This window comes from Scomber japonicus, chromosome 16 (assembly GCF_027409825.1).
Source record: "Scomber japonicus isolate fScoJap1 chromosome 16, fScoJap1.pri, whole genome shotgun sequence".
Classification (NCBI taxonomy): Eukaryota; Metazoa; Chordata; class Actinopteri; order Scombriformes; family Scombridae; genus Scomber; species Scomber japonicus.
This window is the reverse complement of record NC_070593.1, coordinates 9,713,789-9,836,735: the sequence shown is the minus strand read 5'-3', so window position 1 is coordinate 9,836,735 and position 122,947 is coordinate 9,713,789. Positions and strand designations below refer to the sequence as shown.

General features: G+C 40.7%; 3 protein-coding genes across 3 annotated transcripts; 2 read left to right on the top strand and 1 right to left on the bottom strand.

The window, feature by feature from the left end:
• The first annotated feature begins 4,080 nt into the window (after positions 1–4,080).
• On the top strand, positions 4,081–95,863 carry slc25a21 (solute carrier family 25 member 21). The gene is made up of 11 exons (XM_053336077.1): positions 4,081–4,301; positions 4,412–4,499; positions 67,237–67,285; positions 79,374–79,457; positions 87,316–87,382; positions 88,175–88,234; positions 90,981–91,088; positions 91,215–91,379; positions 92,989–93,170; positions 94,241–94,293; positions 94,889–95,863. Exons 2-11 carry the CDS (start codon positions 4,430–4,432, stop codon positions 94,948–94,950), a joined length of 900 nt encoding a protein of 299 aa, XP_053192052.1. The 5' UTR covers positions 4,081–4,301; positions 4,412–4,429; the 3' UTR covers positions 94,951–95,863.
• Positions 95,864–99,910: 4,047 nt separating this feature from the next.
• pax9 (paired box 9) lies at positions 99,911–109,695 on the bottom strand. The gene is made up of 5 exons (XM_053336277.1): positions 109,587–109,695; positions 107,375–107,659; positions 106,075–106,689; positions 103,954–104,093; positions 99,911–100,165 (listed from the first exon to the last, which is right to left on the bottom strand). The coding sequence occupies exons 1-5, from the start codon at positions 109,693–109,695 to the stop codon at positions 99,911–99,913; spliced, it is 1,404 nt and encodes a 467-aa protein (XP_053192252.1).
• Positions 109,696–121,654: 11,959 nt separating this feature from the next.
• nkx2.9 (NK2 transcription factor related, locus 9 (Drosophila)) lies at positions 121,655–122,727 on the top strand. Its single transcript, XM_053336274.1, has 2 exons — positions 121,655–121,814; positions 122,162–122,727. The coding sequence occupies exons 1-2, from the start codon at positions 121,655–121,657 to the stop codon at positions 122,725–122,727; spliced, it is 726 nt and encodes a 241-aa protein (XP_053192249.1).
• The last annotated feature ends 220 nt before the right edge of the window (positions 122,728–122,947 follow it).

The window sequence follows — 122,947 nt, the reverse complement described above, 5'->3', positions numbered from 1 at the left end:
TTATTATCAGAGAAACCACAGCAAAGGCACATATTTTCACACTTGCAAGGTTGGAACCAGTTAATTTTTGTCAGTATTACTTAAAAAATAACTTGATAATAATGAATCACTTATCAAAAATAGATACTCATTTTCTGATGTCTGCCTACTAACTGATTGATACATTTATCATTTCTGCTCATTTTTATATTGACCTGAATTTATATCGAGCTATCACTATTTTGACCACAATTTGATTTATTTATTCAGCACATGTTCCCTTTATCATAAAGAACCGACACCGACATAAACAACCTGGAAAAGTTAAAGCTTTTCAACTCTCAAATGAAATAAAGTAAGTGAAATGCCCCTTTAATTACCTTGTTAGCCTTTTGTTCCAATTCAAAGCACTGTAAATGCTGGAAAAGTATAAGCAACTAATAGATACATGTCAAAAGAGATCAGTCTGTACATGTTTTTGAATGAAGTTTACCATTAAACCTGTTGAACCATGACAGTACACGTTGCTATTTTTGTGGTTTCTTCATCAAACACAACCTGTTAGGAATGTTAATGTGAAGCAACTGTCCTTTAAAGACTTTCTGAAGCAAGATGTCACCGGTGTGAAATTACTCTTTATATACAGCTGACATGCCTATACACGTGGTTACCAAAGACTTTAAAACATGAGACCCACATTACATAAAACAGGGTGAGATGGGGGAACAGTGTGTCTATACTGTATCTGGTTTACACAAGAGGCCCTATAGACATATCTTACGCAAACCTGCTAACCTCTGGGACATTTTTAGATGTTATTTAAGGTCATGAAGCAATTTATGCACTAGATTGTAATCTATAATCATTTTTGATACATGTGCTATTACTGTAGGTCTCCATTGTCTTTCAATATGTAATATATTCCCTGTTCATACTAGTTGTGGCTTTTGAATTATTCAACTAAATATTATTTTGTGGTTTGTTCCTCTGCAGAAAACTATGACTGTGGTTAGTTTGATTGATCCAAATGTCCTGCACCATAACCACTGCAACCAACTTAAGTTTGACAACAGCCTCTGTTCCTTGTGAAACTTTCTACAGCCACCTTTCAAGCAATTTGATGTTTGATATTTTGGGTAGAGAAATGCTTTAAAATTAGACAAGTTTTATTTGATGACTCAGCCTCTTTGTGACTTAAACAGTGCTACAAAGGAGAAAAGTTCATTCAAAGGACTTCAGTATACCTCCTTTTGGAATTATATACTGCATAGCAATCTACATTTGTGTGTATATTCTCAGCCTGTAACACATCATACACATTAAAAATCAATGGGTTAACACAGACCCGGCCCTAACCAATGTGGCGCCCTAGGCAAGATTTTAGGTGGCGCCCCCCTTGCATCGAAGTAAATTCCACTGCTGGTGTACATACTCACAAGAAACTGAATAGCTTTATCTTGGACATTCTTTTATTTGAAGAAAGAAATTGCCCAATCAAAATACTTAGAACAAATTAGAAAGAAATACAAAAAAATATGAAATTAATATATGAAATATAATATAAATAGCTTACATAAAGTATAAGATTTAAATACCCACAAAATAAAAAGTGTAAACAAGTGACATGCTGCTGCATCACTTCTGGGTGGTGCTGCTGAGGTGGAGGCAACAGGAGGAGCGCTTGATGCTGGAGGTGGCCCAAGATTTGCAGGAGTGGGACTGAGAAACCTCAACAGTGCATCTGAAGAGAGAAGATGAGTATGTGACACCAGTCTAATAATAAATATGATATGATTTCAAGAATAAAATGAAATGAAATAATATAAATGAAAAATCTAAGAGATACATGCATGATGTTCACTATACTGTACATGTATAATATACAATGTACTTTTTCTGATATGCAAACTATATAAGATTCAATGTTATTGTCATTACAACAAAATGCTGATTAGCAGAATGCAAAGAAGTAGTAAACTGCAGTATAATATAGAATGTGGGAATGATAAGTTATGCTAGCTATAACATGAATGATGTGCACTTTAACACTGATGTAAAGTTTATCACTATAAACACACTTTAGACAATATGAACTGTAACACAACATACAGCTACGCTTACAACTATAATAAAAGGGTGGAAAAGGAATAGCATTTTGATTGACTATTACAAGCTAAGAAAACCTTAGCTAACCAGATGTTAATAAAAATGCTGAATAGATCTAATATTTACACATTTCCCTGAGGAAACCCAGGGAGCACAAACCCTAATTTCAACGTTTGATTTCCGGTTAAAAACAGATTGATATGAGGTCTGAACGTCTTTTCAATCGTCTGAAAACAGTTACAACATCAACGTGTCACAAAACACACATTAGTTTGATGTCGGTTGATAATTACCTCAGTTGTAGCTCTATTGATTATTTTGACGTGTTTTCTATAAATGAGAGGAGGTGAAATGACGTCTAAACAAAACGTAATTTCAAAGCATTTAATGTTGAATAAAATATCATAAATATGAAACTATATAGGTTATGTCTGCACACTAAATAAGCTGGGAATTTTCTATACAGCAATTCCCGGTGAATATGTTTTCTATGTGAAAGTTGAATAAATGTCTCCATATGGCCGGTAAAAAACTTTCACTTTTCAACCAATTTTCAACGTCTTTTCACCGGTTACCATAGATACACGTCTTTTAGACGTCTTTTCAACCAAAATGTGCTTGCTGGGAAGTAAGGTGGGAGTAGTTACATTACTATTTTCCAACTTAGGCTCTTCCATAAGATTAACTGGCGTTAAAACTAACAGTTTAACAACAAACCATGTTATGCTAATGGTTAACGTCGTTATCGTCGTTCTGCAACACACAAATAATGTCATGACATCATCTTGATTGTAACATTACCTCTGTCTTTGTCTCGTTTTCCTCATCTTCTTTTCTTTTTTTCCTCCCCTGGGCAACAGACAGTTTGGGACGTTATGACATGTTGTTGTCGAGCTTGCCTTGGGGTCACGTTAAAAAACGACCATCCTCCCCCAGGTAGCAGGTACAGTCTAATTAGTGGGGGGGGGGGGGGGGGGGCGTCTTAGGAAAGTAACGTGTCATCATTATTATTATTAGTATTCCTATTTAACAGGCTTGGCTATGCAGTTAAATTAATGTGGGCTTATTATCTTCATATTAAGACATGATACCAAGTAGTTTTAAGAATAGTGGAAGTTACATTTTTTTTTTTTCTTCCCCCGTTTGTGGCGCCCCCTGGATAGACGGCGCCCTTAGCATTTGCCTATACTGCCTATGCCACGGGCCGGCCCTGGGTTAACATTTAACCAAGCTTGGCTCAATATAGCACCTATAGGTACAACAGTGAGTGTTAAACACAAAAAGTGGTCACAAGTTCATTGTTTCTTGTACAAAAACAATGTGCATATGATGTTTAAAAGTTATAAACAATCAATAACGAATGGTGGCATGCGAGTTATAAGAGAGTAGATTATAACAAGCTGTAGTTTGGGTAAATAACCCAACATTAAAATTAAAAAATGGGTAAAAAAACTCTTACTCTTTGCACTCTCGCCATATTAACCCAAACTGGGTACAATTTTAACCAAATGGCTTTTAGTGTGTATAATACAGTAGACGATTTGGGCCACATGTGGAAAAATAATTATAAGTATAAAGAAATAATTCGTTCTGAGTTTAAAGTCAGAATTCTGAGATTAAAGTCTTTAATCTCGAGATTCTGACAAAAATTCTAAATTAGAATTGTGTAAAAAAATTCTAAATTAGAATTCTGCGTTTAAAGTCAGAATTCTGAGATTAAAGTATTTAATCTCAGAATTATGACAAAAATTCTAATTTAATTTTGAGATTTAAGTCAGAATCCTGAATTTATTCTCACAATTCTGACTTAAACTCAGAACTCAGACACATGTCGTACAGTGGCCTATATGTGTCAATTAAACGTACACTGTGTCACAAAAACATGCAGATGTGCATATTTATGTAAATGACAGTGACTTTTGTGCTCATTATGATTGTTTACCCAATATTGATCTGTGACGGGGGCTCAGTGCTTGTGTACCCTTGTTGTTTACAGCATTGAAGCGCAGTGTGAGACACTGGGAGGTTACATTTGAAACAGCAGTTTGGTGCTGGTATAATTGATTCCATATTAGCCTAGCCTAGCCTCAGTGAGTGCACTCGGAGAGATATCACTGCTGCGCGTTTCCCTGGCGTGGGCTGCTGCTGCAACGACAGGATAAGATCCAACCAAGCGACCTCACCTCACTCCAAAGCACAGAGGGCGAGAAGGACAGGTTAGTCGAGTGTACACCAGCGCTGACACATGCTGTTTCTGTTACTGTTGATCTGTTTGCACGATATAGCTCAAGAGAAACTTTTTGAACAGCATATGTTTCCTTTGTAGAAAAACGGAAACGCTAACATGACAACCAAAAAGCCGCAGAGCCTACTCCGGGAGGCTTCTCATCAAATTATTGCCGGTGGATCTGCAGGTAAATCCAACAATTGCTTCTCTTCATCTAAAATGAACGCGATGCTCTCAGATTACGCAACATATGGACAGCGCGTAGACTGTGCAATGTATCTAGCATAGCAGCAGTGTTAACCATTACCCCAAAAATGTGCTGGCGCCCTCCTCGATCACTTTCTCACAAGATCGTACAAAATGTTTCTGGTTGAGATCGCACATGCGTGGAGAACAGATGCAGACAGTGTCAGTAGTGTGTCCCCAACGGAAGGGTTGAGAATCGTCTGGCCAAAGATCACGCATATGTGTACAAGATAGTTCTCATCCTTTTCACATGCTTCCGCATGCGCGTGTGTTCCTCTGCACCGCCTTATTGCGCATGCGTACAAAATGTCTATTGATCAATTGGTGTCATGCTGTATCACCAGGGTTTATACTCTCATCTTTACATCAGTTTCATTTCTAGGTTAGGAAATGATGTTATATATATTTTTAAAGTAAGTACTTATTTATTGTTCTTTATTCTTTCTTATTGATGCTCTTCTATTTTTACTGTCCAGTTCAGGGGCCATTCTAGGATCAGACCTTTAGGGGGGCTCAGCTCTTAATGAGAATTTGACATATAATGCCCTGCAAGTGCTCAAACCCCCTGCTAAATAACTAATTTCAGTGGATAACGTAAATTACAACAAGTAATATAAATAGATAGTAGCGTGGTCGATTATAGCCTAATGTATAATAAGAATAAACAATCACAGATTTCTACAGAGAGGACCCTAAGAACTATGGGAAAGATCCAAAGTACATTAGAAACTGTTTGAACCTGTAGCGTAAGTGTTTGTCCCATCTCTAACAGACAGGCTCGCAAAATAATTAAAGTCGTATAAAATAATCTTTAGAAAAAAATACAATATTATTATATTTTAGCCCCTAAATTTGATCACCACTGGTCCACTTGCTGCTGTAATACTGCAAATTTCCCCATTTTGGGACTAATAAAGGAATATCTTATCTTATCTTATTCCACCTGACTGTTATCCTGGTGTCCTACATAGAGACTGTAAGGTAGTGATTCCTAATTTGGTTGTCGGGACCCCCACGAAGGTTCACTGGATTAAACTAAGAGGTCAAGATGATAGGAAATATTTTTGACTTTGTTTATTATGAATTATTATATTTACCTCCCCAAGCCTATACAAGTTATTCAATTAAAACAAAATATATGACCTTTTGAGACAATGCAACATCTGCTGAGGCGTCCCATGGACCTTTCTTTATTTTACAAGCTAGAAAGGCTGGGAACCACACAATCATTGTTGTGGATATCCAACAAATTCAGACTGAGTTACAGTACAGATATGGAAAACTGCTAGACACAGAACTTTTTACAATTTGTACTATTGCCGCACAATTGGCACAATACTGCCATACATAATTTTAGATTTGCATATTACATTAATATCTCATACAATTCAACAGCTCTTTTGCAATTGGAATATATTTTTACTACATTACTTTTTAATCTTATATTATATTTATATATTTATATCACTGGTATTTTGTGGTAGTTAATATTTTTTTCTTTTTCTTTACTTTTGTTTTTTTTTATCTTAACTTCAATTTTTTGATTGTTATGCACCACAACAGCAAGGCAAATTCCTTGTATGTGCAAACCTTGGCAATAAACTGATTTGGATTCAGAAAAAACAATGTCATGTGTAAAGTAATAAAATGTAATTTACTCCGACAGCGTAGGACTGATACAAATAATATAAACCATGTGACAATACATTAAATAGGGTGCATGCTCACTCAGTGCTGCCAATACTTGTGCCTGCAGGCTTTATAATTGAGACCAGTGTTGTTGCAATACACCTCTTGGCCACCAGTGGGTGCGGTGACCTATTGTCTGCAGGTGGTTACTAAGCAAAGAAGAAAATGCGCTCCAAAATATTTAATTGTTTTTTGTGGCTGTGATGGAGGTCATAAAACATAACTCCTCTTCTGGTGGAGAAATTACAATTTTCCTACCTTGTACACCAACCTGACATCGTCTCTCCTCTCAATAAGTGGTTAAAAAAGTTTGTCTTCATTTGGTAAGTTTGTATTTTCGACATTTTAACTCTGAGTTCTGCAAATGACCGAGTGACTGCTGCTACAAATGTAAACGTTTTTTGACCTATATTGGCTTAAGCACGGATTTCACTGTCATAACCGACAGGATGGTGAACTGTTGTAAGATTTTTTTTTATATTGAAGCTGGTTGGTTGGTTGGTTGGTTGGTTGGTCCCAGGCCTGCTGCACAGCCTTCATGTGCACCTGTTAACCTGCGTAACAAAGCTAATTTAGAGATGACTAAAGTTAGGCCTCACAACAGCGTCAATGGGGAAAAAACTTGGGAAAATATAATGAAAAGCTTTCTCATATAGAAGAAAAGAGGCAGATGTGGATGTAAGCTAACCTCATGTGCGTTTCTCTTGTATGTGTCGCTTCTTACATGTGAGACTTCGGACGTTATTAAAGACAGACAAGTCTCACATTTGCAGGTTAACGACAGTCAGACGGTGGGTTAATTTGTGACGTCAGCAATCTGTACGTACTCCTTCGATTCTGTTCAATTATGGCGAAGTGGTGACGTCACAAATGAGGGAAGTTTTACTTGTCAACCATCAGCGTCCAGACCAGAAAAAAAAAGACTTGGTGACAAACCAGGAAGTGAGCGGGAGTGTACCATGTCGCTTTTCAATCTCTGATCAGCTCTTCTCTCTTGAGCTCTCACCAAAAAAAAAAAACACACTTCGTTTTGCCTCCAGCTGTCTGCAGTGAGTTCATATTGCATAACACAAGCGACACGTCGAGATCTCTTGTTTGCTGAGGCAGATGGACCAAGTAAAGACAGCAGCTAGTGACGAAAGTGTTTGGAAAATTCTTCTGATTTATCTTCATGCAGTAGCTCGACTAGTTGGATTCTCAGCGTTGTTGTAGAAAGTGTCAGGCTCATGGAAGTCAACTGAATGAGATGTTTTTAGAAGAGAAAAGTCATGAAAGAAAGCTTTTCTTAACGTAAAAATGATAGTGATGCAAAATTAACTTTTTTGTGCACTGGTCAAATGGCTAGCGAATATCCACATTTTACCAGCCACTCATTAGATTACCATTGTGATTTTATAGGTTGGTGAGTAAAGCAAATTTGCCCAGCATTTGGCTGGTGCCAATTTTGTGCCCTGATTCAAGCTTGTGTTTGCAGTGTCAGAGTTGACTTCCTCCCAAGCCTCCATATAGCTACCCACATTATTTACTATTGTAAGCTTTAACACACTTATGATCACACTTAATACACAATGGCTGCATTTAATGATTATTTTCATTATCACATGGTCTGTCTATTATTTTCTTTAGGCCCTTTAAAATGAAAATGTCGGAAAATGTTGATTACTGTTTCCCAAATCATCACAATTGTGTTTTATCCTGGCCAAATATATTATCTTTAAAAAAATCTGAAAATATTCATATTTGATAATCTGGAACCAGAGAATTTGGAAATTTTCTTTAATCTTGCATTATAGTAGACAAGTGAAACAATGTCATATAAATATATCTGTTTCAGAACATGTTTAATCTTAGAGCAAGGTACTGCAAAAGTGGTTACACCAGCACATATTTGTAAGATGGGTATTTTAAAAAATCTAGTTTTAATTTTTCTCGTTCTGCAGGATCAGGGATAGATGAGGGATAGTAAATAAACACTTTGGACAACTACAATAGCCTCTGTTGTTGTCAGAGATTCTGCAGCTATGGAAGTCCAGTTATTGGCTGGAAGGTCACCAGTTTAAACCTTTGAGTGGTGACATCAAATGAGTAATCATTTACCCTTCATATACAACTACTGTGAAATACAGTCTCCCGCCTCCATTGCTCTGGAAGTGCAGCTTAGTGGCAAGAAGTACAGGGTTGTGGTTGTTTATGCAGTATTTGTGGAATGAATGTGATGCAGGAACGTGCTGAACGGATAGCTGCTCAAAAAAGCCTTTTATTGGATACATAGAAGTGTTTGTACAAGAAAGTCATTTTTTTTATATCAAAATCTCTTATTTCTTTTGTGACAATTACATCAGCATGGTCACTGGTGATTCCCAGAGCACATGTTATATCTCATTTATTGTTCAGTAACTCATTTAATTATCATTTAATACACTGACTTGGTTAAAATATCTAGTACTTGGTTGCTTTCTATATTGTGCTCCTCATTTGTACAGTTACAGTGTCAGTTTAAGGCCCAAGTGTTCAATGTAGAATTCAAACATGGTGTTCCGCTAATCATACAGACTGTAATTGTGAACAAGTAGTGTAATTATAGGGATTTCAAAATATGTGTTGACTGTCACTTTGTGGTGTCAACTTTTTTTTTTCTTCTGGCCAACAGCTGTAAACAATAAGGACCAGAAGGCTCGTTGCTCAAGCTTTTATTCTGGGTGCGGTTGCTCTGCCCTGTCACCAAGCAGATCCACACTGAAGGGCGTTTTTAAAAAAAGAATCTGTCTGTACATAGTGTCCAGAGTCTTTAGCTTCTTCTTTCTGTGTCTTTGGATATTCTTTGGTCATATTCATAACACACATTTTTACCGTAGAGATGCCAGGATAAAAGTTTTGTGTATTTCCTCAACGTGTTTGCACGTATGTATGTTTTTTTTCTCTTTATTAAGAAGTGTTGTTAGTGAAATAGTTATATTTTACATATTTCTACATTCACATATTTTTTTTTACATATATTCACGTTTCATCCAAATTAAAACAGGTTGCACAACTCTTCTGTAGTACAGCATGCTTTCTTCATTAAACATTTTTGGCTAGCTTCGCTTCCATCTCCATTGCCATGATATACAAAACAGAAAAAAACGATATAAAAATGTTTTTACTTCTTTGTTGCACAAAATGACTACAAAAGACCTTTGAGGCAGCCTTGACTTGACAAATTCTTTAAAAAATAATTGTCTAAATTGTTTGTCTCCTTCTTGTTTTGTCCTGACTAACACTCCACTACCCACAGATATTCAGTTTACTATCATAGATGAGTAAATTAACCAGAAAATGGTTCCTTTAAGAGACTGGAATCAGAGTAGTTTAGTATTTTGCGTTAAAGACAATGACTCAAAAATAATTAATCGAATATCAAAATAGTTATATCTAATCGTTGGCTCTCGTCTCAGCTGTTCTTGGCTTGTTTGCATGTCTCTTCATTTTCCATGTAAAAATGTTCAGTTGTATTTCGCTGTTACAGGATTCAAGAAGTGCTTTAATGTCATAATGCTTGAGATGATGCTTGAGATGATTTAGTGGTCAGTGGTTGCTGATAGAGGCTGATTGAGGATGGTCATATGTTATTTAAGTGGATGGTTCACTAATTATCTACTTATAATCTATGATACAATTAGTAGAACACTGTCGGGCTCAGGCACATCAATGCACAGTTCAAAGTTCCCTCTCAGTGCTTTGTCTAAAAAGCCTATGCTGTATATTCCACTTTTTTGGGTTTGTTGTTTGTTGTTGTTTGTTGTTGTTGTTGTTGTTGTTGTTGTTGTTGTTGTTGTTTTTATTTTTTAAAGTCTAATAACTGCCCCATGGTTGCAAAACCCAATAAAAAAATATAAATATACCCAATCTCTCAATACTTTGCTCACTTATAGTTAGATCCCCGCTCTTAGACTAATAATAACATAATGATAGTAACAACTGGTATCAGCCTATCACATATCACTATTGCTGGATATGTTGTCCTGTATGTCCGGTATGCGCTATATATATATATATATATATATATATTTTTTTTTTAAATTAAAAAACAGCATTTTACCTGTAATTTGATCCTTTGTCTTAATCGAAGTTTAATATGTACGTACGTTTTTTGTGTAGAATAATTAAAATCAAGTTTACAGTTTCAGTGCACTGATGTGATTTTATATTATAAAGTTTATTGTTAAATTGTAAATAAGTGTGTGGTAACCACATTTGATAGATGTATGTTTACTCCCTAATATTGGTGCTGGCCCCAAAAATCCAGTACAAGTCGGGCCCTACCATAGACTGTATATAAGAAGGCCCTGCTTACAATGGTGTGGGAGACAGTGCATTATCAAGACTGTGTACGCATTGTTCCTGCACAGTTCTTAGTGATTATTCTTCGTTTCTTAGTGTTCTTCTATTGAGTCTTTGCCGTGTCTCAGCGACCTTGCATTCCACTTTTATCAGTATGGTGTAGACGTGTACATGTGAGCGCCACCCAAATACTATAAAAAGTTGCTGTAGTTATTTCCTCGTTGAGTGAACGTTGCATTATACTCTCTAAACCTTCAAGGAAAGAGTCTTTATTTTATGTATCGACTGGTTTATTTGAGACTGATCAAACACTGGCTGCCTACAGCTACACTGAGTGTTTTGGGTATTTTGAATTGAGTGTTCACAATCAGAACATGAGAATATGGGACATAATGGGATAAAAAATAGAAAAATAATTAGATAAAATAGATTTTTGCACCCAAAATGCTATGAAACAATTTTGAGAGCTCTGCAAATATGGCTGCATACCATTAGTAGTTTAAAGTGATACAGGCTCGGTATATATGTGTGCTTGAGCCCATTAACTTCAGTTGACTTTCAGATTATATGACGGCAAGCTGATAATGACTTGTAACTCGGCATTCATACTGCCATGTATCAACTGATTATTAAGTGCTGGCAGCGTGACTAATCTCAGGTGACGTTTTGATGAGAAGTGAGGTGTTCTTTACATTTGGCATCGCTGCGTATCCCTCCCAGTTTGCACCTCACAAGCCCCCTGGGTCTGACAACCTGCTGTCCCGAAACCTCAGTCCAGAAGCCGAGGGGCTCTCGTCTGTCCTCACCAGGGATGATGGGAGTCTGAAAGCTGCCGTTTAGGAGACGTGAGGCTTGAATCTTGAGCAGAATAACCTCAGTGTTTCATTTCACCGTCTCCCTGCCTCCCCTCTGGAGCATTTTTCTTTCCATTAATATCGTCTGTTAACGAGGACAGAGAGAGTGACTGGTGTTAATTTATGTGCGACCCGGTCATAGAGAATCAAGAGGAAGATAGCTGCATTTTGTGCTGTGTAAAGTCATCTGAGCACATTGGCAGTATGACTTTCTGGGTTAACAGTTTTTTTTACCTTTTTCATTTGAGGATGTTTGAAAAAGAGTTGTGTGTGAGGGAGTCATTTTTATCTTCCTGCACTAAGCTGAATTTTGAGTGCCTGTTGGAATATGAGGATTTGTGCAGTTGTTCAGTGTTGATTTTTGGTGTATGTTTGCGGGAGTTACTACTAAGTGTTTTTCTCATAGGTTTACAGAGCGATTATTACAATATTAATATTCAACACTAGAGTTGAAACATGTTGGATAATGTTGCAAAAGTCAGTCAACAGAAAATTACTCATCAGCTGTTTTGATAATCCAATAAACTCATTTTCAGACAAAGATGAAAAAAAAAAATCTTTGTCATAATAAAAAGTGTATTTGGATTGTTTGTCAGATATTTGAAGGTAATAACTGGACTTTTTTGAAACTGTGGTGGATTTATCTGATAGCTTATAGACCAAAACATAAATCAATTAATTGAAAAACCATTAGATTTACTGACAATGACAACAATAGCTTGTCCCTATTTTAGTTTTTTATTCAAGCGTCCATTCCTAACTTGTCCACAAGGGGGCAGTAGTTGCATACAATATGGCTCTTCATGTAAAGGAATAGTGCAGGTTTTTATTGGCTGAGTTTCAGTGTTAGATTTAACATAAAGGGGGGTTAGAATTGATGCATGGATGCCCTAAAGCAGCTATAAACACGTATTAGAATAAAACCATGATGCAATATATAAGTCTTCATATCTGAGCAAATCTCCAAACAAAAAGAAAAAGTCTTTAAAATCATATTGGCATGATGTTTAAAAATAGAAAATGCAACTCTATCTAGTTACACGGGCCCCGCTCTAATGTTTTCTCTGAGTCCTTTGTTATTTCCTTGGTATATGCGTTTTTTTAAACTCCATGAGTAAATCGATCCGTCTCCAGCAAATGGACTGTGACGACATGAGACAGACGCCCGGCGTGTGATTAGTGCAGCTCTCTCTCCGGACTGTCAGAGCCTCGTTCAAATGGCACCGCAGCTCCTCTGATTTAATTGGTTTTAAACAGTGAACCTGAAATCAGTCGGGAAAAGAACAAATAAAGCCACTTAGCCTAAATGAAGGAGAGGGAAGCAAAGAGGAGAGGGGGAAATCAAATAAATAAAGTCAAACAAAGTGTGCGCTCTTGCGGGGGTTTATCCACTGACAGAGACTGCAGTTAGTAGGGTCCCCCCCCCCCCCCCCCCCTTTCTCTCCACTATCCCCGAGTGGCTGCACCAATCACAGCCGAATTAGGCCTAATATTTATTTCCAGAAACAATTGCCTACATGTTTCAGCGGGGCTTTGATTGAAGTCCCGGCGGACATGTTGTAGACAGATGTTTAGATGACCTCATGTTTGAAGTAATGTTGATTCTGGATGGGGTGCTTCTCGGCCTGTTCCTCTAAATCAGCTCCCTCTGCCTCCCATCTTTTCTTTCTTTTTTTTTTTTTCTCAGTCTGGTATAGGGCATGATGAGGCTCACGTCCCCTCATATTTAATGTGTGCTTTGGCTCGCACTAAATAGGCCCGCATTTACATTTCTTGAGGCTACCATCCTTGACAGACAGATGTCCGTGCATGGGGTCGTGGATGGCTTGGTTAAAATGAGCCATGATGGTGCTGAAGGATGGCTACTTAACCGGACACATCTGTCTTTCCTTCTCTCTCCACGTATCTGTTTCAGGATAATTCGCCATCACTGTCAGCTGCCCCCCCCCCTACCCCCCTACCCCCCCTCTCCTTCCTGACATTTAGAAAACTCATCGATTATCTATTTTCTTGCTAATCTTGATAAAAGCGATCCCAGCCATTCATTTCATCACGGATAAGTTGCACGCTGCAGGGTGTAGCACTGCTGTAATTAAAGTAACCCCTCATTTAATATGGAAAAATTACAACAGACCAATCATTCCGAAAATAAACACAAAAGATTTATTATCAGCGTCAACTCATTACCGTTCTCGGCAATGGTGAGTGATCACAATGTCTGTTGAATGCGAGCAGGCATTAAGTGTAATGGTGGCGTAATTAAAAATGCCTCACATCCTAAAATAGGCTGTGTAAAATGCTGATGATGATAAAATAATGAGTATTTGTTTGGTTAATTTTAAATCAGTGGCATAATTAGAAGGCCAGGCCTAAATTAAAAAATAGATCATAATTTGAAAGTCATCTATATTTTATTGAGCTAATTAGTGGGATTACATTTGCCTCTGTGCAACAAATGCAATTATGATTAATGTTTTGAAATAAACTATAAAATGTCCTATTAAAACCATATGTCATTATCCATATACAGGAGACAAACATTGTAACAAGTTGAGCTCTACTAGTGAGCACACCGCATACACAATATGAGCCACAGCACATGCAGGACATGATTTTTCGTTGATGTTAGTAACCTCAGCTCATGCTTTGCTTCAGAGACAGGGCGCTGGGTCTCGTGCCATTTGAAAGACAATCAGCGCAGCCAGTGACTGAAGATTCTCAGTCATCCAGGTCAGATAAAAGTCTACAGGCTGCCCGTTAAACCGAGAACTATCTGTGCAGAGTAGCGTCGTGCACGCGGCTCCTTTTTTATGAGTTAAACAAAAAAATCAGAATTGCGCAGTTTTGTTTATTTGAAAATTGCAAAATCATTACAGCAGACATCAAGACTGCGTATTATGACTTGACCTCCTCGGTCTACCTATTAAATCCAAATTTTTAGCTTATGTAATACCAGCAGCAAAATCAAAAACATGCACGAGAATGGCTTTTAAATCAGAACAATAAGAGAGATAACCAAATATTATTACACAAAGTAAAGTATTATAGCAGAAATAAAGTGAGACTAAGAAGTTAAAATAAATTATTTTTAGGCGTTTTTAAATGGCCTGTATGTTGCTTGTCTGTATTTAAGCAAGCGCAGCAAAACAGAATAACTCTCTAAAGATGTATTCTGTCGTGACGTCTTTAGCAGTGTTTTAGATTAACGCAGGTCTACACTGGCTCTGAAGACGCTGCTGTCAGAGGGGACAGAAATGGGAACTTTGAGGGCCTGTGATGTGATGTATGAGGCTCAGCCGCGCTCGCGACGTTATCTTAATGACATGATTTATAACACCGGCTCTCTGGCCCGAGCTCGGGGACCGGAGGAGGCCAAGCGCGGGGAGGGAGACTCCTCTGTTGTTACCGCAGAGACGGCCTGTTGGTGTGTGTGTGTGTGTGTGTGTGTGTGTGTGTGTGTGTGTGTGTGTGTGTGTGTGTGTGTGTGTGTGTGTGTGTGTGTGTGTGTGTGTGTGTGTGTGTGTGTGTGTGTGTGTGTGTGTGTGTGTGTGTGAAATGACTCCAGCCAAGACGCAACGCGCAATTACCGGATTGTATTTGCTCCAGCACACACGGGGACGCGCAGGGCTACGTTTCAGGAGCGAGCCAAAAGAGGCCGCGCGCACAGCGGCGACTCTTGAATCAGATGTAGTTAGCCTGGAAGCCAATCTAGTGGGTTATTGGTTTTAGATGACACACTACTGCATCATTAATGACATGATTGCATTATTGCATAACCAATAATGTCTGTTATTGCATCCATTATTTTACTTATTGTTATTAAAAACTAATAGGCTTACATGTGTTCAATAAATCCTTGATTTTAATTGATAATAATTGGGCCTAGTTAATAGCAATAATGTTATTATTCCATGAACAGCTATAAACAGTGTTGCCGTTCATGCATCACATGCAGCTTACTGTAATGCTAATCAGATCACATGGATTTACATTAAAAATATGAAACATTAATTGGGGGGGAAAAACCGCATTATTGTCGTAATTGAGATTTATGGGATGTTTTAGTGTCACAGATTTCACAAATTGAGTCATCATATGAGCATGATGATGCAAGGTTTACATAATGCCAGCAGTGCAGGGTCCTGTTAATCATTTATTATATAATCAGTGTTGCAAATGCAAAGGGGACAATGTGGTTTTCCAATTAATTACAATTTGCTCAAGTTTTTTCAAAAAGGTCATTTTAGATAAGGGTGTTCCAACGAGATAGGATCCTGATTTAGTGTTGAAGTGTATTAATGTACAGCAAGCAATACATAGGCAATGTGTTTTTATTAAATAATTAATAACCTGCACTTGTTTTTATAATATCGGCCTCTTTTTAATCTCATGGTCAGGCATGGCAGCACAAACAGGACATTTATCATTCATGCAAGTTCCTAGAATAATAATAATAATTATACTGTTATGGTAAGAGTGGATTCAGGAGGATAATTATGATTGCTCAACATGGGAGTCTTTCTCTGGATCATTGCCTCCTATTTAGAGGGACCAATTATTAAAACCAGGACACTGCGCTGCAGGAAGCACACTGGAGCTGATTTTCGAGTGTGTTGTTAGGAGCATTTCATCACATCATTGCATGATTTCATACTGCAAACAAGATGATCACAAAGGTCTCCTACACCTTTTCGCCACATGACAGTTCACCAGTAAGCATTCCAATAGTGCAAGTCATTATAGTGAGTGTGTGGGGTGGGATGTATTCAAGATAGAAAATAAAAAGCATGCTAAACTGGTAAAAAAAAAAAAAAAAAGAAAAAGGGAGAGATCACGCAGACATTTCATAGCAGTTGAAAAGTGGAGGCATACATAGTACAGCACATGGCAACAATAATAAATCTGGGAGGGAAATCAGCTACACAAGCTATGCTTAATTGAGCACTTAGACTAAGTAGTCAAGGGGCAAAGAGAGAGTGACCCTGTAAGAAAACGAAAGTTTACAGTTGTGAGAGTGGACTGTGTGTGTGTGTGTGAGTGTTTCTGCATGCTTCTGGGTTATGTATTCGTGCAAAGGAAATGGCTGCGTGCATGTGTGGGCTATGCTTTCATGCTACGAAATGGTCAAGCGTATATGTTTGTTTGTTTATTTTGCGTGTGTGTGTGCAGTCGGGTGAGAAATTTATGCCGGGAAGTTGGACATAATTGCATGTGTGTTTTCGCGAGAGGTGCGTGCACATACTGTACTGTACATTCAAGATTTGGGATTCCTGCGAGCGTCTGGATTATGTTTTAAAAAATGCGTGTTTATATTTTTGAGTTCTATCTTCAACCTCGTCATTATGTCACAGTAGAAACAGGCGCTTCCTCCGTCTGTCAGAGTTATTATCTCAGTAGGTCTTCTGTTAGGCCGTCACTAGATTCAAGGCTTCTATAAATAAAAGCAATTATGATTGTCTGAAAACACTAGCAACAAAAGTTTTAAAGAAAATGTTCACATCCAGCCTCTCAAGAGCTGTAACACACCCTCTGTTTATCCTCTACCACCTTGTTCCTCATGAACACTGACATGTGTGTTGAAAAGTCTCGAATTGGGCATTTAACCTTCTGCCCCGCAGCTCATAGCCACAGTCGGTAGTAGGTCAGACATGTGGACCTGCTGCACTGCGCTGGAAGTAACCACTGGATGCATTAATGCAGATTTTTCAGGCTCACTGGTTTTTGATCTCTTGTTTAATAGTTTTTTGTTTTAGGAAATGTTCACCAAAAAAAAAAAAAAAAAAGTCAAGGCCAAGGCAAACCTCATGTTATTTCAACCGAATTTGATACAAGAGTTCAGATACAGTAATTACAAACCCGCCGTGCTCCTGCTGTAAGCGCTGAAATATAAATAAACATAATAAGTACTGTCAAAAAAACAAAAACAAAACCGGACAAACTAAAACCCCTGAATTACATGGCAGTTTCCATGTATACATATTTGTGTGTGTGTGTGAGTGTCTGTGTGTATGTGTGTGTGTGTGTGTGTGTAATGGATGTGCGCATTGTGAGTGTGTGTGTCTGTCTGCCCTGTGATTCTCTGGATGAGCTGGAAATTTATAACACAGGTTTTTACAGTAAGCCCCGGCCAAAAACTGTAATTCTTTCTCCTCTTTTTAGCTCTGTAGTTGGAAGACATGCCTGCCCACCTTGGGGTTAACTCTATCAAGATGAACAGCATTTGGGGCAGTGCAGTAATCATAATGTAATTTGTTGTGCTCATGGACCAATTTGTGTCATTTCAGAGGATATATTCCGTGCCTGGTGGCCATGCGAGAGCTTGTCCCTGGGCAAGGCTTTAATTAGGGAAGCTCAAATTTATAGACACTTTGTATTATTTCTGATCTTGAGTGGTTGGAGGATGACATACTTAAGAGAAGGACGTTGGCAGAGGACGAGGGAAAAATTTGATAATGAGAAACAAAACCGAATGAAAGGTCATGTTAGGAATTTGTTTACCATTTCATTATCATTTTTGAAATCAAAGAGTCCTGCAGCCAAATCAAAGCAGACACAAATGTCACAGTCTGGAAAGAGCTTATAAAGAGCAGCGAGACATATACGTGCATCAGCTCTCTTTAGTCAGTCTGAAATAAGAGCACGGGACAGAGATGTAAAGAAGCTGCCAGGTTGTAGGAGAAGACAGTGTGTTAGTGTGTTAATGTTCATGTGTTGGTTAGGATACAACCCTCGCCTGAGGACAATTTATAGTTCTGAATCGATCTGGTTTTGATTTGCGATAAAAAGACATCGAGAGTCAAACATCTGTGCATACTCTATGAAGTTTGGAATAAAATCCAGGCTTTTCAAATTTTGGCATTAATTTGCTGCACAGCTATTTAATGAGGATTAAAATGTTTTGCCTCTAGAGGAGAATCTGATCCAAATATCTCATGAATATAATGACTCAGACTGACTAGAGGGCAGAAGAGAGCCATATTCCTGTTTGTTAATCTGCCTCAGTAATGTATCGAGTTAAGAGTTTGCACTGTCCCCAGTGGCAAATTCGTGGATTTTAAGGTAACATCAAGACAGATAACTTCGCTGAGCCTTTCACATGTATGAGCAAATGATTTCACTTAACCGAGACATACAGCTCTCAAAATATGAGATAATCCCTCCACATCTGTGTTTAGTTTGCTGCAGGTATCACTGGAAATGTTAATGTTACCAGTATGAATGACTTAGACTGCAGACGCTGTCTCCATTTGTTCTGAAGGGTCTCCAAGCTTTCATCCAACACACTGACTCTTGAGCTGCAACATCATGACTCAGACGTGACACAGACTGTATTTTCTATGGCCTGTGTGAGTTTTAAAACAAGAGTTCACACTGAGATGCGTTTAGTAGAACGGAGACCACACAAGGCGCCGGGCCCGGACCGCTCCGCAGCGTTTGAAGCGGGTCCAGAGGGGGGAAAAGCAATGGCCGAGAAACAGGGACAGAGGAAGGTTAAGTTATCAGCGGCCTGACAGTGCGAGCGCTCAGCTGGGCAGCTCTGTAATCAGAGGCTCTGACAGATGCTTTCTCGATAAGAATCCCCCAGAAGCTTTGGCGGAACACACAGGCGGCCGCTTGTTTCCATAGCGCGGCATTGATGTTCACGTCTTCAAAAGGAAAAACGTGAATCTGACAGTAACTTTAGCAGAGCACGTCTCTCCTCACAGCGTGGCACAAGTCTGCCTGGAGTCTGTAGCTTATGTATTAGAGCAGGTGAACTTTTTTTTTTTTTTGTCATTTCTGTTTCCTGTTCTAATTCAGACCTTTCCTCCTTCTTTTTTTTTTCTTTTTCTCCCCCCCTCGGCTAAATTTGTGTTTTCCAGAGTTGCACGTGCTCTGTAGCAGTTAGAGGGGAATTATCAGTCAAAAATTTCCCCTCTGTCTCCTCCTATACCGCACAAGAAGAAATCTTTAGAGAGCCGCATTGGTGTTCTGGTCTTTCCTGTATTGCGGTACTCTCGGGTGTGTTTCATAATGGTACTTGGACCATTGCAGTCTGATATATCGCACCCGGGGGAGATTCCGCTCCCTGCACCAATCTATCAGTCCTTAGCCTGAGGAAGGCAGAATGACACGCTCAGGCCTCTGCTATTATGGTCCCTCATCATATTCAGAATTTACTTTAAATTGATGGTACAGCTTCCCCCTTGCCCCCCCCCCCCCCCCCCCCACCCTCACCATAAAGGAAAGGTCTTGAGTGATCATGCACAGGCCTTTGTGGTTTTGCAGATGTTGTTTATATTGTGATTAGTTAAGGAAATGTTTTGTTAGTAAAAATCTTTTCTTTAGGATTATTTAATTGTAGTTCTTTGGTCATTTTGTAAGCTTCAGGCTAAACAAAAGGATGTAAGTTGATCAGTTATTAGACGGCAGTCGTCAGTATAGTTTATTTTGATAGTTCATTGATATTTACATCACTTACACTTTCTGATTTAATACATTTATTGTTATAACTCAAATAGCGATTTATAAAAATATTACTCATGTGAATTTTTGCTAACTTTACTCTCTACTTGATACAATAACACTACGGCTCTTGGTTTTTCTTAAGTGGAAAGTAGACAAGGTAATTACCCTTGGGGCAATTAGAGAAAGGGGCTGAGGGAGTAGCAAAGTCATTTTCTAACCCAAACATCCTGGTCCAAGGGGCCGGAGCGGCTGGACAGCCTCCTGGAGGCCGCTGGCTGGCTCGCGGGGAGCCGTTCGTGGGGAAGCAGATCAGGGTTTGTTTTCTTTCTCCGGAGGCAGGCCTCTGAAACTTCTGCCAGATGAACAGCACCTGAAACGCAGCTCACTCCCACCACCGTCAGTAGAGGGAGTGATTTGCTGTACTCGGCTTGGCTTGCTCGAGTGCATGAAATCCTTTAGTCAGCTTTATCATACAGTAAGCAGTACAGTAGAGCAGGGAGGAGTGAGTTTGTTTGTGTTAGAGGCCCCAAAAAGCAGCTTTCAGTTGTCACTTTAAGACATCCAGGAAATGTTTGTATAAACCTGTAAAATACACATAATATATCCAACTTATCACTCTATATAAAGTCTGCAGTATCAAAAGTAACCTGATAAGGAATTTTTCAAAACATATTGCTTCTAAATCTGATTTAAACTTGTCACTGTGGTATTCTTTTATTTTGGCAAAGCATTAACCAGCACTGCACTTCACAATTTAAGTATTTTAAAAACAGCATAAATCAGAGTTTCCTATTGTGCCAAGTAGCTTTCAAACTATTTTACTAATGTGTCTCTTTAAACCAAGAAGCAAAGCAAAAGTTGTAATCCCAGAAAGAAAGAAGGAAAGATAAACAAACCCGTTTTTTAGATTATGTTCAATTGATGTTGGCTAATGTCGGTGTAACTAAAGGAAGGTCAGTTCCAAGTTTGCAGGAGACGCATTAAAAGAGTTAGAGCTGAAACAATTTGTCAATTAATTGATTAGTCTAGGAACAAAGACTTCATCGGCTACTTATTTTGATTATTATTATTTCTTTGAGTCTGTTTTCAAGCATAAATGCCAAATTATTAGTCCAGCACATGGCAACATTTACTAGTGTCAAAACTGACTTATGGGATATAAAATTGAATACTGGACAATTTGGTTTTTGGACTACTGGTTGCATAAAAGAAATTTTAAATACACATTTTTTTCATCATTTTCTATTATATTATAAACCCAAATGACCAAGAAAATGAAAATCAAATGGGTGAATAATGAAAATGATGATTAGTTGCATCCCTAATCTCTATCATGATACCAAACCCACGCTCAGTCAGTGCAAGTCTAGAAGGCAGCTTGAAACCACGGCCCGGGACGGTTAAGATGTCAGCCGGTGCACAAACATGTTCAGCATTTGCGGCTGGATTTAAAGGGTGTAAGTATAGGATGCAGCATGTCGGCCCCGTCACTGCCTCCGCCCGCCGTACTACAAAGAGAGCAGACAAACTGATGTGGTCGCCCAGATGAATACATAGAGAGGAAAGAAGATGAAAAAAAAAAAGCGAGAGAGCAGAAAGATTCGGGTAGTGGTCAGAGAGAAGAAGAAGAAGGAAGGGAAAAAAGGGAGAAAGCACAAGAAGAAGAACTGGCACCCTCCTCCTCCTCCTCCTCCTCCTCCTCCTGTGATCCAGTTGCACATTCGATATGAGAATCACTCGGCAAGTTGATTCATAGCACTCGCAGCGCGGGCCAGAGAGCAGTTCAGAAGCTTAACGGCTTGTGAGTGATACCCATCAGGGGAGAAACGGGGCGTAAAGCTCTGCATTAAAAAACATACATGAAAAATTGAGCTTTGTGGGAAAGGCGAGAAGGGGGGAAAAATGGGTGGGTTTTTTTTTTTTTTTTTTTTTGTATAAAGGTGAATCATGTCTTCTGAGGTGCAGTGAGCTGACTAAATGACAAACGTAATCTATCTAATCCTCATTCCAGTGAAGGCAATCCCCTCCCTTCCATAATTTTTCTATAGATCTTTTAAATTTGTCCTGTGAGAAGAGAGACGCAGAGAGAGGGGGAACAGGAGAGAGAGAGAGAGAGAGAGAGAGAGAGAGAGAGAGAGTTCATATTTGCATTCACGACTGAATGAGAATTAGTCTTGGCTTCCTGACAAGAATCTCTAATGAGCAAACACTGGATGACATCATTTTGAGGTTTGCGGAGAATTAGCTTGATTAGAGTAACCCTCCACTCTCACCTTGGCCAGGCGTCCCACTCATATGCAATCTGCCTGTCAAAGCCTTTCTCAGCTCCTATGGTTTTTTTGGTTTGGGATACTCCCCCACACCCCTTCTCACACACACACACACACACACATATATATACACACACAGACTGGTGTTGTGTGTAATGTGGAATAAAGTACATTTAAGGAGGGAAGGAAAATGAGTGCTGGTGCTGACATTTCGTTTAGCTCAATTTTGTTATTTTGTTGAACATTTTTAGCTGTTAACAGAGAGGCGAAGGGGCGGTAGGTGGGTGGGTGGATGTTAGAGGGGGGCTCTGGTTTATTTGTCATTGTGAGTTTGCACAGTTCCTTCTTTGCTGGGATGAGTGAGGCTTGCCATCAGCTCTCTAAAAACAACAAGCCTCGCCTGCCAAACTCCCTAGATAATTAGTGAAGCATTTCACACTCTGCAGAACATCAAAAAGGAAGTGGAAAATTGACAAATTAAGCATGGTCCATGTAGAGCGGGAGGGTTTTTTTTTTTTTTTTTTTTTTTTCTGGAGAGGAGAGTTGGTGGTGCTCCAATACAGCACATGGTCACTCTAAAACAAGCTCCGCTGTGTAACTTAGTCCAATTTACACCAATCAGCAACACTGTGGCTTTTTAATGTTCTGTTTTCATTCTTACAAGACATTTTTTTTATTCTGAATTCATTAGAGCTAATTTATTTACAGTTGTTTATCATAGAGGCCTCATAACTGATTATAAGTGCCGAGATAAGCGTAAGAGGAATGCGCTAAAGTGTATTTTAATGCAACCACAGCAGGTCTTGAATGGGATATTTCAGACTGAAGGAATGTTTTTAAATTTGGTTACCGCATTTCCTGGGTGGGTCAGACAGGCTCTTAAAATGCACTCAAAACACCAAGCCTGAAATGTGATCAAAAAGTGTTTGGTTTTGTTAAGTGTTGATTGTTTAAACTGCTTTTGTGTGTGTGTGTGTGTGTGTGTGTGTGTGTGTGTGTGTGTGTGTGTGTGTGTGTGTGTGTGTGTGTGTGTGTGTGTGTGTGTGTGTGTGTGTGTGTGTAGTCTGTGACTGAAGAAAATGCCGAGCAATTTACATTCTCATTATAAGCTCCTAGCTGAAGTCAGGAATATCCTCTGCTTGTATTGTACTTGGCATTTAAAGGGATCCTGAATGAGAAAAACTTCACTCACTGATTGAGCATTTTTTCAAGCGTCACTAACTGATATCAAGGATGGACAGATGACTCACTTTTTTTTTTTTTTAATGCGATGAAATGATTTTTAGTCATGAAAGAAGAAACTGGAATTAGTCTAATACGAAAGGTAGTACTTGTTGTATCTTTAATGTGGGCCAAAATATTTGAGTGATTTTCATAATCTGTTGACGCGTCTGTCACTTTCTTGATGAATCATTTGGTCGACAAAAACACAAGAAAACAGTCACCACAGTTTCCGAGAGCCCAAGGTGAAACCATCAGATGTCTCGTTTTGTCCGACCGACAGTTTTTGGAGTTTTCACGTAAACAAAAGTTTCTGTTTACATTCAGTGTCACTCACAAAAACACATTGTGTGTCTCTTTTAAGATCTAACAAACATGGTGAAAGCATTTCCTTCCTCCTTAAACATCTGCAAATTCGATTTTTCTTTAAAACGTTGAAACCTGCGTTGTTTACGCTAGTGTTTTCACGCTAGCAATCGTCTCTTCCCCTGAGCCTTTGCTGGCGTGTTAGTGCGTTTGATGACACGTGAATACCACCTGTAGATCAATGGAATCATGTAAAATGAGATCAGACACTTCATAATGTTCATGATCAAAACTCCACATGATACCTTTTTTAAAACAAGAAGAGCAGGAAAATTGACTGATTGTTTCAGTTCTATATTTATTGATTCAAAGGTTTTGTTGACTGAAGCTAATTGGATGTATTGAATATTTAGTTAATTCTCACACATCAGCAAATTGTTTATTTTATTTTTTGTTTATATGCAATCCATCTTCATCCATGCGTCCACATGTCAAAGCATCATGTGACTATGACACGGCAAAAACATTAAACCCTCCTTTAAACGCCTATATAAAGTTTTTGTTGTGCCTGTAAACACGCTCACACATTTAAACACTGCCTATGCAAATGTACTGAACACACAAACATACACAAAAGTGACATGCTTACATACACACACACTGATCTTTGGTCACCACAGCACACCACTCAGTGAGTCCATCAGAGCCAAGCAAACAGAGGAAACTGTCCCTGTGTCCACCGCGGCACTCTGGAGAGTTGAACTTGACTGAAACATACGTATGTCTTCAATTTTAATAGCTCTCCATTCCCCCAGATGGCCTGAAGGGGGGGAAGGTTGCCTGAGAAGCTGCGTTTCATGTAAGAATAATTTGTGCTAAGTAGCTGGGCGATCTGTTTGTTACGCTAGAGCTGACAGTTTGTTTATGTTTCTTGAGGAGTATGATGGATGGGGCAGGAGTTGATGCTAATTAGACTAAATTGTTGGGAAGAATGCTGAGGGTCTGCACCGCACTGCTGTGGCCAGTTTCCATTGTTCCTGCATCTTCGCACTTTGGGCGTAATCGAATGGAGCTCGGGCCCATTCATCATGGCGGTGGGCGTCCAGGACAGGAAACAAATGGCTGAGCCTGGATGTGGAGGTTAGTCGAGACAGACCGTGGGTGACACAGGGAGAGAGTGAGAGCCGGCCACTGGAGAAGGAAGATGCCACTTTTTCTTCAGGCCAATTAGAACAGACACAACCTGAGTCCAACTGGCCATGAAATGAATGTTTACTCAGCGAGTCTTGGCCGGAGAAGATTAGCAGCCCTTAAACTCCTCCCCCTTCAGCCAGACGGACATGGTCAGCTGCAGAGGATGGCCATTAGAGAAGGTGACGCTGCATGTGCTTTCCTCAGGAAGACATGTCATGTTCACTCAACATTCAAATATTTTGGAGATGCGCTTCCATTGACAGAAACATGAACATACAAATCCTGTAATCAGATACAACAAAAGGATGTTAAAACAGAGTGATGCACATGAACTCATTTTTTCCTGACTTTGAAAGATGATGAAACTCTCCCTGTTTTTTTTTTTTTTTTTTCCTCAAAATGAATTGAGGAGAAAAAAAAAGTTCCAACATTCATTCAGTTTGAGTCACCTTTGGTCTCTAGAAATAAGCGTGTCAATATGTTTCCCTTGTGTTTGTATTCATGTGGCTCCCTGGCCAGATTTGGAGATTTGTTCTTCCTCCCCTCCTCAGTGTCGCTCACATTAATTTGTTCTTGCCCATTTCTCCTTCACGTTTATTTTCTCTCATTTGCTGTTTTTCCTGCAGCAGGAACCTTTTGAACAAACAGTAGAGGGGGAAAAAAGTGAGGAAATTAGTTTAAGAAGTAGTTAGGACCGTAAAGCCCGCCAGCTATGCTTTGTTGCTTACCTTGATCAGCGCTCATACTGTACGCTCCCCAAACTAACACAATTATATACACACTCGCTCCTTCTTTCATTCTCTCACATAATGGTGACTGAGCATATGTCGCCAGTTTCGGAAGGGATTTGATATTTCCTGTATCAGAGCCAATGTCAACACGTGTATATCCCCCATATTGGACCTGGTGTTCAGTATCTGGCATTTTACACCGAGTCTGACAATATGACAAAGTTGACCCCCCCCCCCCCCCCCCAACATGTACAGTGTTTAACGCCATCATCCTGCTAGTTCCTCTCATCCTATAGAAGCGACCCTGACACTGCATCTGCAAGTCGTTAACCCCTTAAACACGTGCAATACAACAATGCTGTAAACAAAATGGCATCGCCACAGTTTCTACAAGTTGAATGTGTGAAGTCCTCACTAACAGTAAACAGAGCAGGGTCGAGCGAGGTGGACCCAGCACATGTTCAACCTCACATAGGCACACGGATTTGACAAGGATTTGCTCCCCCCCACTTGTGGCCTAGTTCAGCTTGAGTTAACCTCTGAGTACCTCCAGTGTTCTAGCATGTAAAAAAAATATTGAAGTGTATTGTAGAATTTTCTGGTTTTTCCTTTCTTCGCCATAGCAGAATATCAATATTTTTTGTATTTGAGTCTTTAAAGGGGGAAGTATGCGTTTTGCCCAGTTGGGGTACAGCCTGGATAGATATACAGGTTGTACCCGAGCCAACACATTCACATACCTGGTCAGTTTAAAGCTTTCAGTTCACCTGACCGGCATGTTCAGACTGTGAGAGGAAGAGCATACAAGGAGAGAACATGCTAACTCCACACAGCCAGGTCGAACCTTGCTGCTGTAAGGCTGCAGTGCTAACCACAAAGCCATCATGCCATGCATTTACCACAACTCATGTAAACTTTATTTCATTGATAATATTTCAAACGTTCAAACTTTACTTTTTATTTCTCTGTTGTGCAAATAGAGACTTGGAATTACCTGAAGATTTCTTGTTATAGTAATATATCTCAGCCATCATTTCTTTCTATGGAAGTTATTTGTTGTAACTCAAATATACAACACAACAGTGATGAAAGGAAACCAACATAATGTCTGCTGCTGCACCTCACCATACTTACAAAAAGAAATCATATCAGCAGTAATGTACAGTATGAAATGTATCGGCTAAAACACAGACAAACATGAGTATGGCCCTACACATGACTTACACATTTATAGAGTCACACCAATAAATATGCCTAATATTAACTAATTGTTGATATACCAACGTGTCTGTGTAGATGGCAGCCAATAAATACTAAGATACTGCATAACAGGATCCTAAAAATTGCTAAAAAATATGTTTGATATAGTTTGGAAATCATGTCTCCATTACACAGTTTTCATCATTCTAAAATAGCCACATTATTTCTAAATGTTTAGTGTATGTAAAAGAACAACAATTAGTATATCTAGGGCTGCAACTAACAAATATTTTGTCAATCAATTAATCTACTCATTTTTTTTGATGAACGGTCCATAAGATGTCAGAAAATTGTGAAAAATGTACATCCAAATTTCCTCAAGCCCCTGGTTACTCTTCAAAAATGTTGTGTTTTGTCCGACCATAGTCAAAAACCCAGTTAATGGATTTATTATCTCAGAGGTGTAAGAAAACCAGCTGCAGGCAAAAATGCTTCAACGATTATTCGATTGTCAAAATCATTGATTCATTTCTCGGTTAATTGACTGATTGACTTAGCTATGCAGCTCAGATCATAAAGTTCAGTCGGCTGCAAAACCTCCAGTATGAGCTGGGCTGCTTTATTGTGCCACACACTGAAAAAAAACATGGGGTGTTTTTTGAGTTGACTAAAATTGTGACCAGTCGAAGCCACCCGCTGAAAGTACAGTTGACTGTGAGGAAGACTTATGTGCTGTATCAGGATGCCAGAACTGTCAGAGGAGGGAGGCTGTGTTTTTTCTTGGCTTGTTAAGTCAGTATTTCTTGTGGCTTTAATGCATTTTGATCTTTTTAGGCTCATGTCAGCTGAGAAATTGTTATCTCTTCCTCCTCTATGATAAATGTCTCCCTGTAAGATTGTTATATTTCAGAGCAAAATTGAGCGTCTTTAGAGAGAAGCACTTGCTCTTAAATTCTAACAGGCTGACATTTAAAAGCTTTAAATGGCTGAAACATTTCCATGCTGACTTGGCAAATGACTTTGTAGCTGCGCTGGAAAGGGTTCAACGTAGCTTCACATTTTTTGATATTTTGGCTCATTCATTGGAATATGGAAAATATACAACCAAACAATGAAATGGAGAAGTGCAAGGTGCATTGCCAGTGCTTATTTCTCTTTTGCCGCGTCAAAGTGATTTAGGGAGGATTTTTCCTTTTAACCGTGTTCATGGAGATTAAATGTTTGGGGCTTCTGTCTCTGAGGCTGCACATGTGCCCTTGTTGGCCTTGGACTGAATCCTGCCAGCATTTTCTCTCTGCTGTCTCTGCTTTATTTTCAACTGTCTGAAGAAATACAAAAGACTGTTTTTAAAAAAAGCTACATGGGCTGCCCTTTATCCATAAAATATCAGTTTTTTTTACTTTTTATTTCAGCATTTCAGTACTTTAAGCTTTAGAGAATTAGACTCTTCACAAATTCAAATGGTAGTTTGTGAATGCATCGCTTTTCTTTACATGCAGACTGAGATGCATGTGTATTAAGCGAGGAACTGATACTGTATGGGTGGGATGTGGGTGAAGGATTTTTAAGGATGGGGGGTTAGTGTGAGGGGATAGAGAGAGGAAGCGAGTTAGCCTCGGATGGGCGAGAGTGAAACTTGAGCATGATTGAGTTAAGGGAAAGGAGACAGGAGCCCTGAGGCTGCCAGTCGGATGCTGTGTGTGTGTATACACGGCGCTCATGTCACGCTGCCCTGTTAGAGTGGGGAGATTGTGATGGAGTTATCTGGCCTGGCCCTAAAAACGGCTTGTCATCTTGTGTATACACAAGGAGGTAGCGTTAGTCTGTGTGTATGCTTGTCCGGTGCCAGCAACATTACTCACAGGCCTTTTGGGACACTAGCAAAGCCTCGCCTGGTTCCTTTCCCTCTCAGTGGAAATATACTCATTGCATCCTCTGAATTCTCAGAAGATGAAGGTTATACAAACAGTGATGGAAATTAGGTCTTAGAGGGTTAAACTATTACCTTTCTTGTGGGATTCGTCCTCACCTGCTTTTCAAATGGTGTGTGACATGGCTGAAAATGGGGATGAATTAAATCGTGCCCTGTAAAAGCGAGCTCTCGCTGTTCCCAAAGCTTCATTAATGTAAATTTTCTTACCATTAAGAATATGCTCCTCAGGCTCGAGACACTTTTTGTTTTTGCCCTTCCCATCTTGCTCAGTGTGTGAGATGCTGTTTAAAACTGTGGGAAAAAATGTCCCAAACTGAACACAGTATGGAGCCCCTGCTTCACACTGCACCAGTACTAAGCAAAAGCAGATGTTATAAAGTTTACAGAAATCAGAACATTATTTTCCTGTTTCCATTGCATTCTTCTAAACACTTAGTGAACAAGCTTTGAAGTCACCCAAGAAATCTAGTCTGCGGGAGAAATGATAGGATCTCCTGGAGCAATGGAGCCAGGGAGGGGAGGTGGGGGGGGGGGGGGTCTGAGTGAGGGAGGGCGGGGGGGGCGGGGGGGGGGCAAGGAGGAGCCTCGGGAGGAGGAGAAGAGGGAGAGGGTTTGGTGAAGTATTAGAGGTGCTTGTCAGGTCTAGATTTTGCTTACTCATATGATTTCAGGTTGAATCATCTGATTGAGACTTGTTCGCACATCTTGAACGTTGTCTCAAACCTTTCTACCCGGGCTGGATGTGATCTGGGATGCAGGGGCGGAGGAGATAAGCTGTGTTTAGGCAGGTCTGCTGTGGGTCTGATCATAACAGCAGATAAATCCCACTGACTGTGTTAGATAGCCTCACCGCAGGCAGTGTGCAGGACTGCCAGGAGCCCACATTAGGTCCCTGTAATGCGTAGCCAATTTTATAATAGACCTTCCAACTACATGAGTAATGTGGCTGCCTGGCAGGCATGTCCATTGGAAGCCTTCACAGAATTCCCCTATCATGCATCCATCTTGCACCTATCCTGCATTAGTACTGCCTCAGCGGCTGTTTCAGCCTGTTCTTTCTTAAATGTTCTCAAATAGCTCGACAGCCGTGTTGTTGTAATGCAAAACGTGTGCGTCCTGATCAAAGTGGTCGCAACATCATTCCTTTACATCCCCCAGATAAATGTATACAATTTTTATTCTCTAAACATTTCCTTTAAGGGATAAAGGGGCAGCGACGCAGCAGTGCAGCCAGCTTTCAATAAAAAGTGTGACTTCTAAGATGGCTACATCTGCAGCGCATTAGGGTTCAAGCACGCTCTCGCAGGTTAACTAACTCTTCATGTTACCTCGAGTGACTGAGTCTCCTGAGAAGCAAATGGATTGCAGTGGGCTCCGATGCGAAACACACTGAGGAGCCTCATCATCTTAAGATGCATTAAACTTCAATGTCACCATCACTTGGTTTTGATTTAGCTGTGCAAATCACCCTTGTTACCATGTATTACGAGCACAGGAGAATACAAATGCCTTGTCCCTCTCCTCTAGCGTTCCAGGCTAATCTGCCTCCTCTCAGCCCTTGTTGTACTCTAACACAATGTGGCATATGAATCATACACACAATACATGTCTTCATCCGACCTCTACAGACAGGACCTCACAGGACAGCCACTTTGGCGTTTCCTGCTCTCTCATCTTCAAGGCTTAGTAGAGACATGCATCTCCCCCCCCCCCCCCCCCCTCTCTACACATAATTCAATAGAGAGTTTGACAATCACAATTAGGGCGAAGGCAGAGTAGCCTGGCAGCTTTCCTTTCGTAATATGGAATTACAAAACCGTGCCCAGTTACCCACCCACATGCGGTGGGTCCACGCAGTGATGCATCTTTGCTGGGCTTGACCCAAAAGACCCCCCTCCGCAAAACAAAGTGCCTGCAGAGAGCGTTGGAAGATCGCCAGGTCGGATTGCCACTGAAAACCCATGAGAACTTCTCCAGGGCCGTGAGTCTTAAAGATTTCTACATGTGTGTGAGTAGGTAAGGGGGTCTACCTCGGAGCCCTGATGGGAAGGGAAAGGATGATGTATATGTATAAAGTAGACCTGCAGGTATTTCCTTCCAAGAGGCCTTTCCCTCTGTGTTTGCCTTGTTTCTTCTCCACACGCTCCATTGTTTTCATTGGCTGTGCACACGATGATGCTGCAACGCTGGAAAACGGCTGGTGTGATTTTTACAGGAGGACAGGGAACATGGGTCATAAAACTCGCCTCCATTTTCCACAGTGAGGACCCCCCCCCCCCCTCCTCCTCCACCCACCTCCCTTCACCTTCCCTGTCAAAGCACAAGGCTTCTGTGGGAATTCTGTATCTTACGGAGGCGTGTGTGTGTGGGAGGGCGAAGATGACACACACACACTCAGTCGAGGAGACTTGAGACATTGGCGAGAGCACCTCCGCACACCACAAGAAAACACACAACCTCCAGACGGGTGGTTTGTGACGTGATGTTATGATCCGAATATTTTTCAGTTGATTCCAGTCGTTATGATGCCGTGATGAGTCTTCAGACTGAATCTCAGGGGAACGTAGAAAAACAAGCAGTCGTCCTTGTCTTAGGGTCCCCTGGGTGAGGGGAACCCACAGCATTCCTCCCCCCCAGCTTTAAACTGTCTCATCCAGCCAGCCAGACAAGGAGGCTGTCCATCTTCCTGCCCTCTAGAAGCCCCATGTCTAAATTTCTTGCATGCAGATGCAGAAATCCTTTGCTGTCACTTTTTTTTAAAAGCCTGATTGAAATGTGGTGTTTGCTTGTTTAGACTTAAGTACGCTTGAAACAAACTTGTCTGTACAAAGTCCTCCAATCACGTCCTAATGGTAAAAATGTTATTCCAAAACACCACCCTCAAAGGGGAATGGCACACACTTTTGGATAGTCTCTCCCCTTTAAAAGTAGCTGTATGAAGAATAAAGAGAAGTTATAATCCTGTTTACTTTCAGATCTCCATACGTTGCCAGTTGCAGACAGTGTCAGATTGCCGGTTTAGCAAAGTTTCCAAAAAATTGTCGGATGCAGCCTCTCAAATTGCTGCATTGAAAAGTTGTTCAGCATGAGACAAGCACATTTTTAGCACACTGACACATTTCTAAAGGTTCAGTTCACCCAAATTACAAAGAAATCACCACTATTTTATGAAACACATTTTCTCACCTATCTCTATCATTATCTAGCCAAACATACAGTTTTGGGATATTTGTCTTGGAATCCTATGCAATCTGGATAATCCATAAGATGCACAACGTTTCTGCAGATAAATAACGCTATTAAATATGTGTGTGTTTGTGTGTACTTTTGTCTGCATGTGATGTCTTGTGCTGTTTTTATAGCATATACCCTTCTTTAAACTGGCGATATCTCTGACTCTGTAGAAGCACTAAAATGGGACGGTCAAGCAGCTTTGACCTCTATGTGAAGCTTTCGATGTGAAACATTCCCGTTTCCTTGACCTTACCCATAGGTCAAAATGACCAAGCAGGATTTACTTCCCTTCTCGTGTGTGCGTGCACATGTGCTAGCCTGTGTAGGATGTACATTCTAGTCAGACAGCTGCCACAGGAAACCTCTTCCCGCTGCATGCTGTTTTTGGGTGTGAAGGAGGGGAAAAACGTGGGGTGAAAGATGGCCCTGTAGGACCTGAGCCAAACCATGAAAGTTTAAGTAAATACGGAGTGGGGGGATAGCCCTGGTGGTCCAGGGTCCCCCCCTTCTCAGTTGATGTTTTCACTCTCCTCTGCCCTTGTTTGGACAACAGTGTGTAGTGTTGTGCGATGCCCCAGTGGCCCAGTCTCGTAGTTTGCTCTGCTTGAGAACACACTACTGTATATTCAGGATGTGCTGGTCTTTAGGTTTCTATAGATATCCTTAGAGAGGTCTTGTTTCCATAGAGATGATCCAGCTACATAAATATATATTTTGTCTGTATTGCTTTTGCCCGGTTAGCCTGTCATGATGGTGGTCATGCTGTTTCATGAAAAGAAAATGAAAGCTTTATAATGGTAACACACATTAAAAGAGAGCGGTGTGTTACAGCACAGTGGCTGCATAGTTTGTATATATATATAGCGGTGTGCCATGCGATCAGTGTCAAACTCAGTTCTTGTCGATCTTCACATCCAAGAAAACAATAACGTTCGGTGTTATGTTTTCCACTTTGGTGAACCATTTTCAACTTTTTAAAACAGCTCATGCATGGTTAACATCTGAAATTAGTTGCTTGCTGCTGAAGAATCTATTCACCTGCATTCCAGCTTTATGTCCAACTGCTTTTCTACATAATTAAAAACAGACCAATTTGCTTCTCAAAAACTTCACACCATGTTTTTGGTATGTGTAATTGAGCTTCGGATGTGTGCGCATGCTCCACAAGACTGAGAATCATGTCATGCATCTCCATCCCGCTCATTAGTATTAATGAGCCGGTCCTCCACAGAAAAACAACACAGTGGGTCGTTATGTCAGTCAGAGCAGCAGACGCCATCTAGCGGCTGTAGTGATTATGGCGTAGATCAGATCACTTCTAAATAAGGTGACAAATTTCAATGTCCGGAGTTGGCGGGTTGGGTGGCTGGTTAGATCCTTGAAAAAAGTGGACTTAGTGGACTTTACTGTAGGAGACTGCTGTCCGCTTCCAGTTTCCAACCACCAGCGTCATGTTTCCAACCTCAAGTCAGGACAGTTTTTTAAGAACTGTGGCTATGGCCCGAAAACACTCCCTATTAACTAAATACTGCACTGCATTTACCCTTTTGCCATTTTATTTGAGTGTCCGAATGCGGAGTGTGTAAATATATCCATTATACAGTGCCCTCAAAAATTCAATGATACAATGACGAAAGTATTAAAAAGTCTAGTGTCACGGCATGGACACTACTTTCTGCTAACAATCCCACAATGCAACGCTCCACATTTTAACGATATGAAAGCTGCCATCACACAACTCAACAGCTGATGGCGACACACAACACACAATGATGACTGATTAGTGTCCGATATCTTGATTTGTTTTGCTCATTAATGAGTAAAACATTTAGTGTCTATTATGTAGGGAGTAGTAAATGTGTGAATAAGGGAAGTGATTTTGGACACAGCCTGTGACTATGATTGTTGTGGTGGCTTAGTTGCCATGACAACAAAGGTTAACTAACTTTAAGAAAGGAGTAACTTTTAAACCTATACCATGTTTCAAGTTGTCATTTTAATCCAAACCATGATCTCTCTACAAGCCTAACCCAGTGGTTTTTGTGACTAAACCAAACCAGACCTTAACCCGCAGCCCTGTTTCATCATAAAACACTATTATTTTTTATTAAGAGTGATTTGTAATAGTTTTGGAAAGCGCAGACAAATGATGTCTTCCTGTTAATTACTGCTGATAGAGTAACCTGATTAGAAAAAGCACCTAAGGGTTTTTCTGGAGATTGGACGGATTTAATTTGGATGACTTGATGAGCTTTTCATGTGTGTTAGTAAAATACTTGCACATACAGCAGCTATGTAACAATGAGCAATGTCAGTACAAATACCACAGATTCAATGATGTGTAAAGGGACTCGGGTGATTCTTTTTAAAGTACTGTAATGATCTTCTAGTAGGAAGATATGTTTGAAGCTTGAGTAGAAGATATCGATGTAGCTGACACAGATGATTACCAGCTTTAGGGATCCTGGTTGGGTCTGTTGGCTTGGTTGCATCACTATTACAGTATCAGCCCTATCCTTGTTGCTTTAATGAGGACTTCATACTAAAAACATAACAGAATTTTAACCATCTGTTGGTTTGGACTTTAAAAAGAGAAGAAGGAAGATGTCACAGTGCTTTTATTTCTTTTGACAAACTTTGGATTATTCACAAGCAGAATTGAAGTGCAGTGAAATTGTGTGTATGTATTGTATAAAACTGAAGTCAAGTTGGATATGGACGTTGTGATGTAATTTTCCATCTTTTGAGCCGTCGAAGATGTCTGGACAGGCTGGGAAAGTAACCGTATAAGAACCTGTTCAAGCAAATTTTGAATTATTGGTTTAATAATAGTGTGGTTAAATAATAGCACTACAGTATAATTACTACTTGTCTATCTAAACCGGCTTTGAAAAGTGTTGAAATATCAGAAATTCTGCTCCCCGATGTTGCAATTCACTGCAGACAGCCACTAGACAATTATAGGTTATATATCATTTTCGTTTTGGCAAAATCTTTCTTCTTGATTTTGTTTTAAATATTGACACAGGCCATCATTAAGGCCTGTATAATGCCCAAATGTTTGATGGTTAGTTTGTGTTGAGGCTGTAAATATTTTACCAAAACTGGAATATCAATAAAAATCTAAAATTAGAGCCGCCTGTTTGATGTTACAGTGTGATGTGGTAGCATGAAGAGTGTAACATGGTAGCATGAAGCTTAACATGCTGTATTTAGTTACTTCTTGTACAGATCTGTATTGAAATAACACCATCTGTTATGCCACTCAGCTGTGTTTAAGATCATTCTTAAATATATTTCCATAGACGAATCTTTTTTGATAGTTACTTAGCATTCTGTCCACCGAAGCCACATGATTAAAATTCATTGTTGGACTTGTGAAATAACCCTCCCGTGTGGAAATGTTCAGTAGAGCAGGTGTGCATGTCTTGTCGAATCTTTCCCACCATGATTAAATTGGTATGTTTTAGATTATGGTGTGTTTTTTGGCTCCCCGCCGTTCTGAGGTTCTGTGTGTATTCATTTTGAACTCATTGCTGTTTCTCTTTTCATGTGCTGCCGGGCCCTGAGTATCTTTACTGGGAGCTGTACGGCCTGAAATAAGCTGCGTTCAAGGAGCCAAAGCTGGACTGCAGCTGTTCACTCATTATCTCCAGTATGAACTCAGGACACCTTGAATTCATAATGATAGGAATATCTGATAGGATGGGCGAATTAACCAAAAAAAAAAAAAAACCCCTCTGCTTTGGATTTGATGAAGGAGATAGGGAAATGTTTCAGGATTCTACAGGTGGCGCAGCAATATATGCTAAAATAACCACAGATAAACGGATAAGCTGCTTATTGCTGTTGGATAAAAACCTATGTCCTCATAATTTATTGTGATTAGACATTTTAGGTTTAGTATGGCTTGTGTAGACGGAAATAATGGAAAATGGGAATTATCACAAATGTTGCGTGTGGTTTTATAATAATCCTTCAAACCAGTTTAGGGCTTGGACATTAGATTTTGGCTTTTGATAGGTCGTATTTCAATCTTTTGGATGCACAAGAAATGAAATTCGTGACTTTTTAGTTTTCTTACATGAGTCACAAATCAAAATCCGAGCGATTTGAACCTGTCAGAAAATACAATTCTTAGCAAAAGCACGGACAGCAATTGACCGTGGAAACTGCACCGTCTCTCCAGAGGTAGCAGTCAGAAAGGAAGAGAACATGAATACCAACCCGTAACCCATCCTGAACTCAACCCAAATTTTCAGGGTGTTCCTAATGCAGCGAAGGCCCGGAGTCACAGCGACGGAGGCCCTGAAACCTCAGCTCTAAATCTGATGGGTGGATGTAAGACGAGACGGACGGTAGAATAACAGAACGTGCACTTTGTTCACCCCCAGCCTGCAGTAAAAGCTCCGAGAATTACAGAGTGAGAGACAGTTTAACTCAGGGTCGTAAATGTGTTTGGACCATTTTCACTTTTTCCCTCCCTCTGCGCTTCTCCTGTGACGTCCCTGTTACTATGCTATATGGAGTCTTTAGCGTGTGTGGGTGGGTGTGTGTGTGTGTGTGTGTCGCTACAGATTGTTGATATGAGCTTTTTTAGCCAAGCAATAGGTAAGACTCGGTTGGTCGGTCAGTCCATCTCTTTGGTCTTTGGTATCTCAACAATGTTAGATGGATTGCCATGAAATGTTGTAAAGGCATTCATGTTCCCCAGAGGCTGAAGTCTACTGAATTGGGTAATCTGTGTTTAACATCCACTCGATGTGTTGGCTCAAAATGTTGTACAGCTAATCATGATTTCCCAGATGATGTGTGCTATAATGGTTTCGTTGATAGCCTAGCGTTCCCTCTAGCGTCGCCATGAGGTCGATGCTGAGGAAAAATCATTTGAGATTTTGATTGTATTTGTTTTCATGAAATGTGAAATATTCATGTCTCACTCGGGATTTATTGTAATTACTTTGGAGATCCCTTAACTTTGCATTTAACACTACCACTTTGATTTATGCCTGGATACTACGGGCGTTCCCATCAGTCTACTAGTGCAGTATTTCACAGATTCTTGCACTCACAGCACTTTATTTTTTTTTTTTACTTACCTGCCTTGTCCTAATTTTACCTAACCCTAACCCTCCTGTTGTATAGTTTTATAATGGGTCGGGATTGATTGTGTGTGATGCCAAAGTTATATAGCAGTATGTAAGCATGCATGCAGACATGTCATAATACCACTGTGATGGGCACTAGCAATTTCATTGTATTTTAAGTACAGTGACTATAAAAGCATCTTATCTTTTCTTATCTTATCTCATATCTTAAGTGCTAACATTAGCATTTAGCTTAAGCACTGCTATGCTTAAGTACAGCCTCACAGAGCTGTTAGCGTGGCTCTAGACTCTTAAGCCCCTTTCTGTTCAAGGTGGGAATGTCGCACCATTATTCCAACAAACAGTTGTTCCGCCATTAAACTAGCAGCGGAGTTAGTTACATTGCTGGATTGACGTAATGTAAAAGGGATAGCTGGCATGGTGGGATCTCCTGTAAATCAGGCTTTAATCTTATTAAGTCTTCTTGTCTCTCCCTTTTCCTGCCACTCACTCACTCACATGCACACGCCTTTCTGTGATGTCAGTCTTTATGTGATGTGTTTGAAGTCATCTTTTCACTTCCGGCAGTCTCTCTTTCTATCCTTCTCTCTTAGATACACACCTAAACAGACAAGGTGTGTGTGTGTGTGTGTGTGTGTGTGTGTGTGTGTGTGTGTGTGTGTGTGTGTGTGTGTGTGTGTGTGTGTGTGTGTGTGTGTGTGTGTGTGTGTGTGTGTGTGTGTGTGTGTCTTTGTGTGTCTTTGTGTGTCTTTGTGTGTTTATATATGCGTATGTTTAAGAGGGAGAGATCTCCCTCCATCCTTGTTTCCAGCCTGTGGGAGAGTCCCAACCCAAACCACAGCAGGGTAATAATCACTTAACCCAAATCAGGCGCAATCAGGAAGAGCCGGGCTGCAGCTGGGAGACACCCAACCCACGGGGGCGAGGGGTGGCAGTGGGTGAGTGAGGAGGACGGGGGTGGGGGTTCGGTTGGAATGACGATGACGATGTGGACACTGATGACCAGGAGGAAGATCAAGAGCGCCAGCCTTTGTTGCACCATCCTCGGCTTCATCTGGCTCCAGCAGTGAGCAAATCAACAAGGGGAAATTGGGGAAATCAGAGATGAGATTCCCCCTACAGAGTGAAGGTTAAATGCTGGTCCTGATGTGTTTCTATGTGTGTGTGTGTGTGTGTGTGTGTATGTGTGTATGTGCGTGCGCTCTGTCTGTGTGTTTTGTCTACATGTGATTGTTTCGTTAGTGTTGCTGAGCCCCCTGCTGTGTCACTGAATCTGATCTTGTGTGATCCAGTGATTGTGTTCTGAGCTATTTTCCTGATGTTTGTGTTGTGATGTAGGTCCTGTCACAGCTGCAGGCCCCACAGGAAGACACACACACACACACACACACACACACACACACACACACACACACACACACACACTGCACATAAGCAACTTACAGGCATGCACACACATACATAGTATACTCAAATGCGGGGGTGTGTAACTCCTGTCAAAGCTGCACACCCATTGGGGAGTAATCTGCAAATAGGCTGAGACATGCACACAAACACACACAGGCACACACACACATGAATATATAAAGGGCTGGGTGTAACCATGACAGAGCCTGAAATCCAGGCGATTTATTGGGCTTTGTTCCAGCCAAGACCTACAGCATGTCGAAGCTGTTTCAGTTTCCTCGTCTTTCTGCGCCTCAGAGCTTATCTCCTCTCGGCTCACTCCTCTGTGACTCCGCCTCGCTCCCAATCAGAAAGACTGCAGAAATACTGTATCACAGAGATAATCTGAGCTGGGTATGGATGAGTGTGCGCGCCACAGTATTTGTTGTAGCGGCCCCGCTGTTGTTAGTGGCCTACCTTGTAGCATCTGCCATTCATTTGGAGTTGAAGACAAACACACTGATGAAAATGACTCAGACCACAAGACCTTTTTCTGTCTGGATTTGTCTCTTTCTTTTTCCCCCCAAAACAATCTCTGCTGCTTTTTCTTTTCTTTTCTTGGTGTCTTTTCTCTTTCTGGGAGATTACAGAAGTCACAAACAGGGATTTCCACTCCATTGTATATGTGCATATCTCCTGCCTTTTTAAACATATATATTTGGGCACCACATGGACCAAATTTCAAACTCCTGCTACATCTCCACAATTGAATTTTACTTTGTTTAAACACACTCTCGGTGCTGCCTCAGCGATGTCGCCAATCTGCACCAAACCCCCACTGAAGACTCAGATCTATTTGAGTGTATTTGTTGCGCATCTGTGTTTGATTTTTGTTGGTTTGACAAGTGGAAACTTTAGGGGTTAAGATCATAATGCAACTCTTGAGGCATCTGTAGGTGACTTTTTAGAACTATTTGTTGTCCATCATCTCTAATGTGAATCAAACCGTTGCTGTTTATGTTATGTTACATTTAATATATTATAGTCCAGACAGGGTGGCCCGGTAGTCCAAGAGACCACAGTAGAGGTGAAAAAGCACCAGTCTGTGCCTTATATTAAAATAAGTTGAATTTATTTTATATTTCAGGTCTTTTTTTATAGATTCGATAACCATTCCACCAAATCTTCTCAAGTGACAGACTTGAGGTCTACAGTCAAGGTACCACTGACTGCACATCAACACACTTTACAAAGAGTCCATTAGGGCCTGAGGAACAGGAGCGGTCAGATCTTCAGACAGTTTATAAACAAATACCTAGTTTTAACTACATTATCCAAACCTAATTATCATCTGTTCATCTGATCACTCTGTTGCTTCTCTTAAAGCACTCTGTTGTAAAGTTTGTCTGCTTTGTAAAATGTTAACCATAAAAGAATAAGAAAGATGTGCAAAACTATGAAAATAAGACTCAGGTTTTTCTTTTATAACAATGAGGAGGCCTTCTGGTGAACTGTAAACATGTTCATCTCTCCCAGATGGAGATAAAAAAAACCCCACATTTCTAATTCCACCCCATGCGACATGAAGTTCTTTTTTTAAATTCCAAAGAACACAGGACGGTTTCTTACCTGGATTCTTTTACGACATGATGGAGTGCAAGGTGGGAGGAGAGTTTGGAGGAGTCTGGTGACAAGGTGTTGAAGTGGAACAGCCCCACAGATCAGCGGGTCGGACACCTGCCCCCCCCCTGGAGCAAGTGACCCGAACCCTCCAAAATCCTTCCTCACACATACACACACACACACACACACACATACACACACTGCACAACAGCTTGCATTCACACACTAAATGTTTTCCTCGCTCTCATGCCAGTTAGAGATGAAAACAGTGAGTTGATTAATAGACCCAGCTTCTAAAATGTGAGGATTTTCTGCTTCGTGGTCTTCTATGACATAAAAGTGAACATTCTGGAGGATGTGACAATTTTTCAGACAATACAAGACAACTAAAGATGTCACCTTTTTTGTCGTTATGGTAACATTGTGTAGAGAAATGAACTGGAAAAAACTCACTTTTTAAGATTTACTAAAAAAAAGTTTCAGAATCTTACAGTACCCTAAATGCTCCCACTCTTGGATGCAAATTAATCAATAGTGATTTTGCTAATCAGTTAATCGTTGAAGTAATTAATGAAATGATCAAAATGTAAAAAATGTCACTGGATTCAGTTTTTTTTTTCTTTTCTTTTTTTTTACCTAATTGTAAATTGCATATTTTTGGCTTTTGGACTGTATCAATTTGAACATGACACCCTTTTTCACTACTTTTGGACACTATAGACACTATACAGTATAAACAAAATGATCAATTGGAAGTATTGAAAAATATATGACAGATTTATCAAAACTGAAAATATTTGTTAGTTGCTGCTCTATTCAAACACACTCAAAACTCAAACCCATCACTATCCTGCACATTGTGGTTTTTACAGCTGAGTGGCCATTTCCCTTCTTTCCTTACCTCTCAGTCACAGCTTTGATAAGATAATGGGAGAAGTTGCACAGTTAGTGTGTTCTGAAGCACCTGACCCTTAAATAGGTGCTGAGTGGAGGGCCTGGGCCGGGCTGCCGAGACGTGCTCCTGCTCTGTTGACTTAAGCATTCAGACTGAGCCATCAATCATCCATGTGTGACGGGTCTGCCCCTCAACCTCAACGTACTCTATCTGCCAACAAAGCCTCCTGCTCAGTGTGTGCATGTAAAAACCAGCCCTAATTTGAAATGAGTAATTTCTGTATCTCCCCTTCTCTCTCTCTCTCTCTTTCTCTCTCGTTCTGTTTTTCTCTGTCTCACTGTTTTGTAAGATTCAGATTAAAGAAGCACGTACACCTCCTTTTTCTCTCTCGTTTCTCAGAAAAAAGGCTGGGAATTGGGTTTTAAATCCTTCCTTCCTACTTCTTCAAAACCACCGAGGCATTTGGAAAAGGTTCTTTGCAATTATATTTAATCATATGCGGCCGTCCCAATCAAGGCCAGCTCTGGTGATCACATTTGCATGGGTTTCAGGTTTTGCCCTTCACGTCAGTGCTGTACCCGTGCAGGCTGCGGGGGTAAGGACCACCTGGACGTTCCGCAGATCGGCTCTCCCCGTCTGTGCTCAGCCCTTCTTTTTTTTCCTCCTCTTCTTCTGCCTCTGCTTAGTTTAGCATTTTGGATTTTAAAAATGACATTTTACCCCATCTTTATCATCTTGTCGGCAGTGGAAGCACTCGTCCTATATGTTTCTACCAAATTGTGAAACTGGTGAGGTGAAATTGTGTGCATTTGCGTGTGTGTGTGTATAAAGCGTTTTAGCAGAATTCCCAGATGCACTGCCCCGCTAAGACCAGCTGACCAGCCCACCCAGCCTGCGAGAGAGTGGGCTTCCATTTTTCTTCTCTCTATGGACCATAGAGGTCAGTGTGTGTGTGTGTGTGTGTGGGTGTGTGTGTGTGTGTGTGTGTATGTATGTATGTATGTGAGCATATCAGACCATCATATGTTTGCCTGCCTTTTTTTTGTGAGTTTTTAAGGCCTCAGCTCAAGGATGCGTGCGTGCGTGTGTGTGTGTATGTGTGCGTGCGCCATACATGCGTTATTGTGTGTCCACATGCTCATATGTGTCACAGGAAAGAAACTTGTGTGATACCCTGCTCCTCTCATTTTCCCTGGTGAAAGGCGGCATTATAACTGATTTCCATGACCTCAAGCCAGGCCCTTCACTCCCTTCACAGCCCGTGTGTGTGTGTGTATATGTATTTACGTGTGTGTGTGTGTGTGTGTGTGTTTGTGTGCGTGCATTATAACTGCTTTCCATGACCTCCAGCCAGGACCCTCCTCTGCGGCCTGCCTTGCAGCGCTTGTTTAGACAACAGTGGTGCACATGTTGGCTGAAATATGGCTGCTGTGCTCGTTTGCTCGGGTGAATTAAGCTACGGCATGTGTGCTTAAACCCAGACGGCTCGCTGATTTATCCATATATTTAAATGATTGATTTAAGAGTCATCCAGCCAACACTTGTTGAAGCTGCATATAGGGCCTGGCTTAAAGAGATGAGAGAGAGAAGAAGGACAGAATTCAAATCAGAAAGTACACAGCCTCCCTCACACAGGTAGTGATATTTACGCCATCCATCGCACTGCCGAGGCACATTATTCACAGCCGTGAAATAAATTATTCAGAAGTGAAGCTTTACTTTACACAAGATGGATACTTTTAACGACGTACTGATTGCTTTTTAACATACTCCATTTTCAAATGAGCTATAAAATTTTGTTTATTATGGTTCAGAACATGACATAGGCAATCTATTTTAATGTCAGTTTGGAAGAAAATGTATGAAAACACGTCCTCCCATTTGCCCTGATATGTGTACGCGGGTGTATATAAGGCTGCGTGTGCCAGTGTGTTTTATTACCTGTCTCATTATTAAATGTGTTGGAGGCTGGCTGAGCTGGGACAAAACATTCCAGCTCCTTTAATGTCTCCCTCTAGTCTCCCCCGTCCCCCTCGCTCCTCTCTTTGATAATACTTTTCCTTATGAGCCCATAAAACCAGACTCTTTCTCAGAGAACCACCTTTTTCCTCTGTGTACTGCAAAAAAAAAAAAAGTGCATCTTAACTTAGTCTCATATTGAGTCTTAAAATGTTTTTTTTTTCTTTTCTTTTTTCATGGCACAAGTTTAAAAAAAAAGTTTCTCTTCTTGGCGATGACATTTCTCTTTTAAATCAAGTGGCAATATCTTTAAATGAGGCATACTGGTTTAATTACCATTTCAAAAAAATGTCACTTAAAACGGCAAATGACTTTTTTTTTATTGTGTGTGATTTTCTGTTGACATTTTCTATTTACTCCATTGATGTTCAGTACCAAGACTTATTGAATTCTGTTCACAGTGTATGAATATGTTCCCTCGAGTAAAAGGAAAAATGATCTTAGTCTAATTTGTCTCTTTTTTCCTCACTTCTTTTACTGCCTTTATCTCAATATTTCTGCCCCCTCCTCTCTCCCCTCTTTCCATCCCCTCTCTCCAGCTCCACGTCTCTTACAGGGTCGAGTTAGGCATAAGCGAATAATTAGGTAATTGCCCCCTTGATTGAGCTCAATAGGAAACATTTCAATTAGGCTAAAACTGCGCGAGGAGGAAGTAGGCTCTTACAAAGGGAAACATTCCTTGTCATGCAACTGTCAGCCCCCCGAGCCCACACCACGAGCCAGGATTAACTGGATACTAGAGGAGGAAACGCTGGGGAAGAGGGAGGTCGTTCTGAAAAGCCAGGGGAAAAACGTCGGGGAATTGGGAATGGTCGGGTTGGTGTTTTTAGCGGGGTGGGGGTAGGATTGGAGGACTGAAGGGAAGACTGGAGAAAGTTAGAGGGGCGGAGGGTGGGGCCTTTTTAAGGCAGAAGTGGGGTGTGGGGGGGGGGTTGAAGAGACAGCAAGAAATGATTGCCGCAATTACGGCTATATTTAAACACGCCTTCCCTCTGATATGATTTTCCTGGTGATCCCTTGTCCAGATAAGAGGGAGACCTCTCTGCCTGCCCAGCCGCCTGTAACAAATTACAACCTCCCAGCCATGGAAGAGACATAGTTCCTGAGTGAGAGAAAAAAAAGGGAAAGAAAAAGAAAGAGAGAGAGAGAGCTTGGAGAGAGCCAGATAGCCAAAGAGAACAACTTAATACCTCAGAGAGAGAGAGGGAGAGGGGAATGGGGAATAAGAGAGAAAAATGGAAAGCAGAGATTGCCATTTAAAGAAGGGAATATAAATAGATGTTGCAGGAAACTGAGCATTCAAAATCTAATTTTTCTATATTTCAATTCTGCACATTGAGGTTTACTATTTGTATATTTCTACTGCGCTCCAGAGCCTCAATTCAATCTATACAAACAGATGATACTTGCAGCTTTAATTGAGATGTGAAGGTTTGTGCACAAGGCATTTCACGCATGTCTGCTGCCTGTGTGTGTGTGTGTGTGTGTGTGTGTGTGTGTGTGTGTGTGTGTGTGTGTGTGTGTGTGTGTGTGTGTGTGTGTGTGTGTGTGTGTGTGTGTGTGTGTGTGTGTGTGTTTTATATATATATATTAGTGATAGTCAGTCGCGCAGCTTGCCTGCCCTTCTGTCATCACAGTCACCTTTGCCGCCCTCATACATGGGCCATGAAATTGAGGAGCCGGGCGCTGACCTCTAATAGAATACGGGTGCCTGTAGGTGTTTTATGTAGGTGTTAATGGATAGTGTGTGAATGTCTATGTGGACAGGTGTTAACACAGAGAGACGGAGAAACCAGGAATGCCTGTCTGTCTGTAGGAGTTTGACTCTGTGCGTGCGTGTGTGTGTGTGTGTGTGTGTGTGTTTGAAATTGTGTTTGCGTGCTTGGATCTGTGGATGTGTGTATTTTTTTATATATTCAAATTCGTGTTTGAATTTAATTTGTCTTTGCATGACTTACTTTGTGTGTTTGTGTATTAATATATCTAAATTTCTCCAGTTTATATATTCAGATTTTTGTTGGTTTGTCTGTGTACCTGTCTAGTATATCTAAATTTATATGTTTGCATTTGTTTTGTGTGTGTGTGTGTGTGAGTGTGAGTGTGTGTGTGAGAGAGAGGAGAGAGAAAAGAGGCTTTGGCTTGAGCTTTTTATCCATGTCCCTGTGGAACGCAGTGTGGTTAAGAGAGTAAACGGTGGTCCATGTTAATACGTTTCCTGTGTCTGGCCCACCGTACCTGTGTGGTTCACCTCGGCACACACTCGCTGCACAACAGAGCGAGTCAGGCGCATACCAGTATGTCTTTTGTAACACTGGGGATTTCATTTCAGCCCGATAGATGTAGATGGCATTTAGTCGCTTTACTATACTGTAGTATTTCTGTATCAGTAAATCTTTAAATCTTTAGCTTTAAATGAGCAGAATAACCATGGTAACATTGCTGAAAGGATTGGTAACCGTTAATTTGCATTATAGCACAAAATAGAAAGATGCTGTTCTTCCAAATCAAAAAGAGCCAAAGCTCTCAGATATTCTCGCAGTGTTGTAATGTGTCAACAGAAATGTGTTTACCCTCTACAATAAACATTTCAAGAATCAACATCATGTGTTGGACAGGAAGCAGGAAGGTTTATGTGAGACAGAGGCTACTGGTCGTTTGTTTACAGTAATTACACCAATATATCACAGTTAATGTGACAATGATGTATTGGTGTTTTTAAAATGCTAACTGTAGCACCTCTTAATATGCATCAGGTTGTTTATTTCACATGTAAAGATTACTTTTAAATTATTTCTGTCTCTTCACCAACTTTATTTCATCAGAATCATCATCAAGTTTTATTTCGGCCTGCAGCTATCAAACCCAAATACATTCCAAAAAGCATTAAACAAAAATGGAAAAGGTGGAGGCTGAAGCCAAAGCTTATTATGCCTCCTACTGTTCACACTCACCAAGACTTCAAGTATTTAATTGCCTTCCCCACTTCACACACATTAATGGAAATAAATGCATAAAAATAACTGGAAAAATCTTTTCACAAAAAAAAAACTGTGATACTGTTTTTACTGAACAATTTCATTTTCATGGACACAAACAGACCATATTATTGTTCTTAATATATTTTGAACATTTTCTTAATGATTGTTTTACACATTTTTAATTAATCCTTAAATTTGTTTCATAAATTTACCAGATTACATCGTTTTTAATTTAAATTTACTCTGGTTGTGCTTTTTTTTTTTTTTAAACATACAATTTCTCTCTGCCTTACTATTTGTGTATTTTCAGTTAGCCTAACCACCTTCATGTAAGTCAGCCATGCGTTCATATTGTTTTTATCCCAATAAACACCTAACGGCCAGAACAGGAGTCACAAAAAAGGGCCTGGGCTGCCTGCGCCACCCTCATGGTGGCCCAGACACCACCAGCCCCTGTTATGACAGCTCCCAGCACTCTCTTGATTTAGCCAAGGCAAGACACACATCCGCAGTTATAATTCAGTAATTTGTGTTTGTGCATTCTGTGACAATTGTGACAAATGACTGGCCTGGAGTGAAATGCCAACCTGCCCCCCACCCCCCCCACCCACCAACCTCCTCCTGCCTTGTTTCCTGCCCAGGCCGACGTACGCTTACCACTCAGGTGTACACTGAGAGGGTTTGAGCATGAATAGGCCAGCTGACAAGGGGAATGGTTACATGGAGGTGTTTATTTTAAATGTGATTTTTATTGATGAATCATATCAACTGTGCAGGCTCATGATCATGTTAAGCAAGTGGGTGGCAAGTCGGCTTTACTGTTTTCTTTTTTTCCTCATGTGGCACAACGAATCCCTAATGGGCCTGTTTGTATCCTTTACTCTGCCTGTCCGAACACACATGCTTACTCATAGACTGTAATCATTTCATTTCGCCAGCCCCCTCATTTACATTTTCCGGGGCATTTTTCATCATAAGCGCGTTCTGTCATCGATATTTGCGGGTAAATTGAGGGTTCGCATCAGAGCGGGCCTCAGCAGAACACGGAACCTATTATGGAAGCCAGGCAGCAACAGGAGGAATCCTGGTAATGTTTTACCCTCGAAATGAGTTCCATTCCCTTGGAAGTCCTGTGCAGAGTTAGGGATGTAATACTCATATGGAGCAGTTTATGAGGATTAAGAGGTTTTATTTAGTCTATGGGGCCAGCGGGCCTCCTCTTTGCAACCCTGCCTCATCACATCTCAGCCTCTCCCTGCTGCTGCCGGGTGGATGACCAGCCAGTCAACACATGGGATCACAGAGGACAGCTCTGAGTGTGGAGAATTGGACTGTTTTTGGTGGTGACATTGTCTGACTTTGCCCAGTCTTCCTGCCACCCTGTTTTCCAGCAGTCTGAGAGTGAGCAGGCCTGAGCTATAACACCTGTGGCAGGTGTAGTTTTTAAGTCTTCCATTGACTTGTGGCCACTTTCCAACTCTAAATTTTGAGGTCTCGCTTTTATCCTCAGCAAAGAAGTTTACCTCGAGCATAAACTGGTTGTTCTTTTAAGTATATTGTTTCTTTGTATCAGTGAAGTGATTTGTATATTATTTTAAGTTTTGCTTTTCATCTGTTGATATGCATTTGTATGCATGTGTGCGTTTTAGAGTCTGAGTACGTGTGTGGCTTTCCTCCATCTTTTTCCCAGAAGGAAAAGTCTCATGTTCACTCTCTAACTCGTCCTGGTAGAGGGTCAATTGCAACCAGTTGGCCGCCAGTCTGGTCCAAAGTAAACATTTGGAGAGAGGCAACTGTACAGGCAGGTACCTGGGGGCTCTGTGAGTTGCTCAGCTCTGCCCCCCCCCCCCCTCCACCGCCCCTCCCCACCCTCTCCACCTCTGTGCCTTCTTCATGCGCAGTGGTGGGCCATTCTGCCTTAAGGACTAGAGATTGCCAAGGGTTGCTGCTTTTGGATCCAGCCAGCAGGTCGGCTGCTCTCCGTGAGATGGTCCGCCTCCTGGGACTGGCTCTCAAGAGAGAGTCTGCTTCATTGGCCCGGTTGGTCGTGCTTGCCTGCTGTGGTCTGGCTAGTTTAAGAGCACTGCAGGATCACAGACAGAGACAAGCCAGCTCAGGTCTATTTGATATGTATAAACATGAACAGAAAACACAAAGGACATCTCCCTCATTGTGTAAGCTATCAGGAATATGGTTTTCATTTAGAGCTTTGTGTGCCAGCTAGATTTATTCAGGTCCCAGCAGTTTTGTTTTGTGTGGCAGGAGGAGGAGGGAGGGGGGAGGGGGGGGTGTCTGCTGTAGATTTGCTGTGAAGTGTCGGGGAGCACTGCAGGCCGGAGAACTCGCTCTGCAGCTTGCAGCCTTTTTTGAGCCTGATGGCAGGCGACTCCTTTAACTGGGGCTGGGGAGCAGTCTGCACAGCTCAATTTTGCCCACATTAATCAAACTCACATTTCCTCACATCAGCCCGTGTGCCTATCAGAAGGGCCGGCTTGTTAGCATAATGAATTCAGGTGATTTTACACAGAGGGCCTTCAGTCTTCTGAGAGTGAATTCGGTATGTTGGAAGATGAATAAAACAAGAACTCTATTTTTTCCTGCTATATTTAGTTTAAACCTTAGTTTCCATTTGTTTTATCAGGCTAGTTTTTTATTTTTATTTACCCTTTTCATAAAAACTTCTTTTGAATTTAATTAAAAACAATATTTAACTGCCTTCATTAATTTACACTCTCTTGATATAAAATAATTCCACATTCAAGTGTCACACGTTTCCTTTGCAGACAACTTTTCCTTGCAGCTCTTGAGGGTCGGTTCTGCATAAAACATCAAAATCTATAATTTCATGGAGAGTTTAAGTCAAAATGGCCTTTTGTGTACGTGGTGAGTTATTTCTTTTCAGGCAGACTTCCTCTTGGTACGAGTGAGGGGGGCAGAGGGTCAGTGAGAAGAGAAGGGGCCATGGGGGTAGGGGTTGTGGAGGGGGGCCGGGGCGGTGGCTGTCTGAGAGAGTGAAAGCATGCAGTCAGACAGTGGGAGAGGGGGCTTTGCTTCGCCGTTCATTCATACAGGTGCTTATAATTTGCAGCGCGTGATTAATCATTGTTGTGTTTGGGGGTGACATCTTGTTTAATGGATCTGTCCATTTCCCTTCTTCCACTGTTATGGAGGAGGTAGGCAGTAAGTAGCATGCGTGGCATTATATGTAGCCTGTACGCACACGCACCAAGAATTTAACATCAAAATTGACGTCATTGTGATTTCAAGCTTGTCTTTTTTGCTATAAGGCAGTCTCACACTTAAATCTACACTGATGTTATAGTCAAAAAGTTACCGGCGTACGAAGTAGCCAAATGCAACATGTGTGGGAGCCCACCAGCTGCCACCACACAGAGGCGGTGGTGTTTTCCGTGTGTGTTTGCTTTGGGTGGAGGGCAGGCTGGCTGGTCAGCATGGCTGTAAATCAGAGTCTTCCTGATGGAACCCTGATGGACAGGAACCTAATCTGTCCCCGGTGTGTCATTATGCTCAACCTCCCAGATAGCTACAGATCCTGCTGCTCCTCTCATCTCTCCCTGGCCTCAACACACACACACACACACACACACACACGCACACACACACGTGGACACATACATACCTACGTCCACAGTGAGCAAGCCAGGGCAGTGGAAACCAGAGACAGTAACAGAGACACACATGTTGAACATAAACTGGTTGAGCCAGTGTCAAGAGTTCATCGTCAGCATCTGTCATAGCAAAGCCGGTGCCCGAAAAGCATTTGCTACACTCACACCGCAGCTTCTCGCTCTTGCTTCAAATGTACACAGGCCACGCAACTACTTTCGCCAAACTGGCCTCGGTGATGGCTAAACATAAGCAAACTGACGGATCCTTTTAGGACATGTTAGGATCTGTCCCAGGGCCCGATTGGCTTCCACACAAAAGCCCCCACACATTGTAGGCAGTCCACGCCAAGGTGTCATCTGTTATTTTTATGAACCTTTACATGTCCAAATCCAAATGAAAATAAAAAGTGTTTCCATTTGACGCGAAGATAAAAATGATCCTTGAAATTTTATAAATCAATATTTCAACAGCATGTAATTTCACTCTTTGAAGAAGTGAATACTTTGTAATCAAATAAAACAGCTTAAAACCTCAGTAATGCTCCATGGACATTAATAGTTTGATTCTACTAATAATCTCATTTCACCAATCGGATCAAATGACGTGTTACGTTTTTGGAACTCGTCAAACACCTTCTTTTGATTTTATTACTCTGGTTACAGTGTGACCCCCCCCCCCCCCCCAACCCCCCTCCCCCCTCCTTTTTTTTTTCCAAAAGCGGTTCTCATTCATAATTCTCCGCTGACAGTTTGAAGTTATTTCAGCTTTTCTGACAAATAGCAGGATAAAAGCGACCACCGCAGCCGTGCACGGTTCAGTTGGAGTTTGTCCAATGAGGAGATCTTGACCCCTCAATTACAGGATGATGGAGCTATTTCTCTTGCGTGTTGCTGAATTTCATTAACAATTTCACATCCACACATGTGAAATGAACTCGCTGAAGCTTTTGAGTTTTACTTTCTAAGTTTTGTTTTTTTTTAGCTTTTTGTTTTGTTGCCTAAAGTTTGTTAACTACCATGTTTCTGACAGAGCTTTTAATTCTTGTGCAATACACTTCTGCAAATACTTTCTTCTAAATGCCACATCTGTATTTCTGTGATCTTTTAGTTCCTTCCTCTACCTTCACAAAGACAGAAACCAGAGAACCAAGGCTATAATCTGATGCTATCATGAGACAAAACATGGATACGCACCATTGACAATGAATCGGAGACTTATGGACTCAAAGAATGTTTGCTTGACCTTTTTCAGCATCACCTCGGACACCAAGCCTGTGCAGAGAGTTGCTCTGTCATTCAGTGCCAGTGGAGCAGCTCGGGGGGGTTTGTCTCTTTACTGACAACAGCTAGAGAGCCTTGCCTCTCATTTCCAGCTTGGGTGATATGTGATCATGTATACAAATCTTGACTTAACTGTCTAAGATTGCAGGAATAATGGTATGTTTGTTCTGGTGTATACAGGATTCTCCCAGTTTGACCTTTTTCCTTCTTCTTTTTATCTCCTGCACTTTATTCACAGAGATCATGATGGACAAGTTTCTGTCTCTCTAGGCCTCTACATCTGTTCCCCTATCTGTATATCTATACTCTGTTTGTATATGATTTAGAAAGCCCTGATAGGCAGGGGGGGCAAGGCATGTATTATGATTAAGACTCTGTTTGGTTTCCCTGGTACTGGATGAGCGACGTGGCACAAAGCCATCTGCCAAAACAAAAGCCGTCAGATGCCCTGTCGCACAGTGAGCCATTAAGCCCGCCCGGTTGCGACAATTAATTACCCCCATTCAAATAATGTTGATAAATCATAGACATAACACAAAGCTGTGCTGCTGATTGCATAATTATTGCATCCAACCACCACCGTATGTAACATAATCACGGTCTCTCATCAGGCTCAAACCACCGGCGTGCATCTGGAGCTGGGTTATGCAATGTTTGGAAAAAGACACAGCAAGCCTGCTAGCGCTATGTGTGAGGCTGGTAGACTTGTGCAGGGCCTTAACGTGTCCCAGCGCCTTTTATTTCAGGCTGAAAGGGACAAGAGAGCCGTGTTGTGTTTGTATGGGACAGATCTCCTCCCACACGCTACTTTTTTTTTTCTTTTCAAGTGCTGGAACATATTTCGACTGTGTTTAAGCAGTGATGGCTGAGTGCATTTACACTTTGGTAATGGCTTCCTGCCTTTAACTCTCCCGGCTTAGGACAAGAGTGAACCATGTGGGCACTTCTCTTTGGGTACTTCCCTTTTGCTGCTGCTGCAGGTCCTGCCTCTGCTACTACTACTACCACTACCACTACTACTACTACTACTGCAGCCTCACATCTCTTTTAAAACCCCCCCCCAATCACACCCATCCGCCAACCCCACTACAAAAAGGACGGACCACCCGGTCGGCTTATTCACTCTCTCCTCTACTGTATCATTCCTACCAGGGATAGTTTGTGGACTGAGAGATTGTATCACTCTCCAGGAATGTCCGCTGGTTTTTCAGTCCCTGCATCATTTGCATTTATCTACCTTTCAGCCCTTTTCTTTACCCGCAAAGATTGTATGTTTGGAGAACGCCTCTCCCATGATGCATCCCATAATGTCAGCCAAAAAGGTTTTTCTTCCAGGCAACATGAGGCCTGAGCCCAAAGAAGATATTTTCAGTCCTCAGATACAAGTTAGCTATCACGTGATGGCTTTTCTAGCTTTTAACGTCTCTCAGCAGCTGACTGTTATGACATACAGGTGCTCTACAGCCTATTAAATGCAGAGGTGATGGTCTTTTCTCTTTTTAAAAGATGAGTCACCCGCTTTAAGGCCCTCCGTCTGAATGTCCATTCAGCCTGCTCCAGACAGCAACAAGGAATGGGGGGAGCTTCAACCTGTCCATATAGACACCGGGTGTTAACAACTAATTAAAGAATTTACTGCCTCACTAAAACTCCATTATTGCTGTTCCCTCCCAATCATTGGCTCTATTATTGGCTTTTATGGACTCAGGTGAGCTTCCGGGAAAAAGTTGTGCTTGTTTTGGCCGAGTCGTCAGCTCTGTCCCTGGAAAAGGATTGTCTAAACCAGTGAAAAGGTCTCAAAGGCTACATATATCTCTTAATTTTTTTTGTGACGAAGAGAAATCATCATTTCTAAAGTGACACAATGAAGTGACGGATAATTTGAAACTTTTTTTTTTTTTCTTGTTACATTAAATGAAATATGCTTCTACAGCTGCTTTCTTTTCCTCTCAGGCAGAGAGCCATCTTTTGTGCAGTTCCCACATGTGCTTTCCATCACTCTCCGTCTCACCTCTTTGTGTATTAATCAATCTCTGTCTCGCATCCGTCCACTAGGTGACAGTAACACCACAGTTGTGTCCTCTAGGGGATTGGGATAGGATGAGGTGTAATCTCTGTTTACATAAGGTGAATTGGCTGTAGACTGGAGGTTGTAGGGCGAGTGGGTGTGTCGGCAGCCGTGGTGATGCTGCAGTGATGTGGTGACGTGGTGGTGAAGTTAATGATGGTGGTGTCTACAGTGGGAAGTCCACTTACTACCCATGTTGCTATTCTGCTTCACATCACTCAGCAGCATACTATAAAGGCTCACCATATAATGACCCAGTCGTAGCGCTCTGTGTAAGCTCAGAAGTACCATCATAGAATGAAGAAACATGTTAGTTTTGATTGGGTTGTAGCAGTGAAGCGGTACCAGGCATTGTTTTGTATTTTCAATGATGGTTTTTCCAGTGCTGCTATGTTAGGAGCTCAAATGGAAGCACATACATACACCAGTGGTAACTTTTTTTTTTTCACGCTTATAGTTCTGTCAGCTGTTGTGCATCACTTCAATCATGTATCATCATAAAGAAGTGAATTTTGGGAGCATGTTTTTATTTATTTTTTTATACGTTACCCAGTAATTCTTGAATTATTGATGTTCAGGCTGTAGGCTCTTGTTTTTTTCCAGTAGGTGTTGTCAGGCTATCATTTATACTACTGAAGTACCACTTTGCCTGACAGCAGTTTGAGCTTTAAACCATTTATCCACAATATATATATATATATATAGTTTGACTTTTCTGCTCTCTTGCCAACAGGTTTTCTCAAGCAGCACAGCACAGCTAACACTGCTCAGGTTAGTGTCCTGTGCAGTTGGCCTGTCGTAGCTTGTAGGTTATTGGTTATTGTGATGATAAATATACTAAAAAAATAAGCCTCACATACATTTTGTTTGTTCATTTTCCTACAGGCCGTGGCCACTTAATCCACAAAGTATTTTGGTATCTTCGACTCGCATTCCTCTGAATTAAATCTTGTGAAAATGTAATGTGCCCACGTCCACAGGAGGCAGGGAACACATTGAATGCAATTTTATTTGAAGTTACATTAATTCTGGTTCATTATCAACTTTCTGTATTCCAAACTGTAACACATATGTTAGAGACTGTCTCATGTAAACATTATATACAGTCATTGGACCTCGTTTGCAGATTCCTCTAAATCTCATCGTTACATTTTTAGCACATTTTTACACGTACACATTACAACTACCGAACAAGATTATCCACTGTCACAAATAACAAAACATGTTCCTGCATTTCAGCACTTAAGAACAGAATAATAGAAAACGTATCCTTAGAAAAGCCCACTTATAAAAGATTCCCGCAGATCCTTAAAAAGTCTTAATAGACATTATATTCATTGATTCTTAAAAATAAGGCCGGCTTTTTACTGATGCTACAATTCAAAATCTCAAAATAATTAGTAATATCTTTTTCTTTTTTTTAATAATTCACCAGTGCCTCTCGCATTAACGTCTCACAGAAATAAATCACCAAGAGCAGTACTGTATGTGTCGAAGCAACTTTTACTGTCTATTTTTAAACTGAATTGTAATTTCGATCCTTTTTTCTTCTCTCTGAGCTACATGGTCTTTCAACGTAATCTCTGGGAACTGCCGCTCCGGTTCGGGATCACTGCTATACAACTTGTTCAGTGACCCTTTGATTGTATCCTCTGCAGAGCAGAGAGGGGTTTTTCCTCTGTTTTTTTGTTGTGTTTGTATTCTACAGATAGCAGTTGCTAAATGGTGCAATTATTAACATGAGTAATATAGGATGAAAACCGCAGAATGACAAGTAATGAGTTGTATTCTTTTGAAAAATACATCACAGTTACCATCGGTCGTAAAATATTATGACACATGGGCGTGAGATTTTTTCCATTTCAGCTTCATATCTTTTCCATCAGTTGAAATTCAGTGTGATCCCAGACTTACCTGTGACGCAGACAAATAAACATCAGTGTGCCTATCTTGCTGTTTGACTTGTTAGATGACTCTGATTGTTAAAAAAAAAAAAAAAACCCAACAAAGATAGCAGTAGAGAAGAAGAGTTATGTGTGGCGATGGACTATTTGTGTTTTCTTCTTGTTTTGGTTACTTGTAATCCTCCACCCCACTTGACTGGATTTAAAGTGCAATCTGTCTGCTGCACTAACTCATCTTAATGTAATAAATTCCAATTAAAAACCACTTTTTGATAAACATTTTAATTATGTTGCAACGCGAGCTTTTATGCTTTTCCTATAAAGTGCATGCAATTACAGTCTAGTAATCAAAACCTCGGTGCCAACAGCCAAGTTTGTGCTTATGTGGTTTTCAGGCTAGATTTGTCTTGTGGGCATGTGTTGGAGGCTTGATGAAATGGCGCAGACAGGTGAGTTTTTAGGGAAAGTACACAAGCAGGTTTTGGCAGCGGAGTAAAGTCATTTAGCTCTGCAGTGTTGTCACGAGAAAATGTTTGAATGCCAGTTTTGGTGATTTGTATGTTTTTATTTGAATTAAGGGTTACATGGTCTTCAGCTGCTGATTCGGGAAATGTTATGAAGGGCTTGTTGGCAGTTGGATAAGATCTAAGAAATATGGCTGTGAATCTGAAGCTGTCTGAATAATAAGCATAATATTCCTACAGTATTTACATAGCGACAAAATATGGGGTTTACAGCCACGTCCAATACCTTTTTTGTTTATGAAGTGACAGATATGTTTGAATATTTCTGTCTCGCAGGGCCGCGTAGCCAATATTGAGGTCACTGAGGTCCTCCGTTTTTTTCTGGAAATTGAGGGGGTTTAGAAGCCCAGTGGAAGTTATATGCTGAAATGTTCATAATTAAAGGCTACATGTACATTTATTCAATTAGATAAATACTTCATATTGTATTTCAACATACTAATTTTATTCCTGGCCAGTGTGAAGAAGGCTTTGGAAATAAGATTTGCAGAAAGTGTAATTGAACAGTTGAACATTATTATTTTAATTGTCTATCCAAAAGGTTTTGAAGGGGGTTTAAGGTCGGGGTAGGGATGACTTGAATCTCAGTATTTGTAAAATCCTACCTACAGCCTTGCGTCTTCCCAATTTTTCAGAATTTCACATAGAAAATCCAAGACATTGATATGTGAATCACCATATGAATGAATTATGATGTACTGCAGTGTGTGCCATACTCAGTCTTGTGTTTATAGCCCCCACCCCCACAGATGCACGTCTTTGATTTGTGATCTGTTAACTGGGAAAAAATCTTTTTAGAGGCCTTGCTCCTCCATTTCTTAACATTTCAAAGGAACAGAAGAAATAGGCACAAGCCACTATATCGCTATATAAAATCACTTTATAAATATATTATAATAATATTATATTTATTAAAATACTATATTTATGAAATTTCACCCATGTGTGCACAAATATTCTGGCAACTTCGATGGCAGAATTATGAAACTCAAGGAATGTTTAGAAATTGATACCATTGTGTAAAATAAATCAAAATATCACCACAGTTCATTTGCAAAAATGTGCAGATAAAAGCCTTGCTTAAAATGATAAAACAAACACCTGTTTGATAGTCTGTGGAGTGTGAACACACATACACACACACGCAAAAACGCAACTCAGGAAAGTTAATACCAACAGAAATATCTGTTGTTGCAGAAGAACCCCCAAATATGTTGTACAGTTTAATCAGGAATTTTCATATTTTATTGAATCTGTAATTATTAAACAATATTTGCATGTTATGAAATGTATTGTCATAAATAATAAGGTGAACTGTCAGGCAAATTAAACCGATACTGTCTTCAGTGCTTCAGTCAGGCAGGTATGAGTACATAGTTTCATTCAACTGTCAATGAAATAATGGCCTTTTCATTGTCAACTACATGCAGGGTAATCCCCACACATGAAGGTGTTACACAATTAGGCAGCTTTTCAGATACAATCAAAGGGGTGGGTATGAAAAGGCGTAATCACACATAGTGGTTGCTTTGGCACGAAATGGCAGACTTCAGAGAGAGAGAGGAACTTCATAGACCAGCGAGATTGTTGGCCAATGATAATGAATGGCCTATGAGCCGGAAAACTTTTATACTAGCCTGAAAAGATCTGCAAAATGGTGAAAGCCTGTGCTGTGCTGCATAATGTGGTGCAGTTAATGAATGTGGCTTTACCCTTTGACGCTGTTGGTTGTTTTGGCCCTGACCCCGACCCCGATCCCCACGCTTTTGAGCCAAACGCCACTGCCACGAGCCAGCATGTGGATGTGATGCGTTACTTGTAAAAGCATAAGGTACGGAAAAAAATTACCCAATTTATTAAGTACATCTTTCAGTTTACAGCTTATGTCACATAAAACAACTCTTATTTCTTTTAAGCCTTGGTGACCTTGTTAATAGAGTCGGTGGCGTCTTTGAGGGCACGGCTGCTGGAGGGTTGAGACGCACGCAAGCAAATGAAAATGTCTCATTTGTTTGTATAAATAAACACAGCTTGATTGCTACATTTAATTTACTCACTTGTCAAACGAGGGAATACAAATTACTTACCTAGGTCATTTGGCACGTCTTGCCTATCAGTGTCCCCCTCCACCTCTGTCACTACTCTTCTGCTATTATTCTTGCAAGTGGCTCATCAAGGGGATTGAGCTCCGGTGTGCTTTGTTTTCCATCCATAGCTCAAATGCTCTGTCTCTGTAAGGCTATGCACCATTTGGCTTATATTATATCTGAGCCTGCAACATTTACTCTGTCCACTAAACTACATCTTATTTGCCATTGTTGTCTTCATCCAGTCAGTATGTATTAATGTAAATTAGGGGAGATTCACTATTTATAGGCAAATACGGAAGTTAAAGGGTGGGACAAGAAGATCACTCACATATGCCAAATTTCAAACAAAGTTGATTGTGATTTATAAGGGGAAATTGGCGTGGGACGTGCATGCACACTGCGTTATAAATCAGAGTATTTTTCTATGTAAGCACTTTCTGTGCTCCGTCCGTACAGTCAGGAGGGACGCCTTTTTGACGTGAATCCTCCGCACAGTTTTATAAATGAGGCCCCTGAAGAGGAAATTCACAATATTTCACAAGAGAGAACTAAAGATTAGAGAACAGACCTTAAGATAAATATGATTTTAGCTGAATTTGATATATATATATATATGTTCATCATGACCTAATTGTAGCAGCTATTCATACAATGTCCTGAAGGCTTTGTAGCTGCATGTTGTGCTGATACGTGTAGACCCATTGTATGTGGCAATCCCTCTAAACCTTTGTTAGAGGATTACTACAGTTTATTTAGATGGTTACAGGTGTCCTGCAGGAGTTGGAAACAATTTGTTTAAATGTGATCCATGTGAAAGAATCAGGCTGAGATGACACGGTGAACTTCCTGTCAAACATCAGTTACACCAGGTTTTGCATTCATTTTATCCTCTTTTCTTCTCCTCCTGACACCCACTTCCGTGCTGGATTTGCATCAGATGGTCGTGTGTAGAAAAAACTGTGACCACACGTGTCAAGAAACCAGTGACCGTTATGGAGGGGTGAGGGGGGGTCACCGACACTGCCGGCACGGTCTGTCAGTCAATCTGTCATTATCTTATCATTACCCCCATCTGATCAGCACAGGCAGCACAGGTCCAACCAAGTCAGCAGCAAACACACACACACACCTCACACACACACTTTTACACTTCGAGCAATATCACAGAGTTCATCTGAAGTTTGACAGACAGGGACATACCCAAGCTGTCTCTGCACACAGCCAGTGGGGAAAAATGCACCATGATGCGTAACTATCAATCTAAGTGGTAGACAGCTACTGAAAATTCAATTCATCATTTTTAAACGGGATATTCGTTACTGCTTTAGTCCATATATTTAAGCATTATAATCACATTTCTTTATTTAGCTAAGTAGCTATTTGGAAAGGGTATACAATAAATAAATAAAGGCAGGAGTTGTATGTTTTGAGGGTGTTGTCTGTCTGGCAAAAAAGGTAAGTGACAGGTCAAGTTAACAGACCTTCCCACCTTTTTTCACCGTATGCATTGAGGACTGTCAGATCTGTCAACAGGTTGAAAGAAACTTTGTAACAGTTTTTTCAATTTAGCGTGGAGGATTCAAATTATGTTTTATGGAGTGATCAAATTGCACATTTTTACACTTATGCACATGTTTTAAAGGTAGAGTGTGGGACTTTTACATATAAATGAAGTTTGGTTACATTCAAGCCCTTCCTAAATGTGTTCAATGCTCTCTGTATTTCTTACTATATACAGTTTTTAAATCTATTGTCTGTGGTGACATTTCCTTGCTGGCACACTGGTAGTGATGTTATGCATCAATCACAAATGATTGGTTCACTAGAGCTGAAGGGCATCCATAGATCATCCACACTAAAGACTTATGATTTAGCCCTCTGCTAACTTGACTGTTTAACTATTTACTGTCACTGTCAGAAGGGGTACAAAAAGTTCCATGCTGCAGTTTTAAAGCTAACGCAAAATTATGTAAGTAGAAAAATGGTCATAGAATCAATTACTTTTCTTCTTCTTCTTATGTTGTTGTTGTTGTTGTTGTTCTTTCTTTTCTTTTTTTTAAGAAAATGAATTTCACCTCTGTTGTTTTGATGTGGTGGCTCAGTGACAGGCCTCACAACTTTGGCAAATGAAACTGAGGTGGCAATATTATGTTATTTATTTATTTATTATAAGAAACGATTTGTAAGGGAAATAATATGGCTGTTTTAATTAACATATTAGATTAAAAAAAGACTTAGTTTTAGATTTTTTATACTTTTTTTCCCTTTAATTAGGCCCACTTGTTGTGTGGAAAGGCACCATAGGAGGCGATAACAGATAAAGCTAAGGTACCGGGTTCAAACCAGTAGCTGGGTAAAGGCCCGCGGAATGCTGGGATGCTTTCTCATCACGTCGAGGGGCCTTCGGTTAAAAAATTCCCCGCTGTCATTGGAGATGGCCTCGCTTGTTTTTCTAAGCACCTGTTGAGCTTTTTCAAGTGCAGAATTAGGGACTGTTTGGGGAGTTAACCGGGACGCTCCTGCACTTCCGAGACAGGAAGTCTGATTGGTGATATCTGTGATTAATAGCTAGCTCGCTCTCTCTCTCTCTCGCTCTCTCCCTCTCTCTCTCTCTCTCCGTCTCTCTTCCAGATGTCCTGGAAGGTTTTGTTTTGTTTTGTTTTTTTAAATATGTAAATTCCTGCATAATCAGTTCATCTACACCAGTGTTTGGTTTATGAGTTGGAGTTAGTATAATATGTTTTTTTTTCCTTTCCGTGCTGGTTTGATTATTATTGTTTCCACACAAAGTTGCTGAGAACAGATTCATCCACCTCAAGGCAATTCTACAAGAGATCTAGATGAGCAGCATTGTAAATCACTTTTTGTAATGTTTCCTTTCTGCGCTTTTTTTTTTCTTTTCTTAAATTGCTATTTACAGGAATGTATAAGCACTTAATCTATGAAATGACATTTCTCCCTCTCCACATGAGGTGATTCTATATGTTCTTATGACGGATTGGTTGCGCCTTTATTGTATGAAAATGGTTTATGATCCATTTCAATTTTAATGTGATCAGTTGTTACTCCAGCTGTTTGCTTTAAAAACAGTGGAGGCACTTGGTAGTAACTATAGTTTATTAGCCTGACCAAAGCAGGCCTCATGTTATTTGGGCACCTTTGTCCCATTTATTTCATCCACTTCCCTGATTTGCCTTGTTTTATGCCAACTGTAAGTGTTTTATTACAGATGTGGTGCAAATTTATTGTCATCTGTCAAATTAGGTTTATAATTTAATAAAATAACACAGTAAAAAAAAATGTAGACAAGGCTCTAATTGTATGTAATAAAAGATAAGGGCAGCTAAAATCAAAGGAATGCAAGCAATAAAAGCTATATATAGCTTTTATTGCTTAACCCAAAACATTTCTAATTCTTCTATCTCTTGCTGGTTGTTAATAGATAATTCATAATCTCACCCTGCGCATCTTTTTGTTTATCGGTATGGCATTCTTTCATCTCCATTTCAGCATTAAAAGCACCTGAGATTAATCTGAATTTCTAAATCAGAGCACCAGGCCGAGCCGCTGATGGATATCACATTGGCTTTTGTTACTGCAGATGACAAATCGAGCGGGGGGGTAGGGGGGTTGGGGGGGGGGGGGGTGGGGGGTGAACAGCAGCAGCTCTCAGGGTTTGTTTAGCATTCCAGATCCGATGTGTTTTGAAAAGTATTAATGGAGGACATGGAGGTACGAGATATCACCTGCAGGTTCAGTCAGGATCGCTGTCAAAAGCCGAGTGGGCCTGTGAGGTGAAACTCTGTCATCATGACACTTTTACAGTGTGCTTCATCTCAGCCTTCAAACCACAGGACGGGCTATGATTTTCTGCCTTGGCGTTCAATGAACCAAGAAATGTATCATGTAGTTACATTTCTTTTGTAAAACAATTAGTGATGCACATGTTTATTTCTGCAAGGCATTGGTTTATTACGTTTAACAAACCATTTCTTTTTATTCCCTTTTTATGTTTTTATGTTGGCGGTTTTGTCAATCAAGGACAAAAAAAAAAGAATCTCCCCTCTAGTATTACTTTCAAACAGTGGCTAACTCATCATTTTAGAAACATTATCCATTCTTTTATGTGTGTTTAAGACACTATTATAAACACATGTAAGAGCTGAAGACTGTAGCATTCAGTGGGTCAAGTATGCGTGTGAAATGAGTGACCAGTATGTCTCTCATGTATTAGTCCATTTAACTGGGGGAGTTGTGCTTCCTGTGGCAGTGACCTTCTCCCTGTGGCTGTTAAGAATTAGTCATTCAGTGTGTGTCTCGGCATGATGGATGACACCTGCACCCGTTGAGCAATCGCTCCCTGGCGCACTATTGTTTTTCTTTCTCACTTTTGCGTGGGAGCAAAACTGCGTGCATTCCCGAGCCAAAACCAACTGAGATAATCATCTCATCTGCAATGATGTATGATCTTCTCTCTCTGGAAGACAAGTTATCAGGCGACCCTGGAATGTCTGTCCAATACAGTGGTGGCAATACCACCGCTACCACTGGAAGCTACTTGTTGGGTCTGTCCCAGAGACCTACTACGACGTCCACACGAACCCCCAGAGTCAAATCGCTCCAGCTGAATATGGATGATGATGCAGCATTTTTCTTTTTTTTTCCTTTTTTAGAGCCCTGCCTCATTGTTTCTACCATATGGTCCTCTGATCCGATTACCCGAAACAAAAGCCAAATTCCACGGCTGTTAAATTCTGCATATGACGTTAGCTCAGACCAATAAGAAAACCAGGCACTGAATCAAAACTATATGTTGTCACAGTATTAAATCAGTGTAATATCTCACTGTATCCTTGCAGCTCTTACTTTCCACTGCACAATTAGCCTTTACACCATGGCTTGGCGCAGAATGCTTTTGTGGCAAATAGCAGCCGTGTAGTGTATATATATGTAAGAGTGTGTCTTAATGGCGTGCTCCAGCCACTCCTTTACCATTAGCACTTATGCCTAAATGTGTGTGTGTCTGTGTCTGTGTCTGTGTCTGTGTGTGTGTGTGTGTGTGTGTGTGTGTGTGTGTGTGTGTGTGTGTTTGTGTTTGCATGGCGCTGGATGACAAGCCCTGTCAGTACTATTGTGGTTCAGAAACAAAAGAACCGTCAAATAATGGAATCTCCCAATATGTCACTCACTGATGCGTAGCAAAGCCATAAACGTCAACCAGATGGCAGGTCACTGTAATATTACGCCCCTCCGCACAGCTGTAGGAGGAGGGTAGCCTGCAGTAGACGTTTTTAGCCACACTCAGAGAGGCAGAGCAGGAGGGGAAACTGAACCGAGCAACTTGGTCGCATCATCCTCTCAGTTTTGCCCTCACCATGCTCAGTGATTGTGCATCGGAGGCAATGAAGGAGTGTGAAGTGCTCCCGAGAGTGTGTGGGTTCACTACTGCCGGGCCCTATGATTAAACAGTAGTATGTGCTGACAGCTGGGGTAGACGAGCATGATGCACTGGGGCACGGTGGAGTGAGGAGCTGCCTCTCAGTGGTGTTGAGGAAATTACATATTTTGTGTCCTAAGGCCTTTATGCAAAAACACATGACGTGTCACCATCAAACCCGAATCAAAACATGTTGTAATGGAACGTTAAACAACCGTCAAACATTTCCTGCTTGAGTGGAAAATAATCCAGCTCTATAAAATATCGCCAATTAATTGCTCCACTAAGAATAACCACGAGATCAGCATGCAGCGCAGTGTTGGGTTACATCTTTTGTATATCTGTCATCAGTTTACACACAACGCCCTCTTCTGACTTTTTTTTTTATTTTTTTTTTATGTAGTTTGATTGACAGAACATACCTCAGCATTGTTCCCTCTTGACTCTTGTTACTAGTTTTGCTATTTTCAGCTCAAAAGATAGAGCACAGAAAACAATTGTTATCAAAAGGTATTTTATGACATGCAGGAAGTCACTAACTTAAAGTAGTCGTAACTAAACACCAATAACAACATCAGAATGCCTCATCACTAAAGTCCCCATAAATTGCTTTAATTATTACAACGGTTAAAGGTCAATTATTCACGGTTCTCAGATAGTGTAAGTTTCATTTTATAGATAGGTGAAGATAGGAATCTATATTTGATATATTGTTTTTTAGAATATATCTTGGACTCAATTAATGATCCTTCTATTTTAGCAACATAAACTACAATATAAGTCTGTATGCAGCATGTCATACAAAGGTCAGTTTAGGATTATATTTGTACACACTTTAGTTTTTAAATGCCTCCAGCTTGTCTATTCATCTGCCATCAGCTGTTCTTCAGGTGTCTGGTCTGCAGTGGCGGTAGACAGACGCTCAAATAAACACAACCTGGCTTTGCATTCATGCTTGTCATCACTCAATTCTTCTGCAACTGCCGTCTTGGATATACAGCACGCAGCCATAAAGACTCAGGTTCATAGTGCATCATGCTGACCGCCCTTTAACACGCTGAACTAATCACTGAATCTGAATTTCACAGTGGGGCTGGCCTGCTAATTAGTAAAGAGTGTTAACTAATGTTACCTTTCTAAGTTAATGAAGCATTTGGAAACCTGTATTCTTTAGAGTTCCTGTAATATGAGGTTTACGATGAGGCCCAAAGTAGTTTGCAGTATGCAGATGTGCACAGTCGCTCTGGTCACTGGCACGGACAAAGAGCAACACTCTCGTTTTGGGTTGTTGTTGAAGAGATTTCATGTTTTTTTATTTTATTTAGTTGGTGATAGAAATGCTAACTTAACTTCTGTGATAATTAGCAACAGTCCAGTTTAGTTTTAAATGCAACTCCACAAACACACTGTAGACTTTTCTGCTGCTCTATATCTGCAGTATTGTATTTGGATTCCTCTCCAGACCCTCCCATTTTATACCTTTTCCAGACTGCAACTGTGAGAAACACCTACTTTACCCATATAAAGAAGATTTAGTACCCCTTAGCTTTAGTACAAGTAATAATTTATGACAGACTCATACACCGTATTCACATTATAGCAGGAAGCAGCTTTTGTGCGCCTCCTGCCTGTGTTGTAACAGTCTGCGTTGATGTCTGTGGTGCAGGGTTGTTCCTAAAGCAGCAACGTTTGGTCAATTCATCAATTTAAGAAGAAAGTTAATTGGCAGCTATTATGATTGTCAAAAAAATCATTTCAATCATTTTGAATTTGAGTATTTGAAGTTTTTCGGTGTCATGACATTAAACTAAATGTCTTCTGATTTTTGACTGTCGATCGGGGACAAAAAACATTGACCTTTCTTACTGTTTTCTGACAGTAACAAAACAATTGTGAAAATGAATCAATAATGAAAATAATCTTAACTTGCTGCCCTAGTGCATGAAATTAAAACTTGTTGACCTTTGACCTGACCTGTGCTGACTAAAGGCTATTAGGTGATTGAAGATAGAGAGCAAATAGTAACTGATCACATCTGCTGGGAGAAATTTTAGCTTTCAGATTCAACTTCAAGTTTTTGCTTATTGCTACTTGCCAATGTGTTTGCCCTCTTGGACTTTCTAGATGCAGCAAAGCAGAACATGCAGTGTTTAAGTTTTGTCTGTAAGATATTGTTGATTTGGATCATTTTTGATCTGCAGTAGTAGTGCACTTTTGTAGTGCACTTTTTGGGTGGGATTGCAGAAACTCTTCTTTTCCCAGGCTCTGCTCTCCCACCACTAGATTACCTGTTAGGACATGTTCGGTCACTTCCAGCATCTTTGTGTTTGCACAGGCTGATGGAGTAGGCAGGCAGGCAGGCAGGTTTGGTTTCATCACGTAATCTGATTACCCGATGAAAGATCTGATGTGCTTCATCTTCACTGCACGCCTATTAATAGCGAGGCCTGAAAATGATTTGTCCAATGCAGTTGTTTTCAATGCAGTATCATTAACAACCATAGTCAGGTCAACTGAGCCGTGACAGATGGAATTTTGTTTGACTCTTACCCGCCAGTAGCTTGGTTCAATAGTTCTTCATTCTCCCATTCGTAAATTAAGATGCATGCAACTGTAGAAAAAGTCATTTTTTTCTGTGGTATTTCACTTGATAATTACTTCCCTGGAAAAACCCCAGAAGACACACTCTTTTATAGACAATATGTTTAATTGAGCAAATTAGAACGAGCCCATATTGCACAGCAGCTGTGTACACACACAGTGGAATCTGTAGGGGAAGCCCTCGGAGCACCAGTAAAGGGATGCAGTGAGAATCGTGAGTTTAAAAAATAAAAACCTGATTGAGTCAGAAAGCCTCCGTGCCAAAGCAGTGGCTTTTCAACACAGATGCACATAGTTAGCGTGTGTGTGAAACCTCAGAGTCCCTCACTGATCACTCAGCTGCATTGATTCTCCAGCTGCTGGCACGTTACTGATGTACTGGGTTTACATGGATGATATGGTTGGTGGCTTCAGCCCTGCAAAATGTAGAGAATTACAGTCACTCACAAGGATTTTTGGAAAGAAGCCTCATTGGACCACGTGTTCAGACATATGTTCTGGCAAAGATGGCACAAAGCTCAAAACACCAAGAATTACTGAGGTAGTTGGCATTTACATTAGGCAGAGTGTTAATCAGAGTGATGATAAGGTTCCTTGAAAGGTTTTGCTGGCACTGGCTGTCTGTCAAAAACAACTGGTAGCAACAAGAAGACTTTAGCTTTATATAAGCCTTTAAACTGAATGGAAAGAAAAAGATGGCATGAACAAATATCCAGTGACTTTTGCCCTGGTTAGCAGTCGGTCTATCTTTTTTTAACAAATTATTCTAAGGTGAACTGTGACACCTGACGTACAAGATCAGATTTATGGTGCTATCTGATCCTCCAGGGCTTTAACAGATTCAAGTTCACATCGGGTGCAAAATTTCCTGCTAAACAGCAACAGTGTAATGAGCCCACTGATAAAAGAAAAGAAGAAAAACACCTTGTAAAGAAAGGAAAGGACATTTCGGAGCAGACTAATGAGCCTCGTGAGCTATTATAGATTCATTCCTTGATCAGTTGTTTGTATAATCCTTCAATAATTAAATTAAAATATAATTAATGTCAAATAATTTCTGAAACAAAATGCTTGTGTCTGTTTAGCATTTTTGCTTAAGAAGAGACTGAAAATAATTACTTTATTTTCTATTTTGTGTTGGTCAACTTAAGATGGAATTATGGTTAATGCAACGGGAGTACTGCAGATACCTGTGGCGTTACATTGTGATTTTTAATGTCAGTTTTTACTTGTTTAAGGTATCACTGCAACACCATGATACACAATGATGATCAGCCAGCATTGCTTTAATTAGAGTCCCCATGGCAACTATTTTACTTCACTTTATTATACAAAGCAATGTACTTACATTTCACCTTGTCTCTTACTACTCTTACTTACATACTTAACATGTTTCCATTTATGTATTCGTTGTAATAAAAAGCAGTGATTGTGGTGAGCAGACAGTTTGCAGTGAAGAGTCTTTACTACCAACAATCAGCCACGGGTTTCATGTACACTATGTATCAATGTCTAAATATTCACCGACACCAGCGTAGCCACTTTGCCCTCGACTACAAATGAGGCTCTCGTTTAATTAAAGTTGTTGCTTAGAAACATGTGCTTTGACATCAGTTATTGATAGACAGAAACATCCCCTAGAATTTCCCTGAAAACTGAGAACATGCATTCACCTAAATCTCTGTCATTAAAGTTACTTACCCTGGCCGTTTTTTTTTTTTTTTCTACATTTTAGGTTTGGTGGAGATCTGCTTGATGCATCCTCTTGATGTGGTGAAGACAAGGTAAGCCACCCGTTCAACCTTAAAACTTGTTGGTGTAAGCTACTTTAAAACAGAAAGCAATTTTTCAGTTCACATCTGCCTCAAATCCTCCTCGTGTGGGTACTTGGGTTTGTGTTAGTGAACTCCCGAGCATACCAGGTCTTTTTTTTTTTTTTTTTTTTTTTTTTCCCAGCTCAGCTCAGCGGGCCCGGCCAGCTTGGCAATCATTCTCCACACACAAGCTGGCACCAATGCCAAGAGCCTTAGACATTTTGTGGAAAATGAAATGCATCATTTACCCATTCATTCCCCACACAATGTTAATGTTAGATGTTTTATGTTTTCAAATTTTTTTACCTTATTACTTAATTTAATCATATCCTTTTATTCGTCCTGCGGTTCTAGAAAAAGAAGGGGACTTAGAGAATAAATCAGATGCCGCTAAAAGCTTTCGCTGTGTTTCCCTTCACCATCTTCTGTTTGTGTGTTACGCAAGAGTGGCAGCAGTCTTGAGCTGTAAGCGTGATCAGGAGCCTCACACCACAGTGTCTCAGCCTGCCATAAACAGGTCGTGGGCTACTACTAAAGCTTTATAGTCTTTCACAGGCCCAGCCAAGACCTCTGGCTTAGCTCTTGGCCCCCCTGCCCCATTCACTACTTGTCAGTAAATTGTACTGCTTTTTCTGTCATTTACGGCAGCAGTTTCTTGGTAAATAAATTGCTCGGCGTGCCTTTTAAAAAAAGTGAGATGGTTGCACTTTGAAGGGGAACGCCACCACCAGAACACAGAGGAGGAAACGCAGGGATAAAAGCTAAGGGTGAGCGGTGTTGTATTAGTTGATATTTGATACTTTGAAGGCACACAGTGTGATTTATGGTCACGTGTAGAAGGTATGGGGGTTTATTACAGGTAAGTCTTGAGCCCTTGCCTGTCCGTCCTCACACGGGGTCAGGGTTAAAAGTGCACTCACTATTTTCTTTGTAATGCTCTTCCTTAAAAAGTGGTAAAAAGCTGCTCTAAAACTGGACAGGTTTATCTGTTTGTTTTCTGTTTGTGTCGCCATGTGTTTATGTTGATTCTGGCATTCTGTTGCTGAAAACTGGGCTTTGTAAATTGATTCCTTTTGGTCCTCAGCTCAGTGTTTTTTTTCTTTTAAGAAAGTGCGAGAAACAAATAAACTGTTTTTATTATTTTTATTTTTTATTGGAATTTTTTTTTAACTATTGGAGGCCGCTCGTTACTCACAATGACACACACAGAAACACTCATATATAGATATTGAGACAGTCGTGTGTACTGTACATGCACGTTAGCACACTTAACATCCACACATGAATTCATAAACCAAGCATACATACCAGCTAATTGGGACACTGAGGGAGCTGAAATCTATTAGCAGGAACCTTGGAGCCGAGAGTCAGACACAGACACACCTCCACTGCGTCTCTTTTTCTTTCCCTTTCCCTCTCTCTCTCTCTCTCCCTCTCTCTCTCTCTCTCTCTCAGGCATGGCTCTTATTAGGCACCGGCTCCTGCTTTAATGTCCACCGGTCCAAATTGATCGGCAACTGGAGTAAATTTACTTTTTTCCACCAACGCAGAATCAAAGGGATTTTTTTTTTTTCTTTCTAACCCTTTCTCTCTTTTTTCTTTTCTTTTTTTTCTTTTTCTTTTGAGGAGCTAAACTTGCCAAAATGTTGTACTTGCCCGGGAGCTGATATTTACCTATTCTCCAAATGAGGGTTTATCTTTCTCCTCTTTCTATTAGAGGATGGTGATTTGAGGATTTTGGATTAGCTGCAGCAGTCAGTGTAGAAACACTCAAGTAGCCAAATACTGCAGCTATGAATCAAAAGAATGTCAGGCCGGTTTGGGAGCTTTTTCCTTTAAACAAATACTGATTAATCTTCTAAGATGACAAGTTTGGCAAATAAATGAAGCGCTGTGTTCCAGAGATATTTAAAAAATGGTGACGCATTACTGGAAACATGATTGGTGGCACAAAATTGGTGGACTACTTATGACTTATTTTTAAAGTGGAGTAGGAAAGCAATTCCATTATGACAAAATTTTTATCTCAGATCATCAGTTAGATTCTGATTAGTACAATCAGTCCTCTTTTGGATAAAGATAGATAGCATTTTAAAAGTATTTGAATAGCCCACACTGGAAATTGCTTTTAGATATGAGCTCTAAAAGTGAAAGTCCCACTTCAAATGTGTCCTTTTGCCTTTGTTGTTTCGCTTCTACTCCCCGTTGTGTGCTCACTGACCAGTCAAGCCATGACCCCTGTTACTCACCTTTGCTAACAAGTACATCTATCTTACATCTGAGGGTCTCCTGCAGAGCACATTCTCCATCAGTGTGACTAACAACCTCTTTCATCGCTGTTTAAACGTGCATACACTAATATTGGCCATTTTGACTGAAATAAATGGATGTATTGCATATCTTGGTGCAACAAACCAGCTGGTATAGAGGGTCAGCGTCTTGCCCAAAAATTCCTTGACTGAACGAATTGCTTTCAACAGAATTTGGTGTCAGTTTAATTTGAACCTTTCACTTTTCAGCTAAAGAATATTACTACTAGTAAGGCTTCAACTAACGATTACTTTCATTATCTGTTCATCTGTAGGTTATTTTGTTTTGTTTGTTTTAGTATGGGTTTTTTTTATTTCAGAAATGAATGACATATGCAAATTCCAAACATCCTAAACCCAAAATTTACAGATTATACATACAGTGATACAAAATCAAGAAAAACAAACCCTCATTTTGATGAATTAGAATGAGCAAATTTTTTGTTGATCTTTGTCCTCCATTGGTTTGTCGATTATAGTGTTTTAGTACTGACCACAAAGTCACATTCTACTTACTACATGGATCATAAAGACCTTATTACATAGTGTTTGTGTTATTTAAAGTTTAGTTATTGTATTGGGAATGTAGACTCATTGTGGTGCAGACCAGCATGACCTCCAATACAACGATGGATGATGGCAAGATAGCCAAAGCTGTTTGGAGAGTAAAGCAAAGTATGTCATAGAAGAGTTGTGCAACATGAACTATTGAAGGTTTGTTACACACATAATCTGTAGATGAGACAGAGCTGATCAACATTCTTTGTTGATTTTAATACAGGAAATCAAAAAAGTGAATCCAGAAATGTGACATTCTTCTCTTTGTGAGTCACTCTGGATAATAATCAGCCCAAAATGTAAATGTAGCATACTTCACACAAAGTAAACAGTTAATTGCCCCTGACCCTGACCCCCCCCCCCCCCCCTCCAGAAATGTGGGGGTGAAGATGAAGGGTGCGGTGTGGGGAGGGAGGTGAGTCGTCAGTTTAGCAGAGAAAGACAGTGGGACTGGAGTTACAGCTTTTCATTAACCTGGAAACCACCTAGTTACATGGTTCATGGGCTGGTCTCAGCTCACTTGGAGGTAACAAAGGGTGTCGGGCGGCACTTTCTGCAGGGGGCTGTGCGCTCGGGGCACCCCATCTGACTCTGATCAGGTTCCCCCTCTCATTAGAGAGTAGCACGAAGCCCGGATTTCCCTTCATGTTGAGATCCTGTTACATGGAGCTCCACCCTTATATACATGCATGCGCATTGCACAAACATACTCAACTGCTCCTCTGAAAGCAACTTCCCATCACCCCCTTAACTTCCGCTGTGGAGACTGAAGCCACACCTTCCTCATGTCTGCGTCTGCCTGAGCAATAGTTCTCCTGTCACCAGGAACTTCCTGCAGTTTCCACAGTGTGCGCATGATCTGATGTGTTTGCCATAATGAGCTCCAAACATGTATTTTGTGCAATAACTCTTGACTGAGCCACTCTCCTCCGCCCCTTTTCTCCCTCTGCTCCCAGACTTTCTCTCTTGCTGTTTCGTGCTCTCCATTCTTATTGCTTCCCCTCTTCTCACTTCTTGCTTGTAGTTTTTTTTTTTTTTTTCCCCCTTTCAGATGAAGATTCTTCATCCAACTTTGTGGCTCCTCCCTGCTGACATGCCACTGCTGACTTCTTGTTTGAACTCTTTTTTACATTCTGTCCTCTGTGGCTTTTGATTTTCAGCAGCCGTCTCACTTACTTCTGCTGAATCAGCCACTACTTCTGTTAATATAAACCTTATTATATAATATCAACATCATGTGGAATGCGTTGTTTAAACTTCATTCATTACTTATGAATTTGTAGTCTGTCGAGCGATTATGCAATATTTTGTTTTAAATCCCTGTTGTACATGTGTTCTAGAAGATTTGTATTGAATTATGCAGTTCTGTAAATTGTGTTGTATGACATGGCTGTCAGAGTCATTGCAAACCTCGAAGCTTGCCAGGAGCCTGTTTCAAGCCTGATTAGAAAAACCTGGTACTAGCCCTCGCTCCCGGCAGTATCCATGGCAACACTACCTCCATTTGGTCACAGCACGCATGAAAGTGTGTCCCGCTTGGGGGGCTTGAAAGTGATCTTTGATGAGGGCTTTGACAGATGACGTCCAGTGTTTTTGGGGGACGTGTGACAGCGCAGAGGATGGCCCAAAGGCTTCACCCCCTTCCCTCCCACCTCCACCTATGTTTGCCCCCAACTGCTTGGTGAACCCCAGTGCACTTATGGAGGAATCCCTGACACAACCCTCAAACAGCAGGGCACAAAGCAGCAGCAGCCTGATAGCTGATCTTGCCTTGTAAAGAAGCAGGCAGGTCAGCGGTCGTCAATCCAGCTTCTAATCCCCCTGGCGCTGTTAGACTGCAGGGCAAGACTTTATTCACAGTGTAAACTTAAACACATGCCGCGTGCATGGAGGATCGCCTCAGTGCTCGGGCATGAGCGAGCTTTAAGTCCAGTGCAAAAGGGTAGAGCAAGTCTTTTCATGAGCACAGCAGAGCAGCATATTTGGCAGGATTAAATATGATGCCTTTGCATTCCAGTCATGCTCTTTGGGATGCTGCCTACTGTGTGAATGCTGTTCTTGAGTTTTTGCCTATGTGTAATCTGCTCTCTTACCTGGTCTCTATTGTGAAGAGGACCTCACCTGTTTGGCAGCACCCAAAAGTTGAGCAAGTCCTCCCAGATCATTAACCCTAACCCTAACCCTCCTTATACATCAAGTAGGATTGTTGTGATTTTTTATTTTGGTCTTTTTTTGTACACATATATTTTTCATGTCTGTCCATCTCCTTCCTCAGTTATTGCTTATCCCAATCAATGGTTTTAGGATAAGAGGATGACAGACTGTAAAGTATGATTTTGTGTATGATTTTGTGCAGTAAAGATACATTTACCTGACTGTACCTCACCTAATTTTTAGTCTAATTTAAATAACGAAACATTTAAATAACTTTTACATATTATATAACTTATCTAATATAGATTCCCCGGCTGTATCTACCTACCCAGCAGCCCAGTATCCCTATGAGTCCCTGTGATGTACATATTTTTTTGCACCTCATGATTTACATCCAATTCCAATGGCGTTTGGTGTTTCATTCAGATTTTCTATAGAATAAAACACTTTTTTAATTTAGAGAGGAAAACAAAAAGAATCTGGGCGGGGAAAAAACCTATTAAGGGTTAAGATCCGCAAATATAGCACAATACATTCAAAGAAGAGTGCTTTTGCGTATATGTTATTGATTTAGTTCATCTGAAGATCCCCATCATGAAGTCCCAGAAGAGATCACAAGCTGACAGAAAGCTGGGTCATCTCCCTGAATTGTCCCTTTCTTCTGTCTGATATATTGTATTTATTATTTAATAAATTCATAATCAAAGAAATAGTTTCCTTGTATGCTCTTGACAACATCATAAAAAAGTGTCATATTCAGACAATCATATTTCTGGAATATTGTGAAATATGGGATCTTAAAATGGGACACCCTGGTGGTCCCAGCAATATATGGTGCATATGGTGCAATGTCCATTTCTTGTCACCCTTTACTGCCAAATATGTAATAAAGTCAAAATGCCAGAAACACAATCTTTAAGAACCCAACCCATTATTTTTAATGCTGTGACAGATGTTGCTGCAGTTGCAGCTCACAGATGTTAGAGATACAACCAACAGTCACCAATGGATTATTAAATTTGAGATTTAAGCTATAGATATAGGTACACATAAACAGCAGATGTGCATGTCAGTGTGTGTCGTACTGGAGCACCTGTAATCATTATCAGTGAAGGGGGTTCACATTCCAGTACACTAATTACAGAGTGGAGGCATTGTGTGCTTTGATTTCACTAGACCCTGACTGTGCTGCAACCACAGTGCTGCCCCCCTGCTGCCCCATCCTTCTTTTTTTTTTTTTTTTTTTTTTTCAGACTCTCAAAATGCATGTCTGTACATCCTTTGTCCCGCCTCCTTAACCCCTTTTCAAAATTTGTGCAGAAGCTTTTCATCACTTTTGAGTCACGTGTAAAGGCACTTTCAAACTGTCCAAAAATTATAGTTGCTTTGGCACCGCTACTTGAACAGTAAATGACCAAGTTGTAGTGGATCCAGAGGTCAGTTTCCTCACATAGTGCCAAAAGCGAAGCCACAATTCTCTTCCTCTGTGTTAATGCAGCTGTGATAAACTGCAATTGAGGTCTTAAACAGACAAGTTAGTGCTCAGCGTGGTCCCTGCACCAAACCATACACCATCTCCTGTGTGCCGGCTGTGCCTGCAATGTCCGCAGCAATTAATGTTTACATATTTCATTAAAGTCTCTGAGTTGAAGAGAATGTTTCTTTTTTTTTTTAACTTTTACAAAGGATGCATATCTCCATATTACATCAAGTTTCTTGTCGTATACTCCTACTGCTGTTATCTAGCTGGTTGTGTGCATCTGAAGGGAGCAGAAGAGAAAGTGATTGGCTCCAGGGTATCGGAGACCAGTGAATCAATCATCATCAAAGCACTGCAGGCAATCATCACACCTGCAGACCTTAATGTTTCAAATTTTGACATGCAAAGACCAGCACGAGCGCTAACTGTACACTTCCTCCATGATTTGGTAACATCTGCCTCAAAGTCTGCCTGTGTATTTCAGCCATGTTTTGAGACCTTTACATCATTGAGACAACCGAAGGTCTGCATGACTGACTGGATCAGTAATACTCCATGTCACTCATGGGAGTACGCTGCACTTAAAAATAACTGGGTCAGGTACAGAATCTGGTTGGCGCCCAGTAAAAGTGGCTATTATCTGAACTGGCCTTAAGTCTTCATGCCTTAGTTCTGACTCAGTAATACCAGTTGAGCACGGTATGGTAGTGTTTGACTAAGATGTATATGCCAGATAAATGTTGAAAGGAAAGCTAAATGAAGAAAGAAGACAGAAGAAGATAAAAGAGGTGGTAGTCTTTAACTCGGATCCCTCTTTATCCACACAGGTTTGGGTGATGGCTCCTCCACATCCGGCTGATCAACCTGCCTCCACAAAAGAATATTATATGGTTCTGGTCTTAGATAAGTGAGACCAAACACCTAAGTCCATTAAGTTACGAATGTTTAAATATGGGAGCTGAAAAGAAACATTTTTACAGCAACAATAGCAGCCTCCGCAAAATCTAAAACAGTTAGCATCTGTGGCGTGCTTGTTGGCCTCTCTGAGACGAGACAAGACGGTGCGGTGTAGCAATAGTGACTCTCAGGTTTCTCTCTCTGGAGGCACGCAGGGCAGTTGTCTTCTGTCTGGAACACACAGTGTTATAGCCGGTGGTTACCTGCTGTCAGGGGAGTCTCCAAAATCCTGCAGCATTTCCTCATATACAAAAGTGGTTGTTACTGTCGCTTGCATGGAATATTCTATCGTCGTTATTTTAACCTAGCATATCTGACTTGCCGCCATCTTTCTTTGTTTCTTTTTTTGTCTGTATAATCCAGGCATGAACTCTTATATTGTAATTGTGAATCACTTCTCGCACGTCTGCAGAAGAAATATGTTCATAATGTTCTTGTGGAGAAGTATTTTTTGCTGTTAAATCATGCCATAATTAAAATTATTGCTCCAACATTAGCACCATAATTTCAGTTAACAGCATTTGGCAGAGGTTAAGAGACCCCAGCTTAAACACCCAAGAAATCCTTTCTGTTACGCAACCACTTAGTGGAAACGTCAGTAAGACTACTCACTTTTTCCACCTATCTGCTCCACTTGAGCATTAGTGGCTTTCTAAATTTGCTAGTCTCCTCTAACATATAGAGTGATCCGTCAGTCAACCAGAAGTTTTGCAATGCTCAAAACATCTGAGTCTCAGTATCGGCCTGGCCTCGCCACAGCTGTCCCCGTGCTGTTTTATGCACCTCTCTCCCTGCTCTTCCATGGTAACACAGACTGATCTCAGGTCACAGGGGTCACCGTATATGAGCAGACATCTGGACCAGCAAACTGGTCCCAACATCACTATGGGGAACAAGAAGAGTCAGTTTTATCGGTTTCAGAAAGAATCTTGAGGGACAGAAGGATGTTGTAGCCCTTTAACAGTCAGAGTAACTTTTTCTCCCTTATCCACGCTGCAGCCCCACTCATAACCAGGACCGTCCCAGGTCCAGTAGGTTTGTGGTGCTGGTGAAATCCAACCTGGCCTGGTTCAGATCAAGCGTTGACAGCCTGCCGTGTCACAAGCGCCAAAGGTTTATCACTTCCCCTCTGCTCCCATCTTGCATCTTCTTCCCGTCGTCTTTATTTTCCTATTCTGCTCTCCAACGGTCTGTCTTTATTGGCCTCCAACTGCCATGCTCAAACACTTTTTTTCCTTTTAACAGTTTGTCAAAGATTCAGTCTATCCGTATAAGTTAGCCTCTCTCATTTTTTCATGGGGCTTTTTTTTTCTTTTAATCAAGTGTCATACTCTTTGTTTTATGCTCTTTTTATTAGTCAGTGAATCAGTTTTTACCCAGAAGGAGTGAGTCAGCACTGTTGTCAACAACAATGAGTTGTCAAAACAAGCAATTGGATCAGAGGGACAATTTTAGCTTTGGTTACACTCTTTTACTTTAAGGCATGATTGGATGGCTAAAGTCATTATTGGCTGTCTTTGCCATGTTGGATCATTTAGGTTGGAAAAGTGCTCTTAACCTCATGTACCAATGCAATGGACTTTTACCATCTTTATGATCCTGCTCATTAAAATTAACTGTCTGGCTGTAAAAAATAGATTTCCCCTTTATGTTGCCTTCTGGATTGTCTTATGCACTTCAGATCTAACATGAGAAATTGCCCAACTTTTATACCCTCCCCCTGGTGATTCAGTTCTTCGTTTTCTTCAATCATATATTTTGTCTCTCTCCTTTTTTTTTTTTTTTGTCAAAGCACTTGGCATTCTACAAGTGAAGGCATGAGTAGATCAAGGCTCTTGGTGTAGCAACCAGTCCAAATACACAGCAACACACATAAATCATAACATTCATACCCGCAGAAATTGCACAATTTGAAATATTACAGTATAATAGATAGCGAAAGATAATCACCTGTTGTAGAGAAGGTCATTATTTCTGTATATAGAGCTACTAATTTATATGTTGAACTGTCTGAATTGTTGTTAATATGATTTGATAACTCTTTTAGTAGACCCTAAATTATAAAAGTGAGTAATTCATCAAAATTGCCTTGCACTGAGGGAATACCCCTCATTTAATAGGGCATATTTTTAACAGATCCCCTAAAAAGAACAGCCTGCCCTTTTCAAAGTAGGCCCATCAAGCCTCCGCCTTTTGATCAATCCAATAACCCCCCTACCCCTTCCCATAGGCATTTTTTAACACCGTCATTAATGAGCCTCACCTCAACATCTCGTCTTCTCTGAGGTGACAGCCTGTCTTGTTGGACCCTGGTTCGAGCCCATTACCACCCGGGTCTGGGAGCGGACACAGCCTTGTAAGGACCTCAAACACCGTTCTCCTGTCCATAAAAATACAAAGAATGGGGCTCTAGCCTGCAATTCCGCCCTCGTTTACCTTTTTGACTCCTTTGTGGACGCCTAGGATTTGTACTTTTATAGGCGGTGGAGGTCAGGTGGATGAGGTCTTCAAGATTATTTACCCCAGAGTGCTTGTCTCGCTCACAGAAGCACCAACGTGCCCTCGCCTTCACCCTCACCTGGGCAACTCTGGGCCTGTAAAGCACAAACATGGAGGGGAAAGTGGGTTGTGGGGAAGGAGGGGGGGGACTCTTCATGAACTCACAGATCTCATCACCTCTTGAGTATGCTGTATCTCCGGTAGCTTTTGCTGATGATTGAAGGAGATGCTCCAAGCAGTGTGTTTTAAAGAAGCCCCAGGGTTTTCTTGGGTCTTCTGTCTGCACAGTTTACGATCCGCATGGCTGACTTCAAGGCCAAGTGGATCTGCCAGAGCCATGGAGGCTGTTTTGTGCTCTTCTTTAGCCAACAAGTATATCTCCTTATTCACCAAGGTCTTATGAAAAGAAACTAGAGCTTTTTGTCTGTATAAACCCTCTAAAACAGGACATTTAACCTAAACTGACTGAAGTTTTAAGTCCTAGTTTTCCGTTGGTGGTTTCTGTGAAAAGTGCAGCTTCCTTGCCAGGGGCCTGACGGTTCCCCTGCTGCCACAAGTTCTTCTGGTCCTCCCTATTATCTCCCGCTCCCTGGGCCTTGCTGTTTGGTCCCTGGCTTTTATGGCAGGGTAGGAGAGGGCCATGAGGAAATGAGGTGACCCCGGGGTCACGAGTGGAGTCAGGGGGCTGGAACCGGACCACGGCCCTGCCAACCCCACTCTCTCAGGGCCGGTTCGGGTCGAGGCAGGCAGAGCAAAGGAGACAGGGGGAGACTGGGGACAGGGTCCCTTCCATCCTTGACCCCAGCATCATATGCCTTTAATTAAGCCAGATTTGAATTTGTTTACAAGCCCCAGTAGTCTTAAATCTTCCGGGTCTTTGCCCCCCCTCCCCCCCCCCTCCATACCCCTCATTCCGCCATCCCCTCATACCTTGAGTCCTTCTTTTCTTCTTCTCTTTAATATGGTGTCAGACATCTATTTATTGTGCTGTTTTAACTGGTTTTCAGGAACGTGTTACAAGCTATTTGGGAATCCACCAAATAGGATTTGAGGGACACCCCTCTAAGATGTTAATCTGTTAGCGATATGAAAGGCCGCTCACCCCACTAAACTCCCCCTCCACTGGAACCTGGGGGCTCTTTATGGCCCCATCAGGCACCCGCATGGACGACTTACTGCTGACCTTGTGACCTGGCAGTTGAAGCCATATGAGTTGGGAATCTTTCTCTTGTCCCATTCCCTCCTGCTCTCCTCACTTCTGCCTCTGTTTCTACCCTCCAAATCCCTGATGTGCTTTTCTATTTGCCAGAAGTATTTAAATTCTTCAATCTAGAAATGGGTATTTATTTGTTGTGTTTCTTTAATCACTCAATCAGCCTATTGAATGTATAATTTCTGTAATTTTTTAGCATGTTTGTGTTGGAGTTAAGGATCTATGTCAAAGCCATATGGCAGTATATAATGAGATCTGTTCTTATCGTCTCAATGCCTGAAACTCTTCACCTCTAACAGGCACCATTTATTCATTCTTTCGCCCCCAACTGGTCTCTCATGTAAAAGATTTACACACAGCTCTCCAGCCTTTATTAGGGTGGTACCAGCGTGTTTGCTATACAACAAAAAGTCCTTCGACTGGCTCCATCATATTAAAAATTTACACGTAACTGAAGAGCTGTTACACTAGGCTTACTAGCATGTTAGTAGCCGAAAAGCTTGCTGCAAATGGCCTGGTCATGGGGAGTTGGGTGGCTAATTGGATCGGTTGGGTTAAATAAATGTTTGAGTTCTCCCCTGCGCTGGGGGGACCTGGTGGCAGGAGCCTCTCATCTTGGCTGAGGAGGGGGAAAAAAAGACAGATGAAAGGGAGAGGCGAGGAAAATAAGGAGGGAAATGAGCTCATTTATGATAAAGATCAAATTTGTTCAAAGTGCATTTAACACACAGGTGTCACAACATAATTTGCACGTTTGCCTTCTGCAAGGAAAGACAGAAGACAAAAAGATTAACAAGTAACAACATTGACATATCTATGATAATAATACTAATGCCTAACACAGAAACTAATGTGATTCAGGCCTTAATGAGAACTTTTTAATTGCAGGTTCCAGATCCAAAGGGGAACCAGTGACCCCACCAGCTACAAGAGCCTTGGTGACTGCTTCCGAACCATCTTCCGCAGAGAGGGGTAAGTTATCCACGACAGGCGTTACCAACTAAAGTGAAAAGATAATGTTTTGAATTAGGCTTGCAGTTTCGTCAGAAACGTTTCACCAATGACATCAGATTTTTCTTGTGTAGAGGGAAGGAACATTTTGTCCTTTTTCACATTGTTAAGTGAATTTAATTATCAGTAATGATTCGATGTGATTTAAAATACTTAAAGGATATCACTGTTTTTTTCTGTATTTTTCTGATTTGTCAGTAAATCTTACGTGCAGAGCCAACAATGAACTGATCCTGTTTACAAGTATTGGGTGTGTATCCAAAGCCAGTTATAACATGTTCCTCCAGTGTTGTCCAGAAACTATTCTTATTCGATTTTGACACACATTGGATGAGTTCAACTTTGGCTGTTAACATGAGATTTGTTGACAATAAGAAAAATGTAGAAAATTGCCAGGCCTGTCCTTTTAATTTGTCTCTCAATCTGCAATGTGAGACAGGTTTGCACACAAATTCATACAAATGATGTATTCACATGCATAAAATCTAAAAATACAAAATATGGTAATCTAAAGAATATGTTGAAATACCCAAGAGTTCATGGTCAGTCCAAAGCGGGCCAACACTGACCAACACCACAAAGACATATAAAGTCAAAGTGGATTTATAAATGGAGTATTGTGCACTACTGTACACTGTAAATGAATGCAAAGCTATGTCATCTACGTCATAAGATGATGTAGCTTTTATATGAAGATATTTCATGCATTTATATCACCGCAAGTAATCTCACAGTCACAGTGACAGTATATAAGGGGGAAAAAGTATGTAGTCAACAGTATTACAAGTGACATTCATAATTTATTCAAATGTAACTAAAACGCCGGGTGGTCTAGTGTCCGGAAAGCTTGAAAGTGTTGCAGGTTGGATCACTTAAAAACAGCTGATGTCTCTGTCAGCAGCCATGTGTCCTCATGAGGTATCCTGCAGCAAAGACACTGAACATACCATATCACTCGCTGTAACTGGATAAGAGTGAAGCTGTTGGTGCCTTAAAACCTAAATGTAAAACTTTCACAACTAGCTTAAAGAGAGTCATCCTGCCACGCTCCCTCCTCCTCTGCCTGCCTTGTGACAGGTCCGTGAGACAGTGCAGGCATAGGAGAAAGTGGTTGCCACTCGGTCTGTTTACGGCGAGACGACAGCTTTACAGCGGATATAAAGTTGATCTGCTGCGAGGTGTGAGCACGCACGTGGTGAGAGGCCCGCTAGTGACAGTTGGAAATCCTCCATTGGCTGCAGTTGAACTGGTATAGTTTATCATGCTACAGTAGCCGTGCCACCTTCACTTCACAAACACCAACAGTGTGAAATTTAATGCCTTTGTGTCTACATGCGTTTAGGGTGTGTCCTTTTTGGGAGTAGAATGAATTTCCAAAGAACACTCTTAACAAAATAATGGCTGCCAAGTTACACACTATCTGTGTCATCAACTGAGAGATATTAGGCTGTGGACTTGTACAACAGAGCCGTGGTATGTATCGGAGAGTCCCCACAGATGGAAGATCCACTTTCATGTCAATCAATTATCACTAACAGTATATTTTTGCTGAGGCTGTAATCACTCCCCAGTAGCACATCGGGGATTACCTCCAGGCCAAACCACTTAGTTATAATTTATACAAATAGTGTTAGGCCCCACTGTTGTAGAATTATTATTAAAAATAAACATCTCCCGTCAGCTCATGGCAGGGCCAAGCTAACACCAGGCCTCACTCTCTCTCTCTCTCTCTCTCTCTCTCTCTCTCTCTCTCTCTCTCTCTCTCGCTCTCTCTCTGAGGCAGTGAAGGCGAAAACCTGAGCTCTCAGCTTGAGTGCGCTGATTAAACTGAAGAAATACATAGAAATGTGCACATGTGAGACACCATCTTTAAGAGACTTTGAAGCCTAGACACAATAGCTAGACCTTTATATTTCCCATTTTTGTACAGCAGCAACATACATTTTTGTTTTCTGTCTATATTATTTATGTTTAAAACTGGTCAAAATTAACATCGCCAGAATTTTTACATTTGATTTGCTATTAAATCTGGAAAATATAGCATGAAATTGTGTTGCTCTGCTCACAAGTGTGTGACAGTGTGAACTATGCTCACCAACACTTGGTTGTGTATTACCTAACAAGCCACGCTCCTTTTTCTGTTGCATGTGGGTGCAGCAGCATGAGCATGTGTTAAGTGTTTCCGTCTGGAGGCAAACAAAAAGACTCTATTCTCCAGCATTCTTTACCAGTGTGGTATCCAGAGACTGGGTCGGGACCCAAAGCACGGCCACAGGAATATTAAAAAGGTCCATGCATTACAGCAGAGAGCGTTGGCCTGCGTACAGTAGATCAATGACTAATGCCTGGAGCTAAGACTGCAGGGCTTGTGGGGGAGAAGGGGGGGTGGTTGACTCCAGCTGGGACCACCCATGCAAAAAATATATACATCATGGAAGTGTGCAGAAGTGCAGATAAGCGTGTCCACCAAATGACATATGTGTTGCCACAGGGAAACAGGCAGCAGGGTTGGTATGAAGCAGCTATCAGATTAATGGTATGTCATTCTTAAAAATTCAGAAAGATGAGCTTGTGGGTTTTCACTACAGTTACACTTTTCACTTGATTTAGAAATATAATGAGGTATTTTAAGGTATCATAATACACCATATGTCCTGACAAATTACATTTAATTCACTTTATGTGTGAGAGAATGTGGATTTGTACTGTAGGTCCATATTGTTAGAGCAGGAAAGAAAGTCTCCTAACATAATCTGTTTTTAGTAACCCACCTGCAAAATACCCCGTCACCAAGGAAATAACAGCATTTAATCATACGTTTTATGTTCCTCTCACTTTGGAAGTGAATTAGTAATAATAATTACTACCTCATGATAGTATGCAGGATATACCAACACATGTTATTATGGATTCTATGTTGCATAAAGTAGTAAAACGTGTTGTGTGTGCTTTCATCTTGTGAATCTGGCTCGCTGTTAATTATACTGTTAGTGACAATGTCAAGGTTACAGTAGACACTGGGAAAGTGAAAATATTTGCAGATGAAGCATGCCTGTTGTTTACATGTTGCTAAGTTCCCTGGGGCAGCTCATATTTCCCATGGATGTCCTTACAGCAACGCCGTGAAAATTAATGGTATACAACAAGAGTCAGCCACAGCCAAAGACTGTGCCGGAGAGATTTTCCGATAAATACATGCATTTAAACATCTATAATGTGAGGAAACAATAAAAATGTTAGCTCATTGCTATTATTGGCCATTTTATTTAATTAGTCTTGTCTGTATAGTTCCGTCAGCGCTTTTTTAACAGCCTCCTCTCCAGATGGATAGAGGCTGTTAAAAAAAGGAAAGGTTTATGAAAATGAAAGACAAATCATACACACAAGCACATACAAACACACACCTACTACACACACACACACTTATCCAGCCTCCCCCCACCACCACCACCACCACGGCCAGCAGCATCCTTCGCTCTGCATCAGGAGGCTATTTGCTTAGGAAAGCCAAAAAGGGACTTAGTGTGTATTTTACATTGGAAATCAAATTAGGATTCAAATGACGGCCACTCACTAGAGGCCATATTTGTTCTGTAACAAATTTCACTCCTCCTTCATCACCTGGTGGCTCCCCAGCCTGACCACACCCGGGAAATCTGTGGCCACCATTTGCATGGACAAAGAGAGCTGAGGGGAAGGGCCTTCCGTCCGACTGAAATAACTTGTTTACACAAACAATACAAGGGTTTAACTTTTTTACTTGTAAGAGGGATTTTCCTGCTACATAATCCCTCACTCCAGCATTATGATTGCTCTATTACCCAGAGCCAGTAGCACCTTTTTGTAACTTCATGTGTTGATGAAATAGGTCGGCCCTGTCACCTGATGACAAGTGTGTTGATAACTAGCCGTGGATCACTGCAGGTTTTGGGAGGCATTTTAATGGCCTGCCCTTCTCTGATAATATCCAGTGAAAATGTGTGCTGGCAGCAACAATATTTACACTTGGAGCCAATCAACCAAGATCATCTCTGTTGACTTGTAGACAATGTTGCCAAAACAGAGCTGGTGCCACTGTTCACAGGATACAGTCGGTCACGCCATGTTGTCCTCTTTGTCCACATACCTGTGTTCAATATCAATATGCACTCCCTTATACTCTCTCTCTCTCTCTCTCTCTCTCTGTCTCTCTCTCTCTCTGTCTCTGTCTGTGTCTGTCTGTCTCTGTCTCTCACCTGCAAGCCGCCAGGTCACTATAATGATCCTGTACGTATTTAAAAATAAATGTGGTGTTTTGCCACAGTTTCATCATTTTAAATATGTCTGTCTTACTCCCATGATAAATATCAATGCCTTGATACATAAAATAATATATGCGTGTCCTAGGATGGCCTGTACACAGATATATTCACATACACGACACTTAAATGTGCATTCATACATTCACTTAAGGTGTTATCACAATCATTCATCTTGACACATAACAGACACACCCCTCCTCCCGTAATCCTACTATCAGCCCATCTCTTAGATACATGTATTTGAAATTAATAGTGTCACTCAGTACAGACATACAGTTTAATTAGTGATAGGAATAGGGATAGACACACAACACATTAGTCTCCTCTGAACAAATAAGTCTTTAAAAAGCAGATCACAAATATTTGCTTCAACCATCATTTCCTGGGAAATGTTATTAGCAAACTTAACTGGAACTAAACGGTGCATTTGTTGGGAACCATTTTCAGTTGCAGATTTGGTGTAAGCATTTACAGCACTCAGGTGGTGTATATGAGATTAACTCAAATGTATTATTGTATATGTTTTATAGGTGCACATTATTCAATACTGACATTTTAATGACAATGTAAATGTGCTGGGTTTATCTCAGCAGCGAATTTGCAACCGTAGTCCAAAACAAATGGATAAAAGACGTCATACATGTGTTTCACTACTTGGTCCTAACAACAACAAACTAAAAAAGCAACATGTTACCTAATGCAACAGTGTGGTTCACTGATTCCTTATTTAAAACAGTTGGGCTCTACGGCACAGAGAAATAAGTTATATCAAGCTTTTAAGATCAATCAACTATTTGTTTTTTGATTTTTCAGTGGATTTGTTGAAAGTAGGAAGATATAGAGTATATCCACCCGTATCCGTAACTAGCCAGGAATAATAAAAAAAGCTTTTCATTAATTCCATTTATTATAGTAGTCCAAAACTACACATTTTTTCCAGAACGACACTTTGAACAATTGTGAACAACATACATATTTTGCATTTTCCATTAACAGAATATGGGCTCATGGAAAATGTCCCATTGGTAAACAAATCAGGAAGCGTGGAAATATGAATGGTGACAGCTGGTGACCGCAAAAAAAAATGGCATCCTAGAACAGCGACAGGTTTGTAGATTGTTGACGTGCTGGTGAGGTTTTCCTGGTTAGCCAAGATCTATTTGTGGTGGTTAATTACATATAAAAATGCATGAGGTTTGAGATAATAATAATCCCTACTGTACATTAAACATCTGTATGGGTTCCAACCTGTTCTACCTGTTTCACTTTGACACAATCCCATTAAAACAACATTTTGCAATGAGAGCAAAGGAAAATGAGTCTGCTGTTGCCATTGACAGTTTTTTGTCAACACAACAGCTAATGACCTGGTGCTATCTAAAGTTTCAGAGCTGTGTTTCTCACACACACACACACACACACACACACACACACACACACACACACCCCAATGTCATATATTTGAGAAAGAGGGTCAAGACATAATGTGTACACACAGTGTGTTTATAATTTTCTTTGATTGACAATGTATCTGACATCATCCCACCCAACCCAGTCGTAAATGACACAAGTTCAAACACATGAACTATTACACTCATGTTTTCATTGAAGCTGGGGGTGCGGGAAATGCACATGTATGCACTTCTTAATGTATATGCAACATACTTTGTGCCCTTTTTGCAAAACAGACATAATACTACTATCCTCTTGTAATGTATGTGTCAAAACCAGTGAGGCGTTTACTGGAGATAATGACCTCTTTCATTACATTCCCCAGATTTTACCCACATGAGTAACAACATGTCATCTTTATGTACAAAAGAATAAAATGTAGTTGTAAAATGTTTCAGTTTTAGGCTAATTCATGTTTTTCAGATGTATTGTATAATTTAGTTTTTGGGTAGAAATAGCCTGACTCAGAAAGATTTTGAATACATCAAAAGAGAGATTATTTAGACTTTTGTTTACACTTCAGAAACATCCAATAAGTGTGTTTTAACATGTGTGTTAAAAGGCAATTTGCATAAATCTAACCAGACTGTCCATCTACTCTGTAAATATACTCCATAAAACTGATTGCTTACAAAATACAGCCTGTGTAAAATGTAGGCATACATTTCTATATACATAACTCACTGTATCATTTTATTATTTTTCCTGCCTCCAAGTACGCTTTAAATCATGGCTGGACGTATAATTGAGCAAAGGCAAACTTCCAAATTGACTAAAATTATACAGCTACCGTCTTTTGAAACATCCAGTATATCAAAAGTTGAAATAAACTCTTAAATCATTTCCTCCGCAGATTCCTAAAGAACATGTTTACCAGGGTTTGTGGTTTTAAAATATATCCTAGTGGTTCTGTTGCCAAATAGCAGCAATATACTTTCTGTTTCCATTTTGTGAACTTGGTATTAGTCTGGCTGTCTACATTAAATATTGTCAGAGGTTTGATTCCTGCAGTGCCATGTTGAAGGTCTCTACAAGGGTGTTTATACGTTTATACTCCTTTTAAAAGAGTAAGTCTGTAGTTAGTTTTAGAGGAGTTACTCATGTGTGAGAGAAATCACCCTAATCTTGAGCATGGAGACTACTCATTTTGAACAGAACGAGTTACAAAGTGGAGATGAGGAGTTTAAAAGATGTGGGAATTTACCAGACAGGAAGAGGCCCAAAGATGTTAATTGGTTGCATAATGGGAAATGTAGGATCTAGAGTTATTGGTGCATGACCCATTCTGGGGACTGAACGACTATTCTGCTTTCTTATGGCCTTTTTTTCTGTCTCTTATAATTCCCCCAACTTTATCCCCAACTTTTCACTACAAATAAAGATCTTTGGAAGTGTTTTCTTACTGTTCCAGGCAGCTATTTGTTCACACATATTTCCAAACAGGATTAAACTCAATTAGCAAACTCTTACACAAACGCGTGGAAGTGTGAGTGTTTCACTTACATACACGTCACAGTGAAAATCAAATGTGTCATTGCTGGCTAATACAGTTTAAGTGTATATTTACTTACTTGATTTTCATATCTTACAGATATGAATTGAAACCTGTAGCAGTAAAAACAATGCAAATTTCAAAGACAGCATGGTTTAAGTGGTTCATTGTCATGTAAAATGCACATTTTACATGACAATGAACTGGTGATTTTTGTGTGCCACTGCTGTGGGAATAGTTTGACATTTCGGGAAACGTTTATTCGCTCTCTTGCTGAGAGTTATATGAGATTTCCCTTCAATGTGAAGCCAGGGGACATTTAGCTTAGCTTAGCATTAAGACTGGAAACATTCAAAGGATTAAGAAATCTGCCTGCTAGCTCCTCTAAAGCTCACAAATTAACACCTTATATCTTTTTTTTGTGTAATTCGCACAAAACCGCAGTGTAAAAACGACACTTTGGGGTTTTACGGGATGTTACGTCTTCCTGGAATCTGAAGTAACCTTACCTTACCTTTTAGCAGCAACAGTCACCATATTTACCTGTCTAACCATTTATTTTCTGTCTTTACAGCATCTTTGGCTTTTACAAGGGAATTTTGCCTCCAATTGTGGCCGAGACACCAAAGAGAGCGGTCAAGGTGAGATAAAGGATGTGCGTGTTGGTTCATAGAAAACCGCAAAGCTACTTGAGGTGTGATGCAAACATTGAGCTCTGGTTTCACTCAGAACTGCCATATGAAAACACTCCAACCGCAGTTACTCTATCATGGTACACCCATGTTAATTAAACACATGAAGCCTTCCACACCGAGTCTGCCTCCTCAGCCACTCTATTTGTTCTGTTGGCCTACCAAATATTGGCTTACAAGCAATTACAGCAAGCCTTCCCCTGAGCCCCATCATTTGATCTGTTTGTAGGCAGGCTTAGCATCTCTGGCTCCTGACTAACATATAATGGGGTGCAAGGGGTAGGGGTAGCCTGATGCCTGGCATGGAGCTGCTCTGTAATGAGATGCTGGAGACGAGGATGTGTGAACTTTAAAAAATAAGCGCTCACACTGAGAAGATGGGGTAATCACTCACACAGTGAACAAAGCTGGCTGATGGTGAGAAATGTCTGGAGCAAAGAATTACAGCAAATTAAAGCTCCGATTAAGACGCCTCCGCTGGCATTTTGCCCTTTTGCTCAGATAAATAAATCAGTGGATGTGTCTATGTTCGAGGATGTGCATTACACTTTCCCATTTACTGAGACTTGTGTTATTCAATTTTAAGTACTGCATAATTTTCAGTAGTTAAAAAGCTCAACAAAGTGTCTAATAGTGTGTGTGTCACCGTGTATATGCGAGTGTGTATTTGTGTTAAGATGTCAGTTCATGAATGCACCGTGATTTTCTGACAGCTCATTTATCCTGATCTCTCCTCTGTAGTTCTTCACCTTTGAGCAATACAAGAAGGCACTGAATTTGACCCCTTTGTCTCCCGGCCTGGTGAGTGTTAGACACTGAACACCTGAATACACTCACCTGAAAAATAAACACACGCTCTCACACTCACACTCATACTCACACTCACACACGCACAACAGAGGAGCAGGAAGAGCGTTACACCCAGTGTCAGAAATCATTTTTTCAACTTCACCTTCCAGACGCCTGGCTTACCAATGGGAAATGCCAAGAATATTAGCAGCCAGTATTAATGTGCATATTTCTGTCAACGTATTGTTTTCAATGCTGTTTCATGTTTGAATTCGGCTAATGTATAAGTACACTTAGATTATTTTTGATTCATTCACTCTGTCTGCACCTGTGATGGAATACCATATTATTGTTAGAATAATTATAATAACTCCAGCCTAAATAATTATAAAAAATGTACTGTCATGGATATTATAAAACTGGCATCATGGCAGCTTTCCTGCTTAAGCACAGAGCCATCCAACACTGGACAGTATAGAAAATGAAGCTGGTATGTCAGGTATTATACACATATGAAAACTTCCTAGATGACGACTAGTTAATGAATTCAAATGTCTGGTATCATAAATAGAATATAATGGTAATGAATAGTCTATGAACTATGAAGTTAAATCAATAACATACGGCTACATTTTAGCTTGCAGTGTTGTGGGAAAATTATACTCCCTCTCTAAACAAATTGATTAAACCACATCATTGTTGATTTTGAATCGTTTTTTTCTTGCTTCCATCTTCACTTCATAAGAAGTAGGAAGCATTTGAATAAACCGCCTCTTAAGCGAATGGGTGTGTAGCTGATATTCAGGGATATCAGCTGGTAATCAGTTGATCAGGGTGGCTCTAATTATTTCATGTCTCCGCCTGAACCCGTGTAATATGAGTTTTACTCCAGTCTATAGAGCAGCCAGAAGAAAAAAAAGTTTGTAAGTGTAGTTGTTGACACCCTGTGTAAAGCCAATGTAACTGGCAGTTTGTCAGGAACCTTTTTTCGTTTATTACAGGGGCATTGTTTTCTTTTGATTTTATTGGTTGCCAGTGTAAAAGAAAAAAATGGTGATTAGTACGAGCAAAATTTAAAACTGGGGAGAAAAAAAAGATAAAAACTGAATATAAGTAAAAAAATTCAAATGTAATTTTCCTAAAACATTACCAGCTAAATGTTTTTTTTTTTTTTCTTTTCACTAATAGACAATAGACTGCGTTTCATACTGGAAATCTTTGGGCAGCTTTGTTTTAGCACACTGTATCTGAAATATATATGAAAATGATGACAATGAGATTAAAAGACAAACTATAATCTGAGTGTGTCCATATCTACATCATATTAACTATTTAAAGATCACAGCCCCCCACCCCAAACTCCCTTTTAAAGCTGAAATTCATATTAATTGTTTCATTTCAAATTCAATGTGCTGCAGTAGAGCCAAAAAAAAAAAAATGACATTCCTCTCACTGTCCTAATTAAACGGGTCATGCTGTATGTTTGCTCGGGGGTGTTAATCCCGGGGACTGGTTACACCACAGCCAGTGAACATCCAACCTTCTTTTACTGATCTGGTTTCTGTTACAGTGAGTCAGAATTTAAAGGAAGACAGATTCATGTTGTACGGGTGCGGTCACCACACACTACCTATTCAGATGGCAGCCAAGTGTCAGACGTGATGGATGGCTTACCTGTAACTCGGAGTCGATACTGCATCGGCATGGCACATATCACTGGCTTGTTTTTACAGCCATTGGTGGAGAAATGTTTACCTGTCCCATCCATCATGCCCCCCCCCCCCGCCCTCCCATTCCACCTCCTTCTCCTCTTCCTATCTCCTCCTCTTCCTCCTCTTCCTCTTCAAGTGCTTCTAACCCCATTTCCCCCCAGAGGCCCCAACATATCAAGTACTGTAATCACATAAGATCATTAGTGGGAGTGAATTACAGATTGCTTCTGAATGTGTGTGTCTCTCTCTCTCCTATTCAGTATGGCACAGCTGAATTCCTTCAATCTGATTAATGAGGACACACACAGTAATAATACAAATAAGGAATTAAAACGTGGCTGGCTGGCTGTGTAAACATTGCCAGGCATGTCTGAGAAGATGGGTCCCGGGGCTCTGACAGCAGGATAAAGAGGCAGGAAGAGTAATGAGCTATAGACACGTTCTTGACATGTTCCCATTACGCCTCCCTGCGAGCGAGCACACACGCACACACACACACACACCTACATGCAGACATATATTTCGCTGCTACCTCAATTTATTAATAACATATCTGGGTTATGCATTAATAAATACTTGGTGTTACATCTTATATTGAATCGGATGAATTAATTTCAGTGCTTTAGTTATACAAAAATAGTTTCTAATCTTTGTCTTGAATTCAGTTTTCAGTTGTTGTTGTTTTATGCTAAACCTTTAAACAGTTTCCTATTACACTCAGATTCTTTTTCTTTTACTTCCTTCTCCCTCCTGTCTGTCATCGAACATTTTGACAAACGATAACAAACAGAGGTGTCTTGTGTGTCATCAAATATTTGTCAAATGATAGCAACGACAGACGTGACAGAAGTAAATGTTCATTTTAGACAAGACAAAGAGACTCGGGGAACAAGTTTCTGAAAGCGAAACTACATGTCAGCGTTGAGCCCTTGCAGCCTCGCTCATTCTCTCCATCAATGTGTCTATTCTGCTCTGTCTCCACCCAAATGATATCCCTGCATTCTCACTCCTAAATCATGTTCATCTCTTCCCCCCCCCCCCTCCAGGCGCTGTCTGTAGCAGGCCTCGGCGCAGGCTTGACTGAGGCTGTTGTCGTCAATCCGTTTGAGGTGGTGAAAGTCAGTCTCCAGGCCAACAGAGATTCCTTCAAAGAGGTTCATCGAAATAAAATACCGTCTTGTAAACTGTCTGTAATGGGGACATTTCTCCAGAGACTCATTGTTTTGTTTTGTCACTCTCTGACATGTCCTCCTTTTTTGAATTCTGTCTCTCCAATACAGCAACCCTCCTCTTTTTCTCAAGCAAGACGCATCATTAATTCAGACGGCTTTGGACGGAGGGGCCTGAATAAAGGATTAACGTCAACACTGGGACGTCATGGAGTTTTTAACATGATCTACTTTGGCTTCTACTTCAATGTCAAGGATGCTATTCCTACCAACCCGGTAACATGCCAATCAAAATCTATGACCGTGCTGCCTTGTTTTAGTTTTCCCCCACAAATGCAAAGTCAACTGACAGCCTCACACCACTTCAGCTTTGTTTTGGTGTTTGTCACCTTGACTACACCTAATTTTTTGCCAACCTCTGGCTATATGATATGCATATGTCCCAACCACCTAGCCAGTAAGGAACAGCAAGTGTTTGACAGTATGATTAGTTAGCCTGACTGCCATGGCGAGGAGGAAGCAAAAATCAGAGAGGAGCTTGTAAGATCAGCCCCACTAATACCTCGTCTGTTTGCTCTTCATAACATCCTCAAAGTTTCAGATTACACATCCGGCAGGGCCTGATGGCCCAAACAAAAGTTAATTTTGTTTAATGGAAACGTTACCATACGCCAGTTCCACATGTACAAACTCGAGCATTAGATTAACTCCAATGAACTAATTGGAAGCAGACAACGGTACTATTTTCAAGAGAAGGTTACAGTGGGAGCTCAGGCTCTGCTATATTTTCAACATTTTTCCAGTGACGCATGATGTACAGAGAACCAAGTGGTCATCCTCTGTGAATGATAATTATGTGGCTGGATGACTCAAATAGCTCTGTTCTTAGATTGTGGCCGTTGCTTTTGGGAATGATCCATTGGTATGTACATTGATGGAATGATCCTGTTTGTGAGAGGCTAATGACCGCCATTGTTGAAGCAGCGAAGGATAAATATTGTGGCCTCCGACAGCTTATTGGCTCGGTTGATAGTGGCATTTCTCCAAAGCCCTTTTGTCAGCAACATGAGCAATGAGCTTGTAACTCAAACATGTCCATAGTCAAATTCAGCCGGCCAGGCTCAGTCTTCTCTCATATTGTCATTTGAATAGTACAGACGAGGCAGATAACACACTGCCATCATTCACAAGTGAATGTGTGAGGAGATGTTTGCTTAAGGCTGTTAGGAAGTCGGTTGATGGGTGTACTTAGGCCAAGGGTAAGTTACCCCGTTCCCCACATCCCACTTGAAAAAAAGAGAAGAAGTGGGATTAGTTGTTGATTTACCTCGGCTCTCAGGGTGTCCAGCCGCTTGAGAAAGGCCTGGACCAGAGAGGCTGCTGTCATTTGTAAAAATATCCTGGCCAATTAGCCGTCAGAGCTCTCTGAGTCTGGGCTTCTTTGGTACAGTAATACCCCTGTGCCGAGTCACAGCCCAATTACCCAAATTGTCCCCATATGCCTCCCCAGTCTGCCTGCATGAACCCTGTTTATAAATCCTCTGTCTTGGCTCCCCAAAGAACATGTGCTTCTGTTCAGCCAATCAGAATGCTGTGCCACAGTCAGGAAGCACTAATCTGCCCCCCGCTACCATAAAATGATCAGGGCTTTCATGCCAGCTTTGCAATCATATGCACAAGCCCCCTCACACTCTCCCTCGCTTTCGCTCACATACATACCGCGTACACATAATGTCTCACGATTTATTTTGCTAACTCTCTCTCAATACTTACGGTTTTATATTATTTATATTTTGTGCCATTAAATGTATCTTATGCCCACTCTAGAAATGTTTCCATTAAAAATGTGGGTTATTTTATTCCCATGTCTCCTGTTCTTCACCAGGACCCTACCCTTGAGTTTCTGAGGAAGTTTACTATTGGCCTGGTGTCCGGGACCATCTCCTCCTGCGTGAACATTCCCTTTGACGTAGCCAAGAGCCGCATCCAAGGCCCCCAGCCGGTGCCAGGAGAGATCAAGTACCGCACCTGCTTCCAGACCATGGCAGTGGTGTACCGAGAGGAGGGGTATGAACAACGGGGGGATTAGTAGGGGATCCTTTTGGACAAATTTTAAAAAGATGTCACTGGCCTTAGAGGCTGGTGTGGTGCATCCAAGAATTAATGAGGCACTTGGTCTGTTTTGTTAGCAATTGATTGTGGGTTATCTGCCAAAACTGGCTGTCAGAGAAGACAAATGTAGCAGCTGCAGCTACAAGTTAGCAGGGTTTGATTGTGCGGTGTGAGTTTCCGTCTCTAACTGCAGGGGAAGTCCATGAATAGCTTGATGCAAAGCTGTGATCCGATGAATGGAAACAAAATAGTGACGTTACATTCTGGGCTTTATTCCCCACGTGTGTGATCATACATTTCTGCAGTCTGTCAGTTGTACAGTAAATGTTAACATATTTTCAAGCCGCTGAGAATGACAGCTCTAAATGGAAGCTTCAAGGAAAGATGTATGTTATGTTAGCAATTGCCCCAGGCTTTCCACTTTCCCCCATGCAGCTACACTAGACAAGGGCCAGCGAGATGTTTGTAGTTAGTGGACACAGGAGCCTTGGGGGCTGCTGCAGGAACGGCACTGAAATGCTGTCGTCGCAGGGGTGCAGAGAGAGTGCCCCCTCCGCCACATCCAGTCCCCTGCTCTAACACAACACAGTCCCAGCTAATTAGTGGTCCCTATGGGAGACGTCGTTAAGCAGACCCTAACGAGCCGCGCGGCGCTCCACGGGTCAATCTAATCAGACAGAGGGCCAGGGAGGAAGTGGGTCGAGCCTTATTAACGCCATCAGTGGCGGGGGCAGGGAGCGGGACAGAGAGCACGAGGCGGAGGCAGGCAGCCACTGATCACCTTGAATGCATTAAGAGGCAGGTACTCACCAGCGCTCGCCGTTAGAGCTCAACCATGTACCTGACAGGCTGAGAGACAGGCAGGCCAGGAGACAGACAGCCAGGCAAGAATTCGCCTCATGCACACACACACACACACACACACACATACATATATATAAAATAAAGTAATTCTTGACACTATTTTCACATTTTAACTGTGGTATTTTGTGTTTGCACAACATTTTTTTTTTTTTTTTCTATAGGTACATGGCGCTATACAAGGGGTTGGTGCCCAAGATAATGAGGCTTGGACCAGGTAACAAAACAAAATCCTTATACTGACATTTAAAATGATGCCCATAATCATATATTGCCTTTTGCAACAGATTGAAAAAGTTTCAATTTGAACTTGACCTAGTATATATATATTTTTGGAATAATAGGTTTTCTGATTAGCAAATAAACTAACATCTTTGAACTAAAAATACTTTTTTATGCTGAACTCGTAAATTGTTAATTGTTAATCTAGGCAGAGTTTCCTGAAAACATGTTAACGCTAAATTCAACTTTGCATGACTGTTTCCAATGAAATGAGACAGGGACAAGCACTACTTCCATGTTAGAATATTTGATTTATTATTGACTCACTAACATTATTGTATTTGTTTATTTTTTTATAACTATCCAAAGATTCATTGTTTGATTAGAACAAACATGTGTTACTCATCTATAACACATTTCTGTGTTCCTGAGAAATCTTACTTGTTTGGGCTGAAAAACCTCAGAAGCTACATTTTAGATCATGTGACAGTAAAACTTAGTTCCTATTGGACAGGTAGGTCACCCTGTTCATTCAGTCGGAGGGAAGTATGGGTTGATTCACTGAGGCTCTCTCTTCTGTTTGGCTACAGGTGGGGCAGTGATGCTACTGGTCTATGAATATGTGTCTGGATGGCTACAGAAGAACTGGTAAAACAAAAAATAAAAGAAGACAGGAAGAGTGCCTTAGATATTGTGCCTCAATGTTAAGTCATTGTCAAGGACAGACCAAATTAGTTTCTTTTTTACCCGTAAATATATACAGAACTGCAATAAATATATGATGGTAGGTTTTTCTTCAGATGCTGCATTCAAAGCCAGTTTCTCAAGAGGTGCTGCTACACGGCTTGAAACAGCTGCAGTGTTGGCAAATATATTTATAGCAGAACACAAGTTTTTATTACTTGATCAATAGCTTTTAATGTTCACTTTCAAATAAAATAAAACGGCAAGAATAGACTGAGTGTATGTTTACATGACAATCACAAACTCTAGACCCACTACAAAGTGATCACGTATAGATCATCTTTATATAGCTGCACAGCACATGTTATATGACAAAACTTGAACGCACATTGAGTTCAGATGAGCCTCACTTCCTCGACCGACCTGACCAGAGCTCTGCTGAGCTCAGCGGATCATCCATCTCCATCAAACATCACTCGTGTTTTAACATAAACTGCTCATTAAGAGGCAGCTTTTGAAATCAGCACACCACCCACCAGCCATAGAGTCTATGTGCACACATATATACATCTGTATGTATACGTTTTTATACTCATCGCGCACACTTGATCACAAACGTATACGGTGATCACACCCACAGTACTAAGCTTTACATTTCAAAGAAACCAAATAGCCGCAACAGTGCCTTACAAATCTTATACACTGATATTGTGGAGGCCTTTTGCAGAACTTTTTAAGACTAATATTTTTCATGTACCACCTATAAATTGGACTAGTATAAAATGTGTGTTTTTTAAGCTTTTATTGGTAGGCATTTGTGGTAATTTGACTATTCCGTTATCATTTGAAATGTACTTGCATGTATTGGTAACAAATAAAAACCTCTCACTTATTCTCTCTCTCTCTCTGTGTGTGTGTGTGTTTGGGGGGGGGGGGGGGGGGGGGTAAAGCACTATAACTAGTTTGTATTGTTGCATGTTTGCCTCTTCTGGGAGTGTTCCATCTTGGCATCGATATAAGCATATCACCGTCCTACAGTTTATCACTTCATCACCCTCTTCCTTGTCTTTTCCCATCAGAGCACTTTGTTGTTTGAGAACCTGTCAGTCACTGGAGTTGTATTACTCAACCGGGCGTCAGTCTTTTTTTCTGTCTTTCACTCTGTTGATGGTGTGGAGACATTGCCTGAGCATAGCTCAGTGCAAGCTAAAACAACAAGCTGGAGAAATTCAAATGTGGCTGCAAAAATGGGGGGTTACCGCACACATTCTCTCCCTGTACCAGTCTATCTCTTACACAAATATGCACCCTCACACACATGCAAACACACACACCTGTTGCACAGCCCTAGGGGTAGTGGTTGCTCCATAAGAGACTCATCTTAACCTCATCTGGTAGTAGCTTATACTGAGCCACGTTGCCATTTGACAGTCATCATTAATGTGGGAGTTTCTCTCTGCCAAAATGGAACGGCTTCTGGTTTTTTGCCCGAGGGCCTGTGGTGATAGACTAACAACTGCGGCTTGCAGACTGATGGAATTGTTAGCACTTAACCTGCGCTTTCTGTAATAGAGTGCTGAATGCAAATGTTTGTTTCGAACTTGACAGCTTGTAACATGTGCCGCATGTATTGCAGGTAGCTAGGCAACAGAGCCACCCTTCACCTGAATTCCCTGCAAACCGTCCTAATCATAAATCATCAGCGGCAAAGTCCCCTTCTCATTTTCTTCACACCCTTGCCATGTACCTTCCTCATCTTCACCTGTAACATTTCAGTTCAGTTGTTCAGTTTTGACAAGCCTGCAACCTGGACATGGCTGTACCTGTCTCTCCCAGTGCAGGCACGGTTAATGATTAATATATATTAAAATGTCCAGGATTTACAGTAGGTGTAAAAAAGCAGTGATTCATGTCCATTTGGTTGGATATGGACGCCACATGCAGACATACCAAAGACATGGAACCATGTGCTGTTCTCAATACAGCAATTTTTCCCCTCTTTTTAAGAGGTTTTACTCACCTGTCTGCTCAATGTTGCTGTTTTAAGGCATTAAGAAAACATTCTGGCTGTTGTCAGCTTCTTGTAAAAATGTTCAGTGAGCAGAAACACGCATGAAGAGCTGTATGCAGCCAGTGTTACATACCCTGTTCTGTGTTACTTTGGAAATAGCTGTCTTGTTTCTGATTGCATGTGGAGAAATAAAGATAACCATATGACACTGAAGTCAGACTCAACATCATTAATTATAAACACGTGTCTGCCCCTATTTTTAAAACTACGCCTTTAGTCCTCGCTTCCATAAAGCTGACCCAACATTAGGCTTTTGAGAAGCTATTCCTCCTGTCTAGAAAACACACTGTTCCTATTTTTTAAAAACTGGTGTCAATTAAGACAACCACATTTTAATTTTGTTGTATGAGTCAGAGCAGACTAACAAGATTGTGCTCGGTTCATATAGCTTAGTTGAAAGGAAAAGTTGTTTGGTCTTGTTGTGTGTAGGCTGAGGCAAAAAACAGAGCATGTAACGACTTTTTCATGCCACTCTTGTCCTTTCACGGCAGAAAGCTGGTTGTAACTATCATTTACTGTACATGATGGATGATAGATGGTAGGGGTGGCCGTGAGGGCTGGCTGGTACAGCGAGTGTATGATCATCACGTCCCTGTGATGTGGTTCACATACGGTCAAAAAAACACTACGATCCCTGAGCAACGGTCCGTGACCACTGGATGCGGGGAAGAGTGCTTTCCAAGTCAAATCAGCCCCTGCGTGGGGAGGACTGTTGACACAGTCACATGGAGGGACTGTTTATGCTGTAACACAGGAGGAATGGAAACATGGGCACCCTCTTAACTCTCAGCAGCAGGTAATGCTATGTAAAAGAGCAGGTGAGCGATTTTTATCAAGTTATTCATCTCCTACTTCATGAAGCCCAGTTTGTTTAAATCTCGGTAGTCTGGTTTCCACTGTGGGGCTAGACAGGACTTGCCAGACTTACTCATAATTTATTACAGTACATTTCCCCTCCTCAAAACATTCTTGAAAGTATTTTTGCATCATTTTGCAAACATGTCATTTGTCAACCGGGCCGTGTGCTTTACTTTTGTAATGAACACGTTGCATTGGCCCTGACAAGCCCTATTTGGCTCTTTTGTGGCTGCTGAAGGTTCGCATGTGGGTCACATGTCTGATGACCTTGGAGACCGCAGGCCAATGAGCCTATTTGTGGCTCTCTGAATGCACATGGACTCCACCTCACCCCACGAGTCCGCGGCACACACATCCCAAATTTTAATGCAACAATGATGTTCTAATTTACGATGGCTTACACACGCCTAAACCCTACAAAAAAATTATTTATGACATATAACAGTTAAATACTAGAAACTGTAACCCAACAGACGACTAATATTACTAATTACTATTACTAATATTTGCAAAGAGTTGTAGGGTTTTCAAAATAATACAATTCCCTTATGTGATATTCACTGAAGATAAAATAATGAATATTGAAATTAAGAAATTTTATGGTAAGTATTAGGAAATACGTTATTTTATATTTTTATCATTTCCCCTTTAACAGAAAATTTAATTGCACAAACTACCAACATTTATTTTATACTTTTCATTAAATAATATATATTTGAATTTCTTTAAAACAATTTTTTCCTTTCTCACTCTGCTAATATTTTAGAATACATTTTTGTTAATATAGATAAAACCATATTTAAAGAAATGAGGTGAGAAGGCTGTTATTTGAATGGCTGAAACATTAAAATAATTGTTTTATGTGGCATGTGTGTGTATGAGTAAGAGTGTGTGTGTGAGAGAGTGTGTGTGAGTGAGTGTGTGTGTGTGTGTGTGTGTGTGTGTTAGCGCGCTCAAAGCATTTCTAATGAACTTTCCTAGTGAGCTGTGACGCATTGCAATAGAGCATACAGGCCTTGTATGAGCACGCACATTTTTTCTTTTTTATGAAAAGCAGTTTCCTGCTCATGTAAAACAGGCTGGTAGGCTACAATATCCTGAATTTACCACAGCTGCACTGGCAGAGAGAGGAAAAATAAATATTTTCAGGTGTGATGATGTACTTTCTTCTCACAATCAAATGAGTTGAGGATTCCCCAAACAAGCGGCAAACTCCATGGAGACCAGTAACAGCCAAACAATTTAATAAGATACATTCAATTTCATTGTGCAACATTTGTCAATTGTTAATGCTATAGACTCCAACATAAGACCAATGCCAATTTTGTCTGAACGTGCGTGGAGATTCCCATGCTGTCTGTAAGGCTAATTGCACTTCATTCAACGTACCTTAATCTAATAAATAAACATTAACTTCTCTCGGGAGCTCTTGCATAGGCTACATTTTTAGAGAAGTGGGAAAACAATTCTCCATAAGACTTATCAAAACATAAACAACAACAAAAAAAAAGCATACAAACAGTTTTTTAAAAATAGCAATTAATAAGCACCCTGAAACACTAATGCAAAGTTTTTTCCTCTTTGATTTCTTATTCATGAAGTTATACATTACCCCATTTTGCCCAAAGACATTTGCAGAAGTGTGCAGTAAAGAATCTGAGAGGAGCTGTGTTGAAGGATGGAGTAGCAGTCATACATCTGTCCTTCAGTACACCTGTCCTGCAAGTTCTTTCTTTCAGACAAGTTTGAAGTAAAAAATTGACCAACTGTTTATTCCTCGTGTGTCTTTGGCCTGACTGTGTCTAGCTGGGAGGGGGAGTTCACGTACGGGACGGCGCAAATATGGGTCCTGGGGCCGAGTCCTTCATAGAAAAGGAGGCAGTGGGAATGAAATGAAGCCACAGGGAACGGACTCGGTGTCTCCTGTCCTCCGCCGTCTCTCGCTCCCCTTTCTCCCCCCTCACGCCCCTTCTTCTCACATCAGTCTCTGGGGCCGACCTCACAGCGCCGAGGCGATGACTGGGTGAATGGCGTCACGGTTGGCCGTCATGCTCTTGAAGGCCAGAGGGGTGGCGATGTCACAGCTGTGGGGAGATAGAGCACTGCCACTGGCCGGCTGCCATGTGGGTCCGGTCACATAGGCCGACGTGGTGGCGCTGTACCCCATGTAGGGTGACACTTGGGTGGGAGGGTGGTAGGGAGGCATGCTGGGCGCTGTGACATAGCTGTTCACTGTGGGCAATCCATTCGGCGTCTGGTGGCGAGGAAGAGAGGGCAGAAAGAAAATTAGCAGGTGAAAATCTGCAAAGAAAATCTGAAAGGTGCCTTCTAGAGAAAAAACATTTTCCATCAGCTTCACTGCTTAGTGTTGAAAATCAGTTAGTAAATGCCATTATTGGTTTTCCTCACAGCTGAAAAAAGTAAATTATTTGCCACAGTCAGAAATTACTGATAAGGTAATTTTAGCCACAATGTTTTAGTCACCCCAAAATAGGTAGACACACACACACACACACACAAGCAGCTGTAATGGGGGAAACTGAGGCAAACTGTCGAAGAAAGTCAGAGGAAAAGTGAAGCTGGTTGAATCATAAACAGACAGACTTAAATTCTAACTTGGGTATCACAGCCAGCACATAAAAAAACCTATTTTTCCCAATTTTGATGAAAGTATGAATGATCAATTATGCGCTCGTGCCCCTGGAACATATTAAACATGTATTAAAAACTGTACACGCATGATTGCCTGTGTGTGCATGGGACTTGTTTTCTACCAAAAGTGGACTTTTCTCCGGCTGCGATGATATACCACGCCAGATGATGGGAGACAGGGTGGTTGGGGGCGCCACAAAACAGATGTCATGAGCGATTGAGAGTGAAAGGCCAGGAAGAGGGGAAATATGATAGAGAATGAGGCGAGCACAGGGTTTGAAAGCATGAATGGGCTTTGCTTTTCTGGCACAGCGACAGGACTTAACTTGAGGAATTCACCAAAGCATTTCAACAGGGAGGCCGAATTTCTGTGCCTGGGTGGTCTGCGACTACTGAGAATAATTTCTACGATTGGGATCTTTTCTGTCTTTATGACATATTTTCATAGATTTGCCTGAACGACAGAGTCACCAGCCATTTCTTCAAAGTAGATGAAGAGAAAAATGACACACCTAGCTGACATTTCGAGGTGATTATTAAACATAACTCGAGAGAAAAACTGGTTGTGTGCATGCATGCACTTGTGGGTGTCTGTGGGTCTGACTGTGGGTGATTTGGTGGGTGTCAGTGTGTCTTCACTTGGCTCAATAATACTGCAGCTTCTTTTTTCATAAAGTACAACACAGGACTTCAGCTTTGTTTTAAAAAATCGTTTTTTCATTGAAATCCATTAGCTTAACTAAATAGCTTTCTAAAGATCATTTCAACTTCCACTAATGAAAAACACACTCTAACTGTGCATACATACACACATACAGCATATACAAAATAACAGGAAACACCTTTCAGTATAATGCAATCCACTACAACAACACCACTAACTACAGTCTCAGTTAGCACAGATGTGAATCAACACCTGTCTGACACAAAGTCAACAGAATTAACACATTAGAAGCTGTGTAAAGGTTGTTAGTGCATCATTTATTTGTTTAGTTGTACTTGTTATTTTGTACAGCACCATCAATCTATAGTGAATACACTTCTAGTTTTTTTAAAGAATATATTTGTAGAAATATGTTAGCAAAATAAACAAAACAAAACAATTGTGCATTGTATTCATAACTTACTGGTTATTATTAAATTCAGTTCAGGTTCTTTTTTTTTCTTCTTTTTTTCTTCTCTTTAATAATAATACTTGTTAATTATAATACTTAATGTACTGTTTTGAATTATTATTACGTACAAGTAGCGCAGATTTGAATTATGAATAATAAAATAAATCAACCAAATAATTACACCACAAACGGATTCACCCTGGTCACGCTCTGATCGGGATGTTTATATCAGGAAAAAGAATCATTACTTTAAAGATTCATTTTTTGATTATTTTTTTTTTAAAGCAGATTAATTAAGCATGAACAAATATTTAAACTGGATTTTAGGTTTGATCGTTTTGTTTTTTATGAGTAGATGTTTGATTTGGTTTTTGGGGCTTCGAGTTCGCCGCGCGCACTTCGCTCCTGACTTAACCTTAAATCTATTTTAATGATCCTCCTCTTCTTCTTCCTAGAGAAAAACCTGAGACAGTCCCATGGGTGCATCAGCCCGCAGCACCCCGCTCAGCGCCTATAGGCCACACATTACAAACCGCACAGAGTGTATAGGTTATACGGTTTAGGCCTATGCTCATATTTGACACGGTAACAGAAATTTAAAAAAAATGACCTTTAGAAGTTTTCAGTTTCCCAATTTGGATAAAGTAGTGTTGTCTAAGCTTTAAAAAAATATGAAACATGAGAGGAAAACGCGTGAATGTCGAGACATGTTGGAAGCAAATGAACTGTAGATGAAAAAATCAGGGCCTTTCAGTCTGTGATGTTGATCTTTGTCGCTGCATGACATCTCTCTCCCTCTTTTACTGTCTCTGTCTGTCTCACAAACCAACATTTCAGATCTATTTAACATTCGGTGTTAAAGCTGCAGTGCCTGTATGAAGTCAGTGAGTGTGACAAAGGCACGCTCAATCCTCCAGTGTTTTGGAGAAACTGAACTCGCTGCACCATCCTTTGTTTTTCATGCAATAAACTCTGTAATTTATAGAGTTGTTATTTTCTGCATTTAATGGCTCACTTCTGTTTTTGTATAGCTGGCTGGCTAACCGCTCTGACAGTCGGTGTGTGTCCACTTGTGTGCTGTAGTCCAAATCTGAACCCTCCTAATCTCATAGTGTTGGCCCTACTTTCTGCGTAATGAGCGTGGAAAGTGCCCGCGATAAAGTGGCAAAATAAATTATGCGGCATGAATTTTTTTTTTTTTTTTTTTTTTTTTGTCTGTAAGGAGAATCGTGTAGCCTTGTGCAAAAAAGAAAAAGAAGAAACAAGCACGCATGCGCGCACACACTCCTGTCGTCGTCACAGCCCTTCAATTATTACCTACTCAGGATAACAAAAAATGGGGCCTAAAGGCACATTAATGCATTTGCCTAAACTACTGGAATAAATCTTTACAGAAAATTAGACACAAATTAATACAAATATAAATAAGGGCTCTCTGATTTCTGGCATTTAAAGTTTTTAAAAAAATTACTTGATTTCGGTTAAAGTAGAATTGCGGAAACTCAGCGTCCATCTGAGCGTGAATCTGGAGTCATTTGAATTTGACGCTTTCACGTAGCCTACACTATATTTATCGACTCTATCAACTCGATGCAAAACAGTGAAAGTCCCGAGAGTTTAGGCCTTCGCCACAGTTGTTTTACACCAAATAGCTCTTTGTTGTATTTTTTCGTACAAAGCAAAATGAGACAAAATGACGCACTGGTCGACGTCCAATGCCATGCAGTTCAATGTCTTGGCTCAAACCCTGCATGGACTCAGTCCATTACAATGTACTACAGTAAGCCGAAAATAGACCATAGGTCTTATGGGCCTTAACAGTTATGGAGTGTTAAAACAGCCACAACTGACTTAAAACCATAGTCAAGACACCAAACAGCTAAACACAAATAAACAGAATAACTATCCACAACTCTTTAACTTACTAATAATTATCTCTGTACACTCTTATGATTCATTGGAAGCACTGACCATACAGCAGGACCTGCAGGAAGTGCGCCTTATTAAGCCAAAATTGAAATAATAATAAATAGATATTATTTTAAAAAAAATGTAATGAATAAAAAAATTCCCATTACCAGCAAGCCAGCAGAAAGATCGCGTTAATGCTGCGAAAGGGAAATTTCCAGGCCACATAATTATTAAAATATCATAAATGACTCAAGACTGTATGCACATGAACAACCTGATGGCCAAACATTTGCATAGACTGTTTTGGTTACCAAAAAAAAAAAAAAAAAAAAAAAAGAGAGGTGTCCCCTTTTATTTTTTTTACCTGTGTGTATTTTGCGTCAGGTTCTAAATGCGGTTTATCCACGCCATTGACTAGTGGAGAACTTGCTGGAGGGAAATTAGTCCTGTTTATAGCGCTCCATTCTTCTAGTTTGGCGCTGGGAAAGGATGGACTGTCACTAACTGGGGGGGCAAAAGAGAAAGAGAGGGTAGTCAGAGAGGGGTTTTTAAGGTTAAAGGGGAAAAAAAGAACCGCACAGGCCGCTGATTGTCATGCATTCACCAGGCAGGTTAGCCAGGCTCCATAAGACACAATAAACCCTGTGACATGTTGCACTTGAGCGGTCATTTGTCACTTTACGCACAAGCTCACATGCTCACGTTTGGAGCATCACATTTAAAAATAAAAAAAAAAGTTTCTATTCGTGTTCAGTCAAATAAAATTTCTGTTTTAGTTTCAAATCTTATTCATCTAAATTATTTATATAGTATTTAAATAGTTTCCCCCTTCTTTTTTTAAATTCTCCATAAGTGACATCATATCTTAAAATCTCAGTTAGTTTCACAAATGTTCTCCAGTCATTAATCAACAAACTGAAAGTGAAATTATCTACGTGTTTTTCCACTTGGCTTGAAGCGACTGTGTTTAGTCTGAACGTTTAGTGGACATGCTGCCTCCTGGAGATCAAATCGAGGCCTATAGTTGAAGATGGCTAGAGGGGCGAGACAACTCTCTGGTGGGTCAGGGTCATTTTAGCCCACCATAACGTCTTCCTGTTGGCGACAAATTAGATTTACTTTCACCGTCTCTCTCCTTTCTGTGAGTGTGTTATCATATTATACACGGTTCCCAAAGCTTACAGTAGGAAAAGCAAGGCCACCAATGTTAGAGCTTTAAAAAAAAAAAATTAAAAAAATTAAAAAACCTTTTCTTTAATCTGCTTGAATTCATCCACAGAAATTCAGCCTGCAGTGTGTGTGTGTGTGTGTGTGTGTGTGTGTGTGTGTGTGTGTGTGTGTGTGTGTTTGATCCCATGCGCATTATGCATTAAATTAAATCTCCAGAATTATTACCTTTTAAGTGAAATCACCATTAATCATATCTATATTATATTGTTTTATATGACTTTTATATCTGCAATCTTTCATAAATTCCAAATTACTTTAATTATAATTATCCTGGTGCAAAGTTACTGAATCCTACTTTAAAAAAAAAACAACAACAACTTTATCCGGCATTCAGAAGACTGCCACAAACATCTGCAAATAATCTGGAAATGCATAAATAGTTTAGAAAGCCATATTTTCAAAACACATTCCTCCGCTGTGATTTTCGGGTGGATATCTGCCTCACATTTGTCTTGTTTAGATTGCCCGAGTTAAGTTCGCATGGCGGCGGTGCAGAGGAGCCGGGGCGTGTTTCTGCATGGAAGCTCTGAATCCTGACAGCAGGACTCTTGCTCTGGACTGACAACACTTCCCCTCCTGCCACTGGAAAACAAGCTCTCAGAAAATCCCGTCCACAACACTGAGCCGACCATTAACACTGATTTATGCCGGATCCCGTTTCACTGTTTCCAAAACAGTTGTGGTCTTGTTGAGTGCGCGCCAAAGTTATCTGGGCCTACCTGCATGTGTGACACATGGACGACAAACACAACACAATGCAGCAAAGAAAAAATATCTCTTACAGCGAGCTTGCTCTTTGAGGCCTGAATCACAATACGCAGCACAAAATGTCTGGCTCCAAAAGTCATGGCGAACATTCTGCACACCTCATTTTGATGCACTTCATCTCACCGCCTTTCCCTCAGCTGTCCCTCTAATATTCCACATCCGCTTCTTAATTATTACTGCAAGCAAGGCCATCTGTTTCTGTACTAACCTGCCTCCCTTTCAAATCAATATCAGCAGGCAGGTCAAATGGCATTTAAGCTTTCTCTCCATTGAGGCCGGTGCATTTATAACGTCCTAATACTTATTTTTGGGAGCCTATGCTTTAAAAAACAATTAGAGTAACTCAAAGGAAAAAATATAACCACTCCCTCTCTTAAACGTACACACATTCGGGTTTTACCCTCTCTTGCGGGCAAAACCCCTCAAAAAGTTGGATAAATCTTGTGCAATAAACAAATGCAACCGCCCTCCATGCAGGCATGCTTACTTTGTTGCTCTGTAATAGACCGTATCCCCAGAATATCTGTCACAGAGTGCGAAGAAGGCCATATCCTGTGCATGGCCATGTGTCCGGGTAGGGTGGGCATGCCGGGGGGAGTGGGCACTTTGGACGTCGGGTATGAGTATAAGTGGTTGTATGGTAACGTAGGCTGTGGCGGTGGGTGAGGCGCCTGCTTGCCCGACTCATACTGGCTCTGCTGTGACAGATTCCCGATCTTGTTGCGGAGGATCCGACTGATGGAGCTGACGGACGGCAGGTTGAACTTGTCGCAAACCCCGTCGGCGAGTAGCCTGTCCCGGATCTCCCAGGCAAAAATCCCCGGGTCTCTCTGCTTGTATGTCCGTATATGCTTGACCACGGTGGGTGTGGTGACCCGCGGCTTGCTGCCTCCGATGGCCCCCGGGAGGATGGAGCCGGTCTCGTTGTAGCGGGCCAAGATCTTGCTGACGCACCCGTGGGAGACTCGCAGCTGCCTGCTGATGTCACAGGGTCGAATTCCGAGCTGGGCCAGCTCCACTATCCGGAGCCGGATGGCGTTGGGGAGCGGTCTGCCGTTCACGAAAACACCGCCGAGTTGGTTCACCTCACCGAAGGCTGGCTCTGGTGTCAAAAACAAACACACAGAAGGGCAAAACAATGAGACAGCGATTAGGTAACCAACCCGAGGCCCACCACTGGCTGCTAATAACCAACGTTGAAGCACTTCTTTATATGGCCTTATAGTTGTAACCAGACTCATAATTCACTATAGATAATCAAATGCAGCAAAGTTGTGAAGCATTAAAGTGTGTTTTTGTTCTAGTTATTGAGGTTTTTGTCCTTCATCAGAGCGATGTGCCTTTAACTCTTTAATGTCTCTTTAAAAGTTGATTTGCAAAAAAAAACACAATTACGCATGGCTCATCTTTAAGTAAAGGACGAGTTTGAAGTATTTTTAAAATCAAAAATATGTTCACTTTAAAATACAAATGTATGGCTTTTATTTAGGTTTAGTGTTTGAGTGAGAAGGTTCAACTTATAGCTGACTGTTTTGCTGTCGTGCACATACAGGCTAAACTTCACTTTTCGGTCCAGTGGCCAAAAAATCAAGCGCAGTTGACACATGAAATAATTCAGTCTACTAGTTTCTTCCCGCTGGATTAAAGACGAGCCAATCTGATCCGTCATAAACAACACAGGGTTACAAATCTCTTCGCTGTATTTCCCACCTTGCCGTTGGGACAGTTCGCTGCATCCCTGACGAGAAGAGAGAGAGAGAGAGAAAAAAAATCACAATTGAACTCACCCATCGCGTTAAAGCCGCAAAAGAAGAATACGGTGTCCGGGTTGTGCCTCCTGCGTGGGTCCTGCTCCGCGTCCAGCGTGTCCACTGTCCAAAACCGCGTCCAAGAAAATCTTCTTGCGCGATAAGGAACAAGAGGAACTAAATTCTCGATCTGTTTCCTGACGGCGCTGGCGACAGGCTTACATTTCAATCTGCTGAAATAAGGAGGCTGGTCTTCCAACGATTCTCCCCTGCTGATTGGCTGGACCCTCCAATAGACTTTCGAGATTGTGCAGCTCGGTGTTGCTATTGGTCAGAAAGTTTGACATGACAAGTCTACAGAGATCCCCCCCCCCCCCCACCACCCTCCTCTCCTCCAACCCCCCCTCCCTCCTCCGTCCTCCTCCTCGTCCTGCTCTCTCCCATCAGAAAGCAAAGCTGGGGATATACCACCATGAATGCGTTTGTTATTGAGACAGATAAGGTAAGTATAGTGCAATATCATCATTTTGGATCAGATCTTCACCTTTCCAACACTGATGCGGTGCTAAATAAAAAAAGCTGCGTAAAAAAGCTCCAGATGGGGTGACTTATCACACCCACCGAATTAAAACCTGAGAAAAATATTAATATTTACAGAAAAGCGCATGAACTGGTGCATCTAAAACCCCGCGTGCAATTACTTTATGTTGTCATTTACTTGTGTTTTTATAACTAATATTAAAACTTCCTATATCTAAACTAAATGTCCACGTTTTACTATGAAAACAAAAAAGTTGGAAAACCTGTTTTTTGAGTGGCTTTACGCTCCACTACACCACCCTTCATCCCAACCTTTTAAATGGCATCATTAAGGAAATGGGAGGAAATGAATGATTGGTTTTGAGTAATGTAATTGGATGGGAGATGTTTTTTGTGTGTAAATCGTGTGTCCGTGCGTTTGAGGATTGTCACACTTTTTCTTTTTTTTTTTTTTTGCTCACTCGTCGCCCGTGTTTTTAGTCACCTTTACGCATCAAGCAAACGAGTGCGGCAGTTTGTAAAACACGCCAAAAAAGAAAAGGAAAAACCTTCACAGGATGATGTTTTGCTTAAAATGAGGCCGTCAAGAGACAAATGTTAAACCTGCGGAAAGAATCTGCCTGCTCATGCAGTTTGAAAATAAATGGAGTAAGTGTATCCATGCCAAATTTAATTCTTCTGTCAATTTTAAAATATGTATTCTTTAATTTTCACTTTTTTGGATGTATGAGGAACATCTCACCTTTTAAATGGTTATTTTTAAGTCAATATATTTATTTATTTATTTACAGTTGAAGTTAGTAAGTTCATTTCATTTGCATTAAGGCTTTGCACCGGACAGGCCAAAATGTTTCCTTTTGTGCCAATTGCGCGCAGCCAGTATGGATTTTTTTTAGGAGCATTATATGATAAAGAAATGAACTGCTGTGTCTCAACCTTTACATAATTACACTGCAGTGGCAAAGTTTGTAGAGTAATATCTTAAAAGGGGGGGATTATTCCTAATTTAACTGCCTCCGCATACATGGAAACCCCCACTTGGAAACGATAAGAAAGATTTGTTGCTTCCCGACACGAGAAACAAACACACGCCATAACTTTGCGCCTCCACTCTCTCCCCATTTGACATATGCTTTGGGTTTTCTCGTGTCATATTTTAAAAAGGCCACGGTGCATGACTGACCCTCATCTCTGAGCAACCTAAAGGGATCAGCGTGCGTGTAGACATCAAACGGTGCTCCCGTACAGCCGTGCAATTAGGAATATTGTTGAAAACCTCTGCTGACATTAAACACCGAAGCGACTCTGAGGGGCCAAAATGTACACAAAGTATTCCTCAGTATTTGTTTCAGCACGCACAGCTCTGTGGGCTGGTATACTGGAGAGGGGGAGGTGGGGGGTGGTAGAGGGGTAGAGACGTGCTATACCTACATTTTTTGTTTAGTTTTTCCACCTTTTACCTGATGTCTTAAAATCTCTGATATTATACAGATTTAAAAAATGGAAAAAGGCGCAAAATAACGCTTTTCTGGATATATTTGCTGTTTACGTTAGAGTTATTTGCCTTATGACGACCGACTGGGGGTCTTAGTTGACTCCTTTTTAAAAAAATATATATATATATGTATACCACTTTATCACCGCTGTTGCCCCCCCACCTGCCCACCCTGCTCAGCTCCCAGGCCACTAATGCGTCAAGGATAATGTTTACCGCGGGGAAACGTGCTCAACTTGTTTCCACTGAGGTGCCTCTGGTGGCTAAAATAACAAAAGGTCAGTTGTTGAGGGGGGGGATCAAAGGTCTCTGCAAACTGCTCCATCTTTAGCCCTTTTAGACTAAACGGACCCCTCTCATCCTCCTTTTTTTCTAATAAAACACATCATGCACAGTGGATTACGTGCCCTTCTACCTGAGGAGACATTACGCTGCAGACTCAGAGGGTGCCATCGCCCATTTTATGCGTGTTTATCCGATTAATGACATCATAAGAGACTGGAAGATATTAACAGGATATCGCTGGCTGAAAGAAATAATTGCAGTTTATTGAAAGCATTGTTCAAATTTCCCCATCCAGTCAGACAAATTATGTTATTATTAAATTCAGAGAAAGAATTGAAAATGATTCGATCATATTACTATTAATATTATTATTATTAGCATATTATCACGAAAAGATACTACTACTAATAATAATAAAGTCACTTATTTGCAAATTGAAGGGGGGAGGAGAGGGAGGTGTTAAAGTGGGTTAAAGAAGTATCATATGCTTATCATTATCCCGTCAGCACACTGTGTGTTGGCCTTGCCAATGGGCTGTAATGTATTCTAGAGGTTATCTGTAATAAATACGTATTTAGGCTGCAGACCTTCACTCCATTTTTTTTGTTACTTGTCGGACCCGAAGCGCTACTTTTGCTAACAGGCTTCCACGCATGATTTGCAGACTCTACATGCCTGTCACATGCCTGTACAGTCCACACGCCAAAAAAAAAATCGTCCATGTCGAATTGAATTGTTCAAACCGCCTGTTGAGGCACAGCATCACTTGTCAAACAAATTGTGGAGCCGTGTGATGGACCGAGGGCCTGCGGGAGACAGCACACCGAATATTAGTTTCCTCCTCTCCTCATATTCTCCTCACGTTTGAAGGAGATAAAGCTCATTCGTGTGCATATAATCTACTGAATCTCCACATAATCTGAGTGAGTGGGTTTGATCATGAAAGTCTTACATTTTTAGCCAGTGCTGAAGTCGGTTCCATATTATTTTTTGCATAAGGAGAATTAAAGTGAAAGTACATTTATATACAGAATTGATGAAAGAAATTAAACAACATTATTGGTCTTTAAAATGCATTTCTGGTTTATTCCTGCAGGATGTATAGCTAATGGATTTCCTAGTCTGAATATTGCGCAGAGCTCTGGTGTGTGTGTCCGGTGTCCTTTAGTGTTTACATGCAACATTTTGCAAAACACACTCCCATTGTGTCTCGATAATCTGTGATTTAACGCTTGAAAAACATTTTTATAAATACCCTCTTTTTTTTGCACTTCCTCCAGCTTGTTTTCTACATCTGTTTTTTTCTCTCCTGCAGAAAGTTGGACAACACATTACAAACTGCTCAAATGCTGTTGCACTTCTTTAATGCACGCCATCCAATTTCGTTTTGACATACAAAATCTGAATAAACCTGAAACAGCATCATAGTTTCTTTCCATGATTCCAAAAATCAGATGACTTTGTATTAATGTTTATTATTTGTTTCTCTTGTTCACAGATCCGTCCCTTTATTTACCTTTTGTGGAGTCTATTCAGAAAACAGGAGCTCTTGTCTCAGCTGGGTCGTGAAGCTGCTACAGTATAACACCGCTTGTCTGGATGGAGGTCTGCACTTGTACCTATTTACATCAGAGTGTCTGCTTTGGTCATAGTTGTTTTCACGGGTACAAAGTCCTTATTGACTCAAGATGATGGAAGATATTTATGTGTTGCTTCTTGGCCTTTTTTCAGATGTTTCTGCGCCATTAAAGGAGAGGGTCATAATTTTTCAAGTCTGTCTTATACCAGTCAGCCAGGTGGCCATGTGAGCGCTGGAACAGGTTTTGCTCGCAGTGATCATTCCTCCTGTTCATACTGACTAGTAGGAGATCCAAAATGTCTTATGTGTGGCCCTCGTTTCGAGAAAAAAAAATGTATTTAAAAGATTACCCGACGCTCATTTGAGGCTTCAACCGACTGTGGATATTTTCCACACTTACAGTCTTTTTAGTTCAAAATTCCCTCTTTGTGTTTCCTCCTAGCCTGTTTTTCTGTTGAGCTGCGGTGGAAATATAGCAACAAAAAGAGGGACTCTGGCACTAAAACGACAGTAAGAGGCTTGTTAATTTTGTCCCCAAATCACTTATACTGAAAGTGTATTATGAAGGGATGTATTAATGGCCAGTATGAACTGGAGGAATGATTATAGCAAGAAAAACATGTGTCAGTATGGGCACCAGACTGTGGTTTTAGGACTAGTTGAAAAATTGTGAAGCTCTCCTTTAAGGTGATGTTCCTCCCATGGAAAAGATACTGAATGCCAGAAAATAAAATGTTCATAATGTCAGGCGCTGACAGTCATCACCAGGTAAACATGTGAGCTGCGCATCATTAAAATGTAAAATAAAGGAGGAAAAATCATTTTTTTCTTCTAGCGATCACTTATCACTCCCATAAATAACATAATTATGGAAACCCCCCACCCATTTCCCTCCAAAGATTAAGAATCATGTTCCCATGTTTTATGGAAAAGTTCCTGATCTTGTTATAATGACAAGAAGAAGAAGAAAAAGACATGAATTATATATTTTAGCGCCTCCAATCTGCCTTTCCTTCATGCCGACTGCAGATAAATTGTATTTGGTGGCACAAACTGCACAGATCCCACTCACTCCGTTTATCCTTTAGGTTTGAAAAACAGCTCTGATGGCACAGCCACTCCCACCTCAGCTATCCTTCTTCATGTGTGAACAAAGTTTAAACACCTTTTTGTTTTTAATTTTCAACAAGTGAGGACATGATGAACTTTTTTTCTCCTCTCAACAGTTACTGTCACCACTAACAGAGAGAAGAAACCCAGCACTGCATGAGAAAATGAAAATACCTGGGACTTATTTACACCAAATAAAATATCAAACAGCTCCAAGAGTTGCTGATTGTTGCAGGATTTCGATTAATCCCGATCGAAAATGTGTAAAGGTACGTTTGTCTGTAAATTGCACAGGTCATTCATATTCCCCGTTTGTCTTCAGTTGAGTTTAGTTCGATGTTGCGGTAAATAAAAAGTCAGTTATAGCTTTATTGGATCCATTAAAACAATCCAATATCACACGTAATCAATAGAAAATAAATTTCCTCTCATAGTTTCGTATATTTTTCGTCATGAATATTGATCCCATTAGAATAATCTCTACTCTTCAATCAAAATCGCACCAGTAACCGAATTAATACAAAAAAAAATAAAGACGGTGTTACTTCCTAATTATTCGTGTAAAATCATTTCATCCCTGAATGATCGTCTCAGTATCGAAACGTCATGTTAGGAAATGATTCTTGGATTTATTATTATGATTTGCTCTTATAATCAGCACCTGTCAAACGCATTTATCCTCTGTAAAAATGATGACGAGAGGCAGTGGACTCCTCTTCCTCCATTATACATCAACAACCATCATGTTTTACCCAACAGGATAACACGTCATGTATCCTGTTAATACAGGAACAGGTGACAAATATTATAATTTTTTTGTTTTTCTAAAGAAGTATAAGCAAGCAAAGACCTCATTTGTTGCTATAGTGATATAATCAATACGATTACATCCATATCTGAATCATTCTGAGCTGTGGAAATCTACTTATTTACAGTCGATAGAGTTTGAAATCCATCACCAACAGCGCGCAATTAAAGTGCATAAAAATGTTGATTATTATTATTAATATATTTTCAACATCATTAACGAGAAAAAAACAGGAATTATACCTGTAGTTATTTTGTTGAATATCATATTTTAAAACTATTAATATTATTATTATTAACATTATTATTATTATTATTGTTATTATTACTAGACTGTATTTTCCATGCAGTGATGTGGTTTTGTAGTAATCATCTCCATCCGCGTCAAATTCATTGCAACCTGACTTCAAACACCGTTTTGTATAAATGGGCCTGAACTTCAAAAAACTTCAAAAGTCATCTTCTATCAAGAGACAAGTGACTGGAATTGGATTGACTGTAATCCTCCCACTGATTCCTCTTTGTGGTCGCAAACAGGAAAAAAACACAGGCTACATCCTGTACTGGTGCAGCAGGGCAGAGTTTCTTATCTGCAAAGCCGCGGTGCTGCTCAGATTCTCCGCAGAGAGAGAGAGAGCTGCAGAGGGGTGCATAAATGTTCCCAGTAGGATCCTGCGGGAAATCCTAGTCACCACTAACAGGTTATTATGGGGACGCGCAGTGATTTCTTGCTTTACAAAGAGGTTGGAGGTCTGTCATCTCATACCAACTGTCCCCAAACGGTCTGACGTCTGCAATAAGATACACACATGTGAAGAGTTATTGTGTGTGTGTGTGTGTGTGTGTGTGTGTGTGTGTGTGTGTGTGTGTGTGTGTGTGTGTGTGTGTGTGTGTGTGTGTAGCAGCAGCAGCAGCAGTTTGTCACCCAAAAGTTCCACTAATTTACTTTATGAAGGCGCAGAGCTGTTTGATACAAACAAGATAAGACTATATGGAGATTTAATGTGTGGAGGCTGCTGCTTTTTTGGTGGGAATGCCATCGCTTGGGCGCCTTTAAAATAACCCGCACTGATGACTCTAACCTTTGCCGTCCAAACTGCGGTGACACCATTAAAGTCTTTCTGCAGGTTAGCACTTCTCTTGGGCTGAGTGGCCCGGTAACTTTAGTGCGGCCTTAATGAGGACGAACGCGGGTTAACGACGTATGTAGTCGTGTTTCAGAGGCCAGGCCTGGGTCTCAGCAGAGAGGGACAAAAAGAAACAATATTTACGACACTTTTAAGCATACATCACTTTGACATCTGTTCGTCTGGCACCTGGCATCCATTAGTATTAAATATTTCATTCCGCCCTAATTTGGAGCCCTCTTTGTCCCGAACCAAGGACACTGAAAAATGGAGAGCTCCACCTTTACTGCGCTTTTACGCGGCGTTTCCTTTGTGCAGGAAAGTGCAAATGGGGTGTTGATACAGACCACACCACCGTGTTATGCACTAGACCCGAGGAATCGTTGAGTCATACCTGGATTGCAGTTATATTAAATTTCCTCATCCATTAAGATCCAGAAACATTCCTGCAATTAGTCAGATTTTGGGCACACAAGCGTCAGATTTTTACACAATGTTATTAGATTACTGAGTAGACTGAGTGTTCAATATCCTCATAAACAAACAGAGGCCGACAAGAGTCAGATGTATGTCAGTAGGAATTGCAACAAAGATAGGCTATTTTTTGCAGTTGAATTGTGTTCATGAAGCTTCCCGCCAGGAAAAAACGATGTAGAGTAAATGTTAAGAATTATAAGAATAAAAACACATGAATGGGTAGAGAGTTCTATATTTATCAGTCCTAACTTTTCACCTTTTCCTTTCCTTTAGTAGCCCGGTAACCTGCAGGTGGTGTACTTCTTTCTGCTTTCATGGCGAAGTGAACAGTTCACTGCACTGAGGCCTCATTAATCCGCTCTGCATGCAGCATGGTGACACTCCAGCATGGGAATGAGGTGACGCTGCTGCGCTGGATTGTAAAGTTTAATAATTAGTTGCATGTTAGCGGGAATCTGAAGCAGCACATTTGGCAGAGGAACCAGGTACAGAGAGGTAAGTTGACTTTACCGGTTTGTAGCCTACATGTGGAGCAGATGCTTCCAGTGTCTGACACTCGCTTAAAAATCTATCCTCGTTATTACATGATAAGAAGAAGCAAGTATTTTCATTTTCTAAAGCCTTCCTGTGTGTCATTGTTGGTCACACTCTCTACAGAGGGTCAGTGATGGCTGCTGATTCAGTGCCAAGACACACTCTGACCGCACAGCCCGGTTATTCCCAAATGCAGTGGCGCCATCTAGTGGACATTTCTGACTCAAGAAATCTGTAAATGATACATGAACTACTGTATGCGTAAATATTTACCTTAGCAGCCACTGCTATGTACTACTACACAACATGGTATTTTAATAGTCTGTAGTCAAACTATTCATATTTATATGTTTAATTCTGAAGCAGGTTCAGTTTAAAAATTGCCAAAAATGCATAGATATTCCTTTATATCACCCTGCTTCATACAGTACTGTGCAAAGTGTTTAGATTGTTATCCCTTATGCAAAACCATCAGGGAGGTGTCTAGTTGGTCCTAGATTTGCTGTTTGAAAGACAAAGCTGCTCACATTAAACCCTACTACTTTCATTTAGGTGTATTGTTAAGTTAACTATTCATGTCATTACTTTACTTTTAGGTTCTAAAACATCCATTCTACCCCACGATATTTATTATTTATCTATATTAGTTCATAGGAGGACAACTGTGCATGTCTACAGCACTGAATTTGAGGCTGGTGTGCTGCCCTTAAAAAGAGCAGTATCTATTTTATATTCTCCAGAACAGAGAAATAAAGTCGTCATTCATCATCATCATCATCATCATCATCCAAAATCTCAACCCACAGGTGATTTTTACGACCCTATATCCTGAAAGTAATGTTTGTACCTGTGTACTTTGTTGTTAGAAACTATGTGTATTTGCCTCTCTTTTTCACTCCTAAAGTTAATAATGATTTTTCTTTTTGTGCCTTTACTTTTTAAACTGCATAAACCTGGATGTAGGTTTTCCTGTGCAGTGTCTATCTAGTGAATGAGCCTGCTTTGAGTCTTCATGTGCAGATCATGTGATTAGTAAAACCTGCAGGACAGTGATAGTTTTCCCTCTTTCAACACTTCCACCACTGACTTTAAGCAGCATTAAACACCAACTCAAACACCAGCATTAGGGGATTTCCATCCCGTGCAGGTTCAGACTGCCTGACATCCTTCTCACACATTAATCACCCTTTCATTTCAGTTCTGCTACCTCCTACATGCTGCTTATAATTAGGAAGAACAGGTAAAGACAATTTTTGATCTATTCTGCAAAACATTTCTGCTGACCTGAAGTTTTTGTGTTTGGGGTTTCGTTCTCGTCTATCGTCTTTAGCGTAATTCAAATTACCTCCTTGCTTTTAATGAAGACTAATAAATGGAGTGAACACTATCCCATCTCTGCCAGGTTGAACATGTGTCCTGTAGAGGGCAACCAAGTATCACACATAGCACATGTGGAACTACAAGACTCTTCATCTGCTCTTTGTGCTCAAACTCAAAAGTAAGACTTTGGTTTAAGAAGTACCTGAAAACATGTAAAAGACAAAATGATTGCTGTGTTCTCAAAAATGATTTATTTAAACTTACTATTTTTTTTCAGATCAGTCAAATATGTCACTAAGTTGGAGGTACCCATTGTCAGTGTCTCTCTTCTGACAGTGCATCACAAGAACAAGAGGAACAAGACAAACGGGTAGGAAAGGTTTTCTATTGAACAAGAAGTTCCTCCTTAATACTTTACCTCTCTATGGTCATGAAGTCTGGAGGATATAACAAGTAACTGTGTCATTTGTGACTTTTTTATGCTATTTTAAACATGAGAAAGGTAAATAAATTAGTTTTTTCTGTTCATCAAATGTTTATGGAAGAAAAAAAGAGCAAAAGAGAGTTTTGCTTAAGACTTCTGAAACGATAATGATTGATGAGTGATGTGCTCCTGCTGTAGAACCTAAATACTGACCAGAATCTGACTTCAAGGAGTTAAAGAGCCTCTAAAAGGCCTGTTTTGACTATGTGAGCACATTTTTTGTCATACAAATTTTATCTAACAGTATTTAGTTGTTTAATACAGTGTGAATCTTCCTACTTTAAATAACACCATATGACTAAAATACAGTCAATTTAAGTATATAAACTGATGATCATATTTGGTCTTTTTCTCATTGATGGAGGAAATAAATCTTTTAAGATACATTTATTTAACAGCCTGCAAATATTCTGATATTTTTAAACATGTCCCTTCAATGACTTTAACGGTAACACTTTTTTTTTTTGCAGATGATAGCAGCTTAGTTTCTTCCTGTAGCTGAAGATATAAACTTATTGGGACTCAACTAAGCACTGGTGACGATGGCAGATGTGGAAACAACTCGGCTTAAAAGTGAGTAGTATTTCTTTACTTTTTATCGTTATGTTATTACTCTAACTATTTCCCTCTCAAAGACCTGAGGTTAAGAATTGAAAAGTATCTCACCTTTGAAACCTTTGCAGTCTTAATTCAAACACGCTGTTTTACCAAAAAATATTAAAATAAATAATGCACATTTTAATTTAAACTAAATACAAAGCATAATGGAACTGGCAAATCAAGAACATGATTTGGCTTTTGGCTTGGCTATGACTCTGGAATAGCTTCTTTTTTTTTTAAACTCCCACTCACATCTTTTTCATGCATTAGTTTTTCCTGGTGATTAACTTGTCGTTTTACGTTGTCAAAAACTTTATTTCTGTCATAAGTTTGCTGATGTTCTAGTACGTCTCCCATTTCCTCTGTTTTTTAACTCCTTTCACAAAAAAAGCACTTTGGCACACATCGGTTTTGTGTCTTAAAGCGCCGTGAAAATAAACCTGACTTGACTTTTTTTGACACACTTTCACTAAGCAGTAAGCCCACAGCTGCTGCGTGGTCAAGCAGCCTCACAAGCCTCTGGGGTTTACTGCAGAGAGAGGGAAAGAGAGAAAGAGAGAGAGAGAGAGATGTGGCTGCCAAGTAATTATCCCCCGCAGCCCCTCTCCAAAAATGCTAATGGTATTTACAGGACAGGGAGATGGAGAGGATACCAGCGGCAGGTGCAGCTGCTGGAGCATCATGCTGCACTGAGGAGTAACAGTGGGGTCATTGTGGATGTTTAAAGTGATGGACAATGATTCATATTGGCATCAGATAAAACAGATCAGAGCTTTATCTCTTTCTTTTGTTCACTCATAAACTGCAAGCTCACAATTTGAGCCACCGTATAGTGTGTTTGGTAACCGGACAACATGAGTGCAGATTACAAGGTGGTACCATTGAGAGTGTTTTAGGATATTGACATAGATTAGCATCAATATAAACAGTTTAAGGATTGAATTAAGATCACTTTGCAAAACTGTGCTTCTCAATAAAGGCAGTTAAGCACAAAATATCAAAGATACAGGATGTAAAAGAGTAAATATCTCAATTTATTTTATTGCAGTTGAATTAGATGATCTCAGACATTCATGCCTTGATTTTTCTTTCAACATTTTTTATTTAGTGGTTTGATTTAGCACATAATTAAGTCATTACTCAATTTAACAATAAAAAAAACAAAGGATATAATATTAAAGTATCATCTTGACATTTAATCACTGACACAATCAATAATTGAGATGAGAAACTGGGAATATCAAGGCTATTAGTTTGTCTTTTCCCAATTTGTCACCTAAACCTAATTCCCTGTTTATCTTTCATTCATGAAACTCCAAGCTCAATGCTTAATAATTATGTTGCATTAATATAAGGTATTATATTGTACAGCTTCATTTAATATCTAGAGCAGTGATTTTATTTCAATATGTGATTTGAGTGAAAGGTAAAAAGTTTCTGAGCAGAAGTGAGGTTCCCTTTGGATTTAGATGAGCTGAGGATGATGGACAAAGGATCTGCTTCTTGATTAAAGGTAATGACTGTAGAGACAGTGCTGGACCAAAAGTGTGTAATTTTACAACAGATAACAGGAACTTTTAGTGGGGTTCAGGAAACATCTGGTTAGCTAACCTGAGAGCCTTTAACTGCTGTGGACTCAACAATACAGAATCATGTCGTGCCTGATATTAAAATATGAACCAAAATATTGTCATTTCTATTAAATTCAACTGGTAGCCAATGGAGAGAAGCAAGTGTGAGAAAATCATCAGTTTATTGTTTAACTACATTGTTTGTAAAGGCAAATCAGACTGCTAAACATCCATTGAGGTTCTTTATATGCTCTAGTCTAACATGTCAGAACTGTCAGTGGTTGAGATTTCAGCTGCAGAGCCATGTGAGAAAAATCTCCATTTGGCTGAGGAGGGATTGGGGATGGAGATCTGAACAGCAGAGTAAATATTTGGCAGTGGAGAGCTCTTGGGAGCTGCAGAGGACCCTCTCTGGTTGAAGCCAGCGGGTGTTAAATAGATTAAGAGGCTGCTGGGTCATTGTGGACAGAAAATTCCCGCTCTTTGGACATGACTTTTCTTTGCCTTTGCGTGTTTTTGCTCTCCAATCGAGTGCCCTCTGTAAACTATCCACTCCAGTTGACCTGCGTACTGTAATCCGCTGCTGTTTGTCAACCACTGGGAGGCTGTTGTGTGCACAGAAATTATGTCTCACAGGAGGGGGAGTCAAACCTCTCAGATCTGCTGTGTTTTTGCTGATTGCAAGTGTCTTATAAATAGCGTTTAGTTTTCAGGGGCAAGACTTGTGATGTGTATAAAGATCCTAAACTGGGAGAAAACGACCGCTTTGGGAGCGTTTTTGCGTAATAATAAAGGTCACTGACTTTGTTGAACTCTGAAAATCTAAAAGGAATTTAATACGTCTTGAATCACACATGTAATATTGCTTCAGACTATAGACTTGGCAGCAGTAGACGCAGAGCAGTAGATAGTGGCCCGGATCCTATTCAGCTCCATTCAAAACCATGACAACACGGAACAAGCTCGGATTTATCCTGGAAAGTTAAAGGACATTGTGCCGGGGCGTCAATCACGCATTATTGCGGGACTGAACAAATGCAAAATCTTGACTGGAACAAATGCTTCCAACGGGTCTCGGACGCGGGGCTACATTTTCCCCTTTTGTTCCTCTCCTCTGGTTGGCATGTATTTGTGTTCGCTCTCGTCCGACCACCCAGGACGACTTGGGGAGGCATGTCCACTCTCCTCCCCGGCCTCATGCACCTCGGTGAAGTGGATGAGGGTCCGATATCAATATCAAATACGATAGACAGGGGGGGGAAAACACCCCCCACATAAGGCTGGATTCACGCTTTGCATTTAATGCGTTTTATATGTCTGGGCACACAAAAAAGGAGTGGAGATGTCAGCCTGTAGGCGTCAGTTTAGATCGAGGGTGATCGGATCAGTTTAACTTAAAGGAATCAAACATTTTAAGTGTTAAATTGGACGAGGAACAATCAAGAAAACCAGTTTTAATTGGAACTACAAGCTCTGTGCGTGCAACATGATAAATTATCCATCATTTGTCTTCATTACCAAATAATAAAATCTTGTCAGCAGTGATCAGTCATTGCTCCAATTTGTCACAAGCTGAATCAGGCGTGCTTGGTGGTGGAAAATGCTGTAATAATGCTATTTTGTGCGCAGTTAATTTGCCTCTTAAATATTATTTCTCCAAAATAAAATATATGTCATGAAATAAAATATCACAAATCATCCATTTAGCCAGAAGAAGGGAAAAAAAGCTACTCTAAACATGTCAGTGTCTGGAAAAAATGATGCACATGTTTGACAATCCTCCACCATCCATAAACGTCCAAACTTCTCACGCCTGCAATTAATACGTCTATAATGGGCGTATTAGTTAAACCAACTGCAGGCATCACGCTAATTGCTCACTTTGTATGTAAATGTTGGACACGTTGTTTGGGCTAGAGGAGGAGGCTTTGGGGGGTGGGGGGGATTGGGAGGTTTGATGATGGGACGGGCTCTGTTGTCAGTTGCCACCCAAGACGTGATTCAGCTCCAACAATTACCATTATCTGTTCCCAGTTTGACGATACGGGACGAATCTGTAATGATGACGAGTGTTTCCTTCGTTCATTGTTGAAGCGACTCTTTTTTTTTTTTTTCCACACCTACCATCATTGGGTGACAGCACTCGAGCCATTCAGGTACTAAACGGGAGGAGAGGCTTTATAAGCGAGCAGCCTTGAGTTGTTTGCAGCTTATGGAGTGCTGTTTGTGTAAACACTGAGCCTGTAGTGCACACATTGGTTTCCGAGCTGGTGTTTGGACAGTGCGTAAAGTGGAAAAGGATCCGATGCGTTTTTTTCTCTTTGGATAGAATTCAAGTGCTTATTTTTCCTTTCGTTTTTGTGCAAAACAAACCGGATTTCACGGACGCAATGGCTGTCCCGACCAAGTTCAGTTTTTCAGTGAGGAGCATCCTGGATTTACCGGAGCAGGATGCGGAGGCAGCAACGCGGTCCTCCCCGGTTTACTCCTCCTGCTCCTCCAGCTCACCCTACACCTCCTGGATGGACTGCGACCGGAGCTCTTGCATATGTAAGTGCATGTTTAAAGTCATAGCAGGTTGATAATGCTGAATTTATTGCATGTGATTTCCTTAAGAAGCATGAGGATGTTAGACAATCCCCTGGAGGTAGCTTATTTATATTTTAAAATGATAAATGATCCATCTATCTGTCACCCAGATAGATAGATAGATAGATAGATAGATAGATAGATAGATAGATAGATAGATAGATAGATAGATAGATAGATAGATAGATAGATAGATAGATAGATAGATAGATGACCCTTACCACAGAATGTGCAAAAATGCGTAATTTCACATTATTTCTATATTATTTATTCTAATTTGTACTAACCTGTTGTGTCCTTTTCTGCAGCTTCCGACGAAGGCAGCCTTGAGGCCTCCCCGGACTCCACCAAGCCGGATGACTCATCCTTGGACTCTGAGCCTGAGAAGAGCAAGAAGAGCAAGAAGAGGAGAGTTTTGTTCTCTAAGGCCCAGACTCTGGAGCTGGAGAGGCGCTTCCGCCAGCAGCGCTACCTGTCCGGCCCGGAGAGAGAGCAGCTGGCCCGGGTCCTCAGCCTGACCTCGACCCAGGTGAAGATCTGGTTCCAAAACCACCGCTACAAGATGAAGAGGGGTCGGGCTGAAGGAGCTCTGCAGGACATGGAGATATCTCATCCTCCGTTGCTGCGCAGAGTCGTTGTTCCGATCCTGGTCCGGGATGGGAAACCTTTTCACACCTGCATACTTGAAGCAGAGAAACCCGGCTGTTTACCACCTCTTCAAGCAGTACCCTTCCCGTTGGCCTACCCGTCTCTCCAGCATCCCTCCCCCGTCGCTCTTCCTCCCAGATACCAGCACTTTCCAGCCGCAGCGGCCTCCAGATTGGCCTGGAGAGACTTTTGGAGCGACTCGGTCCAGTTTAATTCTTTCAAGTGAAATCCGCCTGCGGCCTCTTTTCAATGCACAAACTCACTTACAATTGCATCAAATGTTTTCTGAATGTTTTTGCAAAATTTCAAGCAACTTAAACATTTAGGTTTTCACTATAGAATGAAATATATTTTGCACATTTTTGGGGATATTTTGCGCGTTTCTGTGACAGTTTTTTTATTTTTTTAAATGTTGATAATATTTTTCTCATATATGGGCTTACTGG

Coding starts and splice junctions, on each gene's coding strand:
- slc25a21 (XM_053336077.1), top strand. CDS start 4,430: ATGACAACCAAAAAGCCGCAGAGCCTACTCCGGGAGGCTTCTCATCAA. Junction 88,235..90,980: donor CCCCTTTGTCTCCCGGCCTG/GTGAGTGTTAGA, acceptor CCCCCCCTCCAG/GCGCTGTCTGTAGCAGGCCT. Junction 94,294..94,888: donor GATAATGAGGCTTGGACCAG/GTAACAAAACAA, acceptor GTTTGGCTACAG/GTGGGGCAGTGATGCTACTG.
- pax9 (XM_053336277.1), bottom strand. CDS start 109,695: ATGGAGCAGTTTGCAGAGACCTTTGATCCCCCCCCTCAACAACTGACC. Junction 104,094..106,074: donor GTCTATTACAGAGCAACAAA/GTAAGCATGCCT, acceptor TTGCCCCCCCAG/TTAGTGACAGTCCATCCTTT. Junction 100,166..103,953: donor CTGACGCAAAATACACACAG/GTAAAAAAAATA, acceptor CCTCGCCACCAG/ACGCCGAATGGATTGCCCAC.
- nkx2.9 (XM_053336274.1), top strand. CDS start 121,655: ATGGCTGTCCCGACCAAGTTCAGTTTTTCAGTGAGGAGCATCCTGGAT. Junction 121,815..122,161: donor CGACCGGAGCTCTTGCATAT/GTAAGTGCATGT, acceptor CCTTTTCTGCAG/CTTCCGACGAAGGCAGCCTT.